This window comes from Hyla sarda, chromosome 1 (assembly GCF_029499605.1).
Source record: "Hyla sarda isolate aHylSar1 chromosome 1, aHylSar1.hap1, whole genome shotgun sequence".
NCBI classification, from domain to species: domain Eukaryota; kingdom Metazoa; phylum Chordata; class Amphibia; order Anura; family Hylidae; genus Hyla; species Hyla sarda.
Genome location: NC_079189.1, coordinates 573338905 through 573483083, shown reverse-complemented (window position 1 = coordinate 573483083; position 144179 = coordinate 573338905). Strand labels below are relative to the sequence as shown.

The window sequence follows — 144179 nt, the reverse complement described above, 5'->3', positions numbered from 1 at the left end:
AAAGTTTTTTATATTGACAGGTAGGTCCTACTACTGTCAGAATGGACTGGCCACTGTTAGACTGTGCAGGGATGCCTTCTGTTTACAAGGGTTAAAGGGGTATTCCAGGAAAAAAAAAATTTTATATATCAACTGGCTCCAGAAAGTTAAACATATTTGTAAATTACTTCTATTAAAAAAATCTTAATCCTTTCAGTACTTTTTAGCTGCTGAAGTTGAGTTGTTCTTTTCTATCTAAGTGCTCTCTGATGACACGTGTCTCGGGAACTGTTCAAAGTAGAAGCAAATCCCCATAGCAAACCTCTTCTACTCTGTGCAGTTCCCGAGACAGGCAGAGATGTCAGCAGAGAGCACTATGGCCAGACAGAAAGCAACAACTCAACTTCAGCAGCTGATAATTATTGGAAGGATTAAGATTTTTTAATAGAAGTAATTTTCAAATCTGTTTAACTTTCTGGAGCCAGTTGATTATATATATATATATATATATATATATATATATATATATATATATATATATATAATATATATATATATATACAAAAATGGCGACCGCAGCACTCCAAATAAATGTGCAAAAGAATTTATTCCAAGATAAAAACAGGCAACGTTTCTGTGGCCTCACACCACCATTTTCATTGAGGCCACAGAAACGTTGCCTGTTTTTATCTTGGAATAAATTCTTTTGCACATTTATTTGGAGTGCTGCAGTCGCCATTTTTGTTTCTATTGCCCTTTGGACCCAGGACCGGGGTCCCAGAGACTGACTGCATCCACGCACAGTTGGCTTGGGAGTGCTGCTCTTCAACTCGAATATATATATATATATATATATATATATAATATATATATATATATATATATATATATATATTTATATATATATATATATATATATATATATTTATATTATTATATTTATATTATTATATTTTTAAAAAAGTTTTTTTTTTTCCTGAAATACCCCTTTAAATATATCCCAGTTGTAAAATGTATTCCGATATTTCCAAGAGGAATAACAGAGGAATGTCACTCTTTTGCCTCTGACTCCTGACAATTCCTGCGGGGTGTACTTTATATGATTTTACTCTTTGTTGTTGACAGAAACACAATGATGATTTCCAAATGACGTCTTTCTGGCTGTCAAACTCCAGCCGGATTCTCCATTGTCTGAAGCAATACAGCGGGGATGAGGTGAGTGCCGACCCTGTACACAGGTGTTTCCCAACCAGGGTGCCTGAAGCTATTGCTAAACTACAACTTCCAGCATGCCCGGACAGCCTTCGGCTGTCCGGGCATGCTGGGAGTTGTAGTTTTGCAACAGCTGGAGGCACCCTGGTTGGGAAACACTGCTGTACACTGTTCCATGGAGCCATGTTACTTCTGGAATGGTTACCATGCAGCATACAGTCACACCGGGACCCCAGGGCTGAAAGTTGTATTTTCCTGCAACATCTGAACTTGGTTTTTACACTATTGTATCAATTGTTGATCCTACTTCTTTTTCCAGGGTTTTCTGACGAGCAACTCTGTCAAGCAGAACGAGCATTGCCTCCGCAACTTCGACCTCACAGAGTATCGCCAGGTCCTCAGTGATTTATCCATCCAGATATACCAGCAGCTCATAAAGATTGCTGAAAGCCTATTGCAGCCAATGATAGGTACGATTATGCACCATGTGATCACGGCAGCATCAGCGATGATTCAAGCAAGCATTCTCTAAAATGTAATAGGGAGGTGACCACAGTAGTGTCCTAACTGGGGAGAGGAGTGAAAGTGCATTGTGAGCTAAAAGGCTTGAAGATAGTGTCTGTGACCGGGCTGTTCCTTTATAGGCCGTGTTCAAACGAAATTCAGCTCGGAAATACCATTCCATTGTTTTCAATGGGATTCTACTGAACTGTTCACGCGGCATTTGGTACGGAAACCCCGATTCCGGCCTCCTCCAAAAGAATTGAAATGTCAAATCTATTGGTGGAATCCACTCGGAAATATATTGCCATCTATGGAGACGGCACACTTCCGAGTGGACATTCTGCAAATATTCCCCCGTGTGAACATAGCCTTACAGCTTCCCATTAGTGATTAAGGCAAGCTGTAACTAGTAGTCCTTTTCTGGAAAAGGCTTTTTCAAACTTAAGGAGGTACGCCGTTTATGCAAAACCTATCCCTAAGTCTTGATTGCTGGGGTTTCAACTACTAGGACCGCCGCAATCTCCTGTACAGGGCCTATCTCTTACCTCTGAAGGCTACAGCGCACCACCTTCCGAGACAATTCGGCCTCAGCAGCGACGACCCTCTCAGCCAACCACCAGCCACAGCGATGTCCCGCCCCTGTTGATGATTGGCGGAGTGGGCCCTCACTTCCAGGACCGGTTCGACTTGGAAGGTAGGTACCCGAGCACTCCAAGTTACGAGACGGGCCCCGTTCTGGAAATTGCCTCAGTGGTCGGACCCCCTGCAATCAGACACTTTACACATTATACTGTGCCTAGGGGATGCATTTTTCTTTTTTTGTATAACCGGAGTACCCCTTTAACTAAGGCACACAATATAACTTAGAGTCTAATTTATTCTAGTATCTTAGGATGCGTTCCAAGTGACCGCTCTAGGTTGATGTCCTGAGCCAAATTAGACAATACATGCACGGAGAGAACACACACTGACACAAGATTAGGTCAAAATGGTTCTTTCTGATTTATTATATTGTGTACACACAAGATATATCCTTCAGTAGGGTGTAGCACATTGTGTAAGCATTCTAATTGATTAGTAGACTACTTTACGTAAGCATTGCATCATATTTTTCTGTGGTCACACAGGGCGTGATACAGGATGTAATCTCCATTTTAGAAGAATGATCTTCATTTTACATCTATTATCCATAACACTTGCAGCTCTTTTCATCATGCTACCCAGCATAAATGTTGTTGACCCCTGTCTTTACAGCCCGTTTCTCTTACCCTCTTCTGTAGTTTCGGCCATGCTGGAAAATGAAAGCATCCAGGGCTTATCAGGGGTGAAGCCGACTGGTTATCGGAAGAGGTCGTCCAGCATGGTGGACGGAGGCGACAACTCGTACAGCCTGGAAGCCGTGATTCGTCAGCTGAACTTATTCAACAGCATCATGTGTGAGCACGGCCTGGACCCGGAGATCATACAGCAGGTCTTCAAACAGCTCTTCTACATGATTAATGCAGTGGCCCTGAACAACCTCCTGCTGAGGAAGGACGTCTGCTCCTGGAGCACTGGCATGCAGCTCAGGTAATGATAGCCGACATTGAGGGGTATTCATGAAAAGTGCTGTAGGTGAACGCCTTTTTACTCCATTAATTCATGTGGTGGAAACTGTGTACCTAAAAGTAACATGCAAAATCACATATTTAGGCGCACACCAATTCCATCTCACTGATTCTTTATTGTAATACACAACATGTAACAAATAGACAGAACAATTAAAAACACGAAAAACAAGGGGACCAGGTAACCCACAGCCTCCCTAAGCCACAGAGGGGAACCCCAGAATCCTGGAAGATCCCCCTCAGGGACACCCACCTACTCCCAATTACACAATACACACAGCCCCTCTAGACCGATGAACCACTATACTAGATAGTACATAAGGAAACACAATATTGCACAGTATATAGCAGCTGCATGAATATTCAATCATTCAAATAAAGTTCAAATGCAATGAAAAAAGATAATGGGAGCTCAACATAAAACAAAGGCTTTAACCGAGGATACTGTGATACACGTTACCCAAAGTGTCAAATGCTAGAAGTTTCAAAAAATTGCAACAGTCCTGCTAGGTTAAGGATAGTGAGAAAGAATGTCCAATAATGTCAAATTAATAAATATTTATTATAGTATAATATGCTGTCTTCTGCAGGGCCCTGGCATTAGACATAAGTTAAATATGATAAAACTAATAAATATGTTATATATTTATTTTCTACGTATTTTATTCGATTCATTTTATTTTATTCTATTTTATATTTTATTTCATTCGTTATAATGTTATAATTTACGAGCATTTCTTATAGAATATACAACTAGTATCTATTCGCATTTTATTAGTTTTATCATATTTAACTTATGTCTAATGCAAGGGCCCTGCAGAAGACAGCATATTATACTATAATAAATATTTATTAATTTGATATTATTGGACATTCTTTCTCACTATCCTTAACCTAGCAGGACTGTTGCAATTTTTGCAAACTTGTGTTGGTTTATTCAAATAAAGTGCATGGTCAGGATAGATGGTCAGAGATACATCACAATACAATAAGTGGAGCGGGTGTGTCCCCAGAGCAGGTCCCCACGCGTTCCGTCACTCCCAGTGACTTCCTCAGGGGTGCATGCGTTCCATCACTGGGAGTGACGGAACGCGTGGGGACCTGCTCTGGGGACACACCCGCTCCACTTATTGTATTGTGATGTATCTCTGACCATCTCTCCTGACCATGCACCTTATTTGAATGATTGAATATTCATGCAGCTGCTATATACTGTGCAATATTGTGTTTACTTATGTGCTCTCTAGCATTGGGGTTTATTGGTCTATTGGTTTGTGTAATTGGGAGTAGGTGGGTGTCCCTGAGGGGGATCTTCCAGGATTCTGGGATTCCCCTCTGTAGCTTAGGGAGGCTGTGGGTTACATGGCCCCCTTGTTTTTCGTGTTTTTAATTGTGCTGTCTATATGTTACATGTTGTGTATTACAATAAAGAATCAGTGAGATGGAATTGGTGTGCGCCTAAATATGTGATTTTGCTTTTTTATGTTACTTTTTGTGTCCAGGATATGAGCACTGGTAGCACCCTTATGGATATTGATTTATAGGTTGAGCCCACTATTGTTTGAGTGTGGAAACTGTGTACCTGCACAGCAATCTGGTGCTGAGGACATTTTTTTACACCAGTGCTCCACTTTGTACGGTGCTCTGGTGCGACTTTTACTGCTACTTTTTAATAACGCCGTCCACAGTTATTTTTTATGCTGTTTTTTATTTGGTGGTGCTTTGTGCCAAATTATGGGACTTTAAAAAAAAATAAAATAAAAAAAAAGTTGCAGTTTCATAAATTCCCGACCACTGCAAAAAACACAACTTAAAACACGTCAACCACAGCAAAACACAGGTATGTCTGCATATAAAAAGTCGCTAAAAACGCACTGCCTCAAAATATCGCGACAGATTTACCCAAGAAAACAAGAGTAAAAGGCTTCATAAATACCCTCCATAATCCCTACACTGGTGTTTCCCAACCAGTGTGCCTCCAGCTGTTGCAAAACTACAACTCCCAGCATGCCCGGACAGCCGTTGGCTGTCCTGGCATGCTAGGAGTTGTAGTTTTGGAACAGCTGGAGGCACACTGGTTGGGAAACCCTACCCTACACTGATTGCTCCCTATTATTCCACATTCTTCTCTGTCCATAGGCACCCATCTTAAAGGGGGGAATTTATCACGGGTGATTGTAGGTGAACGATTTTTCGACACCGTTAATTTGCGTGGCTATGTGTAGGTGCGCCAAATTTATTAAGTGGTCACATGGCATTTGATCACATGGCATTTTTTCAATTACGCTTTAGTACCCGACATTGTACAGTTCCTCCTCTATGACTTTTTAATGCATTGCGCCAAAATATGCAATTTTTTTTTTACAAATGCTGTCCTTTTCCTGTTTTGAAAGCCAGGTCTGGGCTGATGTAGATTTGCGACAAAGTGTGACAAATCGTACATGACAAATTCATGACCATGGCCAAAAAAGTTAAACAGACTATGGCGCGGCTATACTATTTTAGATTTAAAAAAAAACTCTAAAGCAATGAAAAGTCTTTAAACAGCAACTGCGACAAATCAACACCACAAAAACAGGGTAGTACCGGTGATAAATTCCTCCCATGGTGTTTCGATTGTATTAGTCTATGTTCACACGGCAGAAAATTTGCAGGCTGATAGTCCAGAAAACGTCTTCCAGGCAGACATTTCGCAAAATTGCATGTTCCGCCGACACTAGGACAGCTCTGAAATGCGCTGTCTCCATAGACGGCAGTGCATTTCCGAGGAGAATCCGCAGAAACAATAGACATGTTTATTGTTTCTGCGGACGCCGAAATCAATGTGAACGGTGCAGCAGAATCCCAGTGAAATCAATGGGACTCTGCTGCCGCAGAATACTTTTGTGGAATTCCTCTTATAAATTCCACTGTGTAAACATAGCCTAACCGTTGTCAAAATTTCTACTTGCTTTCAGTGAATGGGAAAAATTTTGAGCATATAGTACCCATACATGCCTGATACTTAAAGGGGTATTCCAGAAAAAAATCTTATATATTTATATATATATATATATATATATATATATATATATATATACACAAGAAAAAAGAAAGATAGCCGGCACAACAGCCTAATACATGGGTGCACACTGCCATGGCATCAGAGTATACAAAAAAAAGAGGATTGCAGCAGCACACATTGGTCAAAAAAATTTGAGGCTCTTAGCGCACTTTTTGATCAAAACGTGTCCCCCATCCACCACGGGGAGGTGGCCTCATTTAGGATGGGAACCTAGCACAAATTCTGAGCCTAACACTCAACTATCCACTCACCTCTGCTGGGCATATATCAACTGGCTCCAAAAAGTTAAACAGATTTGAAAATTACTTCTATTAAAAAATCTTAATCCTTCCAATAATTATCAGCTGCTGAAGTTGAGTTGTTGTTTTCTGTCTGGCAACAGTGCTCTCTGCTGACATCTCTGTCTGTCTCGGGAACTGCACAGAGTAGAAGAGGTTTGCTATGGGGATTTGCTTCTACTCTGGACAGTTCCCGAGACACGTGTCATCAGAGAGCACTTAGACAGAAAAGAACAACTCAACTTCAGCAGCTCATAAGTACTGAAAGGATTAAGATTTTTTAATAGAAGTAATTTACACTTTTTTTTTTTACTTTCTGGAGCCAGTTGATGTATAAAAAAAAGTTTTTCCTGGATAACCCCTTTAATAGTTTTCTACAATTATATCCAGTCTAGACAATCCTTGAGCTAAACACATCTGCAGTATAAATTTGTCTCAGCCCTGATGATTTGCTACAGTGTATCAGCAGAGGTAAACTTTCATCAACTTGGAGCCCTGTGTGTGTGTGTGTGAAGCTCACAGAGGATTGTTTAGACTGGATACAAGGCCTGTACAGGTTTTCAGGGTCTGTATGTAATCCCCAGTGTTCCCATTCATTGACTGCAAGCAGAGATCTTAAAAATGGTTGACGGCTGAAACACAAAGTATATTAGAAAACTGTGTAATTAAACAATTTAACTTTATGGAAAATTATAAAACTTTTGGTATATTTGTTACAGATTTGGTAGAGAATCTACAGCAGGAATCTAATCCCCCTCTCCCCCCCCCCCCCTCAGATTTCTGATACAGATTTGCACTTCCCAAGGATTTGGCCTATGAAATGGGGCTTATCCATGTTCTGCAATCTGTTGAGGATTCCACTTCTCTGTACAGTGGTCCCTCAAGTTACAATATTAATTGGTTCCAGGACGACCATTGTATGTTGAAACCATTGGATGTTGAGGCCATAACTCTATGGAAACCTGGTAATTGGTTCTGAAGCCCCAAAATGTCATCCAAAGATAGGAAAAAGTGAGGATTAAAGAAAAATAAGTAGATAACTAATATAGATAACGCAAATCCTTATATATAAAAGTAAGAAAGATCTGCTGGGAGCTGTAAATCACTGTCTATGTCAGTGTTTCCCAAGGAGGGAGCCTCCAGCTGTTGCAAAACTACAACTCCCAGCATGCCCGGACAGCCAACGGCTGTCCGGGCATGCTGGGAGTTGTAGTTTTGCAATCGCTGGGGGCACCCTGGTTGGGAAACACTGGTCTATGTAGAGGACAGGAACTTCTTCAGTACAGGCAATGTCTTAAAAAAGTAACATGGAGTCGCCCTCACCTGGTGTCCAAAGGAGCAGGTAACCCTGGCACAGGTAAAGTGTACAGAACATGTAATACCTCCTGTACTGTAGGGGGCGCTACCAGACACAAGTGAGTGCATACACTTCAGTAATACAAGGGTTTTACCAGTGAATGCTCATTCTGATTGGTCGGTTCTTCCAGCCATTGACAGGTATCACAGATCTGGACTGTCCGTACATTGTATGTTGAGTCTGGTTTCAAGTTACGATGGTCCAGAAAAGACCATTGTATGTTGAAACTATTGTATGTTGAGGCCATTGTAAGTTGAGGGATCACTGTATCTGCAATGCGGGTTTTTAATCTGTGTTGCAAAAAAACTTCACATTGTTTACACTACAGCTCAGATTCCCATTGAGATCAGTGCATTGCAAAATTCGGCATGGAGCGCGCATGCAAGTCTACATTAAAAGATCTGTCATGTGAACGGAAGTTACCCTTAGGATCTATTCACACATTATGATTAAAGTATGTTTTTACGACAAATTATGGAAAAATCGTTTATATCATCTTTTTAAATGTATAACATGGTGCCACCTTGTGGCTAATAGCTGAATGGCATCTTACCCCATGAACATGTATTTGCAGTAGAATTAAAGAAGTCTGCAGGATAGGGGATACGTTTTAGATTGCGGGGGGTCCAAGCACTGTGTGGATACGTTTTAGATCGTGGGGGACCGAGAGTTGTGGCCCCCCGCGATATCCTGTATGGAGCCCCGAGTGGTGTGTCACAACCCCCGCCCAAAGCAGGGGCCGCCATGCCCCCTCCATATATGCCTATGGGCGAGCCGAATATAGACAAACGGCTGTCCCATAGAGATATATGGAGGGGGCAGGGGTTGTGATGCGCCACTCTGTGGGAGAACCGAGGGCTCCGTACAGGAGATCGCGGGGGGCCACAGCGCTCAGTCCCCCCCAATCTAAAACGTATCCCGTGGATACGGGATAAGTCCTTCTGTACTTACCGGCATGGGACTTATTCTTTATTTAACAAAAATCATGGGGAGGGGCTTAGATTGATGGGAAATTTTACAATCAGGCACAATTGTGTCTCTTCCATAGTCAATTCCATATAAGATTCTAGAGAGAATAAAATGAACAACTGCCTAGGGGCCACCACCAGGGGTCTCCACCTCCACCCCAGTTCCTATAGGTCCTTTTTACAGCTTTGATGGCTCCAATTTGCACCATAAACTAGAGAAAATTCTAGTGGCCGGGTATTCAAGTATATTGGTAAAAGGAGAAGCAGCTGCCACTTACATCTGGTGCCACTTACCTCACGTGCTTTCATTTGGTCAGTGGGGGGAGAATAATTTCTTTCTATGGCCGGACTGGTTCCTGGATATTGAATATATGGATAGTGGTTGATCCTATGTTTTCTTGCGCAGGTATAACATCAGTCAGCTGGAGGAGTGGCTTCGGGGGAAGAACCTGCACAACAGCGGAGCCGCACAGACCATGGAGCCGCTGATCCAGGCAGCACAGCTTCTGCAGCTGAAAAAGAAAACCCAGGAGGATGCGGAGGCCATATGTTCCCTGTGCAATGTTCTTACCACACAGCAGGTGAGGGAGGGAGCTGTTATTGGCACTGGATAATGGTGACCAGAAATTGTTTATTAGGAGGAAACCTACCATTTTAACCCCTTAAGGACCACGGGTTTTTCCATTTTTGCACTTTCGTTTTTTCCTCATCACCTTTTAAAAATCATAACCCCTTAAATTTTGCACCTAAAAATCCATATGATTGCTTATTTTTTGCGCCACCAATTCTACTTTGCAGTGACATCAGTCATTTTACCCATAAATCTACGGTGAAACGGGAAAAAAATCATTGTGCGACGAAATTGAAGAAAAAACGCCATTTTGTAATGTTGTGGGCTTCCGTTTCTACGCAGTAAATTTTTTGGTAAAAATGACACCTAATCTTTATTCTGTAGGTCCATACGATTAAAATGATACCCTACTTATATAGGTTTGATTTTGTCGTACTTCTGGAAAAAATCATAACTACATGCAGGAAAATGTATATGTTTAAAATTGTCATCTTTTGAACCCCTATAACTTTTTTATTTTTCTGCGTATGGGCCGGTATGAGGGCAAATTTTTTGCGCCGTGATCTGAAGTTTTTATCGGTACCATTTTTGTATTGATCGGACTTTTTGATCGCTTTTGACCCTGCGGTTTAATTAATTATATATTTTTTTTATAGTTCGGACATTTACACATGCGGCGATACTACATATGTTTATATTTATTTTTATTTACATGTTTTATTTTTTTAAATGGGAAAAGGGGGGGATTTGGACTTTTATTAGGGAAAGGGTTAAATCACATTTATTAACTTTTTTTTTACACTTTTTTTTTTTTCAATGTTCTAGCCCCCATAGGGGGCTAGAACATTGCATACGCTGATTGCCAAAGCTTTGCATTGATCAGTGTTATCGGCGGTGGATTGCTCAAGCCTGAATCTCAGGCTTTGGGCAATCAATCACCAATCGGACGTGAGGGAGGAAGGTGAGGGACCCTCCGCTTGCGTCCTAGCTGATCGGGACACTGCATTTTCACTGCGGTGGTCCCGATCAGCCCCACTGAGCAGCCGGGAAGGTTTTACTTTCCTTTTAGACTCAGCATTCAACATTGAACGCCGCGACTAAAGGGTTAAAAGCACGTGGCACCACGATCGCTGCCACGCGCTATTAGCCCCAGGTCCCGGCTTCAGTTACATGGCGGGAGACCCGATATGAGACGCTGTGACCGCGCTTTATATCACGGGAGCCGGCCACGGACGTAAATATACGTCCGTGGTCGTTAAGGGGTTAATAGACTTTACATTTAAGTGATTCTTGGTTTTCAAGATCTTTGGATGTCGTCATTGAATAGCATGAATAAATATGTCTTAGGCTAAGGTTCCAGAAATGTATTGAAAAGGAATAGGACATATAAAGGAAGGACTTACACTTCTCCTCCCTTATGGATCCACTTCTGACTTTGGCTCAAAAACTGCAGTGAAAAAAACAAGTGGAAACTTAGCCTTAGACTGGGTTCACATCACAATTTGAGTCTCCGATGCACAGATACGATTTTGGAAGCTCAAATTGTCTGAAATTGTATCTGTGCAGGGACAGGGACCTATTAACTTCCATGGGGCAGCGGACCTGATTGTTATTAGTTAGTGACTACAATCGGGTCATTTTCAAAAGTTGCAGAAAACGCACTGTGACAAAATATTGCAACAATTTTACCCAGGAAAACAAGTCCCTACACTGGTGTTTCCCAACCAGGGTGCCTCCAGCTGTTGCAAAACTACAACTCCCAGCATGCCCGGAAATCCAACGGCATGTTGGGAGTTTTAGTTTTGCAACAGCTGGAGGCACCCTGGTTGGGAAATACTGCAATAGGCACTGCCAACGGCTGTCCGGGCATGCTGGGAGTTGTAGTTTTGAAACAGCTGGAGGCACACTGGTTGGGAAAAACCTACCCTAGCTAGTGACTACAATCGGGTCATTTTCAAAAGTTGCAGAAAACACACTCTGCCAAAAAATTCCAACAATTTTACCCAGGAAAACAAGTCCCTACACTGGTGTTTCCCAACCATGGTGCCTCCAGCTGTTGCAAAACTAAAACTCCTAGCATGCCCGGAAAGCCAATGGCTGTCCGGGCATGCTGGGAGTTGTAGTTATGAAACAGCTGGAGGCACACTGGTTGGGAAAACCTACCCTAGTTAGTGACTACAATCGGATCATTTTCAAAAGTTGCAGAAAACACACTGTGCCAAAATATTTCAACAATTTTACCCAAGGAAAACAAGTCCCTACACTGGTGTTTCCCAACCAGTGTGCCTCCAGCTGTTGCAAAACTACAACTCCCAGCATGCCCGGACAGCCAACGGCTGTCCGGGCATGTTGGGAGTTTTAGTTTTGCAACAGCTGGAGGCACCCTGGTTGGGAAACACTGCAATAGGCACTGCCAATGGCTATCCGGGCATGCTGGGAGTTGTAGCTTTGAAACAGCTAGAGGCACACTGGTTGGGAAAAACCTACCATAGCTAGTGACTACAATCGGGTAATTTTCAAAAGTTGCAGAAAACACACTCTGCCAAAAAATTGCAACAATTTTACCCAGGAAAACAAGTCCTTACACTGGTGTTTCCCAACCAGTGTGCCTTCAGCTGTTGCAAAACTACAACTCTAGCTAGCTAGTGACTACATTGGGATCTGATGCTTGAGCCTTGTAATAGACTCTGTAAATGAGAATATTATTGGAGCAATAAACAAATTGGTTGCAAAAGGCTACATACCCTGTAATGCTAGTGGAAGAAGAAGCAAGTATAAAAGTGTTCTGGGCATATTCTGATCCAGATGTGACTTTTATTTTATTTGTTTTGTCCTGTAACAGATAGTAAAGATCCTGAACTTGTACACGCCAGTCAATGAGTTTGAGGAACGTGTGACGGTCGCTTTTATCAGGAGTATTCAGGTGAGTCTTAATTCACAGCACTTAAAGGGGTTATTCCCTATTATAAAGGGATGGTATCTCGCTAGGATATGCGGTCACTTTATGACCTTTGGTGGTCCCACCCCTGGGAACCCCACTGATCCTGAGAATGAAGGGACAGCAGCACTAGTGAAGGACTACATCCCCTCCTCTGGTCACCCATTACATAGGGAATTGCAGCATGGCTCCATTGGAGATGGTGGCTCCTCTCTTAGTCCTGTAAACCAGTGACCTGTGAAATATATTTAACCCCTGCCAAACTTCAGGAAGGCAGCATAGTTTGGGGGGGGGGGGGCATGCTCACTGACATGTGGTATACCGTGTTGTGGTACATTTTGCAAGTGCAAATAGTGACCACTTTTCAACTCTTTAAAGGTATTTACACGTACAGTATCCTGCACATAAAATATTTGAAGCTGCAGATTTCAATATAAACTAAATGACTGAACACAGGTTCAAATCTGCAGCTTCAAATCCTGTGCATCAAATACTGTTCGTGCGAGGACACCCATTTCCTAAAAACATGTCCTTATTTTTATAAGTAGGTTAAGGAAATATAGGGGTTGTCTTATCTCAGACATCCTCTTAAAGGGGTACTCCGCCCCTGGCATCTTATCCCCTATCCAAAGGATAGGGGATAAGATGTTAGATCGCCGCGGTCCCCCTGCTGAGGACCCCGGGGATCGCCGCTGCAGCACCCCGCCATCATTACTTCACAGAGCGATTTCGCTCTGTGCGTAATGACGGGCGATACAGGGGCCGGAGTAGCGTGACGTCATGGCTCCGCCCCTTATGACATCACGGCCCATCCCCTTAATGCAAGTCTATGGCAGGGGGCGTGAAGACCGCCACGCCCCCTCCCATAGACTTGTATTGACGGGGCGTTCCATGACGTCACGAGGGGCGGAGCCGTGACGTAACGATGCTCCGGCCCCTGTATTGCCCGTCATTACGTGCAGAGCGATCTCGGTCTGTGCAGTAATGATAGCGGGGTGCTGCAGCAACGATCCCCGGGGTCCCCAGTGATCTGACATCTTATCCCCTATCCTTTGGATAGGGGATAAGATGTCTAGGGGCGGAGTACCCCTTTAAAGGGGTACTCAGGTGAAAACCTTTTTTTTTTGTTTTGTTTTGTTTTTTAAATCAACAAGTGCCAGAAAGTTAAACAGATTTGTAAATTACTTCTATTAAAAAAATCTTAATCCTTCCAGTACTTAACGGCTGTATACTACAGAGGAAATTCTTTTCTTTTTGGATTTATTTTCTGTCTGTCCAGAGTGCTCTCTGCTGACACCTCTGTCTGTGTCAGGAATTGTCAAGAGCAGGAGAAAAATCTCCATAGCAAACATATGCTGCTCTGGACAGTTCTTAAAATTGACAGAGATGTCAGCAGAGAGCACTGTGGACAGACAGAATATAAATCCAAAAAGAAAATAATTTCCTCTGTAGTATACAGCAGCCAATAAATACTGGAAGGATTAAGACTTTTTTATAGAAGTAATTTGCTAATCTGTTTAACTTTTTGGCACCAGTTGATTTAAAAAAATGTTTTCCACCGGAGTACCCCGTTAAATGGGCACTGTCATTAAAAGAAAACTTGTAATATGTCTTAGACCCTCGACCGATCACGAGAATGTGGTCTTGTTATAGGGCACATGGAGTTGTCTTATTTCTTAGAGAGCTTTTCAGAAAATTTTCCATATTGATTCCTAGTTCTCAAAAAGTTCGATTTTTGATTTATGGGAATAGAGAAGCAGACCTACAGCAACCCTCCAAGCAACTTACAAGAAGGACCCCTGAATTTCTTCTAAAGTAGTTTATTAATATATATTTTTTTCTCTTTTATTTTCAGGCTCAGTTACAGGACCGAAAAGACCCTCCCCAGTTGCTGCTAGACTCCAAGTACATGTTCCCAGTTTTATTCCCCTTTAACCCGTCATCAATCACCTTGGACTCTGTTCATATACCCGACTCCCTCAGACTCGACTTCCTCAACAAAGTTTGAAAAAAAAAGACTATTTTAAATTTTTTTATGAAAAAATATTATCCAGGAAAAGATATATATATAAACATATAGATATGTAAAATCTGAGGACCAAGATGCCACATGCTAAGGAAAAAATAGTCTGATTCTCCACAGAAGCTGATTTTATTTTATTCTTTTGCAATGAAAAATTTGATTATTTTTTAAAGGAAAAAAAAATCCTGTAAAAACAGTAAAAAAAAAAAAAAAATGTTTACATCCCGATGTGATTCTCCTAAAGTAACGGAGGCAAAGAAGAAGCTGTTGTTTTATAAGGAACCTCTGGCGTCTGCGTCTTGTTTTACTATGTAGAATCAGAGACTATATAAGCGGACGGCTCACATGAATTTTAATGTCAGGCTGTAACATGAACATATTATTTATCGGATGCAGGACAGTATTTTCGGTGGCACACAGGTAGACTTAAATTATATTGGTTTTGCTGTAAATATACATAAGAGATTTAAGGCAATGTTAGTTTATCATTTGGCACACATCACGGTGATATCACAATATGCTATCTGTGGTTTTACATAGGACTGCAAGTAATCCTACTGCATCTTAAAGCTGTTGTCCATATACCCCATTAGGTAGGTTAATATAGGGGGTCCTGTGACCAGATTGTAAAGCGGCTACAAAGAGTGTCTTTGGAGGACCTGTCCTGTCCTATGTTAAACAGACAAACTTTTTTATATATATATATTGAGAGTGTGCTCTCAATTCACCCAAGTGCAAGTAAAAAGTGCAAGTGTTCACACAAAAAAAGCATGCACAAAGGATGCGGTCTATCACAAGCCTTTCTCCGAAAGGAGAGAGGCCCCCCAACAAACCTTACCCTTCGCCTCCGGACAAAAAGGTGCCTGCGAGGTTCCAGGTTCGATGTCCCTTTTCGCCGAAGCTACTAAGGGACCACAAATGCTCCTGGCCTTTTACTTGAATAGACATTGTGTAATATTTAGTTTCACCTGTGGTGGCGCTACTGGTGTGCCAAACTTCTGCTGCCTAGGAAGTAGCTGGGTGGAGCAGGAAGTAGCTGGGTGGGACAGGAAGTTGCTGGGTGGGACAGGAAGTTGCTGGGTGGGACAGGAAGTAGCTGGGTGGGACAGGAAGTAGCTGTCTGACAACTATCATTGCCAACTATATTAGTTTTTATGGGGCGGCTTTTTATGCCACCTTAAGCACCCCCCCCCCCCCCCCACCTTCCCTCTATCACTTTTCTTGTAGTTTGTAGTAGTTCAAGAACCCTTGGTTGTACTTGATGGACATGAGTCTTTTTTCAGCCGTACTATGTAACCCTCTTCCATCCTCATCACTGCGCACACACGCTGGAATCAATCTTTGCCTTTGGTCCTTGACCATGAGTTTTTTTGACCATGAAAGATTTGTCAGAGAGAGACCAAAGCCTGAAAGGATTTTATTTTTATCTGAAGAGTTAAGTAACAAGGAACGCACACTAAACGCCTACTATAATATAGAATATATCATTGGTCGTGCGCAGCCATAGATGGGTAGACTTCCTACAACACTAGCAGTCAGTGATATCATATCAGCGTATTGGAAAAGCCTTATGTGTTTATTACTAGACTTATCAACCCTCTTATTTGTCTCCAGCTAGAAATGGAAGACCCTGTATTGGTTGGAGACTGAATCACTAAAATAGCTATATCCCCCCATACTTTATACCATATTCTATTTTCCTTGTTTCCTTGGATCCATGGAAGAAGCATCCCTAGTAGTCTAGTGTGTTTGTCTTGCGATCCCTGGTGATCTAGATCAGGGGCTACAGTAATGATCCCTGCTGGTCTAGATCAGAAGGCTACAGTAATGATCCCTGGTGGTCTAGATTGGGGGGGGGGGGGCTTCAGTAATGATCCCTGATGGTCTTGATCAGGGGCTACAGTAATGAACTCTGCTGGTCTAGATCAGAAGGCTACAGTAATGATCCCTGGTGGTCTAGATTGAGGGAGCTTCAGTAATGATCCCTGATGGTCTAGATCGGGGGAGCTTCAGTAATGATCCCTGATGGTCTTGATCAGGGGCTACACCAATGATCCCTGGTGGTCTAGATTGGGGGGGGCTTCAGTAATGTTTCCTGATGGTCTTGATCAGGGGCTACATTAATGATCCCTGGTGGTCTAGATTGGGGGGGGGGGGGGCTTCAGTAATGTCCCCTGATGGTCTTGATCAGGGCTACAGTAATGATCCCCGGTGCTCTAGATCAGGTGCTACAGTAATGATCCCTGGTGGTCTAGATTGGGGGGGTTCAGTAATGCTCCCTGATGGTCTTGATCAGGGGCTACAGTAATGATCCCTGCTGGTCTAGATCAGGAGGCTACAGTAATGATCCCTGCTGGTCTAGATCAGGAGGCAACAGTAATGGTCTCTGGTGGTCTAGATCAGGAGGCAACAGTAATGGTCCCTGTTCGTCTAGATCAGGAGGCTACAGTAATGATCCCTGGTGGTCTAGATTGGGGGACATCAGTTATGATCCCTGATGGTCTAGATCAAGGGTTACAGTAATGATCCCTGGTGGTCTAGATTGGGGGCTACAGTAATGATCCCTGCTGATCTAGGTCAGGTAGCTACAGTAATGATCCCTGGTGGTCTAGATTGGGGGGGACTTTAGTATTTATCCCTGATGGTCTAGATCAGGGGTTACAGTAATGATCCCTGGTGGTCTAAATAAGGAGGCTACAGTAATGATCCCTGGTGGTCTAGATCACGAGGCTACAGTAATGATCCCTGATGGTCTAGATTAGGAGGCTACAGTAATGATCCCTGGTGGTCTAAATAAGGAGGCTACAGTAATGATCCCTGATGGTCTAGATTAGGAGGCTACAGTAATGATCCCTGGTGGTCTAAATAAGGAGGCTACAGTAATGATCCCTGATGGTCTAGATCAGGAGGCTACAGTAATGATCCCTGGTGGTCTAAATAAGGAGGCTACAGTAATGATCCCTGATGGTCTAGATCAGGAGGCTACAGTAATGATCCCTGGTGGTCTAAATAAGGAGGCTACAGTAATGATCCCTGATGGTCTAGATCAGGGTTTTATTTCAATGTTTCCTGGTGGTCTAGGGCAATAAGAGGTTAGTACAGTCATCCCAGGTGATCCATAGCAAGAAATGGGTTAATTTGGTCTAGGGCAGGGAATAAGTATCCTGGGTGGTAACCATGTTGGCCTGGAGACTGTCTTCACAGGAGACCACCCAAAATATGTTTTTGAACATAGAACCAGGTCACTATTTTCAGGACAACAGAATTCCCAGGACTCTTTGGCTCCGCTCTGAGATATCTCATAACAGAAGTCTTCCCCATCACTATATGTCCTGTATGGTATTACACACTCCACTTATTATGCCTTCAGCCCAAAACAAGTAATGTATATTCTTTTTATGACGTGTGATTTTACTTTTATATAAATGTTCAGAATCATTTTTTATAATTAATTTAAGCCTGGCGGCTGGTTGTGTATTATTGAGAGGTGCCTGCTTGTCCTTATAATGGTCATCACTTACTGGAGTTCTGCAAAATTAAACCAGTATATAAACCCTATATGCAATAGCGGATTATCACCAAAGAATTCATAACAAGAGTGTTAAAGAAACAGTACGTTTCATTTATTTAATATATAAAATCATACAATTTTATCAAATACATTTAAAATACTACAAAATGTGAATAATAATAGGAGGAACTCACAAAGACACTGAAGGGATTACGTCACTACTGGAGGTACATACGGGTGCCTGGGGAAGGAACAAAATGTGCACGTCGGGGTGTACCGCGGAAGTTCTGTCTTACTGGTAATATGTTTATATGCTGTCTCGTATGTGTGCTATCTTTCACTACTACTATATGTAATCATTACTCGCAGACTGGTCTTTGACTCAATGCTAAACTTAGCTGTATAAGTCGCTTGCTCTGACCAGCATTTAGCTATCCTTTAGGATTTTATATGGTGACTTGATACCTGATTGCTAATCTGAACAGCCTTCACACAGGTTGATTACCTACGGAATTTCTGCAGCGTGTTTGTGCGGAAAATCCCCTCCGGATTATGCTACCATTGACTTCAATGGGTCAGCAGAAAATCCGCAGAAGAGGCAGATTTGTCAATTTTCCTTCAGATCCATTGGTAGCAAAATCCACTGCGGATTTTCCGGAGTAAATACGCTGCAGAAATTCCGTAGGTAATCTGCCCATGTTAACGGACCCTTATGCTTTGTTTACATCTCTGCCACTGGGCACTTTACTACTTGCTTTAGTATTTTAAAAGTGATAGCCTGGGGGGGTAGGGTATATGGGGTGTAGCTGTGCGGTAATTAAAGGGTGTCTGATTAACCCTTTCTATTCATGATGCCAGGGTGAGGGCTCCTCTGTAATGCTTGTCCTACCGCCACCCTTCCCAAGAGTGATAGGGAGGTATAGAATAATTGAATGTCCACAACCGGAGAGTTTGCTGAAAACATTTGGAACTTTTACTGAAGATTTTATGCAAGCTTCATAAACGAAACAGTCTCTATACAGGCAAAGTCTCTTAGAGATTGACAGTGGTTGGGACCTTAAGCAATTTACAGTCCGTAGACTGATATGCGCTGTTCCGCTGGATTTAGGGGATTTAGTTGAGGTCCAGCAGGCACGATAGCTTTAGCGGGGATTAGTTTAGAACTCATGGTTTAGTTTAGGCTGAGGCCAGCAGGTTTTCTGGCCTAGCTTGTCTTTGAAAGTTGCGCAGATCCGTCCTGCTAGTCCGGCATCCACGAGAGCAGCAACCCAAGAGAGCGATAATTGGCTACAGCTCCCTTATATGGGCAGGGGCTGGACTAGTGCTAATTGGTCCAATACTGCTGTGAATCATCCTTACATAGAGTTATGGGTAGCATGTGACCCAAGGACCTCCAAAGGTCCTCCAACATACCATAGAGGAATTAACACAGTCACATGATCGAAGGTCCTGTAACGCTACCAAGGTAAGTACTAATATGCATTATATTGAATATACATTATTAAATATGTACATATAAACATTATAGAATTAGAATAGAAGGAGGCGACTAGGGGCTGTCCCACCTGGGGGACCCTACCTGAGCGTAGTAACTCTGACTTTGGGGACCACCATACAAGGTACAGTATGCAATACGGTACCGGGATACCGCATACATTTTTTTTTATAAAATTGTATGATTTTATATATTAAATAAATGGAATTTACTGTTTGATTAACTCTTGTGTTATGATTTTTGGGGATCTAATCCGCTATTGTATGTAGGGTTTATATATTGGCCTTTGTGGTAGCCCTGTGCCCACTGTGGGTGACACTTAGTGGTGTTATTGGTTGTATGCAAAATTAAACCAGGATTCATTTATAAGTATGAGCCACGCTGAGGATTAGACTGATGCAACACTTGCTGTCCTAGTATTAGTTCATGCTAGGGTTACCACCTGGCCGGTATTTTACCAAAACAGCCGGTGTTTTTGCCACCCTGTCGGTATTTTTATATTAAAAACAGCCGGTATTTATCCAACCAATCCTCCAACTCCCGGAATGTTGCACCATATACTATACCAGTGTTTCCCAACCAGAGCACCTCCAGCTGTTGCAAAACTACAACTCCCAGCATGCCTGGACAGCCAACGGCTGTCCAGGCATGCTGGGAGTTGTAGTTTTGCAACAGCTGGAGGCACCTCTGGTTGGGAAACACTGACCTATACTATATACTACTATATAGTTCAACATGCTGGGAGTTGTATTTTTGCAACAGCTGGAAGCACCCCTGGTTGGGAAACACTGACCTATACTATATACTACTGTATAGTCCAGCATGCTGGGAGTTGTAGTTTTGCAACAGCTGGAGGCACCCCTGGTTGGGAAACACTGACCTCTACTATATAGTTCAACATGCTGGGAGTTGTAGTTTTGCAACAGCTGGAGGCACCTCTGGTTGGGAAACACTGACCTATACTACTATACAGTCCAACATGCTGGGAGTTGTAGTTTTGCAACAGCTGGAGGCACCCCTGGTTGGGAAATACTGACCTATACTATATACTACTATATAGGCCAACATGCTGGGAGTGGTAGTTTTTATTTGGGGCAGCTGCTGAGCCACAGACAGTATCAGGGCATGCTGGGAGTTGTAGTCAGTAACTAACTGCAACTCAACAATTTAATAAAAAAATCAAAAATTCACATCAAAACATGAATGGTACTGCTAAAAACTACAGATCGGGGCACAAAAAATGATCCCTCATACAGGCCGTTTAAGGAGAAATAAAAAAGTTATAGGGGTCAGAATAGGACAAAATTTCCCCCGCGTATGTGTATCCTGTGATGTCACACATATATAATTATTTATGCAAATTAGCATGGCCGGTATTTTTTTGCAAGAAAGGCGGTGTCACGATGCCGGCTGGCAGGAGGTGGATCCTCTGTGCCAGAGAGGGATTGGCGTGGACCGTGCTAGTGGACCGGTTCTAAGTCACTACTGGTGTTCACCAGAGCCCGCCGCAAAGCGGGATGGTCTTGCTGCGGCGGTAGTGACCAGGTCGTATCCACTAGCAACGGCTCAACCTCTCTGACTGCTGAAGATAGGCGCGGTACAAGGGAGTAGACAAAGCAAGGTCGGACGTAGCAGAAGGTCGGGGCAGGCAGCAAGAATCGTAGTCAATAAGGAATAGCAGGAGGTCAAATACACAGTATGGACAAACACAGTAACGCTTTCACTAGGCTCTAAGGCAACAAGATCCGGCAGGGGAGTTAAGGGACAGAGAACAGATATAGTCTGGGAGCAGGTGGAAGCCAATAAAGCTAATTGGGCCAGGCACCAATCATTGGTGCACTGGCCCTTTAAGTCTCAGGGAGCTGGCGCGCGCGCGCCCTAGAGAGCGGAGCCGCGCGCGCCAGCACATGACAGCAGGGGACGGGAACGGGTAAGTGACCTGGGATGCGATTCGCGAGCGGGCGCGTCCCGCTGTGCGAATCGCATCCCCGACGGCCATGACAGTGCAGCGCTCCCGGTCAGCGGGACCGACCGGGGCGCTGCGGAGAGAGAGACGCCGTAAGCGCTCCGGGGAGGAGCGGGGACCCGGAGCGCTAGGCGTAACAGTACCCCCCCCCCCCTTAGGTCTCCCCTTCTCTTTGTCCGGTAACTGCCTCCCCTGGGATGAGGACACCGGGAAAGAATGGAGGGATTCCTCAACGGCAGGCAGTACAGCAGGAGTGGGAATGGGGAGGGAGGGCAGAGGGCGAGGCCTGGCACGGGGCAGTGTGACACCAGGACAGGGGCCATGAGGAGGCACCGAGGCTTGCCTGACTGGACTGGGAGGGGGGGAGAGGCACTTCTTATGGCAGGCAGAGTCCATAAAGACCTTAGGGAGACCGGTTACAGGGGGAACCACAGGGTCACGGCAGGGAGTACTGGGAACCGGTTTAAGGCAGTCCTTGAAACAAGAGGTACCCCAGCTCTTGATCTCCCCTGTGGACCAATCCAGGGTTGGGGAATGGTGTTGAAGCCAGGGTAGTCCAAGGAGAATTTCGGAAGTGCAATTGGAGAGGACCAAAAACTCAATTTTTTCGTGATGAGGTCCGATGCACATTAGGAGGGGCTCCGTGCGGTAACGCACGGTGCAATCCAACCTGACTCCGTTGACTGCGGAAATGTAGAGTGGCTTGACGAGACGGGTCACCGGGATGCGGAATTTATTCACCAAGGACTCCCGAATAAAATTCCCAGAGGCACCAGAGTCCAGGCAGGCCACGGCTGAGAGGGAGGAGTTGGCTGAAGGGGAAATCCGCACGGGCACCGTGAGACGTGGAAAAGCCGACTTAGAATCAAGAGACGCCACACCCACGAGAGCTGGGTGCGAGCGTGCGTTTCCCAGACGTGGAGGACGGATAGGGCAATCCACCAAGAAATGTTCGGTACTGGCACAGTACAGACAAAGATTTTCTTCCCTACGGCGATTCCTCTCCTCCTGGGTCAGGCGAGACCGATCCACTTGCATGGCTTCCTCGGCGGGAGGCCTAGGCGTAGATTGCAACGGAGACTGTGGGAGAGGTGCCCAGAGATCTAAGTCTTTTTCCTGGCGGAGCTCTTGGTGTCGCTCAGAAAAACGCATGTCAATGCGAGTGGCTAGATGAATGAGTTCATGCAGGTTAGCAGGAATTTCTCGTGCGGCCAGAACATCTTTAATGTTGCTGGATAGGCCTTTTTTAAAGGTCGCGCAAAGGGCCTCATTATTCCAGGATAGTTCAGAAGCAAGAGTACGGAATTGTATGGCGTACTCGCCAACGGAAGAATTACCCTGGACCAGGTTCAGCAGGGCAGTCTCAGCAGAAGAGGCTCGGGCAGGTTCCTCAAAGACACTTCGAATTTCCGAGAAGAAGGAGTGTACAGAGGCAGTGACGGGGTCATCGCGGTCCCAGAGCGGTGTGGCCCATGACAGGGCTTTTCCAGACAGAAGGCTGACTACGAAAGCCACCTTAGACCTTTCAGTAGGAAACTGGTCCGACATAATCTCCAAGTGCAGGGAACATTGCGAAAGAAAGCCACGGCAAAACTTAGAGTCCTCATCAAATTTGTCCGGCAGGGACAAGCGGAGGCTAGGAGCGGCCACTCGCTGCGGAAGGGGTGCAGGAGCTGGCAGGGGAGATGGTTGCTGCTGTAGCAGAGGCAGAAGTTGCGACTGGAGTTGTTGCACCATGGTGGACACTTCCGACAGCTGGTGGGTTAGATGGGCGATCTGTCGGGATTGCTGGGCGACCACCGTGGTGAGATCAGAGATAGCTGGCAGGGGAACCTCAGCGGGATCCATGGCCGGATCTACTGTCACGATGCCGGCTGGCAGGAGGTGGATCCTCTGTGCCAGAGAGGGATTGGCGTGGACCGTGCTAGTGGACCGGTTCTAAGTCACTACTGGTGTTCACCAGAGCCCGCCGCAAAGCGGGATGGTCTTGCTGCGGCGGTAGTGACCAGGTCGTATCCACTAGCAACGGCTCAACCTCTCTGACTGCTGAAGATAGGCGCGGTACAAGGGAGTAGACAAAGCAAGGTCGGACGTAGCAGAAGGTCGGGGCAGGCAGCAAGAATCGTAGTCAATAAGGAATAGCAGGAGGTCAAATACACAGTATGGACAAACACAGTAACGCTTTCACTAGGCTCTAAGGCAACAAGATCCGGCAGGGGAGTGCAGGGACAGAGAACAGATATAGTCTGGGAGCAGGTGGAAGCCAATAAAGCTAATTGGGCCAGGCACCAATCATTGGTGCACTGGCCCTTTAAGTCTCAGGGAGCTGGCGCGCGCGCGCCCTAGAGAGCGGAGCCGCGCGCGCCAGCACATGACAGCAGGGGACGGGAACGGGTAAGTGACCTGGGATGCGATTCGCGAGCGGGCGCGTCCTGCTGTGCGAATCGCATCCCCGACGGCCATGACAGTGCAGCGCTCCCGGTCAGCGGGACCGACCGGGGCGCTGCGGAGAGAGAGACGCCGTAAGCGCTCCGGGGAGGAGCGGGGACCCGGAGCGCTAGGCGTAACAGGCGGCAACTTTAGTTCAAGCCCCCCACATTGTATCCAGAACATGGTGACCATAGAAGGTTATATCAAGGTTCAACTTGAAGCAAGCATAGTGCCACAGCAGTAGCAGCACAACATAGGATGGATTTCCATTTAAATAAGGGTACAAAAATAATATAGGAGCCATTGTAAATGCACAAAAGTTAACCAGCAAAATTGTGTTAAAGGGGTACTCCGGTGGAAAACTTTTTTTTTTTTTTAATGAACTGGTGCCAGAAAGTTAACCAGATTTTTTAAGACTTCTATTAAACAATCTTTACCCTTCCAGTACTTATTAGCAGCTGTATTCTACAGAGGAAATTGTTTTCTTTTTTAATTTCCTTTTTGTCTTATCCACAGTGCCGTGTCCGTGTCAGGAACTATCCAGAGTAGCATAGGTTTGCTATTGGGATTTCCTCCTGCTCTGGACAGTTCCTGATACGGGCATCAGGTGTCAGCAGAGAGCACTGTGGACAAGACAAAAAAAACTAATTAAAAAAGAAAAGAATTTCCTCTGTAGCATACAGCTGCTAATAAGTACTGGAAGGGTAAATATTTTTTAATAGAAGTAATTTACAAATCTGTTTAACTTTCTGGCACCACTTGATTAAAAAAAATAATAATAATAATAATAAAGTTTTCCACCAGAGTACCCCTTTAAGGGCAGCCAGGGATATTCTGGCCTAAGGCGTATTATCCCCTATCCAAAGGCGGGACCACGGGATCTAGGTGCAGCCCCTGGCACTCTGTGGGAGATAGAGACGGGAAGTCATGCCCCCCCACCCCGAGATGTGACACTATGCCCCCTTCATTCATGTCTATGGGAGGGGGCGTGACGGCAGTCACGTCCCCTCCCATAGACTTGAATAAAGGGGGTGTGGCGTCATGTCTCCATCATGGGAACAGTGCCCGGCACAGAATGCCGGGAGCTGCACTGAGATTGCCTGGTGTCCCAGCAGCAGGACTCCGCTATCCCCTTTGGATAGGGGATAAGATGTCTAAGACGGAATACCCCTTTAATCAGCATGGCCATACGGTCACACTCCGCACATAACCAGTAGGTCAGATCTCTTCTTTACACTGTGTGTTACTCTATGAATCTGTCTTTGTGTCCAGGGAAAGCTACGAGGTCTGATCTGTGTACAATGCATTGTAATATACACAACACATGGAAATGTATATAATGTTCCCAAAGTGTTAAATAAATAAATTAAATTCAAATAAATTCTCTATGTTTTATGCATAAAACCTGGAATGAGTTGTGTGTTTCCATAAACAGAGGTGAAGCATGTAACCTTGGAATAAGGGCCCCAATCCACCATGACCATACACTGCTGCAGGGGATCTTCTCTATGATGACCTATTGTTCTTAACGTTTAGGATTCTATCTCTTACTAGATCTTGTACTGTATACTGGAAAGACATGCTGGGAGTTGTGGTTATGCGGCGGGGCAGGTGACAAGCTTTTCACCCGTTTGCACATCTCCGCATGACTACAATTCCCAGCATGTCTTTACTGCACGGGCATGCTGGGAGTTTTAGTTGGGCGGCGCGGTGGGCAGGAGATGTGTGAGTGGGTGACAAGCTTTCCTGACTTGCTGGCCACCTACCTGCACATCTCCCATCAGCCTGCCGTCACATGACTAGAACTCCCAGCTTGCCCTTACAGTGAGGACATGCTGGAAGTTGTAGTTGTGCGGCACGGGCATGTGACAATAAATGTACTATTTTTCGTGTTTTTTTTCTTCTCATTTCAGATCCATGTATCCTGTGGACTACTTCGGATTTGTGGACTACTATGATGTCCAGTGTTTTTTTGTTGTTTTATGTTAATAAAATGGTTAACGAGGGCTTGTGAGGGAGTGTTTTTAAACGTGTTTATTTTAATTTACTTTACAGGCTTAGGCTGTCTTATAGACGGAATCCATTACTAAGCCAGGGCTTAGTGTTAGCCCCAAAAAGGGCTAGCGCTAAACCCCAATTATTACCACAGTACCCACAGCCACAGGAGTGCTAGGAAGAGCCGTTATAAACAGGCCCGGAGTGTCAAAAATGGCGCTCCTGGGCCTAGGCAATAACAGGCTGGTGTTATTTAGGCTGGGGAGGGCCAGTAACAATGGTCCTCGCCCACCCTGGTAACGTGAGGCTGTTGCTGCTTAGTGGGTATTTGGCTGAGAATTAAAATAGGGGGAACCCTATGCGTTTTAAAAAATATATTATTTATGAAAAACGCATAGGGTTCCCCGTCTTTTTATTCTCAGCCAGATACCAACCAAGCAGCATTGTTACTGGCTCTCCCCAGCCTAAATAACACCAGCCTGTTACCGCCTGGGCCCAGGAGCGCAATTTTTGATGCTCCGGGCCTGTTGGTACCGGATTTTCCTGTCACCCCTGTGGCGGCGGGTATCGTGTTAATAATTGGGGGTTAGCCCCGGCTTAGTAATGGATTCCGTCTATAAGATAGCTTCCACTACTAATCCTGTTTATGTAAATAAATTTTTTTTTTTTAAACACAACACGTTTTTAAAACTTTTATTTTAAAAAACACTCCCCCACAAGCCCTCGGTAACCATTTTATTAATATTAAAGGGGTTATCCAGGAAAAAACTTTTTTTTTTTATATATCAACTGGCTCCAGAAAGTTAAACAGATTTGTAAATTACTTCTATTAAAAAAATCTTAATCCGTTCAGTACTTATGAGCTTCTGAAGTTAAGGTTGTTCTTTTCTGTCTAAGTCCTCTCTGATGACACGTGTCTCGGGAAACACCCAGTTTAGAAGCAAATCCCCATAGAAAACCTCTTCTAAACTGGGCGTTTCCCGAGACAGGTGTAATCAGAGAGGACTTAGACAGAAAAGAACAACCTTAACTTCAGAAGCTCATAAGTACTGAAAGGATTAAGATTTTTTCCTAATGAGTTAAAAATGAAGATGTAAATGTATGTCCTGATGCGCTGAGACTTAGTGCACCAGGATGTACATTTATGTCCTGTACATGACCCGAGCACCGTAGCGGGGCTCGCTGCACACACAGCAGGTTCTGGCTTTAAAAAATTTGAAAAGCCCCTTTTCCTCATTTTACTCAAAAAAGCGTTTAAAAAAACCCTAACAAACATATTTGGTATCTGCACATGTGTAAATGTCCGAACTATCAAAATATAATGTTAATGATTCTGTACGGTGAATGGTGTAAACGTAAAAAAAAAAAAAAAGTCCAAAATTGCTGCTTTTTGGTCACATCACATCCCAGAAAAAATAAATAAAGTGATCAAAAAGTTACATATATGCAAAAGTGTCAACAATAAAAGCTACAGATCACAGCGCAAAACAATTATCCTCATACAGCCCCGTATACTGAAAAATTAGAAAGAGGAGTCAGAATAGGGTGATTTAAAACAAATTTTGTATAAAAAAATGTTTACCGTATTTATCAGCATATAACACGCACCTTTAAAACTTAAATTTGAGGCATAAAGCCTACCTGCGTGTTATACGCCGATAAATGTTCTGGCCACTGATTTAAAGCAGCCGCAATGCCGGCTGCTTGTTAAATATCAGCAGCCCGGCCTCGGCCACTTTAAATCAGTGACCAGCGGCTGCTGCTGCGGGCCGACACTCCCCACCCCCCGACTTTTTATATTTATTTTCTGTTCCCTGGCTGCGCTCCGGCAGGCTCTGGTCAGGCAGCGGGTCTTGCGGGCAGTAAAGAATGACGACTGACGACTCCTGCCGGCTCCTCTGCTCTGTGTCAGAGATGTCACTCATCATTCACTGCAGCCACCGCTGGTGACTATTCTAAAGTGGCCGTGGCGGGGCTGATGAACTTTAATAAGCAGCCAGTGTTGCGGTCACTCTGATCACGGGCGGCTGCAGGGAAAGATGAGTGACGTCCCTGACACCGAGCAGAGGAGCCGGCAGGAGACATCAGTCATCATTCTTTACTGCCCACAAGACACGCTGCCTGACCTGAGCCTGGGATGAGCAGGGAGGATAATGAGCATGGGTATAGAGAGCAGGGGGGGAGGATAATGAGCAGGGGTATAGAGAGCGGGGGGGGGGGGATAATGAGCAGAGGGATAGAGAGCAGGTCAGGATAATGAGCAAGGGGGATAATGAGCAGGGGGATAGAGAGCAGGGGGGTGATGAGCAGGGGGATAGAGAGCAGGGAGGATAATGAGCAGGGTAATAATGAGTAGGGGGATAGAGAGCAGGGGAGGATAATCATGTGGGGGATAGAGAGCAGGGGGATAATGAGCAGAGGGATAGAGAGCAGGGGGGATAATCAGCAGGGGGATAGAGAGCAGGGGGGATAATGAGCATGGGGATAGAGAGCGGGGGGGATAATGAGCAGGAGGATAGAGAGCAGGGAGGATGATGAGCAGGGGGATAGAGAGCAAGGGGGGATAATGAGCAGGGGGATAGAGAATGGGGGGGATAATGAGCAGGAGGATAGAGAGTGGGGGGATAGTGAGCAGGGGGATAGAGAGCAGAGGGGATAATGAGCAGGAGGATAGAGAGCAGAGAGGATGATGAGCAGGGGGATAGAGAGCAGGGGGGGATAGAGAGTGGGGGGGATAATGAGCAGGGGAGGATAATCATCAGGAGGGTAATGAGCAGGGGAGGATAATGAGCAGGGGGATAAAGAGCAGGAGGGATAATGAGCAGCGGGATAGAGAGCAGGGGGATAATGAGCAGAGGGATAGAGAGACGGGGGGATGATGAGCAGGGGGATAGAGAGCAGGGGGTGGGTAGAGAGCAGGGGATAATGAGTAAGGGGATAGCGAGCAGGGGAATAGAGAACAGGGGAGATTCTGAGCAGGGGGATAATGAGCAGAGGGATAGAGAGCAGGGGAGGAAAATGAGCAGGGGGATAGAGAGCGGGGGATAATGAGCAGGGGGATAGAGATCAGGGAGGATGATGAGTAGGGGGATAGAGAGCAAGGGGGGTAATGAGCAGGGGGATAGAGAGTGGGGGGGTTAAGAGCAGGGGGATAGAGAGCAGAGGAGGGTAATCAGCAGGGGGGTGATGAGCAGAGGGATAGAGAGCAGGGGGGATAATCATCAGAAGGATAGAGAGCAGGGGAGGATAATCATCAGAGGGATAGAGAGCAGGGGGGATAATGAGCAGGGGGATAGAGAGCAGGGAGGATGATGAGCAGGGGGATAATGAGCAGAGGGATAGAGATCAGAGAAGGATAATGAGCAGGGGGATAGAGAGTGGGGGGGTAATGAGCAGGGGGATAGAGATCAGGGGGGATAGAGAGCAGGGAGGAGGATGAGCAGGGGGATAATGAGCAGAGGGATAGAGAGCAGGGGAGGATAATGAGCAGGGCGATAGTGAGGGGATAATGAGCAGGGGGGATGATGAGCAGAGGGATAGAGAGCAGGGGGGATAATGAGCAGAGGGATAGAGAGCAGGGGAGGATAATGAGCGGGGGGATAGAGAGCAGGGGGATGATGAGCAGGGGGATAGAGATCATGGGGGATGATGAGCAGGAGGATAGAGAGCAGGGGGATAGAGAGCAAGGGGGGATAATGAGCAGGGGGGAATAATGAGCAGGGGAGGATAATGAGCAGGAGGATAGAGAGCCGGTGGGGATGATGAGCAGAGGGATAGAGAACAGGGGGATAGAGAGCGGGGGAGGATAATGAGCAGGGGGATAAAGAGCAGAAGGGATAATGAGCAGTGGGATAGAGAGCAGGGGGATAATGAGGGGGGGATGATGAGCAGGGGGGGGTAGAGAGCAGAGGGATAGAGAGAAGGGGAGGATAATGAGAAGGGGGATAGAGCGGGGGCGGGGGATAATGAGCAGGGGCATAGAGATCAGTTGGGATGATGAGCAAGAGGATAGAGAGCAGGGAGGATGATGAGCAGGGGGATAGAGAGCAAGGGGGGTAATGAGCAGGGGGATAAAGAGCAGGGGAGGATAATCATCAGGGGGATAGAGAGCAGGGGAGGATAATCATCAGAGGGATAGAGAGCAGGGGGAATAATGAGCGGGGGGATAATGAGCAGGGGGGATGATGAGCAGGGGGATAGAGAGCAGGGGAGGATAATGAGCATGGTGATAGAGAGCGGGGGGATGATGAGCAGAGGGATAGAGAGCAGGGGGGATAATGAGCATGGTGATAGAGAGCGGGGGGATGATGAGCAGAGGGATAGAGAGCAGGGGGGATAATGAGCGGGGGGATAGAGAGCAGGGGGGATAATGAGCAGAGGGATAGAGAGCAGGGGAGGATAATGAGCAGGGGGATGATGAGCAGAGGGATAGAGAGCAGGGGGGATAATGAGCAGGGGGATAGAGAGCGGGGGATAATGAGCAGGAAGATATAGAGCAGGGGGGATAGAGAGCAGGGAGGATGATGAGCAGGGGGATAGAGAGCAAGGGGGGATAATGAGCAGGGGGATAGAGAGCAAGGGGGGATAATGACAGGGGATAGAGATCAGGGGGGATAATCAGCAGGAGGATAGAGAGCAGGGGGATAATGAGCAGGGAGATAGAGAGCAGGGGGAATAATGAGCAGGGGGGATAATGAGCTGGGGCATAGAGAGCAGGGGGGATAATGAGCGGGGGGATAGAGAGCAGGGGAGGATAATGAACAGGGGGATAGAGAGCAGGGGGGATAATGAGCAGGGGGATAGAGAGCAGGGGGGATAATGAGTGGGGGCATAGAGAGCAGGGGGATAATGAGTGGGGGCATAGAGAGCGGGGGGATAATGAGCAGGGGGATAGAGATGGGGGATAATGAGCAGGGGCATAGAGAGCAGGAGGGATAATGAGCGCGGGCATAGAGAGCAAGGGGATAATGAGCGGAAGATAGAGAGCAGGGGAGGATAATGAGTGGGGGCATAGAGAGCAGGGGGGATAATGAGTGGGGGCATAGAGAGCAGGGGGGATAATGAGCAGGGGGATAGAGATGGGGGGGATAATGAGCAGGGGGATAGAGAGCAGGAGGGATAATGAGCGGGGGCATAGAGAGCAAGGGGATAATGAGCGGGGGGATAATGAGCGGGGGATAGAGAGCAGGGGAGGATAATGAGCGGGGGGGATAATGAGTGGGGGATAGAAAGCAGAAGAGGATAATGAGCGGGGGGATGATGAGCAGGGGTATAGAGAGTGGAGGGGGATAATGAGCAGAGGGATAGAGATCGGGGGGATAGAGAGCAGGGGGGATAATGAGCAGAGGGATAGAGATCGGGGGGAATAATGAGCAGGGGGGAGTGATAAGGCAGAGGGGAATCACAGGGGAAAGGAGGCACACATCAGAGGAGGGGGGTTACATGTGGTACAGGGGCTGATAAAGTGGGAAGAATGATGTGGCACGGGAGGGGGGATTAAAAGTTGGGGGGATGATGAAACATTTAGTTCAGAGCTTCCAAGTCATTAATTTTACATTTTATATATATATATATTACTCAGATTTTCCTGTTAAAGGACAACTGCAGCGGCATTACACTTATCCCCTATCCACAGGGGGGATAAGTGTTTGATCGCGGGTGGTCCGACCGCTGGGACCCCCCTGATCTCCCTAACAGGGCGCCGCCATAAGCTCTCATGGTGAGCGCTAAGGTGCGTAGCGTCGACCTAGAGGTCGACGGTGACGCCCCGTCTCCTCCCCGTCCCCATACAGTTCTATGGGGGATGCGGGGAGGCACGAATGCAGCCTCCCCACCTCTCCCATAGAGATGTATGGAGGAGGCGTGCCGGCTACAACGTCATGCTGCGGCTGGCACGCCCCCTGCACGGGAGAGCCGCGGCTCCCTACAGGAGATCACAGGGGGCCCCAGCGTTCGGACCCCCGCTATCTTGAGGATAGGGGATAAGTGTTTGTAACGCTGCAGATGTCCTTTAAAATTAGGGTGCGCGTTATACGCCGATAAATACGGTACAATAACAATAAAGCATGTAAACATGGGGATCGTATTGACCTACAGAACATGTCATTTTTACCGTAAAGCGCACCGCGTAAAAAAAAAAACGAAAAACCTCCAAAATTGCGTTTTCTTTTTCCTTTCCCCACAAAATAACGTTTGTTTTTTTCGGTTGCGCCTCATTACAAAGTACAATCGATGCAAAGAGGAAAAAACGAAGTGCGGCAGGAATGGGGTATGACATATGAAATGGTTGCTATGGGCAACGGCTCCACTTCTCTTTGCAGCAGTTTCAGCAGCAGCAGCCTTGTTAACTACAACGCCCAGCATGTTACTAGCAGGATCTGAGCTGTCACTCTCCGCGGGCTGTGTCATTCATGGAACACGTGACAGGGCGGAACTAGGGGAAAGGTGACGGCAGAAGGCGGGGCTATTATGAGAATGGGCGTGGCTTTAGGATAAGCAAGAATTTGAGTGGGACGAACGGGGGCGCGGTTTGGAGTCAGGCTGGGCGATGAGTACTAAAGGAGGCGTGGCTTGAAGTTGATCGACACCCTGCGTCTCAAGAGGCGTGGTTTGTACCGCCTTAGGGGCGCGGCTTTCAATTTAAAGTAGTAATAGGGCGTGGTTTGTAGTCGGGCGGGGCTGAGGACAGGAGCTGTGAAGGAGACCAGGCCGCGCTCTTGCTGACCTTAGTGTGAACGCGCTGCTAGCATGGCTCTGCTCAGAGGTGAGTGCCCCGCTCTTATACTGGATGGTCTAGTGCTGTTTCCCAACCTCTGTGCATCCAGCTGTTGTAAAACTACAACTCCCAGCATGCCCGGACAGCCGAAGGCTGTCCGGGCATGCTGGGAGTTGTAGTTTTACAACAGCTGGAGCCACACTGGGTGGGAAACTTTGGATTTGAGGAAGGGGGCTTCCCTAATTGACCCTTATATGTTGCAGGCACCAGGTGCCGATGGGTTTCTCAGGATTAGAAAAAGTTTAGATTTGCTTTCTTCCTGAAACAGCGCCATTCTTGTCCTTTAGGTTGTATGTGGCATTACAGGTCAGTTCCATTTAAAGGAATGCTACTGAGTTGTAATACCACACACAACCTGGTGGGGGGGGGGGGCAGGTGTGGCGCTGTTTCTGAAAGAAATCTATCTTCTTTACTAATCCTGCATAACCCCCATTAATATGCTGCAGCAACAATACGTTTTGTAGTAAATCATCATCCGGCAATCACATGGTTAACCCCTTAAGGACTCTGGGTTTTTCATTTTTACACTTTTTTTTTTATTTTTATTTTTTTTTTCCTTCTCGCCTTCTAAAAATCATAACTCTTAACCCCTTAAGGACCGGGTTTTTTTTTCTGTTTTTGCATTTTCGTTTTTTGCTCCTTGCCTTTAAAAAATCATAACTCTTTCAATTTTGCACCTAAATATCCATATGATGGCTTATTTTTTGCGCCACCAATTCTACTTTGTAATGACGTCAGTCATTTTGCCCAAAAATCTACGGTGAAATGGAAAAAAAATCATTGTTCGACAAAATAGAAAAAAAAACGCCGTTTTGTAACTTTTGGGGCTTCCGTTTGTACGTAGTACATATTTCGGTAAAAATGACACCTTCTCTTTATTCTGTAGGTCCATACGATTAAAATGATACCCTATTTATATAGGTTTGATTTTGTCGGACTTCTGGAAAAAATCATAACTTCATGCAGGAAAATTAATACGTTTTAAAATTGTCATCTTCTGATCCCTATAACTTTTTTAATTATCCGTGTATGGGGCGGTATGAGGGCTAATTTTTTTGCGCCGTGATCTGAAGTTTTTAACGGTACCATTTTTGCATTGATAGGACTTATTGATCGATTTTTATTCATTTTTTCATGATATAAAAAGTGACAAAATGCACTATTTTGGACTTTGGAATTTTTTTGCGCGCACGCCATTGACCGTGCGGTTTAATTAATGATATATTTTTATAATTCGGACATTTCCGCACGCGGCGATACCATATATGTTTGTTTTTATTTACACTGGTTTTTTTTTTTATGGGAAAAGGGGGTGATTCAAACTTTTAATAGGGAAGGGGTTAAATGATCTTTTCACTATATTTTTTTCCTTTTTATTTTTATTTTTTTTAATTTTTTTTTTGCAGTGTTATAGCTCCCATAGGGACCTATAACACTGCACACACTGATCTCTTATACTGATCATTGTTATCCCATAGGACCTATAACACTGCACACACTGATCTTTATCATTGATCACTGGTTTCTCATAGGAAACCAGTGATCAATGATTCTGCCGCTTGACTGCTCATGCCTGGATCTCAGGCACTGAGCAGTCATTCGGCGATCGGACAGCGAAGAGGCAGGTAGGGACCCTCCTGCTGTTCGGGATGCCGCGATTTCACCGTGGCTATCCCAAACAGCCCACTGAGCTAACCGGCAGCTTTCACTTTAGACGCGGCGTTCAAAGTTGAACGCCGCGTCTAAAGGGATAATAGCGCGGCACCGCGATCAATGCTGCGCGCTATTAGCCACGGGTCCCGGCCGAGCCCGACCCGCTATGACGCGGAGCCACGTCGTGGCCCCGCGTTACAGATTGGAAGTGGACACGACGTTCCAGTACGTCATGTGTCCTTAAGGGGTTAAAAATAATAATAATAATGAGGGCTTGTTTTTTTTTTTTCGCCACCAATTTTACTTTAAACAGACTTGTAAATTACTTCTATTAAAAAAAATATATATCTTAAAGGAGTACTCCGGCACGCACTTTTTTCTTTTATCCCGTCCGGGCTGCAAAATAAAAGAAAACACACTTTCTCTTACCGGCCAACGAGCCCCCGGAGCTCCGGTACAGGCATTCGGTCCCCGGGCTGTATTCTTCTTACTTCCTGTTAGCCCGGCACGTCACATGGAGCTTCAGCCTATCACCAGCCAAGGCGGGACATCGCTGCGGTCAGTGTGACGTGCCGGGCTAACAGGAAGTAAGAAGAATACAGCCCGGGGACCGAACGCCTGTACCGGAGCTCCGGGGGCTCGTTGGCCGGTAAGAGAAAGTGTGTTTTCTTTTATTTTGCAGCCCGGACGGGATAAAAGGAAAAAAAGTATGCGCTGGAGTACTCCTTTAATCCTAACAGTACTTATCAGCTGCTGAAGTTTAGTTGTTCTCTTCTGTCTGACCACAGTGCTCTCTGCTGACACCTCTGTCTGTCTCAGGAACTGTCCAGAGAAGGAGATGTTTCCTATGGGGATTTTCTCCTACTCTGGACAGTTTGAGACAGACAGAGGTGTCAACAGAGAGCACTGTGGTCAGACAGAAAACAACAACTCAACTTCAGCAGCTGATAAGTACTGGTAGGATTAAGATTTTTTTAATAGAAGTAATTTACAATTCTGTTTAACTTTCTGGAGCCAGTTGATATATATATAAAAAATTTTTTCCTGGAATACCCCTTTAACTGCAGGTACTACTATTCCCAACATGGAACAGAGTGTGCTCCATGATGGGAGTAGTAGTACTACCTAAAAAATAAAAATGAAACAAACACCTTCTTAAAAATGTATTAAAATTTCGGTTAAAAAAAAAAAATTTGTTACAAAATATTTTTTTCCATCACTACTGCATCCTTTTTTTTATTTATTTTTTATTTTTTTTGGTACCCAACAAATTATGGGTACCAAAAAAAAAACGTCAGAGGGGCCAAAAATGCAATTTCCACACAAATGAAAAAACGCCAGACTCAGGAAATTGCACTGGTGTTTTTTCTTGTGTTTTTTTTTCAAACCAAAAAGCACAGGACAAAAAACCAAGTAGAAACTTAGCCAAAAGGCTGGGAGCACATGAGAGATTTTCTGCAGCAAAAAATTAGCCAAAGGCCGGAGTGGATCCCAAAAGGATCCAGAAGGAAATGTATAAAGGAAAATCTTAGGCCAGGTTCACACTACAGCATGTTTGAGCGTAATTCTGCTTAGGAATTGCGCACGGAAATCCTGGTGCAGCCAGTCCCATTGTTTTCAATAGGATTCCACTGCACTGTGCACCCTACGGAATTCCAGTGGGGCTAAAATTCCACAGCCGAAAGAAAGATCTTGGTCATTGTTTAGGTGCCATACATTGTCGTCCATGGGGACCGACAATGTCCGCTGTGTCCTAGCATTCGGAATCTCTGGCCGGAATTTTGGGGACTGGAGAGATTAGTGCTTCTTATTTTTGGAGCTCACAGAGCATTGTCTGGACTGGATACAATTGTAGCAAACTGTTACCTCTACTACTTTAGGTGACTCAAAATGATGCAGTATTGCATGATTTCTTATAGACTTTAAAGGGGTATTCCAGAAAAAAACTTTTTTTTATATATATCAACTGGTTCCAGAAAGTTAAACAGATTTGTAAATTACTTCTATTAAAAAATCTTAATCCTTTCAGTACTTATGAGCTTCTGAAGTTTAGGTTGTTCTTTTGTCTAAGTAATCTCTAATGACATGTGTCTCGGGAAACGCCCAGTTTAGAAGCAAATCCCCATAGCAAACCTCTTCTAAACTGGGTGTTTCCCGAGACAGGTGTCATCAGAGAGCACTTAGACAGAATGAACAACCTAAACTTCAGAAGCTCATAAGTACTGAAAGGATTAAGATTTTTTAATAGCAGTAATTTACAAATCTGTTTAACTTTCTGGAGGCAGTTGTGATATATATATATATATATATATATATTATAAAAAAAAATCCTGGATAACCCCTTTAATGCTGTTCGATACTACAACCCTTCAGGGCGGAATGTAGGGGTGCTTTTAGTGTTCTCCAGTGATAAAAGCTGATCTTAGGGTACGTTCACACGAGCTGACTTTTTTTGCGGGTTTTCCGCTGCGTATTTGAAAGTGGGCGGGCTCTTCTCGGCTGTCCGCAGATTTTCTGCGGCGGAATTTACGCTGCGGAAAATCTGCCGCAAGCCCCATTGAAGTCAGTAGGGACTGCGGCGGATTTTCCGCAGCGTAAATTCCACCGTGGAAAATCTTCTGCGGACAGCTGAGAAGAGCCCGCCCACTTTCAAATACACAGCGGAAAACCCGCAAAAAAAAATCAGCTCGTGTGAACGTACCCTTAGGCCCCACCATCATTCACTGGCATGCTGGGAGTGGTAGTTTTGCAACAGCTGGAGGTCAACAGTATAGAGACCTCTGCACAAGGGGAATATAAAATGCCTACATGTTCACCCAGGATTTGAAAATAGAGCTACTCTATTGTGCCACTCCTCTTTTTCAGGTTGGGTTTGGTATTGCATCTCAGTTCTATGGAAGTGAATATAGCAAAGCTGTAATACCACATACAACCTGAGGAAAAGAGTGCTGCTGGTTTTCTTTTCCTGAATAACCCCTTTATTATCTCTTCTGAGGGCAGCCGGGCACCTGACGCAGGTTAATTTGTTATCGTGGTCAGAGACCATTCTCCTACATTACTGTTCCAAAGGTTATACCACTGATAATGCTTCCGCTGAAATACTCTCTGTGTAAGACAGCGTTTCCCAACCAGGGTGCCTCTAGCTGTTGCAAAACTACAACTCCCAGCATGCCCGGACAGCCGTTGGCTGTCCGAGCATTCTGGGAGTTGTAGTTTTGCAACAGCTGGAGACACCTTGGTTGGAAAACCCTGGTGTAAGGGCTATGGGGAGATTTATCCACATCTGTCCAGAGGAAAAGTTGCTGAGTTGCCCATAGCAACCAATCAGATCGCTTCTTTCATTTTTGAAAAGGCCTGTGCAAAACGAAAGAAGCGATCTGATTGGTTGCTATGGGCAACTGGGCAACTTTTCCTCTGGACAGGTTTTGATAAATCTCCCTCTATGACTCTGCAAGGAACATGTCTCAGGCTGGGTTCACACCACGTTTTTCAAGTACGTTTCCCGTATACGTTTTCATAATTGAAAACGTATGGAACCGTATTGAAAATCGTATACATAGACAAATAATTAAAAAAACGTATGCAACCGTTGCGTACGGTTTGCTTGCAATACGGTTTTCTCCCGTACTCAAAACCGTAGTTGACCACGGTTTTGTCTACGGTTTAAAGGGGTACTCCGGCGCTAAGACATCTTATCCCCTATCCAAAGGATAGGAGATAACATGCCTGATCGCGGAGGTCCCGCCACTGGGGATCTTGCACGCAGCACCACGTTCGCTCCGGGTCTGATTAGTGGCGATCACGGGGGCCAGAGCATTGTGACGTCATGCCCCCGCCCCCGTGTGACAACATGCTCCACCCCCTCCCATAGGCTTGCATTGAGGGGGCGGAGCATGACATCACATGGGGGCGGGGGCGTGACATCACATTGCTCCGGCCCCCATGTTCGCCACTAATCAGACCCGGAGCGAACGTGCTCCGGGGACTGATTACAAACGGGGTGCTGCGTGCAAGATCACGGGGTCCCCAGCAGTGGGACCTCCGCGATCAGGCATCTTATCCCCTATCCTTTGGATAGAAGATAAGATGTCTTAGCGCCGGAGTACCCCTTTAAAAACCGGACAGCAACCGCATACTTTTTTTTTTTTTAACATTGACGTCAATGGGAAAAGCACATGTATACAGTTCCATACGGGTAACCGTATACGTTTTTTTTACGTTGCACATGCGCATTTGCAGCCTAAAGTCCCCACCCAACATCCCTCCCATTAAAAATGGACAACATTTTCAAAAACGTATATAAATTTTTTATTTTTTTAAATAAAAACGGACGGAACTGTATGCACTTTTAAAAACAGTATACGGTTTAAAAACGCATATGGTTTACTTTTTCCCATACTGTTCCATCTGTTTTTTTTTTGCCATACGGTTTTCTTTAGAAAACTGATAGAAAACAACAGTATGGCAAAAACGTGATGCGAACCCAGCCTCAGGGGTCCTGAATACACTAAAGATAAATCCCGTATTTTGCCCCCAGACCCTGCACCAGGTATAAATGTAATGGGATTATGTTATAAAGCAGCCCGTCAGATAGAACCTTCCTATATCTCGTAATAAATGCCCCCCAGTCACAGCCACCTACAACTTCACTTATCTCCTGAAACACTCTGTGCTGCTGGGGACCACATAAAGGCTACTGAGTCCTCCCACTTGTCCCTGTTATATAAAGTCTTGTCCCTCCACAAAAATACAACACATGGCACTAGATTAGGAGGTTTCTCTCCTGAAATACACTGTGCTGCTGTGCTGAGCTTCCACATTTTAAGATTACCAAATCCGAACATTGATCCGTCACTTGTGATTTTCACATCCTAGACAGTGCATGCTGGGAGTTGTAGCTTTCTTTGAAAAAATAAATTAATTAATTAAAAAGGCATTTAATTTTTCATATCAACTGTCTCCTCCAGAAAGTTATACAGATTTGTGAATTACTTCTATTAAAAAATCTTAATCCTACCAGTACTTACCAGCTGCTGAAGTGGAGTTGTTCTTTTCTGTCTGACCACAGTGCTCTCTGCTGACACCTCTGTCTGTATCAGGAACTGTCCAGAGCAGGCGATGTTTCCTATAGGGATTTTCTCCTACTCTGGACAGTTTCTGAGACAGACAGAGGTGTCAACAGAGAGCACTGTGGTCAGACAGAAAACAACAACTCAACTTCAGTAGCTAATAAGTACTGGTAGGATTAAGATTTTTTTTTTTATAGAAGTAATTTACAAATCTGTAAAACTTTCTGGAGACAGTTGATATGAAAAATTAAATGCCTTTTTAATTTATCAACTGTCTCCCTCCAGAAAGTTATATAGATTTTGTAAATGACTTCTATTAAAAAATCTTAATCCTACCAGTACTTATCAGCTCCTGAAGTTGAGTTGTTATTGTTTTCTGTCTGACCACAGTGCTCTCTGTTGACACCTTTGTCTGTCTCAAACTGTCCAGAGTAGGAGAAAATCCCCATAGCAAACCTCTCCTGCTCTGGACAGTTCCTGAGACAGACAGACAGTTGTCAGCAGAGAGCACTGTGGTCAGACAGAAAAGAGCAACTCCACTTCAGCAGCTAAGTACTGGTAGGATTAAGATTTTTTTTTTTTTTTTTTTATAGAAGTAGTTTATTTGTTTAACTTTCTGGAGTCAGTTGATATGAAAACAATAGTTTTTCATAGGAATATCCCTTTAATGTTGCATTGCTTATTATTTCTAGGTGTTTTTATTGTTGCGGCCAAAAGAACTCCGTTTGGCACTTACGGCGGAGCGCTAAAAGACCACACTGCAACAGACTTGGGGGAAATAGCCGCAAGAGCTGCTCTGGCTGCTGGGAATGTGGCTCCGGACACCGTGGACAGTGTTGTATTCGGCAATGTGGCTCAGGTATGTGGCTATAGTCTGTACTCTCTATGGACAGCTCTATCATACTCTCCTCTTTATTACAGTACTAATTGTTTCTTTTTTTATCATCTAATTCTGTATTTTTAGGATTTTGGGAGATTCATCAAAATCTGTGCAGAGGAAAAGTTGACCGGTTGCCCATAGCAACCAATCAGATCACTTCTTTCATTTTTGAAAAGGCCTCTAGAAAATGAAAGAAGCAATCTGATTGGTTGCTATGGGCAACTGGTCAACTTTTCCTCTGCACAGGCCTTGATGAATCTCTCCCCCTATTTTGGACTGTATGATCAGTATAGGTAATGTTTCTATTGTGTTTTATTATGCAGACAGCCACCGACGCCATATACCTGACCCGACATGTCGCCCTCCGCTCAGGAATCCCTGTACCTGTCCCAGCTCTGACGGTCAACAGGCTTTGTGGTTCTGGTTTCCAGTCCATTGTCAATGGGTGTCAGGTAAGGAAATGGCTTTCAAATGGGCTAGTGCTTATTCCAGTATTTCCAAACCAGGGTGCCTCCAGCTGTTGCTAAACTACAACTCCCAGTATGCCCGAACAGCCCAAGGCTGTCCGGGCATGCTGGGAGTTGTAGTTTTGCAACAGCTGAAGGTACCCTGGTTGGGAAACACTTGCTTATTCACAGAAGCGAACCTGAAAAGGTGCAGCTGCACTGGCCATAGGATCATAACAAGACTTGTGGAATGGAGTTATCTTTATATTGTCAAGGATGGGTGCGGATGAGGCCTTTAAAATGTGAGTGACTGCTGCTGTATATTGCTGAGTGTCGACACAAGAAATATACACCAGACAGCATTTTGGTATAATATCTCCTTCTCAGCATACTGGCTAAGGAGCTGCCCCCAAGGAGTTCTGTTTATTACACGGCAGTACATTGTTTTTACATTTGACAAAAAAAGGGAGGTTTAGTTATGACGTCAAATCATTGTGTTATATTTTGATTGGTCATTTGAGTTTTGTGTCTGTATATATTAGCATATTTAAGCATCTATTTCTTTCCTGGCCAAAGTTCATTTATGCAGCTCTCTCGCTCTCATAGTGGAAAATCCCAGATCCTTGTCCTTCTATACAATCTGTATCTTTAAATATTTTGTCTTCTGATGTCTCATCTTGGTCCTTCTGGCTTCATCCCAAGGTCTTTTTCTTAGTCACAAGCAGATAGCAAGATGGATATATAGGTTAAGAGTAGGTAACAAATATATTTTTTTTTTTTCAGCATTAGAAATGGTATATAGATATATAAGTATTAACCCCTTAACGACGCAGGACGTATATTTACGTCCTGCGTCGGCTCCCGCGATATGAAGCGGGATCGCGCCGCGATCCCGCATCATATCGCGTCGGTCCCGGCGCTCATCAACGGCCGGGACCCGCGGCTAATACCAAACATCGCCGATCGCCTAAAGTGAAACTGAAAGTGACCCGGCTGCTCAGTCGGGCTGTTCGGGACCGCCGCGGTGAAATCGCGGCGTCCCGAACAGCTGACCGGACACCGGGAGGGCCCTTACCTGCCTCCTCGGTGTCCGATCGACGAATGACTGCTCCGTGCCTGAGATCCAGGCAGGAGCAGTCGTGCGCCGATAACACTGATCACAGGCGTGTTAATACACGCCTGTGATCAGGATGAGAGTTAAGTGTGTGAAGGGTTATAGGTCCCTATGGGACCTATAACACTGCAAAAAAAATGTAAAAAAAAAGTGTTAATAAAGGTCATTTAACCCCTTCCCTAATAAAAGTTTGAATCACCCCCCTTTTCCCATAAAAAAAAATAAAACAATGTAAAAAAAGAAAAAAAATAACATATGTGGTATCGCCGCGTGCGTAAATGTCCGAACTATAAAAATATATCATTAATTAAACCGCACGGTCAATGGCGTACGCGCAAAAAAATTCCAAAGTCCAAAAAAGCGTATTTTGGTCACTTTTTATACCATTAAAAAATGAATAAAAAGTGATCAAAAAGTCCGATCAGAACCAAAATCATATCGATAAAAACTTCAGTTCACGGCGCAAAAAATGAGTCCTCATACCGCCCTGTACGTGGAAAAATAAAAAAGTTATAGGGGTCAGAAGATTACATTTTTAAACATATAAATTTTCCTGCATGTAGTTATGATTTTTTCCAGAAGTGCGACAAAATCAAACCTATATAAGTAGGGTATCATTTTAACCGTATGGACCTACAGAATAATAAGGTGTAATTTTTACCGAAATATGCACTGCGTAGAAACGGAAGCCCCCAAAAGTTACAAAATGGCGTTTTTTTTTAATTTTGTCGCACAATGATTTTTTTTTTCCGTTTCACCGTGCATTTTTGGGTAAAATGACTAATGTCACTGCAAAGTAGAATTGGCGACGCAAAAAATAAGCCATAATATGGATTTTTAGCTGGAAAATTTAAAGGGTTATGATTTTTAAAAGGTAAGGAGGAAAAAACAAAAGTGCAAAAATGGAAAAACCCTGAGTCCTTAAGGGGTTAATATATATTGATCGGCAGTCAGAATCATTTTAATCATCTTGTCAACATTCCAACCTCTTTTTATTCATGCACAGACACTGGCTACTTTATTAGGTACACCTGTTCATTTGCTTAACACAGGTAGCTAATCAGTCAATCACATGTCAGCAACTTAATACATTTCGGCATGGAGACATGGTCAAGACAACTTGATTTAAAAAAAATTCCACTGGAGTACCCCTTTAAGCAACTGGTCCCAGAAAGTTAAACAGATTTGTAAATGATTTCTATTAAAAAAAATCTTAATCCTTCCAGTACTTATCAGCTGATGTATTCTACAGAGGAAGTTGTGTAGTTCTCTCCAGGCTGACCACAGTGCTCTCTGCCTGTCAGGAACTGTCCAGATCAGAAGCAAATCCCAGAGCAAACCTCTCCTGCTCTGGACAGTTCCTGACATGACAGAGGTGTCAGCAGAGAGCACTGTGGTCAGACAGAAAACAAATTAAAAAAGAAAAGCACTTCCTGTGGAGCATACAGCAGCTAATAAGTACTGGAAGGATTCAGATTTTTAAATAGAAGTAACTTATCAATCTGTAACTTTCTGGCACCAGTTGAATAAAAAAAAAAATTTCCACCAGAGTACCCCTTTAAGTACAGAGGATTTAAGTGACTGTGAACGTGGCATGGTTGTTGGTGCTAGAAGGGTTGGCCTGATTATTTTAGAAACTGCTGATCTGGAATTCATGCACAACTACAGTATCTCGAGGGTTTACAGAGAATGGTCTGAAAAAGAGTAAATATCCAGTGATTGGCAGATGTTTGAACGAAAAAAATGCTTTGTTGGTGTCAGAGGAGAATGGACAGACTGGTTTAAGATGACAAAAACTCCAATAACCACTGGGTAGAACCAAAGTATGCAGAATACCATCTCTGAATGTACAACATGTCCATCCTTGAATGGGTTACAGCAGCAGAAGACCACAGTGGGGACCACTCCTGTCAGCAAAGAACAGGAAAATGAGACTGCAGTTCACACAAGTCACCACATTTGGACAATGGAAGCCTAGGAGAATGTTGCCTGAGTCTCCTTTTAGACCATCAGAATTGAGTGTAAACAACATAAAGCATGGATCCATCCTGCCTTGTATCAGCGGTCCCGGCTGGTGGTGTAATGGTATGGAGGACATTTTCTGGGCACTTTGGGCCCCTTTAGTACCATTTGATCATGGTATAAAGTAACACCACAGCCTACCTGAGTATTCTTACTGACCATGTCCTTTGACCACAGTGGACCCATCTTCTGATGATACTTTCAGCAGGATAATGTCACATGACATCATCTCATACAGGACAATGAGGTCACATGACTCCAATGGCCTCCACAGTCACCAGATCTCATCCAATAGATCACCGATGGGATGTGGTGGAACCGGAGATTCTCATCATGGATGTACAGCTGACAAATCTGGAGGAACTGTGTGATGTCATCATGTCCATATGGAGGAACTGTGTGATGTCATCATGTCCTTATGGAGGAACTGTGTGATGTCGTCATTTCTATATGGAGGAATTGTGTGATGTCGTCATGTCCTTATGGAGGAACTGTGTGATGTCATCATGTCTATATGGAGGAATTGTGTGATGTCATCATGTCTATATGGAGGAACTGTGTGATGTCATCATGTCTATATGGAGGAACTGTGTGATGTCATCATGTCCATATGGAGGAACTGTGTGATGTCATCATGTCCATATGGAGGAACTGTGTGATGTCATCATGTCTATATGGAGGAACTGTGTGATGTCGTCATGTCCGTATAGAGGAACTGTGTGATGTCGTCATGTCCATATGGAGGGACTGTGTGATGTCATCATGTCCATATGGAGGAACTGTGTGATGTCATCATGTCTATATGGGGGAATTGTGTGATGTCGTCATGTCCATATGGGGGAATTGTGTGATGTCGTCATGTCCATATGGGGGAACTGTGTGATGTCGTCATGTCCATATGGAGGAACTGTGTGATGTCGTCATGTCTATATGGAGGAACTGTGTGATGTCATCATGTCCGTATGGAGGAACTGTGTGATGTCGTCATGTCCGTATGGAGGAACTGTGTGATGTCGTCATGTCCGTATGGAGGAACTGTGTGATGTCGTCATGTCCATATGGAGGAACTGTGTGATGTCGTCATGTCTATATGGGGGAATTGTGTGATGTCGTCATGTCCATATGGAGGAACTGTGTGATGTCGTCATGTCTATATGGGGGAATTGTGTGATGTCGTCATGTCCATATGGGGGAACTGTGTGATGTCATCATGTCCATATGGAGGAACTGTATGATGTCATCATGTCTATATGGACGAACTGTGTGATGTCGTCATGTCTATATGGGGGAATTGTGTGATGTCGTCATGTCCATATGGGGGAATTGTGTGATGTCGTCATGTCCATATGGGGGAACTGTGTGATGTCGTCATGTCCATATGGAGGAACTGTGTGATGTCGTCATGTCTATATGGAGGAACTGTGTGATGTCATCATGTCCGTATGGAGGAACTGTGTGATGTCGTCATGTCCGTATGGAGGAACTGTGTGATGTCGTCATGTCCATATGGAGGAACTGTGTGATGTCGTCATGTCTATATGGGGGAATTGTGTGATGTCGTCATGTCTATATGGGGGAATTGTGTGATGTCGTCATGTCCATATGGGGGAATTGTGTGATGTCGTCATGTCCATATGGGGGAACTGTGTGATGTCGTCATGTCCATATGGAGGAACTGTGTGATGTCGTCATGTCTATATGGAGGAACTGTGTGATGTCATCATGTCCGTATGGAGGAACTGTGTGATGTCGTCATGTCCGTATGGAGGAACTGTGTGATGTCGTCATGTCCATATGGAGGAACTGTGTGATGTCGTCATGTCTATATGGGGGAACTGTGTGATGTCGTCATGTCTATATGGAGGAACTGTGTGATGTCGTCATGTCTATATGGGGGAACTGTGTGATGTCGTCATGTCTATATGGGGGAATTGTGTGATGTCGTCATGTCTATATGGGGGAATTGTGTGATGTCGTCATGTCCATATGGAGCGAAATTTCGGAGGAATGTTTTCAGCACTGTGTAGAAAGTATGCCGCAAAGAATTAGGGCAAAAGGGGGGGGGGTGGGGGAGGGAGAGTCCAACCCAGTACTAGCTAGGTGTACCTAATAATAAAGTGGCCAGTAAGTGTATGTACAAATGTTTCTAAAGGCACCATTTTTGTCTCACCAGGTGTTACAAAGTAGTTTGGGCCTCACCATATCTTTCATCACTGATGGTGTAAACCTTTTTCCTTCCTTTTAAAGGTTTTATCCCAAGATTAAAAGTTCCCCCCTGCACGGTAGAGACCATAACTAGCTGTTGGGATTCTCTCTGGGCCTTCTGAACATTACTGAGGTCTGATCTGTTATGTTGGGAAGTCTCATAGCAATGGAGAAGGGACCTCCAAACTTGTGATCAGTGATGGTCTCGGCGGATGATCCCATCAGTTATTATCTCTTATCAGGTGGATAGGGAATAATGTTTTATATTGAGACTTTTTTTGAGATAACTTCTTTAAATGTTTGTATAGGATTCAACGTATTTTTCTTAGTGTCACCAGATACTTATTGTCTTCACTTGTTGATGCCATTTCTGACAAACCACTGGTATGTTGTTGTTTTTTTTTTTTTTTTTTTTTTTCCCCGTTACCTAGGAAATTGCCCTAAGGGAGTCAGAAATCGTGTTGTGCGGAGGATCAGAGAGCATGAGCCAAGCCCCATATGCCGTGCGCAACATTCGCTTTGGTACCAAATTGGGAGCCGATATTAAGGTGAAAAAACATTTTATTAATTTTCATTGCTAGCAGAAACATACTTTGTGGCGCTATATGGAGATTCCTGAGCCCCTCACAGTAATGACTTGTTGGAACCCATTGGTTGTAATTAGAGATGAGCGAACTTGCAGTAATTCGATTCGTCCCTAACTTCTCGGCTCGGCGGTTGCTGACTTTATCCTGCATAAATTAGTTCAGCTTTCAGGTGCTCCGTTGGGCTGGAAAAGGTGGATACATTCCTAGGAAAGAGTCTCCAGCCCACCAGAGCGCCTGAAAGCTGAACTAATTTATGCAGGCTAAAGTCAGCAACCACCGAGCTGAGAAGTTCGTGACGAATCGAATTACTGGAAGTTCGCTCATCTCTAGTTGTAATACAAGTTGCCATCTACAGCTAATGGGGCCTCCTCTGTGCTTGGAAATGTTCTTCCCTTGAGCTGTTTTCCCAGGTTAGGAGAGAGTTAGTTGTCTAAAGGGTCCAAATTGGGCAGACAGATTATTATTATTTTTTTAAATAAAAATACAAATATTTGGACCACCAACAGGGGGTAATTGAGAGGATAGAAAATATACCCAAGGTTTGGGGAGTGCCATTCCCCCATCATTGTTACCCCTCTGCAGAGTCTCCAACTTAATGTGAGCATTACGGCCCCTCCAAACCAGCTGGACATTACAGATCTACCAGATTCTACTGGATCGTGCCTTGTGAGGAGCAGCAATTGCTTAAACCCTTAAAGGAAATCTGCAGTAAAATAAAGTTATCCCTTATCCACAGGATAGGGGATAAGTGTCTGATCGCAGGGGGTCTGAACACTGGGACCCCCTCTATCTCCTGCACGGTGCCCCAGCTCACCCGTGCAGGAGGCGTGCCAACCGCAGCATTACGGCCCGGCCGATGTGCCCCCTCTGTGTAGCTCTATGGGAGAGGCGGGGATGCTGCGTTTGTGCCTCCCCACCTCTTCCACAGAGCTGTATGGGGGGGGGGGGGCATGTCCATTGAGCTCAGTGAGCTTGACAACAACATACACATTAGCCTGCGCACAGCGGGAGATCGCGGGGGGGGGGGGGGGGGGGCGGTCACAGCAGATAGGGGATAAGTTTATCACTGCATTTGTCTTTTAAAGGGAAACTGACAATCTGCTCATCCGCACAGAACTTGCACTATTACTGCCCATTGCATAGTTTACCAATTACTGATATCGGCCATTGCTTCACTTCAGATGGAAGACACCCTGTGGGCCGGGCTCACAGACTCTATGATAAAGACCCCCATGGCCATCACAGCCGAGAATCTGGCAGAAAAATATGGCATCTCCAGAGAGGATTGTGATAAATATTCCTTCCAGACTCAGCAGAGGTGCAAAGCCGGTGAGTTTTTGCTCCTTTCAAGTTAAAGTTCAGGAATTATGGGTGAATACACTGCTGCCATACTGCTGCTTCAGTGCATGTGAGATAGAGAACACTTACTACAAGGATTGGCAATGGTGGTCAGTCATTGGTGTCCCCTCATCCCTTTCTGTTCCTGTCATTAGCATCCCCTCATTTTCCTGTTTCACAATGATTAGTGTCCACCTGATCTCCCCTCATGTGTCACGATCATTGGTGTCCCCTCAACTTTAAAAAAAAAAAAACTTGCCACCATTCCCACGATGATCCCCTGGTTCTGCTTCCAGTCAGTGCTCCGGTGTTATATGAGCAGTAGATGTTAGGTGACTGCTGCGGCTAATCTGCAGCCTCGGTGGTCACGACCAATACTCCGGAGTACGGAGCGAGGCCCCTGATTGGCAGCGGCAGTCACCTGACATCCACTTCTCACGTAACTCTCTAGCGCTGCTCAGAGGCAGAACTGGGGATCAGCGTGGGGAGGAGAGAGAGGTAAGTCAAACAAACTTTTTTTTTTTATTTTTTTTTATTTTATTTTTTTTAAATCAGTGGACAACCCCTATTAGAAATGGCTGACAAAAATCTGGCGTGACAGTGACCTGGCACCTGGGATTTTTTTTAAAGCCGTGACTTACCAGAAGCTTCAGCATCTGTGGATCTCTGCTACTTTTTCTATGCATCTGCTCCTCCTCCTCTTTCCACGGACTTCTGATTATCCATATTCATTGGCTTTATCAGAGTCTGCTCAGAGAAAAGGGCATTTTTCTCTCATAAGATATCACAAAATTTCTCATCTTAATCGAAAGTTGTTTGTAACTGTAGATGCAGCCCTACTACAGTAGATGCACACTACTGCAGGTCTCCTATAGGGCGCAGGAACATTTGTCTCCTGAGAGAAATATTTTACCATTTGGTCTATATACGTAGTCTCCAAATTGTGGATCTCCAGATGTAGCAAAACTACAACTCCCAGCATGCCCAGACAGCCATTTGCTGGACTTTTTAATTTTAAATTTTAAATATTGCTACCACTAGAGGGAGCTCTGTACAAATTAACAAAAGAGAGAATGTAATAAAAATAACATGTAATTGACGTGTGCAGCTCAGGACGCTGGATACTTTACCGCTGAGATGGCTCCTATTGAATTGAAGTCAAAGAAAGGACCAATTAAAATGGATCAGGATGAACATCCACGACCCCAGACAACCCTGGAACAGATGGCAAAACTGCCCACGGTGTTCAAGAAGGATGGTGTGGTGACTGCAGGGAATGCATCGGTGAGAAGGAGCATGTTATTACTCTTTTGTTACTGCATAATAGTGTAATTTCCCAACCAGTGGGCCTCTGGCTGTTAAAAACTACAACTCCCAGCATGTCCAGACAGCCAATGGCTGTCTCGGCATGCTGGGAGTTGTAGTTTTGCAACAAAGAGACACACCTGTTGCGAAACACTTCTGCATAAGTTTATATTGTCATTAGGCTTCTGAGTGTGTGTGTGTGTGTGTGTATGTATATGTATATATATATATAATATTACAAGTACCAATACTTTCTTTCAAGTACTTACAGATACCAAGGCCTCCCCCCATTAAGTAGAAACCCCCAGTAGGTAGGGAATTCCTGCTTACAGGTAGAAACCCCCAGTAGGTAGCGAATCCCTCTATTCCCTAGAAAACACCAGTAGTTAGGTATGGAACTCCCCACCCCCTATTAGGTATAGTCCCTAGTAGGGTATCCCCCTATTAGATAAATGTCTACATTAGATAAAGCCCCCTCCAATAGAAAATAACGATCCCACTCACCTTCCCTCAGCTACCACTCTGAGGCCTTTACATCCTTTTGCTCTGAGTGGTGCAGGACCAGCCGCGTAATGAAATGACATCATCCGGTGCTGCACTGCTCCAGATAACAAAGAGAATGGTGAAGAGGCCTCAGCACAAGAGTGTAGGGAAGGTTAGAGTTTTTTTTTATTTTTTTATTTTTTGTTTTTTTAAATGGGTGGAACCTATTTGGGGGGGGAGAGAGACTGTCTTTGTCTACTTGCTGTGTGGGGTCCCTGTGATCTTCAGGAATTTGTTACATTTACTCTTACAAATGTCCAGTATCTGCACCGATACCATTTTCTGTATCAGGGCATCCCTCCAATAAATCCTTTTAAGAGCACAAAAAAATGATGCGGCATTGGACATGATTCGGGCGGCACCCAGAGTAGTGGACATGTAGCACTATTATCCAAATCTTATGGTGCTTGCGTACTTTTTCCTTGCAAGCATTGCATGTCTGTAAAAAGGAAATGTCACCCTGCAGGTTCTGTTTCTCCTTTGTGGAGACCCAGCTGATGTAGGGACATCATCTGGGTCTCCACAAAGGAGAATCAGAACCTGCAGGCTGACATTTCCTGTTTTCTTCAGCTCACTGTTCAGCTTTGCCGTATAGGTTGGTATATAATGGTCAGAGTCATGTCATTATCATTCGTGGAATGAGAGCTCTGTTGTATTTGCTGAAGACCTAGTAGGGTAGGATAGTAACAGTAGATACACAGATGAGGCTCTGTAGAGTACCCCCTTGTTACACACTGGTCTCTGTGGTCAGGACTGTACTGCAGAGTTCACATGTAGTAGTGTCCTATGCTCCTTGTGAGACATTAGAGCAATGTTCCCAATCCAGGGTGGCTCCAGGTGTTGCAAGACTACAGCTTCCATCATACCTGGGCAGCCGAAGGCTTGGAAACACAGCACTAGAGTTCCTCGCCTACTCTTGGAGCACGGGTCTGTCTCTGGTTTTCGCCTTATGTAAAGAGGAGTAGACTGGCATGATGGTAACTAGTGCTGGGCGGTATGACCAAAATGCATTTCACAGTATTTTTGTAAGTTATGGCATGATAGTAACTATCATGCGGTTCCACGGTATTTAACGGTATCCACCCCCCACGATGGGGAACCAATCCTATGTGACAAGTGGGCGCTGCTCCCCTAGTCCTGTGAGCCACCAGCGCTTTAAATGAATGCGTTGCGTGCCTCGGCGCTGTAAATTATTAAAGGTCATCTGTACTGATGAATTTTACATATTTCTGTGCCCGGGCTGCAAAAATAAACAAAATAAACTTTGCCTCGCCTTCCTATGTTCCCCCCGTTGCTCCGGTATCTGCCTCATGGTCCTCTGCTGCGATCCTCATGCTGCTTCCTGGGGACTGGAATGTCACAGAGCTGTCAGCGTATCACCGGCTGCAGCGGTGTGCCGCCTCGGCCGGGGATAGGCTGAGCGCACTGTCATGTAAGGAGCCGGCCCATGACAGTGCGCTCAGCCTATCAACGGCCGAGGCGGGACATCGCTGCATAGGAAGGTGAGTCAAAGTTTATTTTGTTTGTTTTTGCAGCCCGGGCACAGAAATATGTAAAATTCATCAGTACAGATGACCTTTAATAATTTCCAGCGCCGAGGCATGCAACGCATTCATTTAAAGTGCTGGCGGCTCACAGGAGGACGGGGGGGGGGGGGGTCGCAGCGCCTGCGAGTGACATATGATTAGTTCCCCGATGTGGGGACAGCCGCTGTGGCTGATAATTAATTTATTCTAAGAGGAGGGGAGAGTGTAGGGCCCGACCGGTATTGCGGTATAGGAAAAATGTATATCTTACAGAAAAAACATACTGGTATTCGGTATGAACCTGTATACCGCCCAGCACTAATAGTAACAATTCCTTCTTTTTCTTGTAGGGAATCTGTGATGGAGCTGGAGCTGTCATTCTAGCTAGTGAGGAAGCCACCACTAAACACAAGCTCACTCCACTGGCCAGGATTGTAGCCTACCATGCAAGCGGATGTGAACCCAAGATCATGGGCATTGGTAAGAAAATACTATGCTTCATAGGTAAAGCCTAAAAGCTATTGTTGTAGTACTTAACCTGTTAAGGATGCAGGGTGTACTGGTACGCCCCCATTCCTGAGTCCTTAAAGGGGTACTCCGGCCCTAATTAGGCATCGACCGATATCAATTTTTTTTTTTTTAGGGCCGATACGATCTGTGGAGGTTAGGGCTTATAACCGATAATTTATACCGATATTCCAGTATAAATTATCGGCTATTTATCCCCACGGCGACACCGCTGCAGATAATTGATTTAAAGGGGTAGTCCAGTGATGAAAAACTTATCCCCTATCCTAAGGATAGGGGATAAGTTTGAGATCGCGGGGGGTCCGACCGCTGGGGCCCCCTGCGATCTCTCTGTACGGGGCCCCGGCTCTCCGCCGAGATAGCGGGTGTCGACCCCCGCACGAAGCGGCGGCCGACACGCCCCCTCAATACATCTCTATGGCAGAGCCGGAGATTGCCGAAGGCAGCGCTTCGGCTCTGCCATAGAGTTGTATTGAGGGGGCGTGTCGGCCGCCGCCTCGTGCGGAGGTCGACACGCCCCCTTCCAGCGGGCTGTCGGGGCTCCGTACAGGAGATCGCGGGGGGCCCCAGGGGTCGGACCCCCCGCGATCTGCAACTTATCCCCTATCCTTAGGATAGGGGATAAGTTGCTCACCACTGAATCACCACTGGACTACTCCTTTAAAGCTGGCGCTTTAAATCAATGAACTGCAGCGGTTTTTGCGGTGCCAGAGACTGCTGCCGCCACCTGCTTCTCTCCCCCTGCCTGTCCTGGGGTCCTCCTGAGTCCTACCACCGCCCCCAGCACCGCCCCGGCCAGAGACCACCGCCTCCGCTGCCCCATTGCCTCCCCCATTCCCGGTTTTATAATTACCTGGGCCTGGGGTCCGTGCTTCTTCTGGCTCCGGCGGCATCCTCCTGAGCTGTCACTGTGTGCACTGACCGGGACAACGCGTTGAGGACGTCACTCGTCATTTTAGCAGTGCAGCGCACAGCGTAACACAGGATGCCGCAGGAGCCAGAAGTACCGGGAACAGGTAATTATAAAACCAGTAATGGGGGAGGCAATGGGGCGGTGGCGGTCTCTGGCCGGGGCGGTGCGGTGGGGGGATTATCGGCAAGGTAATTACCGATAACGTCCAAAATCGTGAATATTGGCTGATAATCGGTCGATCCCTAACCCTAATACATCTTATCCCCTATCCAAAGAATAGGGCATTAGATGTCTGATCACGGGGGTCCCACCGCTGGGGACCCCCGCAATCTGTCATTTTGCAACCACCTTTGCAATCTCTCTGCAGCGCTCGGGGCTCAGTGTGCAGCGTGACAACCACGGGGCCGGAGTATTGTGATGTCACGCCCCGCCCCCTCAATGCAAGTCTATGGGAGAGGGCATGACTGCTGTGTCCTTAGTCGTCACGCCCCCTCCCATAGACTAAGGACACAGCCGTCATGCCCTCTGCCATAGACTTGCATTGAGGGGGCGGGGCATGACGTCACACAGGGACGGAGTTATGACGTCACGTTTCTCCGGCTCTGTGGTAGTCATGCTGCACACTCGGAGCTTCCAGCGCTGCAGAAAGCTTGCAAAGGTGGGTGCGGAATGACAGATTGCGGGGGTCCCCAACTGCTGGACCCCCGCAATCAGACATCTTATCCAGGATAGGGGATAAGATGTATTAGGGCTGGAGTACCCCTTTAAGGACTCAGGGTGTACCTGTACGTCCTGAGTCCTGTTACCAGCGTTTAAAGCGTTGAATGCTTTAAACCTGTTGGGTCCCTACTGCTATCAGCAGCCAGGACCCAGGGTTAATGCCAGCATCACCGATCGGGCCGATTCCTGGCATTAAACCTTTAAACAAAGTTGATCGCGGCATCTAAAATGAAACCTGGAAGTATCCCGGCAGCTCAGCAGAGCTGATCAGGACAATCGCAACTAAATGTCCCGAACAGCTGAGAGGACAGCGGCAGGGTGCTTACCTCCCTTCTCTCTGTCCAATCTGTGTTCTATTGCTCCAAACAAAAACTAAAAAGTTAATGTGAATAAGCCCCTCCCCTAATAAAAGTTTTAATCACCCCCCCCCCATTTCCCATTTTTTTTTCAAATAAAATAATGTAATAAAAAATCATGTGTGGTACCGCCATGTGCGTAAATGTCAGAAATATTAAAATATAAGGTTAGCTAAGCCGCATGGTCGATGGCGTACACTTAAAAAAAAAAAATTAAAGAAAATTGTGCATTTTTGTTCACTTCAAATACCATAAAAATATTAATAAAAAGTGATCAAAAAGTCCCATCAAAACAAAGATGGTACCAATAAAAACTACAGACCACGGGGGAAAAAATGACCCTCATATAGCCCCGTATGTGGAAAAATAAGTTATAGGAGTCAGAAGATGACCATTTTAAAAAATACAAATTTTGGTGCATGTAGTTATAATTTTTTTTAAGTAATTAAAAAAAAAAACTACATAAATTGGCTATCCTTATAACCGTATAGACCCACAGAATAAAGATAATTTTTACCAAAAAGTGCATTGCATAGCAACGTAAACCCTATTATTTTTGGAAGGGGAGGAGGAAAACGAAAATGGGAAAATGTCCTTAACGGGTTAAAGGAGGACTCCGGATTAAACAAATTTATCCTCTATCCACAGGATAGGGGATATGAAAGTAGCTGAACACTGGAGGGTCCGACTGCTGGGGGGCCCCCGTGATCTCCGCAGCGGGACCTGGCTCTCAGTGAGGAGTGCGTTCTGCAGGGGGCACTCCTTCCATTCATTTCTAAGGGAGCGCCGAATATCCACAATGAATATAGCATGTTGAAAATCCTAAATTTCTGTAGGACATCCTAAAAAGAGCAAAGAAGATAAATACATTTTTTTATTTCTTGGTATGGCAATGAGCTGTCTGGGCATGCTGAGTTGTTGTTTTGCAACATCTGGTGGTCCACAGTTTGGAGACCACTGCAATAGTCTGTCCATTTATCTTGTATACAACCCATGGCATAAGGGGTCAATGTATCCTTTCATTGTGAATTCAAATAGAGAAAACAGACATGGTTGCACATCCACAACATGCACCTTGATCTAATGCTTCTCAGCAACATTTATTAAACTAACAGGCCGTTAGTGTACTTTATGATCATGAAGTGCAAACCCACTAGCCACGTCACAGCCACCTGTAAGTAGTGGGTCCCTAACATCCCTACCATAAAATGGCGCAGCACTGAACGGCGACCACCACCGCCCCAACACCAGTGCACACAGGTGGAACAACCCACTGGCAGAACAGCCCCAAAGCCACCTAAACCAGTCCCTGGGCTGCGCCTCCCCACAGACACTGTGCCAGGGCAGCAATAGATTCCACACAACACCGGACCAATGTGAGCAGATGTAAAAGCTCAGTGGTCGCCGGTCAGTGCTGCGCCATTTTATGCTAGGGACGTTAGGGACCCGCTACTTACAGGAGGCCGTGATGTGGCTAGCGGGCTTGCACTTCAGGATCATAAAGTACACTAACGACCTGTTAGTTTAATAAATGTTGCTGAGAAGCATTAGATCAAGGTGCATGTTGTGGATGTGTGACCATGTCTGTTTTCTCTATTTGTAACCTTTCATTGTAATGACATATTGTCCTGTTACAGTACGCTAAACTATTATGTAATTTTTTCCAGGTCCTGTCCCTGCCGTTACTGAAGCATTAAAGAAGGCCGGCCTGACCGTGAAGGACATGGATTTGGTGGAGGTAAAAGCTGGTTCAGATTTATTGGTCTATAGATAAATGCTGAAGACCAGCATAAAGAAGTTGTCCCAATATTAGAAGTCATCCCCTAGGAGAAAACCAGCTGATTTGTAGGGGTCCAACCACTGGGGACCCCAGCAAACACAAGAACAAAGGTTAATTGTGAATGGTGCGGCATATGCTTGGCCACTGCTCCTTCCGCTGTCTATGGGACTTGGGGACATTGCAGAGTTGAACGCTTGGCAATGTCCCCAAGTCCCATAGAGAATGAATGGAGCAGCTGTCGCACGTGCGTCATGTCAACTGCTGGGGATTTCACCCAAATAATTGTTCACGGATTTTGGAAGATAGAGTTGATTCTACCAGTACCACAAATTTACCGTAAAAATAGGCAAATCGCAGTAAAACTTTGACAGCGGTTTCAGTCATTTGCAGTAAAACTCATTAAAAACTCATGTGGTAATTTAGTTGTTGTACCGCTAATTAGCCGTGACGTGTGAAGAGAGCCTTAAAATACTGGTAATTTTCCATTAACAGGTGAATGAGGCTTTTGCTGCTCAGTACTTATCAGTGGAGAAAGCCTTAGGCCTGGACCGTACGAAGACAAACGTCAATGGTGGCGCCATCGCCCTAGGACACCCCCTGGCCGCCTCCGGATCCCGAATCATCGCTCATCTGACTCATGAGCTCAGGTACGTTTCATCAGATTAATCTCTAAAAGTCACTTTAGAATGATGGCTATAATCTTTTATTTTTATCTAATCCTCAGACGTCGCGGTGGTAAATACGCAGTGGGATCGGCCTGTATCGGCGGAGGTCAGGGTATCGCTATCGTCCTGGAGAATCTTGCATAACTTCTGCACCGCTGCCCTGAATGAACAGTGTGAATGATCTAATATGAGAACTATTCTAGAATAATACATCCCTGACGTGCCTGGTGATCGAGCCATATATCAAGCTAAAATCCTATAGGACTAGACCGTCAGCTCCTTTCTTTACTCTCTGCGCCCCAGTAATACAACCTGTGCCCAGTAATACAGTTTACCTATCGGTATGCGCTTCCTGGAGCCTGCAGAGCTGTACTTCAGTGTATTTTCATTTTGTAACTCTAGGTGTCGCTGTTTGTAAAGGGAAATGCAGGCAAATGAGCACAGTGCTATCCTGCTGCAACTACAACCCCCAGCAGGCTTGTATACACCAGCGTGCGTTTGCTGCATATGTATTTATTTGAATGTTTGAGTTATTTAGTTAAAAGCAAATTTTCTGAAATATGATGGACAATGGGGGAGATTTATCAAAGCCTGTCCAGAGAAAAAGTTGCTGAGTTGCCCATAGCAACCAATCAGATCGCTTCTTTAATTTTTAACAAGTCCTCCGCAAAATGAAAGAAGCAATCTAATGGGCAACTCAACTTTTTCTCTGGACAGGTTTTGATAAATCTCCCCCCAATGTTGCTTTATTCCCTGGTGCCTTTGCTAAAGTTTTGACCATACTTCTGTACCATGGCAGAGGCGATAAAGGAATTTGGGTACTGTGGGGGGGGGGTCTTGTCATTTTATTTTTATTTTTTTATTTTTTTAGTGCCTAAAAGGCATAAAATTGCAGCTCCCTACAGTTTCCAGTAGTTTCGGCTTCCTCCTGAACACCTCACAAGGAATGACAGACAGCCTTCTGATCCTTCTTAGACCCTATATGCCAGTGTTTGCAACTAGGGTGCCTCCAGCTGTTGCAAAACTACAACTCCCAGCATGCCCGGACACCCTTCGGCTGTCCGGGCATGCTGGGAATTGTAGTTTTGCAACAGCTGGAGGCACCCTAGTTGGGAAACACTGCGTTATGCTGTAGCAATGTTCAGCGTCTTCATCTTGCCATCTGTGTTACACACCATGTACTTGTTACGTGGTCCTATTCAGATTTTGTTGGTCTCTGGTCTCCACCTTGTGGCGCTCATCTGTTGCAAAGCAGCAGCCTCAGGGCATACTGGGAGTTGTAGTTTTGCATTCACTAGAGACAAGAGATGGGGATCGCTATATTAGGTGCACATATGCAGGTTTTGTAATATCAGGAATGTAAAGAATTTTACATGACCACAATACGTAAGGGCTTCTCTACTGACTCAGTGCCTTCATAGAGGACAATAGAATAAAAATGGTATTTAAAAGTAAATAAGACTTCATCACTTTGTTTGTACGCATGGAATAATTATTGGTTGCTGTATGTGTGGAGACAGGGGGGTGCAACATACACTTCTCAATTCGTGACGCCAGGGCACCGTTAGCCTATACATGGTCCGAGGTGGAGACAGCTTCTCCTGGGCCAGGCACGGGGGGTGGGGGTGTGTAAGAAACACACGGACATCAGTTACGGATAACTCTTTACTGAGCAGGTGTAGATGGTATTACACACAGTATGGAGCAGAGTAGAAGGGATGCAGTGTAACCCTTGGGAACCCTGTTTCCTTGCTAGGGCTTATGGTGTTTTTCACCCACTAGAATTATACAGACTTGAAGATATCCCACGCTGACTAGGGTTCTGACAAGGTCCTATTACTAACACCGCCAGGGTATGACTTAGCGCTGTACAGGGGAACACTTGCAGAATGGCAGGGCTGACTTGAGAAGATATTTTCCTTGGGCTTTTCTTCGGATTCACCACACACAGTTTCCACCTCCTTTCCACACTGGACTCGGCACACACTAAAATGGGGCAACTCCTCACCCCTACACTATATACAGGAGAATTTGGGGTTCTCACTGGGCAGACAGGGTTACCTGGTTACTATTGCATCTCCTCTTAAAAGGTACAGTAAATAACAATGCATTATTTATCATGTACATGCACTTTATTATATCCACTGTAACAGTGGGCCCAACACGAGCAGCAGACATGCCCAACACAAGAGCAGCAGACATGCCCAACACAAGAGCAGCAGACATGCCCAACACAAGAGCAGCAGACATGCCCAACACAAGAGCAGCAGACATGCCCAACACAAGAGCAGCAGACATGCCCAACACAAGAGCAGCAGACATGCCCAACACAAGAGCAGCAGACATGCCCGAGAAGAGCAGCAGACATGCCCAACACAAGAGCAGCAGACATGCCCGAGAAGAGCAGCAGACATGCCCAACACAAGAGCAGCAGACATGCCCAACACAAGAGCAGCAGACATGCCTGAGAAGATCCGCAGCCCACAGGACAGCCTTTGGTGTTCAGGAATCTACACTGATATATGCTGTATTTTGGGGTTATACTAAAGCAAATTTAACTACGGACAAATTTGAGGTATTAGGTTGGGTCCTTCTTTTAGGACATGTGGGGTGAGATTTATCAAAACCTGTGCAAAGGAAAAGTAGCCCAGTTGCCCATAGCAACCAATCAGATCGCTTCTTTCATTTTGCAGAGCCCTTGTTAAAAATGAAAGGAAATCATCTGATTGGTTGCCATGGGCAACTTTTCCTCTGCACAGGTTTTTGATAAATCTCCCCCATGGAAGCTGACCATATTGGCTTCCATCCAGGGGTCAAGTCCTGGGGGAAAAAGTGTGGGAACTCACCCAAGATGGCAATGGTAACGGGGGAAACTTATTAAAACCTGCAACCAATCAGATCACTTTTTTCATTTTTGAAATGGCCTCTGAAAAAAACTTTTCCTCTGGATATGTTTTGATAAATCTCCCCCATCGGGTGTTCCTGCTGTGGAAAAAGTGCAGGAATGCAGTTCTCTTTCGTTCCTACAGGACTTGATCCCTGCTTTGGGACTTTTAGTACTATACAGGTGTCACTGGTGGTTATGTCAACAGTGCTATGAATATTGTTGCAGTCCCATATAAAGCCCCATCTCACACAATGGAGATTCTGTGTGCTGGTGACTGAAATTGGGCGGGCTACCCTTGGGGTTGTGGGTGCAGGATAACCAGACACAGGTAGGCGAGAAGTATAACACAATGGGGAAGATTTATCAAAACCTGTCCAGAGGAAAAGTTGCCCATAGCAACCAATCAGATCGCTTCTTTCATTTTTAACAAGGCATCTGCAAAATGAAAGAAGCGATCTGGTTGCTATGGGCAACTTTCCTCTGGGCAGAGTGTCTAGAGAAGTAGTGGAGGTTCCTCACTTCTGTCATTTAAAGCAACCAGGGAAATGTTCAGCAGAGGTCTATGCAGACGTCTCTGCAATTCGGGTTTGTATAAAACCTTTTTTATTTTTTATTTGTATTTTTTTTTAATGCCTGTGTTGCTGGAGTGTGGAGAGAATGGTGGGCCCCACTCCATCCTGACAGTCCGGGTTTTGGGCTGTCAGGTAATCACTCCTCAGGTGTGCTGGCCTGATATAAGGCTGAGAATGCAGACACAGCTCTCTCAGCCTGGGAACAGGTTAGACTGGGTTCCCACTAAGTTTTTCCCCCATACTTTCTATGCGCTCCCGTATCCAATTCATTTCAATGAGCCGGCCGCAGTGAAACGTTCAGTCCAGTCGGCTCATTTTTGCCCCGTATGCGCGTTTTCCCCGCACCTAAAACCGTGGTCGACCACGGTTTTAGGTCCGGTTGTAAAAGCGCATACGGTGCAAAAATGAGCCGACTCGACTGAGCGTTTCACTGCGGTCGGCTCATTGAAATGAATTGGATACGGGAGCGCATAGAAAGGCATATGGGAGTGCAAGTTTTTAGCTCTCCCCTTCTCTATGCTCTCCTGTATGGGGGAAAACGTAGTGGGAACCCAGCCTAATCTGCATGGAGCCTGTGAGAGCATTTCAAGTGGAATGGACTTTGCTATTTTGTTTGGTGCCCGGTATTAGGCCGGCACTTGGTTAGTGAGGTTTCCTGTTGTTTAGTTAGAGCTGGACAGGCTTAGGATTTAGTTTTTTGTATTTTATGTTCTGTACCTCAACCTGACAATAAATCTGGCTGAGGTCAGTTAAACGAATTCTCTGCTTTTTGGACTGCAATTTCTATGGTGAGTTCTGCTAAACTTTGCCTGTCTACCCAGGAGACGACATTCCCATTACCTAATCCTTTACAAGTGGTGGAGGATGTGGGCAACAGAAATTCTGGTGTAAGAAAAATAAAAATGATGCAATAATAATGCAAGGTGTTGCAAAACTATAACTCCCAGCTATGGGAGACACCATAGGATAAGATGGTTAATAAGCAGGGCTCAAGTCCTGCAGGAACGCACAGGAACGGCGTTCCTTTGCTTTTTGCAGAGCAGGAACACTGTCCCTGTTACATTAGTCCTGCAGGACCGACCTCTGTTCTTACCCGCCCTGGTAAGTGAGGGCCAGTCTCCTCCCCTGGTCCGGACTGCTAGATGCTGGAGATGTAGGACCTGCGATGATGTCACCATCAAATGTTGGGGGTGGAGCTTAGCTGTGGAGGAGAGGAGAGATTGTGGCTGAAGGACCTGTGTGATGCTCTGGAGGAGGCGGGGCTGAGGAGAGGTCACATGTCACTCCAGTTAGGTAATTACATGGAAGGAGATTTGTTACAGTGTGTCATCCCAGTAGTAAGAACATTCCATAAGGAGGAGGTGTTTGTTACATTGTGTCACCCCAGTAATAAGGACATTATATGAGGAGAAGGTTTGTTAGTGTGTCACCCCAGTAGTAAGGTGATTACATGAGGAGGAGGTTTGTTACAGTGTGTCACCACAGTAGTAAGGAGATTACATGAAGAGGAGGTTTTTTTTTTTACTACTGGGGTGACACACTGTAACAAACTCCCTCCTAATGTAATCTCCTTACAGTGTGTCACCCCAGTAGTAAGGAGATTACATGAGAAGGGGGTTTGTTACAGTGTGTCACCCCAGTAGTAAGGAGATTACATGAGGAGGGGGTTTGTTACAGTGTCACCCCAGTAGTAAGGAGATTACATGAGGAGGGGGTTTGTTACAGTGTGTCACCCCGGTAATAAGGAGATTACACGAGGAGGAGGTTTGTTACAGTGTCACCCCAGTAGTAAGGAGATTACATGAGGAGGAGGTTTGTTACAGTGTCACCCCAGTAGTAAGGAGATTACATGAGGAGGAGGTTTGTTACAGTGTGTCACCCCAGTAGTAAGGAGATTACATGAGGAGGGTGTTTGTTACAGTGTGTCACCCCAGTAGTAAGGAGATTACTTGAGGAGGGGGTTTGTTACAGTGTGTCACCCCAGTAGTAAGGAGATTACATGAGGAGGGTGTTTGTTACAGTGTGTCACCCCAGTAGTAAGGAGATTACTTGAGGAGGGTGTTTGTTACAGTGTGTCACCCCAGTAGTAAGGAGATTACTTGAGGAGGAGGTTTGTTACAGTGTGTCACCCCAGTAGTAAGGAGATTACTTGAGGATGGCTACTAGTTCCTGCCTTTAGATCCACGGATGTTGACCAGAGCAGAACACGTCTCATATTTTCTGCACGACTGATGCAGTTACACAAGTTGCATTGGATCTTAAGATACACATGGATGAATTAGAAGAGGCTCTTATAACCGAATCTAAGATCTGGTGGGATGTCTCTACATTAAAGGTATGCAGACCACAATATGATCCCACGTGGCCTCCCTATCCACAAGTTTCCTTCCACCATCTTTTCAGAGAAATTCAAAGCTGATTGGGAACATCTGTTGGCCGACTCCTCCGTGAGGTTCATGAAACTTATTATCGCCTATGAGGAGGAGGAGGAGGAGGAGGAGGCACTAACACAAATAAAAACCGAGATAGAAACCCTGCAATCTAGCCTTATTCCCTATGAACAGCATACGTCTCTTTCAGACAAATCAAGTACCTACTGTCAAGCTCAAGTTATATCAGTAGCACAGTGGCCTGTAAATTATTACCATAACTACAAGTCCAAGCAAGCCTGCGAGGTTTCCTGTGTCCCAGTTACCTCTGTGGAAACTGCTTTACTGTAAAGACTGTTTCCTGCATATTACAAGTAAAAGTTCCAGTTACTTCAAAACCCTTGCTGTGGACATTCCTTCATTGCATGCAGTTTTGGGCTGGTTGTTGGCGGTCCCTATACCGAAACAACCACATCCTGGCGTCCCGAACACTAAGGGGTTAACAACATCTTGCCCCCAGGGGTTAATTCAGTCAGATCCTGCTACCTACACTGCAACACCCTGTGGTCACCACACTCTGCTCTTTTAAAAAATAACTTTTTGTTTTCATCTTCTGACCCCTAGAACTATTATTTTTCCGCATATGGGGTTGTCTGATGAGGGCTCATTTTTTGCGCTGTGATCTGTAGTTTTTATCAGTACACTTTTTGTTTTTGTGGTGACGGGGTGTGTGGTGCAGGGCAGATGTTGTTACCCTAGGGGCAGATGGCATTAACCCCTTGTATTCGTGATGCCAGGGCGTGGTTTAGCCTATAACCAGCTGAAGGTATACCGCTGGATCATGGGCTAGGCACGGGGGCAATAATGACTCCAACACCAAGTTACGGATAACAGTAGCTTTACTGAGGGTAGACAGATGGTAAAGTCTATATAGTTCAGCCAGGGCCCAAGGAGGTGACCAGTGATGCAGAAAACTTAAGGGCTTGCTGGGACTTGTAGTAGGACTGGACAATTGAACGCAGACCACACTGACTTGACAGATGACAGGGACTGACTTGACTCATAAAGCTGTGACTTTATCTTACTTGACTTGATGGTGGCTGCAGGACTGGACTTTGAGGTCTCCAACACTCTGGACACACACACTAGGCGACTGCACTGGACCTCAGCTTAGCAGAAGAGCAGAGCTCAAAGAGAGAGAAGCTCCACCCAGGGCTTATATGGGGGAGACTAGCAGGGAGCCCATAGGTCACTCTTGGGATCACCTGGTCACTGGTACCTCCTGGGTAACAATCACATGACATATCACATGGTATAACTCTTACAGCAACATTACATTTTATAACACTTTACATCAGGGGTCCTCAAACTTTTTAAACAGGGGGCCAGTTCACTGTCCCTCAGACCGTCGGAGGGCTGGACTATAGTTTAAAAAAAAAAAAAAAAAAAACTATGAACACATTCCTATGCACACTGCATATATCTTATTTTGAAGTGAAGAAACAAAACAGGAACAAATACAATATGTAAAATGAAGAACAAGTAAAGTTAAATCAACAAACTTACCAGTATTTCAATGGGAACTATAGGCCTGCTTTTGGCTAATGAGATGGTGAATGGCCGGTTCCATATTTGTCACTGCTAGTCGTAACAAGTGATGCAAGTGTGCATCAGATAGTCTAGATCTGGTTGGAGACTGGTGGATCAATGCAGTCTGATTGGTGGAACTCCGCTTTTACCCCAGACTCACACTTGTGCAGGTGCCCTTTCACAGAGGGGCCTACCCAAACTATATAGGGGGCTCCATATAATTTGGGTAGGACTCTCTGTTAATAGTTGCCCCAATAGTTGTGGTAGGCAAAACACTCTGTGCCCTTCACATATATCAATAATGCCCCATCCTGTGCCCCACATATAATAATAATTATATCCTGTGCCCCCCCACATAGTAATAAAGTCCGTCCTGTTCCCCTCACATAATAATGCCCTTTGTCCTGTGCTCCTAACATATAATGCACCCTGTATATTGAGGGGCACATGAGGGGGCAATATATATGTGAGGGGCACAGCACAGGGGGGGCATTATAGTGAGAGGCACATGACAAGGGGCCCTCTTGTCATGTGTCCCTCACATATAATGCCCCCCTGTCATGTTTCTCTCACATTAATGTCCCCTTTTATGTGCCTCTCTCTCTCCTCCTCTCTCTCTCCCTCTCTCCCCCTCTCTCTTCCCCTCTCTCTTTCTGTTTTTCTTTCTCTCTCTCTCTCTCTCTTTCTCTCACTCTATTAATCTCTCTCTTTTTCTTGCTCTCTATCTCGCTCTCTTTCTCTCTCTCTCTCCTTCTCTCTCTCTCTCTCTCTCTCCTTCTCTATCTCTCCTTCTCTATCTCTCCTTCTCTCTCTCTCCTTCTCTCTCTCTCTCTCTCCTTCTCTCTCTCTCTCTCTCTCTCTCTCTCTCTCTCTCTCTCTCTCTCTCTCTCTCTCTCTCTCTCTCTCTTTCTCTCCTTCTCCTTCTCTCTCTCTTTCTCTCTCTCCCCCCTCCCGTAGGATCTTAGCAAAAGAAAGACTTAGCTAGCCCGGCCTACAGCTTACTTGCAAAAAGAAACAGCGGTCGGCACTATTTGTCTTGTGTTTGAAGCTTGGCTACTGTTGCGAGTTCATTCCTTGGGATACAAAGGAAGCTTGCGGAGGTGCTCGATCTCATAGGATATTCAAATAATGTAGCGCCTACATGGATATGTTCGGACAGGTTCGTGTCTTAGCCGGCGTCCGAACAGAACCATGTAGGCGCTGTTTTACTGCACCCTATAATAAAGTACAAGCACCAGAAGCGGTGAGTGAACTCTCTTCATTTCCTTTACCTCTATTGCCGGCCTACAGCTTAGTTGAACTGTGCGAGCTGTGACGTCAAATGTCTTCGGCGGGCCGCATGTGGCCCGCTGGCCGTAGTTTGGTATAACATATTTACAATGGGGAAACAAGTGCAGGGGGCCTTGGGGACACTGAAGGATGCTGCCTGACAGGACAGTAGGAGCACGGGGTAACACCTCCCGTACTGGGCCACCATCTTAACATATTCTACTTTAACATAGAGTTAAATTTTAGTTGTTACTTCTCCGAAGGCAGTTGGTTACCCCTTAAGGGAGCTGTTTTATTTTATTTTTTTCATTTTTTCTTTCTCTCCTAAAAATCATAACTCTTTAAATTTTGCACCTACAGACCCATATAGGGACTTGTTTTTTTGTGCCACCAATTGTAATTTGTAACTACATAGATCATTTCACCACAAAATCTACAGCAAAATAAAAAAATATGTATGGTGCAAAAGTTGAAGGGAAAAAAAAAAGCCATTTGGAAATTTTGGGGGCTTCCGTTACCACGCAGTGCACTTTTTGGTAAAAATGACACCTTATCTTTGTTATGTACCGTATTTATCGGCGTATAACACACACTTTTTAGGCTAAAATTTTTAGCCTAAAGTCTATGTGCATGTTATACGCCGATACACCCCCAGGAAAGGCAGGGGGAGAGAGGCCGTCGCTGCCCGCTTCTCTCCCCCTGCCTTTCCTGGGGTCTAGAGCCCTGCTGCCGGCCCTTCTCTCCCCCTAGCTATCGGCGCCGCTGCCCGTTCTGTCCCCCTGACTATCGGTGCCGGCGCCCCACTGCCGGCGCCAATAGCCATTGGGAGAGAAGGGGCAGCGGCACCCATTGCCGGCGCCGCTGCCCCCGTTGCCTCCCCCATCCCCGGTGGCATAATTACCTGGGTCGGGTCCGCGCTGCTGCAGGCCTCCGGCGTGCGTCCCCTGCATCGTTGCTATGCACGGCGCGGCGCACTGACGCCATGCGCCGCACCGTGCAGCGCATAGCAACGACGCAGGGGACGCGTGCCGGAGGCCTGCAGCAGCGCAGACCCGACCCAGGTAATTATGCCACCGGGGATGGGGGGAGGCAACGGGGCAGCGGCGCCGGCAATGGGTGCCGCTGCCCCTTCTCTCTCCCTGGCTGTCGGCGCCGCTTCTCTCCCCCTGGCTATCGGCGCCGGCAATGGGGCGCCGGCAATGGGGCGCCGGCACCTATAGTCAGGGGGACAGAACGGGCAGCGGCGCCGATAGCCAGGGGGAGAGAAGGGCCGGCAGCAGGGCTCTAGACCCCAGGAAAGGCAGGGGGAGAGAAGCGGGCAGCGACGGCCTCTCTCCCCCTGCCTTTCCTGGGGGTGTATCGGGGTATACACGCGCACACACGCACCCTCATTTTACCATGGATATTAGGGTAAAAAACTTTTTTTTACCCAAATATCCTTGGTAAAATGAGGGTGCGTGTTATAGGCCGGTGCGTGGTATACCCCGAAAAATACGGTATGTTTAAAATGATACCCGAATTATGAAGGTTTTGTTTTATTTTACCACTTTAAAAACATTACACCTTTTTGTTTTCATCTTCTGACCCCTAGAACTATTATATTTTTTCTGCATACGGGGCTATATGAGGGTCATTTTTTTTGCGCCGAGATTTGTAGTTTTTATCGGTACCATTTTTGTTTTTGTGGTGTCCCGGTACCGTATTACATACAGTATCTTGGTATGGGTCCCCAAAGTCAGAGTTCCTAGGAACCGTGGGGTCCTCAGGTTTAGTCTTCCCCTATTCACCCCTTAGATAACTAATATATTGCACAATTAAATGTAAATAAATGTATATAGAAAGTGTACTTACCTTGCGCTAGTGTCGCAGGACCTGCGGGTCACATGATGAGGCTTTAGTCTCTGTGGTTAATGCAAAGGACCTTTGGAGGTTCATAGGCCATGTGATACCCACAATACTTTGTGAGGCTGATTGACAGATGGCGTGGACCAATCCTAAAACAGCCAGCCTCTGCCCATATAAGGGAGCTGCGGCCATTATTCTCTCTCTTGGGTTGCTGTCACTGAATGAGGTAGGACCTCCGCAACTTACAACGACAATTACTAGGCCAAAGCCTTGCGGCCATGGCTGAATTACACAGTGAGTTCTTATAAATTCTCCGTAATTACTGGCAAGGACCCTGGGCCTAAACTTAACCCCCATCTCCAGCGGATCTGCGCATACTAAATTCCTACAAGCTAAAGAACTTACTCAAAGTCCCAACCAACGGTCAATCTCAGCCAAAATCTTCAGTAAAAGTTGATGCAAGTTTTCAGCGAAGCTCTGGTTGTGGACAATACTTTATTCTGCAAACACCTATCATCCTTGGGAAGGGTGGCGATAGGCCAAGACACACAACATTTAACCCTCACCCTGGCGTCACGACTGACAAGGGTTAATAACATCCTTTATAACCCGAACAGCAACATCCCGACCACCATTCACACCCCAAGGCGACCACCACCAAGGGGATTAAGATGGAGAAGGAATAATAGCACAAGGGGATTAAGATGGAGGGGAAATAATAGCACAAGGGGATTAAGATGGAGGAGGGAATAATAACACAAGGGGATTAAGATGAGGAAGAATAATAGCACAAGGGGATAAAGATGGAGAAGGAATAATAACACAAGGGGATTAAGATGGAGGAGGAATAATAACAAGGGGATTAAGATGGAGGAGGAATAATAACACAAGGGGATAAAGATGGAGGAGGAATAATAACAAGGGGATTAAGATGGAGGAGGAATAATAACACAAGGGGATAAAGATGGAGGAGGGATAATAACACAAGGGGATTAAGATGGATGAGGAATAATAACAAGGGGATAAAGATGGAGGAGGAATAATAACACAAGGGGATTAAGATGGAGGAGGAATAATAACACAAGGGGATTAAGATGGAGGAGGAATAATAACACAAGGGGATTAAGATGGATGAGGGAGTAATAGCACAATGGGATTAAAATGGAGGAGGGAATAACAGCACAAGGGGATTAAGATGGAGGAGGAATAATAACAAAGGGATTAAGATGGAGGAGGGAATAATAGCACAAGGGGATGAAGATGGAGGAGGAATAATAACAAAGGGATTAAGATGGAGGAGGGAATAATAGCACAAGGGGATTAAAATGGAGGGGAAATAATGGTACAAGGAGGATTAAGATGGAGGAGGAATAATAACACAGGGGGATTAAGTATGGAACAGAAATTATTAACCACACCTCAAAGATCTCACCATACTAGATGGTACACAATGATATTGATGAAAATAGAATTGTTTGAAAAAATGCTGAATTTTATTACAATGTGACTAAATATAAAATTATAATAAGTACATTAATAAAATATACATAAAAAAACAATAAAAGCACCAAAATTTATTTTTTACTAATATAGATTTCTACCACTGGGCCCTAGTGATAGATAGTATGATGAATTATTCTGCAATAGTTGCTATATGATATCGGCATTAGAATAGTTAATCTCAAAGAAAGTCCATTAATAATATTAAGGCAGATGGTAAATGTCCATTACTTTGAATGATTTTAACCTGTTCAGGATGCCGGGCGTATGCATACACCCTGCATCCCGAGTCCTTAAGGACGTCGGGCTTTTGCAGACGCCCGTGAGAATTCCGGTCCCTGCCGCTAGCCGGTTGGGGACCGGGATGCCTGCTGAAATCATTCAGCAGGCATCCCAGCACATCGCCCAGGGGGGTCCTGAGACCCCGCCCCCCCCCCCCCCCATGTCGGCGATCGCAGAAAATCGCATGTCAGTTCAGACATGCGATTTTCTGCTATTCCGGGCTGATCGGGTCTCTGGTGACCCGATCACCCGGAAAATATCGATGATCGGAGCTGTTAGGGACAGCCCCGATCATCCTGAGGGCTAGGAATGAGGTTGCAGTTCTGCGATCTCATCCTATCCCCTGCCATTGGTCAGAACTGATTCTGACCAATGGCAGAGCAGGACAGTGGGTTGCCATGGCAACCCCCCGTTCTGCCCATCCCTGGATGTCAAGGGGAACATGGACAGAAGATGGAGGCCGGTACCTGGAGGAGAAGATGCCTGGGGACCCCCCGATCTTCGCTGGAGACTGCTGGATCCTGGCTCAAGTAGGGAAACTAGAAACTAGGGTGGGGGGCTTGAAAGTGAAAGTAAAGTGATCTTTACTGTGGCAACCACTAGGAAGGCCAAACTGCAACTCCCAGCATGCCTGGACATATTGTATTTGTGAATAAAAATAAAATTTATTGGGAATATCCATTTTCCTTACAAGTAGAGAGCTTCAAAGTTAGAAAAATGCTAAATTTTCTAAATTTTCATGAAATTTTGGGATTTTTCACCAAAAAAGGATGCAAGTAACGCCGAAAATTTACCACTAAAATAAAGTAGAATATGTCACGAAAAAACTATCTCAGAATCAGAATATTCGGTAAATGCGTTTTCGAGTTATTAATTCGTAAAGCAACGGTGGTCAGTATTGCGAAAAAGGGCTCAGTACTTAAGGTGAAAAAGGGCTGCGTCTTTAAGGGGTTAAATAGATTGTAAAGTTCTTATAAGTATAAAACACCCATGTGGACACGCTGTTGCTGTATTGTTACAATGCTGATACACTCACCAGTGTGATCACGTTCTGCGACGGACCTGATGGATGTAGCATGAATAGCTAGACACTGGGAGATTTGCTCACGGAGACAGCTGATGTTGCGCTGTGCTGACTTAGAGGAACGCCGGCAGAAGTTGTCACGCTGGCAGAGGTGTCACGCTGCAGCTCTGTCTGGAGCAGGGAGTTTGTTAGATTAGGGTTCTTGGAGGAGCACGATGGACACAGTTCTGGCTGAAACTATGGAGGATGAAAGGATTCGCGGTCTCACTTGTGGCGGGTGACGTCAGCAGCTGTAGCAAGCCCTGACTGCAGGTAAGTCCTGGATATTTCAGATGGATATTTGGGCTTTCTTAATAATGCTGTTGCTGCTGTATAAACGATGTATCTAGACGCGTTTCAGGGTACTCAATATATCTGTACGACCCCTTCCTCAGTAGATAGTAGTGCAGGGTGTGATATTAGCAATATAGTAGCACTCTTGTGTCGGTGCAAAGAAGCCTACGAATAGCGAACAGTTCCACAATGCAAGTACTGGAGAAAAGAATAGGCTGCACTCACCACAATATTTGTTTTGTGCTTTATTCCAACGGAATCATGGGGTACATACAGCGGGTGCGTTCATGACGAGCGACATATGTTTCACACTTTTTTTTATAGTGGCCGAGTTCTTGAAGGTCTTGTGTTAGTGTGCTATGCTGTTACGGCATAGGCACCTTGGGGTGCCACATTTGTACACTCCACTATCAGCGCTATGACTCTGTAAGGCTACTTTACTTTCACACTGCCGTTACTCCCCGTCATGAACGGCCTAGAAAGTCCCTTTTTTTTTTTACTTTAACGGCTTGACTAGGGGATATTATAGCTGCTGTAACCTACCTCCCACCAACCTCATTGTCCCCATAACAACCCCTTACCTTAAACACGACAGACACAATGTTGGTGGTAACAAGGCCACAGCAGCCCCTTTATTAAATAACACAATTAAAACGTTGTAATGCAACTATAGTATGAACATCATACATAAACATTGTATAAACATCCTTAAACATAATTTAACATAAGTTAACATGTCCCTAATACATGAGGAGGAGGACCTGAAGGCACTGTTACCGAGCCCAAACTAGAATGGGGCCTCCCTTACTCCTAGCCGTGAGCACCTGCACAGGAGCACCGTTTTGTGAGGCCGCCCGACCATCCTGGGACCCATGTCCCCTTGAAGAATTTCTCCATCGGGCTGGGAACCGCTCCCAGCCCACCTCCACACTGTATCCCATCACCTCCATGCCATCCACATGTACCTCCAGGTCTCTCTCCTGCCACCGCCACAACGGCGACAAGTGACACCTCACTAGTCACCGTTCCTCCACAAACTAAGGGCTCTTTCCACTACCTCTCGAATCTCCAAAATCCATAGATCCATTCCCAAAACATTGAGGTGGACCCCATCCTCAGCCATGAACTCCAAAGGGCCCCCCTCCAATTCCCAATGTCGCACCACCAGTCCCCCATTCCGGGCCACGAATTTGCTAACAACTTTATTAACCTTAATCCGAGCCCTATTTAATCCCTTAAGGACACATGACGTTCTCATACGTCTCCATTTACGAGTCCTTAAGGACACATGACGTATGAGAACGTCATGTGTTTTACCGGCCCCCCGCAACCATCTGGAGCGGAGCCGGTCCCCGATGCCTGCTGAAATCGTTCAGCAGGCATCGGGGCATATCGCCCAGGGGGGTCATTATGACCCCCCATGTCGGCGATGGCAGCAGATCGCTGGACAATTCAGTCCAGCGATCTGCGGCGGATTCCGGGTCAATCGGGTCTCCAGTGACCCGGTGACCCGGAATTATTGGCTGATCAGCCAGAGGCAGCAGGGGTGAGGTGGCACTTGTGCCACCTCACGATCGCCCTGATTCGTCGGCCGGATTACCGGCCGACCAATCAGGGCGCCTGCTGCGGGTGTCACTCCCGCAACCCGCTCCGTCCCTCTTCCGGAGGACGTGAGCGGGTGCGGGACGTGCACCCCGGGTGCTGGGGACCCCGATCCCCGGGGCCCTTGTTGGGATCGGGGCCCCAGGAGCAGCGGCGGCGGAGACGACGAGGGACTGACCTGTGCGGCGAGGATCGTTGGAGGTGAGTGACAGCCTCCTGCTGTTGCTTAGCAACAGCTCCCAGCATGCAAAAAGGGCATGCTGGGAGCTGTAGTTATGCAACAGCAGGAGGCAGACCACCACAACTCCCAGCATGCCCTTATGGGCATGCTGGGACTTGTAGTTTTGCAACAGCTGGAGGCACATTCTTTCTATGGAAAAGTGTACCTTCAGCTGTTGTGTAACTACAACTCCCAGCTTGCACAATCAGCTAAAGTGCATGCTGGGAGTTGTAGTGGTGCATCTGGTGGTTGCATAACTACAACTCCCAGCATGCCCGTTGGCTGTCGGTGACTGCTGAGAGTTGTAGTTTTGCAACAGCTGAAGGCACACTGAGTTAAGTAGCAAACCAGTGTGTCTCCAGCTGTTGCATAACTACAATCCCCAGCATCCCCAGCCAAAGTAGTATGCCTCCAGCTGTTGCATAACTACAAGACCCAGCATGCCCTTCCGCTGTCCGTACATGCTGGGGGTTGTAGCTTTTGCAACAGCTGAAGGCACACTGGTTGCAAAACACTGAGTTTGTTACCAAACTCGGTGTTTCACAACCAGTGTGCCTCCAGCTGTTGCAAAACTACAACTCCCAGCATGCACTGATAGACCGTACATGCTGGGAGTTGTAGTTTTGCAACAGCTGGATGTTCCCCCCCCCAATGTGAACGTACAGGGTACACTCACATGGGCGGAGGATTACAGTAAGTATCCGGCTGCAAGTTTGAGGTGCGGCAGAAATTTCTGCCGCAGCTCAAACTGCCAGCGAGAAACTACTGTGAACCCCCCACCCGTGTGACTGTACCCTAAAAACACTACACTACACTAACACACAATAAAATAAAAAGTAAAAAACACTACATATACACATACCCCTACACAGCCCCCCTCCCCTCCCCAATAAAAATGAAAAACGTCTGGTACGCCGCTGTTTCCAAAACGGAGCCTCCAGCGGTTGCAAAACTACAACTCCCAGCATGCACTGATAGACCGTACATGCTGGGAGTTGTAGTTTTGCAACAGCTGGATATCCCCCCCCCCCCCAATGTGAACGTACAGGGTACACTCACATGGGCGGAGGATTACAGTAAGTATCCGGCTGCAAGTTTGAGCTGCGTCAAATTTTCTGCCGTAGCTCAAACTGCCAGCGAGAAACTACTGTGAACCCCCGCCCGTGCGACTGTACCCTAAAAACACTACACTACACTAACACACAATAAAATAAAAAGTAAAAAACACTACATATACACATACCCCTATACAACCCCCCTCCCCAATAAAAATGAAAAACGTCTGGTACGCCACTGTTTCCAAAACGGAGCCTCCAGCTGTTGCAAAACAACTACTCTCAGTATTGCCAGATAGCCGTTGACTGTCCAGACATGCTGGGAGTTTTACAACAGCTGGAGGCCCCCTGTTTGGGAATCACTGGCGTAGAATACCCCTATGTCCACCCCTATGCAAGTCCCTAATTTAGGCCTCAAATGCCCATGGCGCTCTCACTTTGGAGCCCTGTCGTATTTCAAGGCAACAGTTAAGGGTCACATATGGGGTATCGCCGTACTCGGGAGAAATTGGGCTTCAAATTTTGGGGGGTATTTTCTGCTATTACCCTTTTAAAAAATGTAAAATTTTTGGGAAAACAAGCATTTTAGGTAAAAAAAATATATATTTTTTTACATATGCAAAAGTCGTGAAACACCTGTAGGGTATTAAGGTTCAAATTACCCCTTGTTACGTTCCCCGAGGGGTCTAGTTTCCAAAATGGTATGCCATGTGTTTTTTTTTTTGCTGTCCTGGCACCATAGGGGCTTCCTAAATGCGGCATGCCCCCAGAGCAAAATTCGCTTTCAAAAAGCCAAATGTGACTCCTCTTCTGAGACCTGTAGTGCGCCAGCAGAGCACTTTTCACACCCATATGGGGTGTTTTCTGAATCGGGAGAAATTGGGCTTCAAATTTTGGGTGGTATTTTCTGCTATTACCCTTTTTAAAATTGTAAAAATTTTGGGAAACCAAGCATTTTAGGTAAAAAAAATATATATTTTTTTACATATGCAAAAGTCGTGAAACACCTGTAGGGTATTAAGGTTCACATTACCCCTTGTTACGTTCCCCGAGGGGTCTAGTTTCCAAAATGGTATGCCATGTGTTTTTTTTTTTGCTGTTCTGGCACCATAGGGGCTTCCTAAATGCAGCATGCCCCCAGAGCAAAATTTGCTTTCAAAAAGCCAAATGTTACTCCTTCTCTTCTGAGACCTGTAGTGCGCCAGCAGAGCACTTTTCACCCCCATATGGGGTGTTTTCTGAATCGGGAGAAATTGGGCTTCAAATTTTGGGGGGTATTTTCCGCTATTACCCTTTTTAAAAATGTAAACATTTTGGGAAAACAAGCATTTTAGGTAAAAAAAAAATTTTTTTTTTACATATGCAAAAGTCGTGAAACACCTGTAGGGCATTAAGGTTCACGTTACCCCTTGTTGCGTTCCCCGAGGGGTCTAGTTTCCAAAATGGTATGCCATGTGTTTTTTTTTTGCTGTTCTGGCACCATAGGGGCTTCCTAAATGCGGCATGCCCCCAGAGCAAAATTTGCTTTCAAAAAGCCAAATGTGACTCCTTCTCTTCTGAGACCTGTAGTGCGCCAGCAGAGCACTTTTCACCCCCATGCGAGGTGTTTTCTGTATCGGGAGAAATTGGGCTTCAAATTTTGGGGGGTATTTTCTGCTATTACCCTTTTTAAAAATGTAAAATTTTTGGGAAACCAAGCATTTTAGGTGAAAAAAATATATATTTTTTTTACATATGCAAAAGTCGTGAATCACCTGTAGGGTATTAAGGTTCACTTTACCCCTTATTACGTTCCCTGAGGGGTCTAGTTTCCAAAATGGTATGCCATGTGTTTTTTTTTGCTGTCCTGGCACCATAGGGGCTTCCTAAATGCGGCATGCCCCCCAAAAACCATTTGTCACTCCTTCCCTTCTGAGCCCTCTACTGCGCCCGCCGAACAATTAACATAGACATATGAGGTATGTGCTTACTCAAGAGAAATTGGGTTTCAAATACAAGTAAAAATTTTCTCCTTTTTATCCCTTGCAAAAATTCAAAAATTGGGTCTACAAGAACATGCGAGTGTAAAAAATGAAGATTTTGAATTTTCTCCTTCACTTTGCTGCTATTCCTGTGAAACACCTAAAGGGTTAATACACTGACTGAATGTTTTTTTGAATACTTTAGGGGGTGTAGTTTTTATAATGGGGTCTTTTATGGGGTATTTCTAATATGAAGACCCTTCAAATCCACTTCAAAACTGAACTGGTCCCTGAAAAATAGTGAGTTTGAAAATTTTGTGAAAAATTTCAAAATTGCTACTGAACTTTGAAGCCCTCTGGTGTCTTCCAAAAGTAAAAACTCATACATTTTATGATGCAAACATAAAGTAGACATATTGTATATGTGAACCCAAAAAAAATATATTTTGAATATCCATTTTCCTTACAAGCAGAGAGCTTCAAAGTTAGAAAAATGCAAAATTTTCATTTTTTTCATCAAATTTTGGGATTTTTCACCAAGAAAGGATGCAAGTTACCATAAAATTTTACCACTAAGTTAAAGTAGAATATGTCACGAAAAAACAATCTCGGAATCAGAATGATAACTAAAAGCATTCCAGAGTTATTAATGTTTAAAGTGACAGTGGTCAGAATTGCAAAAAACGCTCCGGTCCTTAAGGTATAAAATGGCCTGGTCCTTAAGGGGTTAAGGCCACCACCGAACGAGCCTGCCTCCACTTGCGCCTAGCCACCATCTCGGACCACACAATAATCAGGCCAGGAAAGGACGACCACAACCTGAACAAGTCCATCTTGATGTCCCTGATCAGATCGCGTGATCTCCGCACACCCAAATCATTCCCTCCCAGGTGTATAACCAGGACATCGGGGGCCCTATCTAAATGGACAAAGAACTGAACCCTGGCCAACAGCTCCGCCCACCTCATTCCCCCCTTTCCCAACCAATGCACCTGTCCTGCCAAACTCTCCAAGCCCAACTGGCGGCCCGCCGGGCGAACACCGGCCCTCACCCCACCCCTCACCACATATGAGTGGCCGACAATCCAAATCAGTCCCGGGCCGGCACCTGAAAGACAAAAGCAACAAGAACAAACTACCAACCGCACTCCCAAAACACACAGCACTCACACCAAATGAGGACGAACATACAGTTGAAACCTCTCCGACTCCCACCTCCCGATCCGCCGAATGACGTCAGGCCCCAAACCCCACCGAGACGCCTCGGTGGCCGCCCCGATGCGGAATGAATGAGAGCTATACTCCCTCGCACCGCAACCCACCATCTCCAAACATTTCCGAAAAACCCCAACAAATTGAAAACGCGACAAGAACCCCCCTGTCCGCATGCACCAATAGAGGACCCACAACCCCTGTCCGAACTTCCAAAAATGCGGCATAACAAAAAACCGGACACATATCCGAGCCCCGCAAAGCCGCCAAACACACAGTCGCCCCACGACCCACCTGATCCGTTTTAGAACGGCACAAAAAACATCGCAACACCCCATCAGCCAGACTAACATCGGAAAAAAGTAAACCCCCAACACGCCGCTTACTAGGCGCCACCAGTTCCGAAATACGAAACGCCCCAAAAAACGCCAACGCAAACGCCAGCCGAAACAAGCGACACTCATAATCCGAAAAACATATCTCCCCCAACGCCACCCCCAACTGACACAAAAGCGGAAAAGTCACTGGGCGCCTCACATCCCTGGACACCGCCCCTTTGCGAAACCCTCTCAACGCCTGTCGCACCAAAAACGACTTAGAAACATCCGTCAAACCCCGAACTTTAAACCAAAATGCCAAGGCCGACATTCGTCGACTAATTCCCGCCGGAGACACCCCTTCGCAAAACGCCCTACCAACATAAAACAACAAGGCCGCCTCCCATTCTGCGGTGGCGCCCGCGATTGACAACTGCCCCACCAGCTTCTCCCAGTCTGACCACCAGCGCCGATAAGACGACCAAGTGGCCTGGCACACTGAGCGGCCGATCAAAGCAAGCGCCACCTCTAAACCAGACGCCACAGCCATTCCGGACACGGAAGGCCGGTCACCTCTGCCTCCGGCGCCAATTCCCGGAAACGGTCCCACTGTAGACGAGAGAGAGCGTCAGCCACCGCATTATCCACCCCCGGTACATGCAACGCCACCACCTGTGAATTAAGTTCCAACACCCTTAACACCAAATGCCGCAGCAACGTAACCACGGGCGGAGAACTCGCCGTCTGGTTGTTAATGGCCAAGACCACCCCCATGTTATCACAATGGAAACACGCCTTCCGATTGCGAAACATCTCACCCCACACAAACACCGCCACCACAATCGGGAACAGCTCCAGGAATGCAAGATTTTTCGTCAACCCCGCCTCCTGCCACTCACCCGGCCATTGCCCCACGCACCACTGACCCTGAAGAAAAGCCCCAAACCCGCAGCCCCCTGCCGCATCGGTATACAAGTCCAAATCCACACTTGACACCGGCTTCCCCATCACCACCGAACGGCCATTATACCGACTTAAAAAATCCTGCCACACCCCCAGGTCCGCCCGCAACCCAGCCGACAGCCGCACATAGTGGTTAGGCCGCGAGACACCCGCCGTAGCCGCAGCGAGACGCCTGCAAAAAACACGCCCCATAGGCATGATCCGGCACGCAAAATTGAGACGGCCCAACAAAGATTGGACCTCCCGCAGTTGCAACTTGCGAACCAGACATGCCCTCCCCACCGCCTCCCTCAGTTCTCCCAGCTTATCCTCGGGCAGCCGACACTCCATGGCCACAGTGTCGATCACTATGCCCAAAAATTTTACCGACGTAGACGGGCCTTCCGTCTTTTCAGGCGCCAACGGGACGCCAAACCAACCCGACACCCGCTCCATTTCCCGCAGCAAAATCGCACATACCCTAGACCCAGCCGGGCCCAAAAAAAGGAAGTCGTCCAGGTAATGTAGAACCGACTCCAAACCCGACTCGCTCCGCACCACCCACTCCAAAAAGGAACTAAACTGCTCGAAAAACGCACAGGAAACAGAGCAGCCCATAGGTAAACACAAATCCACAAAAAACCGACCCCCCAAACAGCACCCCAACAACGCAAAGCTGTCCGGGTGTACCGGCAAAAGACGAAACGCCGCCTCAATATCCGTCTTAGCCAACAACGCCCCCTTGCCGTACTTCCGGACCCACACCAGCGCCGCATCAAACGAGGTGTAGGACACAGCGCAAAGCGCCGGGTCAATGCCATCATTCACCGACCCCCCAACCGGATGGGAGAGGTGATGAATAAGGCGAAACTTGTTGGGTTCTTTCTTAGGGACCAAACCCAATGGGGAGACCCGCAAGCCCATTAACGGAGGCGACTCAAACGGTCCAGCCATCCGACCCAACGACACCTCCTTCAACAACTTTTCCTCAACTAAATCCGCGCGGGCCAACGCCGAAACCAGATTCCGAACTGCCCCATTTCCTGACCCCATCCCCTCGAAGGGGATACGAAAACCCTCCGTAAACCCAGACCGCAAAAATTCCGCCGCAACCCTATTTGGGTACCTGGCGAGAAAAGGTGCCATCCTTCCCACCTGCACCGGGGTCGCCCCTCTTCGCGTCAACCTCTCCCAGTTTCCCTTTTCCCCGCCGGAAACAGCGCGACAGCCCGTGTCCTCCCACGCCGCAGCCCGAACATTCGTGTTTAAATCGGCACTCAGCGCCGAACTTGCAATTCCCTCCATTGAATTGCCAACACACTCCTTTACCGGCCCCCGCCGACCGCCCAGACCCTGAACCAGCCCCCCCTGCGCCGTCCCGAAAGGACTGCAAGCCACCCCCCCCCACGCGGAGCGGCCATCAGCCGCATCCACAGCCCAATATCTTTATGGTCCCACCGCAGGTCAGAACGCACCGCCATACGCTGACGAAATTATTCGTCGTACCGAAGCCACGCCGAACCCCCGTACACCCTGTACGCCTCCCCCACCGCATCCATATAACAAAAGAGACCGGAGCAATGCTCCGGCGACTTTTCCCCCACCACACAGGCCAAAATTGCGAAGGCCTGAAGCCAATTTGAGAACGTCCGCGGTATCAGCCGATACCGCCGACGCTCCTCCTCCTCCACCTTCTCCAACCGTTTCGACTCATCCGGACGCACTCTATCCAGGTTAAATTTTTCGAGCGGGAGTAGCGAAAAAATATCCACGTACTCCCGCTTCCAAATTTTTTCCCTCACTTCAGCCCTGAGGTGTGCGCCTAAGGGGCCCTCAAAGCACACATAAACCTCCCCCCTAGCCGCATCCGCCAAACGAACCCCCCCACCGGACCCCGAAGCCGCTACCACCGGGGGAGTCCCCACCTGCTGAACCCCCGCGCCACCCCCCGAAGCCACCCCCAGCGCCACCCCCGGAGCCACCTGCCCCCCAGATCCCTCAGCTGCGCCCCACACAGGTAACGGCGACCCACCCACGTACAACCCGCTACCCCGCAACAAAGCATGCAACCCATCAACAAAAAACTGCAATCCCCCCAACCCACCCGCCCCCACCCCCAAACCCGCCGAACTGGAGACATTGGTGTACTCACCGGCACCGAACCGGCACCGAACCAGCGGCCGTAGCTCCAGCTGCAGGACGACTCCGGATCTCCTGGACTTGACTCACGGTGACAACAGGAGGAGGAGCCAGGGGAACCCAGCCCGCGTGGATAGCAGCATCACCGGACGAATCTCCACCAGCAGCAACTTCAGCACCCGCGGGCCTCCGGACCCCGCTACCACCCGCGCCCGCTACAACCCCGAAGGGGAGCAGGGGATTGGCCAGCGGATCCAGGGGAAGAACCGGCACCTCTGCCAGCAGCAGGTCGTCGTCGCTGACATCACTAGGGGCGGGGCTGATCTCCTCACCTACACACACTGCAGCCCCCCCCCCGCCGCAGCAGCAGCCGGACGCACTCCTGGAGCCCGCCGACCTCCACCCAAGGAAGGGGCCGCAGGCGCACGATGAACTTCGGCCTGTGTCACCACCAGGCCAGCCGAGGCCCGCCCCTCCAGCTGAGGGGCGGGGTCAGTCAGGGCACGCGCCGTCCTCCGTCCTCTGTCCTGCTCCCTCGCCACCGGAACCTCCGGGGAGCAGGCCGCCGATCTACGCTCCCTCCGACGAGCCCGGGGCAACCGCCAGCACGCCCCGCATTCCGCCCTGCCGCACCGGCAAGCGCGGCAGGCGCACCCTCAGGCCGCACACCACTGGCCTCCCCGGCCCTCCCGCCAGCGGCAGCGGCCGAAGGGCTCACCCGCGGTCGCCGCGCAGAAGGAGAGGCGTCAGGGGACAAGCGCGCAGGCGGACGAGAGCGCCGGCCGCTAGACCGGGACCCGGGCTCCGCCACCGGCAGCACCATTGGAGCAGCGTAAGCGGGGAACTGCTCCGCAAACCACTGGGGCCCACGGAGCAGCGCCTCCTCTCTCACCCTCCGCAGAATCTCCTCCATCACTGTTCCAGGTAGGGAGCACCGTCGACCGTACACTTTCCTTCCTGCGTCCCGACTGACCCTAACTTCCTATTCCTTCCCTATATCCCCCTTCTTAACTCCTCCCTTTCCTCTAACAGCTTCCCGCTCAACTCCATTTAACCCTATCCCTGCTGCATAATTCCCCTGTCATGTGCCCCTCCAGTCCTATTCTATCCCTTCCAGGGCATTCTGTTCTCTTAATGGGGAGCAACAACAAACAACAGTTCCCGGCGGGTCCCATTTACTATTATTGGGGCCGCCGGGACCCGTTATGAATAGCGGGAGAAAAAGATGGCACATACTGTCATTTTTCTCTCACTATTCTGCAGCGGCCGTCACACTGCCAGGCACCAACGGCAGTGTGAAAGGGGCCTGAGGAACATGACTCAGGGGTCCTGAATACACAAGATAAATCCCGTGTTTTGCCCCCAGGCCCTGCACCAGGTATAAATGTAATGGAATTATGTTATAAAGCAGCCCGTCAGATAGAACCTTCCTATATCTCGTAATAAATGCCCCCAGTCACAGCCACCTACAACTTCACTTATCTCCTGAAACACTCTGGGGGAGATTTATCAAAACCTGTGCAAAGGAAAAGTTGCCCAGTTGCCCATATCAACCAATCAAATCACTTCTTTCATTTTGCAGAGGCCTTTTCTTAAAAATGAAAGAAGTGATCTGATTGGTTGCTATGAGCAACTCAACAACTTTTCCTCAGGACAGGTTTTGATAAATCTCCCCCTCTGTGCTGCTGGGGACCACATAAAGGCTACTGTGTCCTCCCACTTGTCCCTGTTATATAAAGTCTTGTCCCTCCATAACGTCATCACAAAAATACAACACATGGCACTAGATTAGGAGGTTTCTCTCCTGAAATACACTGTGCTGCTGTGCTGAGCTTCCACATTTTAAGATTACCAAATCCGAACATTGATCCGTCACTTGTGATTTTCACATCCTAGACAGTGCATGCTGGGAGTTGTAGCTTTCTTTGAAAAAAAATGAAATAACATTTTTACATTGCTTATTATCAGCAGCGTTGCTATGGGCAGGTGGGCCGACCGCATCGGGTGACACCCTGACTTCGGTGCGTCCGTCCCATTCCTGTCACACACTGTGCAACTGCAGTCAGGGGCTCGGCAGTTGCGCAGTGAGGCTGCTTTCAGACTATAAAATCCATCCGTTTTAAGGGTGCGTTCCCACAGGGCGTATACGCAGTGTATTTGACGCTGCGCAAATTTTACGGCAGCAGCGGGAAATACGCTGCGTATCCCTTGCTCACTATACACACAGGGCTTTCCGCAAGGGATACGCAGCGTATTTCCCGCTGCTGCCTCCAAAACTCACTATACACATTGGGCTGCCGCCGGAAAGCCCTGTGTGTATAGTGAGCAAGAGATACGCAGCGTATTTCCCGCTGCTGCCGTAAAATTTGCGCAGCGTCAAATACGCTGCGTATATGCCCTGTGGGAACGCATCCTTAAGATCCGTTCAGTGTTCCGTTATAAAAAAATCGTCCGTTAAACGGCCGTTAGAAAATCCCATTATAGTCTATGGGATTTTTAGATTATCCGTTTTAACCCGTTATAGCCTGTTATTAATGACGGACGTTATTTTGTGGCGGGAGAATGAACGGAAGAAGTAGTGCATGCACTATTTCTCCCGTTACTATCTTCCGTCACAAAATAACGTTTAACGGATACATTTTATAGTGTGAAAGCAGCCTGAGTGATACTAGGCGCTAAATATGGACTGGAGGTGCACAGTGTACAGTGATCCCTCAACTTACAATGGCCTCAACATACAACAGTTTCAACATACAATGTTTTTTTCTGGACCATTGTAACTTAAAACCAGACTCAACATACAATGCTACAGACAGTCCAGATCTGTGAAACCTGTCAATGGCTGGAAGTTCTGACCAATCAGAATGAGCATTTTGCCTGCGGTCGGGAAACCGCATACGGCCGAAAACAAAGCCGACCGGAGGCTGCGGTTCACTCCGGTCGGCTCATAGACATACATTAACTACGGTTCCCGAATACGGCTGAGTGCGGGCGCCGCGATTAAGCCCCGCCCCCCTCCTCCCAGCCGTATACGGGAATCGTATTTAACAAAACGTGGTGTGAACCCAGCCTTACTGAAGCATATGCACTGACTGGCTGTCTGGCAGCGCCCCCTACAGTACAGGGAGGAACTACAAGTTCTGTACTACTCCTTACCTGTTCCAGGGTTAGCTGATCCTTTGGACACCAAGTAAGGGCGGCTCCATTTGGGACACTATGTGTACTGTATAGGACCCTTAAGAAGCTCCTGTCCTCTACATAAACCATTGTTTCCCAACCAGGGTGCCTCCAGCTGTTGCAAAACTACAACTTCCAGCATGCCCGGACAGCCAACGGCTGTCCGGGCATGCTGGGAGTTGTAGTCTTGCAACAGCTGGAGGCACCCTGGTTGGGAAACACTGACATAGACAGGAGGTCCATAGTTTGGAGACCACTGGTGTATTGTATGAGAGTGTGTTAGCCTCTTAACCCCTTTGTTAACCCCTATGGGGACATAAAAAAAGGTCAAAGTTTTTTTCGAAAAGTGAATAAGCCCCCTTCCCCCCAAAAAAATTCTCCTTTTCTCAAAAAAAGATAAATAAAATAAACATATTAAACATATCCAAACTATTAAAATATAATGTTAATTATCCTGTACGGTGAACGGTGTAAACAAAAAAACAAAAAAAAGTCCAAAACTGCAGCTTTTTTGGTCACAGGAAAATCAACAAATAAGTGATCAAAAAGTCACATATAAGCAAAAGTAGTACCAATAAAATCTACAGATCACAGCACAAAAAATGACCCTCACACAGCCCTGTATATGGAAAAATGAGAGAGTTAGAGGGATCAGAATACAAATCATAGAAAAGTGTGTTAACATGGGGATCATTTTAATCGTATTGACCCACCGAATAAAGAGAACATGGCAGCTTTCCTGTAAAGTGTACAGCATGAAAACAAAACCCTTTAATTAAAAGCATTAAAAATGCTGATTTTTTTCTATTTTCCCACAAAATAATACATTTTTTTTTGCACTGTACATTTTAGGGAAAAATTTGTTACAAAGAACAATTGGTCGCGCAAAAAACAAGTGAAAAAGCAAAATTGAAAGTGTCTGTTTTCTTAAAGGGGTACTCCGGTGAAAAACTTTTTTTTTTTTTTTTTTTTAAATCAACTGGTGCCAGAAAGTTAAACAGATTTGTAAATTACTTCTATTAAAAATCTTAATCCTTCCTGTACTAATTAGCTGCTGAATACTACAGTGGAAATTATTTTCCATTTGAAACACGGAGCTGTCTGCTGACATCATGAGCACAGTGCTCTCTGCTGACATCTCTGTCCATTTTAGGAACTGTCCAGAGCAGCATATGTTTGCTATGGAGATTTCCTTTTACCCTGGACAGTTCCTAAAAATGGACAGAGATGTCAGCAGAGAGCACTGTGCTCATGATGTCAGCAGACAGCTCTGTGTTTCAAACGGAAAATAATTTCCACTGTAGTATTCAGCAGCTAATTAGTACAGGAAGGATTAAGATTTTTAATAGAAGTAATTTACAAATCTGTTTAACTTTCTGGCACCAGTTGATTTAAAAAAAAAAAAAAAAAAAGTTTTTCACCGGAGTACCCCTTTAAGGCCAAAAACCTGCTGTGTCCCTAAGGAGTTAATTGGGTTGTAATTGGGGGGGTGGGGGTGTTTGACATTTTCTACTGTATCGGGTGACACCGACCCTAGCGACGCCACTGCTTATTATTTCTACTCCATCTGGTTTTTGCAGGTGTTTTTATTGTTGCGGCCAAAAGAACTCCGTTTGGCACTTACGGCGGAGCGCTAAAAGACCACACTGCAACAGATTTAGGGGAAATAGCCGCAAGAGCTGCTCTGGCTGCTGGGAATGTGGCTCCGGACACCGTGGACAGTGTTGTATTCGGCAATGTGGTTCAGGTATGTGGCTATAGTCTGTACTCTCTATGGACAGCTCTATCATACCCTCTTCTTTATTACAGTACTAATAGTTTCTTCCTTTATCATCTAATTCGGTATTTTTAGGATTTTGTGCTTTATTATTTTGGACTGTATGATCAGTATAGGTAATGTTTCTATTGTGATTGATTATGCAGACAGCCACCAACGCCATATACCTGACCCGACATGTCGCCCTCCGCTCAGGAATCCCTGTACCTGTCCCAGCTCTGACGGTCAACAGGCTTTGTGGTTCTGGTTTCCAGTCCATTATCAATGGCCTAACCATGCAGGTGAGAGCAGGTTCCTGCAGGTACGAGGTTCCTCCAGAAGCGATTTTTATGATTGAAGTGGACACGTATGCGCTGCTTACTCAAGACTAAACTTACCTGCTGGATGGCTTCTTTTGAAAAGTCGTGGACTGTACCGCCACGAGGGACCACCTCAACGTGAAGACCGCACCAGCGTGCCCCTACCAGTTGCCCAACATGCCAGCAAAGAGAAGGAGAACTAACAACCCCCCATACTACACACTACAGCGATTGAGGAGTGGGGCTACAAACAAAAGGAGAACTGCATCTAGGGCAATGGAGCCATAGGGATCGCGTGTGGACACTCTCAGCAGTAGAGTACTTTCTGCAGCCTGCGTGAGGAGATACGGGAGTCATAGAGCATCCACAAGCTTAGCAGGATGAGCGTACTCCACAGCGAGGATTACATAGTAACATATTTCATAAGGTTGAAAAAGGTTCTTGTCAATTTTCCCACATAAATAATATTTGTTTGGTTGTGCCATACATTTTATGGTAAAATAAGTGATGTCATTAAAAAGTACAATTGGTGACGCAAAAAACAAGCCCTCATATGGGTCTGTGGATGGAAATATAAGAGAGTTATGATTTTTAGAAGGCGAGGAGGAAAAAACGAAAATACAAAAATAAAATTGGTCTGGTCCTTAAGGCCAAAATGGGCTTGGTCCTTAAGAGGTTAATACCCTGGCTATGGAGACGCTAACCAGACATGCAAGCGGGGATCACTCGACTCCGGATAGGAATCCTTCAGGATCCCTCCCTAGCACACAACAGGGCCCATAAGGTCCCTTTGCAGACCCTGGACACCATAGATACTGGGCATTTGGGGCAACAAGCGACTCACAATTGGTGGGCCAGGGTGAAGGGGGGTGGGGGGGCACATAAAGAGTTCTCCAGAAGTTGCTAACCAGAAGTTGCTAATGTCAGAACTATAAAAATATATCATTAATTAAACTGCACAGTCAATGGCATATGCGCAAAAAAATTCCAAAGTCCAAAAAAGCTTATTTTTGGTCACTTTATATACCATAAAAAAATGAATAAAAAGTGATTAAAAAGTCAGATCAAAACAAAAATCATACCGATAAAAACTTCAGATCACGGCGCAAAAAATGAGTCCTCATACCGCCCTGTAAGTGGAAAAATAAAAAAGTTATAGGGGTCAGAAGATGACATTTTTAAACGTATAAATTTTCCTGCATGTAGTTATGATTTTTTTCTAGAAGTACGACAAAATCAAACCTATATAAGTAGGGTATCATTTTAATTGTATGGACCTACAGAATAATGATCAGGTGTCATTTTTACCAAAATATGCACTGTTTAGAAACGGAAGCCCCCAAAACTGACTAAATGGGATTTTTTCTTCGATTTTGTCGCACAATTATTTTTTTTTCCATTTCGCCGTGAATTTTTGGGTAAAATTATTAATGTCACTGCAAATTAGAATTGGTGACGCAAAAAATAAGCCATAATATGGATTTTTAGGTGGAAAATTGAAAGGGTTAGGATTTTTTAAAGGTAAGGAGGAAAAAACGAAAGTGCAAAAACTGAAAAACCCTGAGTCCTTAAGGGGTTAAGCTTAATACCATAGAGTTTACCTAGTCACGTGACCCGCAGGTCCTGCAATGCTATGGAACAGGTAATTAACCATTTATTTACATATATATTACCCTATTTACATTAACCTTAAATAAATTACTGGTCTATGAGCTGGAATAGAGGCAACAAGGTGTAATCTACATCACAGTGATCCCTACGTCCTAGGGACTCTGGCTATGGGGACCCACAGATACATAGGTGGATGTGGTACCGGGACACCACAAACCCCCTTACTTAAGATAAGTCGGCCTCAACATCTGTCCCCTGAGACAGAGGGACTAGGACTAGAACAGGATGATCTATACATTTGGTGTACATCCTAAGTAGACTAAACACATTTACATTCTTTTGATACCTTTCCTAGTATCTGGATTAGACAATTGGAAATTAATCTAGACATATAATGCTATCTAGACATTTAAAGAAGCCATCTATACTTTAGTTTCTAGCTTCCTATACAACTTTTTTAAACTTATTATACATTTGAAGCTTACTAGACAATTAGGCCTCACTAGACAATTAGATAGCTGCCTAAGACTTTATTAGCTCTCTATACATTTTTATGAGGCTAAACTGAACATTAGCACAAACTTCTATACATGAGGCTAACTAGACATTAGTACAGCTTTCTATACAGTTAGCTTCAAGCTGACTAGGCATTTATATTATCTCACACATTCTATTTGCCAACAATAAGTTACCTGTTAGTTAGTACACGAAAGGTATACTGGCTAGCCGGAAGCTAGGTCACAGTAAGGGTGGCTGCTAGGGTCTATCGACTACACGCTACTTGCCCCTAGAGCACTTTCAAAACAACCTACTAGGTTATTCTTAGGATTACGTGTTTAATTCTGTATTAGCAAGAGGACCTACTGGCCAGGCAGAGCATCTCACACACGCAATAGAAGAAAGAAGAGAAGAAGTGTACCTAACAGTGGCAGGAACTGTGTATCAATATGCTACAATTCCTTAAGTGTTTTCTTAAGTGAGATATTTATTTGATGTATGTACTAGAAAATTTTGAGGTAGTACATTTAAGTGAGTAATCTAGCGTACTAGGTGTACAAGTACTATTTTAAGAGGGAATCCTCCTTACTATTTTTGGTTGAGACAGGTGTTAGCGATGGGCGGCAGCAATAATACTACCCTCGGAGGAGCCGAGGTGTCCCCTATGAGGTTACCTACTAAACACCTTTAGCATTTTATACATTTATATGCACAAGAATTAGTTAGGTTTTTAGTGTTGAGTGTACACGTGCAGTACGTCGATATTTAGTGTACAGCTCTAACTTACTTTTTATGTACATAGACATTAGACTATTTTTCTATGTACACCCTTTACTTACTATTTATGTACACAGATACAAGGATATCTTTCTGTGTACAGAACCATATACATATTTACTATACATTTATCAACACTCCAACATGTTTCAGGTGCATTCACCCGATAAGTGCAACATTTATCATAAGAGTTCTTATGAAGCTGGTGGTATAAACATGAAGCAGGCGTGTAAGGATCAGCAGTCCACCTACACTAAGAGTCCAAAGAAAAAATACAAATTGCGTGTAAGGATCAGCAGTCCACCTACACTAGGAGTTCAATTGAAAAAGTAAGCACGGCCTTAACCACAACTCAGCCGGGTACAGTCCTTAGTGAATCTCCTACAGGCTAGGAGTCTCTTGACTTAATAGTCAGGCACAAGCTTAGTAGTTACATTGCTGAACTTTAAACTGGAACAATCTTAGCACAGTCCTGCTAGGCACTTTTCTTGAACTTGGTTGCTGTAAGACAAAAATGGTTAGACAGAAAACAATAAGACATTACTTTAAAGTCTCTTTAGAAGATGTTCTTCTTTACTCTTGTAGTGCCTCTCCTGGTTCCTCTATATCTGCCAACATCAAGGGCAGGATTAGAATTAACATAGCTTTGCCACACCACATTGGTGAGGATAGAGTGGTGGAAAGCAGCTTGAGAAGGGGTTATAGGCTTACTAGCCGGGATCACAGTGGGGCAATAGGGCTTGAGCACCATCTCCAAATTAGGAGCAACCCATGACTCTTTCGTTGGTACCCTGGAAGCAGGCAAACTCTCCAGGTCAGAAGAGGGCCTTGGTACATACGTTGGTACCTGTGCAGGAGGCAAACTCTCATTGCTCCTAGAGGGCCTAGGTACGGTCTTTGGTGCCCGCAATTTGGGCTTGCTTTCTTGAACTTGAGCAGGACTTGACTCTCGATGATCTGTAGAAAATGACGAACTTGACTCTTTACTGTACACAGAAGATGATGAACTTGACTCTTTGCTGTACATGGAAGATGATGAACTTGACTGTTGAAGCTCCTCCTCCTTGGGTGCGCTGGTGGAGGCTTTAGGAGCAGACCTTGTCGGCCTCAAGTTGAAGGGATCGGACTCCCAATCCGTCTACGGGAAATATTTGAAAGGAAGCTGTGTTGGGGCTGTTGGTCTGGTGACCGCTGCAGCCCATTCTCCACGAAGGCTCTGAACGGGGGTGTACTCCACAATTTCACCCACCTCCAAGGTGTAGAACTTCTTATGGAGATATGGCCTTTGCACTGCTCTCCGGTTTACGAGGATGGTCTGCCCAATGGGGCAGTCAAGGAGTGTCCCATAACCTCTGACCTTGTCGAACTTGGTCACAGTTGCTCTTCTCCTTCCTAATGGCTCCTCCCCTTCTCGGGGGTGATCTCATTTACGGATGTACAATTCCTCCATTTCTTTGGTATTTGCTTGATACCGCACTCTTTCTTCATAAGGCAAATGTACGTGCTTTGGAGCGTAGAGTTCTTTGTATCGGGCCTTTAGCTTTTCCATCAATTCGGCCAGCTCGGCTTCTTGACGGGCCCTTTCCCTTTCTGCAGTCGGGATTGGTGGGAGTGGCTTCCCAGGAAATGGAACTCTGTGCATGTATTCGATCAGCTCCGGCTCATCTCCGAACACCCATTGCGGCAATTTTCTTGAGCATGGTCGTGCACTTGATCGAGGAATGACCTCAGGGCTGAAGGAGGAAGAATAGGCGGCCTCTGGCGGGGTACTCACAGCAGACTCCTCCGACGGGATCTCGGCCCACGAGCCCTAGGTTCCGTGGTGAGGGGACAATCTCACCGGTGACGCATCTCCAGGTGTCCCTGCACTGTTCGCTGGAGGTGTCTCTGGCCAATCGTCGTCATCATCAGGCAGTGGGGGAAGATTGCAGGCCCCCTCTTCGTCTAATGACAACCGCTGCAGACGATCAGCAAGCTCTTGAAAAAGTTGGGCTGCGACTGCCACAACTTTCCGTGTTTCCGGCGCCATTTTGCCAACTTGACCACGTGGAACGCTGCTCTCTGCCATGTCTGTACTCTCCGGCTCTCTCTGCAGACTGAAGAGGTTGCTCTGCATGGTGTCTTTTATAGTGGGCTTCTTCAAAATGGCGCTGGGCAGGAAGGACACTATCGGTGCAGCCCCGACTTCCGGTCCCTCCGGAAACGACTCCTGCATCTCTGAGTTCCCTTTTGGCTGGGATACAGCCACTTGGCGTCCACTCCCAGGGGCGGGGCGTGGCGCAGCGCGGGCTTTCTTCGCGCGCTTTTCCGGCAGCAGTTCGGCTCCGCCTGTGCCGACCGGACCAGAAGATCGCAGCATGAACTCATTGCGCAGTTTACACATTTCGACTGTAGACGAATCTTCGCCTCCCCCCTTACTTTTCTCTTGGCCCCCTTGTATGGTGCACCACAAGCACCGCTCTTGTACACAGCAACACATGAATAAAGTTTGCTTTCTGGTGGGGAGTACACTTTCACTAGTGGCAATAGGAGGCACACACCCGAATCTTGTTTGTGCAACGCCAAAAAGGCTTTGTGGTAGCCCTTGGGGGGTGTATGGTAGTGGTGGTATAGTATCGGTATATGAGGGAATAATGTTAACCCTATAGTTCGTGACCCAAGGCTGAGGGCTGGTATGCTGAGGCTATGCTCCGGCCTATCGCCGCCCTTCCCAGTAACGATAGGTGCATGAAATGACTGAAGGTCTACGAGGAGATTGAACTTGAACAACTTTACTTAAGTGCTTGTGATACATCCAAGGCACAGTAACAGTCTCGTACAAACAGTCCTTATGTTGCTTAGTGACTGACAGTTGTTGTGGACCTTGATCTATTTATACAGTCTCTGAATTTAGGGTAGATGTTTGCAGATCCGTCCGGATTTAGGGGTATTATTAGGTCCGGTGATGCTGCAGAGTGTCTGGGAATTGATACACTCTATATTTGGAATGATCCAGCCGTTGCCGCAAGGCTCAGGCCTAACTCACTGTGTTAGCTGCGGTACAGGTCCTTCTTGTTTGACAGCCCAGGAACAAGAGAGAGACAAGATGGCCGCCGCTTCCTTATATTGACAGGGGGCAGGGTGAATCCGATTGGTCCGAACATCTGTCATTCACCATTACAGAGAGTAATGGGATTGCTTACGTCACAGGGCCTCCAAAGGTCCTTAAGCAGAATACATAGAGTTTACCAAGTCACGTGACCCGCAGGTCCTGCAACGCTATGGAACAGGTAGTTAACCATTTATTTACATATATATTACCCTATTTACTGTCACGATTCGGCTTACAGGTAGTGGATCCTCTGTGTCAGCGAGGGATTGGCGTGGACCGTGCTGGTGGACCGGTTCTAAGAGGCTACTGGTGTTCACCAGAGCCCGCCGCAAAGCGGGATGGTCTTGCTGCGGCAGTAGCAACCAGGTCGTATCCACTAGCAACGGCTCAACCTCGCTGACTGCTGAGAAGGCGTGGGACAGAAGGACTAGGCAGAGGCAAGGTCAGACGTAGCAGAAGGCCGGGGGCAAGCGGCAAAGTTCGTAGTCAAGATGGATAGCAAGGGTTCAGGTAACACAGGCTTGGACAACACTAAACGCTTTCACTGGCACAAGGCAACAAGATCCGGCAAGGGAGTGCAGGGGAGGTGATCAGATATAGCCAGGGAGCAGGTGGAAGCCAATTAAGCTAATTGGGCCAGGCACCAATCATTGGTGCACTGGCCCTTTAAGTCTCAGGGAGCTGGCGCGCGCGCGCCCTAGAGAGCGGAGCCGCGCACGCCAGCACATGACAGGAGGGGCCCGGGACAGGTAAGTGACCTGGGACGCGATTCGCGAGCGGGCGCGTCCCGCTGTGCGAATCGCATCCCCGACGGCCATGTCAGTGCAGCGCTCCCGGTCAGCGGGACTGACCGGGGCGCTGCAGGGAGAGAGACGCCGTGAGCGCTCCGGGGAGGAGCGGGGACCCGGAGCGCTAGGCGTAACAGTACCCCCCCCCCTTAGGTCTCCCCCTTTTTTTGTCCGACAACTGCTTTACCTGGGACGAGGACACCGGGAGTGAATGGAGGGTTTCCTCAAAGGCAGGCAGTACAGCAGGAGTGGGAATGGGGAGGGAGGGCAGAGGGTGAAGCTTGGCACGGGGCAGGGTGACACAAGGACGTGGGCCATGAGGAGGCACTGAGGTTTGCCTGACGGGACTGGGAGGGGGGGAGAGGCATCTCTTGTGGCAAGCAGAGTCCCAGTTCTTGATCTCCCCGGTGGTCCAGTCGAGGGTGGGAGAATGAAGCTGGAGCCAAGGCAGACCGAGGAGGACCTCAGAGGTGCAGTTGGGGAGGACGAAAAATTCAATCCTTTCGTGGTGGGGTCCAATGAACATCAAGAGGGGTTCTGTGCGGTAACGCACGGTGCAATCCAATCTGACTCCGTTGACAGCGGAAATGTAGAGCGGCTTGACGAGACGGGTCACCGGGATGCGGAATTTATTCACAAAAGAATCCAGAATAAAATTCCCAGAGGCACCAGAGTCCAAGCAGGCCACGGCTGAGAGGGGGGAGTTGGCTGAAGAAGAAATCCGCACGGGCACCGTGAGACGTGGAGAAGCAGACTTTGAACCAAGAGGCGCCACACCCACGTGAGCTGGGTGCGTGCGTGCGTTTCCCAGACGTGGAGGACGAATAGGGCAATCCACCAAGAAATGCTCGGTACTGGCACAGTACAGACAAAGATTTTCTTCCCTACGGCGATTCCTCTCTTCCTGGGTCAGGCGAGACCGATCCACTTGCATGGCCTCCTCGGCGGGAGGCCCAGGCGTAGATTGCAGCGGATACTGTGGGAGAGGTGCCCAGAGATCTAAGTCTTTTTCCTGGCGGAGCTCTTGATGTCTCTCAGAAAAACGCATGTCAATGCGGGTGGCCAAATGGATAAGTTCTTGCAGGTTGGCAGGAATCTCTCGTGTGGCCAGCACATCCTTTATGCGACTGGATAGGCCTTTTTTAAAGGTCGCGCAGAGAGCCTCGTTATTCCATGATAATTCGGAAGCAAGAGTACGAAATTGGATGGCGTACTCGCCCACTGAAGAATTACCCTGGACCAGGTTCAGCAGGGCAGTCTCGGCAGAAGAAGCTCGGGCTGGCTCCTCGAAGACACTACGGACCTCAGCGAAGAAGGACTGGACTGTGGCTGTGGCAGGATCATTGCGGTCCCAGAGCGGTGTGGCCCAAGACAAGGCCTTTCCTGAAAGAAGGCTCACTACGAACGCCACCTTAGACCGTTCTGTAGGAAACAAGTCCGACAACATCTCCATATGCAGGGAACACTGAGACAGAAATCCACGGCAGAGTCTAGAGTCCCCATCAAATTTGTCCGGCAGGGACAAGCGGAGGCTAGGAGCGGCCACTCGCTGCGGAGGAGGTGCAGGAGCTGGCGGAGGAGATGGTTGCTGCTGTAGCAGAGGCAGAAGTTGCTGTAACATGGCGGTCAACTGCGACAGCTGCTGTCCTTGTTGGGCAATCTGCTGCGATTGCTGAGCGACCACCGAGGGAAGGTCAGCGAGACTTGGCAGCGGCACCTCAGCGGGATCCATGGCCGGATCTACTGTCACGATTCGGCTTACAGGTAGTGGATCCTCTGTGTCAGCGAGGGATTGGCGTGGACCGTGCTGGTGGACCGGTTCTAAGAGGCTACTGGTGTTCACCAGAGCCCGCCGCAAAGCGGGATGGTCTTGCTGCGGCAGTAGCAACCAGGTCGTATCCACTAGCAACGGCTCAACCTCGCTGACTGCTGAGAAGGCGTGGGACAGAAGGACTAGGCAGAGGCAAGGTCAGACGTAGCAGAAGGTCGGGGGCAGGCGGCAAGGTTCGTAGTCAAGATGGATAGCAAGGGTTCAGGTAACACAGGCTTGGACAACACTAAACGCTTTCACTGGCACAAGGCAACAAGATCCGGCAAGGGAGTGCAGGGGAGGTGATCAGATATAGCCAGGGAGCAGGTGGAAGCCAATTAAGCTAATTGGGCCAGGCACCAATCATTGGTGCACTGGCCCTTTAAGTCTCAGGGAGCTGGCGCGCGCGCGCCCTAGAGAGCGGAGCCGCGCGCGCCAGCACATGACAGGAGGGGCCCGGGACGGGTAAGTGACCTGGGACGCGATTCGCGAGCGGGCGCGTCCCGCTGTGCGAATCGCATCCCCGACGGTCATGTCAGTGCAGCGCTCCCGGTCAGCGGGACTGACCGGGGCGCTGCAGGGAGAGAGACGCCGTGAGCGCTCCGGGGAGGAGCGGGGACCCGGAGCGCTAGGCGTAACATTTACATTAACCTTACATAAATTACTGGTGTATGAGCTAGAATAGAGGCGACAAGGGGTAAACTACATCACAGGGATCCCTACGTCCTAGGGACTCTGGCTATGGGGACCCACAGATACATAGGTACCGTGTAGGATGCGGTACCGGGACACCACTAATACATGAAACCTTTAGATGTGCGGGCTATAAGGAAGGAGGATATAAGCTCTTAACGAGATGGTATCCTGAGCAGTATGCATAAGATCTGGCCTAAAGTAAGCTCTTTCTGCTGGCGATGTGGAAGGTCCGAGGGGACCTTGCCACATATATTTTGAACATGTCCGGAAATCACCCCTTTTTGGGAGTTATTTAAAGATTAGATTTAAAAAATAACTAATACAACCTGCAAACTCACCCCCAAATTATGAGATCCCATTAAGTAGCTTTAACCCCTTAAGGACCGAGCCCTTTTTCACCTTAAGGACCGGAGCGTTTTTTGCAATTCTGACCACTGTCACTTTAAACATTAATAACTCTGGAATGCTTTTAGTTATCATTCTGATTCCGAGATTGTTTTTTCGTGACATATTCTACTTTAACTTAATGGTAAAATTTTATGGTAACTTGCATCCTTTCTTGGTGAAAAATCACCAAATTTGATGAAAAAAATGAAAATTTTGCATTTTTCTAACTTTGAAGCTCTCTGCTTGTAAGGAAAATGGATATTCAAAATATATTTTTTTTTGGGTTCACATATACAATATGTCTACTTTATGTTTGCATCATAAAATTTATGAGTTTTTACTTTTGGAAGACACCAGAGGGCTTCAAAGTTCAGCAGCAATTTTGAAATTTTTCACAAAATTTTCAAACTCGCTATTTTTCATGGACCAGTTTACGTTTGAAGTGGATTTGAAGGGCCTTCATATTAGAAATGCCCCATAAAAGACCCCATTATAAAAACTACACCCCCCAAAGTATTCAAAATGACATTCAGTAAGTGTATTAACCCTTTAGGTGTTTCACAGGAATAGCAGCAAAGTGAAGGAGAAAATTCAAAATCTTCATTTTTTACACTCGCATTTTCTTGTAGACCCAATTTTTGAATTTTTGAAAGGGGTAAAAAGGAGAAAATTTTTACTTGTTTTTGAAACCCAATTTCTCTCGAGTAAGCACATACCTCATATGTCTATGTTAATTGTTCAGCAGGCTCAGTAGAGGGCTCAGAAGGGAAGGAGCGTCAAATGGTTTTTGGGGGGCATGTCACCTTTAGAAAGCCCCTATGGTGCCAGAACAGCAAAAAAACACACATGGCATACCATTTTGGAAACTAGACTCCTCAGGGAACGTAACAAGGGGTAAAGTGAACCTTAATACCCCACAGGTGTTTCACGACTTTAGCATATGTAAAATAAAAAATTTTTTTTTTACCTAAAATGCTTGGTTTCCCAAAAATTTTACATTTTTAAAAAGTGTAATAGCAGAAAATACCCCCCAAAATTTGAAACCCAATTTCTCCCGATTCAGAAAACACCCCATATGGGGGTGAAAATTGCTCTGCTGGCGCACTACAGGTCTCAGAAGAGAAGGAGTCACATTTGGCTTTTTGAAAGCAAATTTTGCTCTGGGGGCATGTCGCATTTAGGAAGCCCCTATGGTGCCAGAACAGCAAAAAAAAAAACACATGGCATACCATTTTGGAAACTAGACCCCTCAGGGAACGTAACAAGGGGTAATGTGAACCTTAATACCCTACAGGTGTTTCACGACTTTTGCATATGTGAACATTTTTTTTTTTTTTTTACCTAAAATGCTTGGTTTCCCAAAATTTTTACATTTTTAAAAAGGGTAATAGCAGAAAACACCCCCCAAAATTTGAAGCCCAATTTCTCCCGATTCAGAAAACACCCCATATGGGGGTGAAAAGTGCTCTGCTGGCGCACTACAGGTCTCAGAAGAGAAGGAGTCACGTTTGGCTTTTTGAAAGCAAATTTTGCTCTGGGGGCATGCCGCATTTATGGTGCCCTATGGTGCCAGGACAGCAAAAAAAAAACACATGGCATACCATTTTGGAAACTAGACCCCTCGGGGAACGTAACAAGGGGTTAAGTGAACCTTTATACCCCACAGGTGTTTTATGACTTTTGTATATGTAAAAAAAAAATTTTTTTTTTACCTAAAATGCTTGTTTTCCCAAAAATTTTACATTTTTAAAAAGGGTAATAGCAAAAAATACCCCACAAAATTTGAAGCCCAATTTCTCCCGAGTACGGCGATACCCCATATGTGGCCCTAAACTGTTGCCTTGAAATACGACAGGGCTCCAAAGTGAGAGTGCCATGCGCATTTGAGGCCTAAATTAGGGATTGCATAGGGGTGGACATAGGGGTATTCTACGCCAGTGATTCCCAAACAGGGGGCCTCCAGCTGTTGTAAAACTCCCAGCATGCCTGGACAGTCAGTGGCTATCTGGCAATACTGGGAGTAGTTGTTTTGCAACAGCTGGAGGCTCCGTTCTGGAAACAGTGGCGTACCAGACGTTTTTCATTTTTATTGGGGAGGGGAGGGGGGCTGTGTAGGGGTATGTGTATATGTAGTGTTTTTTATTTTTTATTTTATTTTGTGGTAGTGTAGTGTAGTGTTTTTAGGGTACAGTCACACGAGCGGGGGTTCACAGTGGTTTCTCGCTGGCAGTTTGAGCTGCGGCAGAAAATTTGACGCAGCTCAAACTTGCAGCCGGATACTTACTGTAATCCTCCGCCCATGTGAGTGTACCCTGTACGTTCACATTGGGGGGGGGGGACATCCAGCTGTTGCAAAACTACAACTCCCAGCATGGACGGTCTATCAGTGCATGCTGGGAGTTGTAGTTTTGCAACCGCTGGAGGCTCCGTTTTGGAAACAGTGACGTACCAGACGTTTTTCATTTTTATTGGGGAGGGGAGGGGGGCTGTGTAGGGGTATGTGTATATGTAGTGTTTTTTACTTTTTATTTTATTTTGTGTTAGTGTAGTGTAGTGTTTTTAGGGTACAGTCGCACGGGCGGGGGGTTCACAGTAGTTTCTCGCTGGCAGTTTGAGCTGCGACAGAAAATTTGCCGCAGCTCAAACTTGCAGCCGGATACTTACTGTAATCCTCCGCCCATGTGAGTGTACCCTGTACGTTCACATTGGGGGGGGGGGGGGGGGGGGGGGGGAGAAACATCAAGCTGTTGCAAAACTACAACTCCAAGCATGTACGGTCTATCAGTGCATGCTGGGAGTTGTAGTTTTGCAACAGCTGGAGACACACAGGTTGTGATACACCGAGTTTGGTAACAAACTCAGTGTTTTGCAACCAGTGTGCCTTCAGCTGTTGCAAAAGCTACAACCCCCAGCATGTACGGACAGCGGAAGGGCATGCTGGGTCTTGTAGTTATGCAACAGCCGGAGGCATACTACATTGGCTGGGGATGCTGGGGATTGTAGTTATGCAACAGCTGGAGACACACTGGTTTACTACTTAACTCAGTGTGCCTTCAGCTGTTGCAAAACTACAACTCTCAGCAGTCACCGACAGCCAACGGGCATGCTGGGAGTTGTAGTTATGCAACCACCAGATGCACCGCTACAACTCCCAGCATGCACTTTAGCTGATTGTGCAAGCTGGGAGTTGTAGTTACACAACAGCTGAAGGTACACTTTTACATAGAAAGAATGTGCCTTCAGCTGTTGCAAAACTACAAGTCCCAGCATGCCCATAAGGGCATGCTGGGAGTTGTGGTGGTCTGCCTCCTGCTGTTGCATAACTACAGCTCCCAGCATGCCCTTGTTGCATGCTGGGAGCTGTTGCTAAGCAACAGCAGGAGGCTGTCACTCACCTCCAACGACCCAGCAGCACAGGTCAGTCCCTCGTCGTCTCCGCTGCCGCCGCTGCTCCTGGGGCCCCGATCCCAACAGGGATGCCGGGGATTGGGGTCCCCAGCACCGGGGGTCGTCTTCCCGCACCCGCTCACGTCCTCCGAAAGAGGGGCGGAGCGGGTTGCGGGAGTGACACCCGCAGCAGGCGCCCTGATTGGTCGGCCGGTAATCCGGCCGACGAATCAGGGCGATCGTGAGGTGGCACCAGTGCCACCTCACCCCTGCTGGCAATGGCTGTTCGGGGCCGTCTCTGACGGCCCCGATCAGCCAGTAATTCCGGGTCATCGGGTCACTGGAGACCCGATTGACCCGGAATCTGCCGCAGATCGCTGGACTGAATTGTCCAGCGATCTGCGGCAATCGCCGACATGGGGGGACATAATGACCCCCCTGGGCGATATGCCGGGATGCCTGCTGAACGATTTCAGCAGGCATCCGGCTCCGGCTCCCCTCCGGCTAGCGGTGGGGGCCGGAAATGCTCAGGGCGTATCCATACGCCCTCGGTCCTTAAGGACTTGGAAACGGGGGCGTATGGATACGCCCTATGTCCTTAAGGGGTTAAACATTCACTTCTCAGCTCCCTAATTCTGGCAGCCACATCATGTATCCCCCTGCAATGGAAGATAACACCCCCCCCCCCCCCACACACACACACACACACACATCAATAGCTTTATGGATCACAAAGGTGAATGACATTATGTTGGGGGGGAGGGGAAGAACATTTAATCAAATTAAGAAGACACAATGAACACCAAATAGTAGAACAGAATAACCAGGAGTAAGATAATAGGTTGGTAATACTACAGTGGGGCAAAAAAGTATTTATTTAGTCAGCCACCAATTGTGCAAGTTCTCCCACTTAAAAAGATGAGAGAGGCCTGTAATTTTCATCATAGGTATAACTCAACTATGAGACATAATAGAAAAAAAATCCATAAATCCACATTGTCTGATTTTTAAAGAATTTATTTGCAAATTATGGTGAAAAATAAGTATTTGGTCACCTATAAACAAGCAAGATTTCTGACTCTGTAACTTCTTCTTTAAGAGTCTCCTCTGTTCTCCACTTGTTACCTGTATTAATGGCTCCTGTTTGAAATTGTTAGCAGTATAAAAGACACCTGTCCTCAAACCTCAAACAGTCACACTCCAAACTCCACTATGGCCAAGACCAAAGAGCTGTCGAAGGACACCAGAAACAAAATTGTAGACCTGCACCAGGCTGGGAAGACTGAATCTGCAATAGGCAAGCGGCTTGGTGGGAAAAAATCAACTGTGGGAGCAATTATTAGAAAATGGAATAGATAAAAGACCACTGATAATCTCCCTTGATCTGGGGTTCCACGCAAGATCTCACCCTGTGGTGTCAAAATTGTCACAAGAACGGTGAGCAAAAATCCCAGAACCACATGGGGGGACCTAGTGAATGACCTGCAGAGAGCTGGGACCAAAGTAACAAAGGCTACCATCAGTAACACACTACTCCACCAGGGACTCAAATCATGCAGTGCCAGACTTGTCCCCCTGCTTAAGCCAGTACATGTCCGGTCCCATCTGAAGTTTGCTATAGAGCATTTGGATGATCCAGAAGAGCATTGGGAGAATGTCATATGGTCAGATGAAACCAAAGTAGAACTTTTTGTTTAAAACTCCACTCATCGTGTTTGGAGGATGAAGAATGCTGAGTTGCATCCAAAGAACACCATACCTACTGTGAACCATGGGGGTGGAAACATCATGCTTTGGGGCTGTTTTTCGGCCAAGGGACCAGGATGACTGATCCGTGTAAAGGAAAGAATGAGTGAGATTTTGAGTGAAAACCTCCTTTCATCAGCAAGGGCATTGAAGATGAAACGTGGCTGGGTCTTTCAGCATGACAATGATCCCAAACACACTGCCTGGGCAACGAAGGAGTGGCTTTGTAAGAAGCATTTCAAGGTCCTGGGGTGGCCTAGCCAGTCTCCAGATCTCAACCCCATAGAAAACCTTTGGAGGAAATTGAAAGTCCATGTTGCCCAGCGACAGCCCCAAAACATCACTGCTCTAGAGGAGATCTGCATGGAGGAATAAGCCAAAATACCAGCAACAGTGTGTGAAAACCTTGTGAAGACTTACAGAAAACATTTGACCTCTGTTATATACCCTTTGTTGGCAATGACAAAGTATTGAGAGGAACTTTTGTTATTGACCAAATACTTATAGTATTTTCCACCATAATTTGCAAATAAATTCTGTAAAAATCAGACAATGTGATTTTATGGATTTTTTTTTCTCATTATGTCTCTCATAGTTGAGGTATACCTATGATGAAAATTCAGGCCTCTCTCAAGTGGGAGAACTTGCACAATTGGTGGCTGACTAAATACTTTTTTGCCTCACTGTATAAAAACATTGAGTAAGGACTAATAGTCTGTTCGTATTACCCTTCCTTACTTTTTTGATACGTTCTTAAAAGGGGTACTCCGGTGGAAAACTTTTTTTTTTTTATCAACAGGTGCCAGAAAGTTAAACAGATTTGTAAATTACTTCTATTAAAAAATCTGAATCCTTTCCGTACTTATTAGCTGCTGAATACTACAGAAGAAATTCTTCTCTTATTGGAACACAGGGCTCTCTGCTGACATCATGACCACAGTGCTCTCTGCTGACATCTCTGTCCATTTTAGGAACTGTCCAGAGCAACATATGTTTTCAATGCTGATTTTCTCCTACTCTGGACAGTTCTTAAAATGGACAGAGGTGTCAGCAGAGAGCATTGTGGTCATGATGTCAGCCGAGAGCTCTAGGTTTCAAAAAGAAAAGAATTTCCTCTGTAGTATTCAGCAGCTAATAAGTACTGGAAGATTAAGATTTTTTAATAGAAGTAATTTACAAATCTGTTTAACTCTCTGGCACCAGTTGACTAAAAAAAAAAAAAAGTTTTCCACCGGAGTACCCTTTTAATGACGCACAACATAAACGTATGTCATGGTGAGCTGGTACTTAACGCACCAGGACATACATTTACGTCCTATACATCAGAGCAATGCTCGGGTCATGCGCAGCAGGTCCCGGCTGCTGATCACAGCCAGGGACCCGCCGGTAATGGCCAACATCTGCGATCGCGTGGATGTTCGCCATTAAACCCTCAGATGCCGTGATCAATACAGATCACTGCATCTGCAGCACTGCGGTCACTAAAATGGATGATCGGATCGCCTACAGCGCTACACAGTGATCCGATCATCCAGAACGGCAGATGGAGGTCCCCTCACCTGGCTCCACTGCCTTCCACAGGTCTTCTGCTCTGGTCTGAGATCGAACAGACCAGAGCAGAAGATGACCGATAATACTGATCAGTGCTATGTCCTATGCATAGCACTGCACAGTATTAGCAATAGAATGATTGCTATAAATAGTCCCCTATGGGGACTATTAAAGTGTAAAAATGAAAGTAAATAAAGTTAAAAAAAAATATTAAAAAAGTAAAAAAAATTTGAAAAACCCCTCCCCTAATAAAAACGTAAATTGTCCCATTTTCCCTATTTCACGCCCAAAAAGTGTAAAAAATAAATAAAATTATATACATATTTGGTATCGCCGTGTGCATAAATATCAGAACTATTAAAATATAATGTTAATGATACGTAAGGTGAACTGCGTTAACGTAAAAATAAAAAATCCAAAATGGCTGCTTTTTTTTTCATAACATTTTATTCCCCTCAAAAATTGATAAAAAATGTATTAAAATTTTATATAAGCAAATATGGTATTAATAAAAAGTACAGATCACAGCGCAAAAAAAATTATTATAAAAAAAGTTATAGGTCTTCAAAATAGGGGGATTTTAAACGTGCTAATTTGGTTAAAAAGTTTGTGATTTTTTTAAGCACAACATTAATAGAAAAGTAGGCTATCATGGGTATCATTTTAATCGTATTGACCCAAAGAATAAATAACACACGTCATTTGTACCATAAAATGTACGGCGTGAAAACGAAACCTTCCAAAATTAGCAAAATTGCGGTTTTCTTTTTAATTTCCCCACACAAATAGTATTTTTTGTTTGCGCCATACATTTTATGGTAAAGTGAGTGATGGCAGTACAACGGACAACTGGTCGCGCCAAAAACAAGCCCGCATACTAGTCTGTAGATGAAAATATAAAAGAGTTATGATTTTTTGAAGGCGAGGAGGAAAAAACGAAAAAGTAAAAATAAAATTGTCTGAGTCCTTAAAGGGTAACTCTCATTAAAACTAATTTTTGCTATTGCACTCCTTTGGTAAATCAAAAATATTTCTAATATACTTTTGTTTAAAAAAACAATTATTTGTGCTTAAAAAAGCTCGAGCCCATTTTCCCCCATCTCATACACAGACTTTGTACCGAAGCCCAAACACAGGAAGTGCAGCCTGGAGTGCTGAGGGGGGGTGGGGGTGTCCAGTCTCATCCAATCATAGTTCCTCTCACACTTAACTGCCATATTCTGTTGGTTGGACTCACCCCCCTCAGCACTCCAGGCTGCAAAAAAAAATAAAATAAAGTTTTTTCCTGGAATAACCCTTTTAAATGTTTGTATAGGAATGTTTTGGTATCAATGTATTTTTCTTAGTCACCAGGTACCAGCTGTATCCCAGAAATACCACTTATCGTTTTCACTTGTTGATGCCATTTCTGACAAACCACTGGTATGTTGTTGTTTTTTTCCCCCGTTACCCAGGAAATTGCCCTAAGGGAGTCAGAAATCATGTTGTGCGGAGGATCAGAGAACATGAGCCAAGCCCCATATGCCGTGCGCAACATTCGCTTTGGTACCAAATTGGTAGCCGATATTAAGGTGAAAAAAATATTTATTAATTTTGATTGCTAGCAGAAACATACTTTGCGGTGTTGTATGGAGATTGTCATGTTGTAAAGTAATGTGCAGCTGTACATTACGTTGGAGTTCTGTCGCAGAATTAGCGGGACCTAAGCAAGCAAAAAAAAAAATGGGCAGACAAGAATACCACCACTTGCAGCAGAGCATGCTAAATAAACAGAAATCAGGCGACCATTATTAAAGGGATTATCCAGGAATAGAAAAACACAGGTAATTTCTTTCCAAAACCGCTCCCTGTCTGTCTCCAGGTTGTGTGTGATATCACAACTTGGCTCCATTCACTTCAGTGGAACTGAGCTGCAGCACCACACCCAACCTGGAGACAGACAGGGAGCGGTTTTGGAAAGAAATTACCTGTGTTTTTCTTTTCCTGGATAACCCCTTTAAAGGCAATGGGATCCAACGTTGTCACAACTTGGATGCAGCTGTGAAACAGACCTATGTAATACGGGAGTTTGCAGATAAGTCTTTGGCTTTGTAAAGAAAACCACAATCTATGGGACTGAGAGAATGTATTTGTTCTACATAAACCTTCCTGAGCCCCTCACACTTAGACTTGTTAGAACCCATTGGTTGTAATACAAGTTGCCATCTACAGCTAATGCGGCCGCCTCTGTGATTGGAAATGTTCTTCCCTTGAGCTGTTTTCCCAGGTTAGGAGAGAGTTTCGGTAGTTGTCTAAAGGGTCCGAATTAGACGGACATTACAGATCTACCAGATTCTGCTGCACCTTGTGAAGAGCAGCAATTGCCTAAATCCTTAAAGGGAAACTGACAACCTGCTCATCCACACAAAACATGAACTATTACTGCTCATTACATAGTTTACGATGTAGTAGACATCCTGATTGTTACTGCACCTGTCCCCATTAATAAAGAAGCCTTGGATTATCACATTGAGTTCCCGTCCGTCTTCATCTCTACTACATCGTTTATATATTGCTATTTCTTTACTGGACTGAGCACCACTGGAGGGCTTCAGGGGAATAGCGGAAGCCGTGCATCGGTCATAGGGGGTGTTAGCAGTAAGCCAGGGGAAGGGAGGTGTGGTAGTGCCAGCTACATCTCTTCTTGAGTGCTGTTTACCAATAACTGATATCGGCCATTGCTTCACTTCAGATGGAAGACACCCTGTGGGCCGCGCTCACAGACTCCATGATAAAGACTACCGTGGCCATTACAGCCGAGAATCTGGCAGAAAAATATGGCATCTCCAGAGAGGATTGTGATAAATATTCCTTCCAGACTCAGCAGAGGTGGAAAGCCGGTGAGTTTTTGCTCCTTTCAAGTTAAAGTTCAGGAATTATAGGTGAATACACTGCTGCTTCAGTGCATGTGAGATAAATACTTACTACAAGGATTGACAAATTTGTTATTAATCGAGGAGCCAGGAAAAAAAAAAAGTTAGGAGCCAGAATCCTGCATGTCATGTAATGTCATATGATCAGTCATTAGATTCCCCTCATCTCTCTCTGTATCCATCATTAGTGTCCCATCATCTCTCCTTGTGTTCGTCATTACTGTCCCCTAATCTCTCCCTGTGTCCGTTAATAGTGACCCCTCATCTCTGCCTGTGTCCGTCATTACTGTCCCCTCATCTCTCCCTGTGTCAGAGTCATTGCTGTCCCCTAATCTCTCCCTGTGTCCCCTCATCTCTCCGAGTCACAGTCATTAGTGTCCCCTCATCTCTTCCTGTGTCAGTCATTGGTGTCCCCTCATATTTTCCTGTGTCACAATGATAAGTGTCCACCTGAGCTCCTCTCATGTGTCACGATCATTGGTGTCCCCTCATCTTTAAAAAAACAAAACTTGCCACTATTCCCATGATGATCCCCTGTTCTGCTTCCGGTCGGTGCTCCGGTGTTACATGAGCAGTAGATGTCAGGTGACTGCTCCGGCTAATCTCCAGCCTTGGTGGTCACGACCAATACTCCTGAGTACAGAGCGAGGCCCCTGATTGGCAGCGGCAGTCACCTGACGTCCACTGCTTATGTAACTCTGTAGCGCTGCCCAGAGACAGAACTGGGGATCAGCGTGGGAAGGAGAGGGAAGTAAGTAAAGCAATTTTTGTGACAATGACCTGGTGCCTAGGATTTTTTTAAATGGGCACTGTCCAAATTTGATTCCTTATGCCAAATAAATAACTTTTTTATAATTGGCTTCCATTAACACAAAATACATTTTATGTTAGTTTTTCTGCTGTATACTTCTGGCCACCAGGGGTCTCCCTTCATGGCCAGAACACATTGGCCCTCATTTACTAACAGCATTCCGACTCTTTTTGTCAGGTTGTGCGCATAAATTCTGCGTAAATTCTGAATGTGCGCCAGAAAAAACCCAACAGAATCAGAAACACTCAGAGTGAAAAAAAAACCTGTGTTCCCTACATTTTATCCAAAAGAAAACTCTACACTTTAAAGCATGTATAAAGTTTCCAAAAGCGGATTAAATTAGTAAATACCATGGAAGAAAAAGGTCGGAACAGCAAAAAACACAACAAAACCTACACTCCACTCTTAGTAAATCAGGGCCATTCCCTCTGGTCAAAATCTCAGATTTTGGTCTCCGGCTTGTAATGTCAGGAAACCAAACTCAGGAAGTGTTTCTCTGCACTGAGCTTGATTGATAGCTGCAAAGAGCCTCACTGTGACAGATGCCCAGACTGAAAGCTGCAAAGAGCCTCACTGAAATGCAACCATTAGAGGGAGCTCATTCTATACAAATTAACAAAAGAGAGAATGTAATAAAAATAACATGTAATTGACGTGTGCAGCTCAGGACGCTGGATACTTTACCGCTGAGATGGCTCCTATTGAATTGAAGTCAAAGAAAGGACCAATTAAAATGGATCAGGATGAACATCCACGACCCCAGACAACCCTGGAACAGATGGCAAAACTGCCCCCGGTGTTCAAGAAGGATGGTGTGGTGACTGCAGGGAATGCATCGGTGAGAAGGAGCATGTTATTACTAAGTTATGTGACTTTATAACAGCGTTTTCAAATTAATGGGCCTCTGGCTGTTGAAAACAACAACTCCCAGAATGTCCAGACAGCCAGTGGCTTTCTGGGCATGTTTTGAGTTGTAGTTTTGCAACAACCAGAGACACACCGGTTGCGAAACACTTCTGCATACGTTTATATTGTCATTAGGCTTCTGAGTTTTTAAATAGTTTTCCAATATATATAATATAAAAAAATTAAGTTTAATTGTAGAATAATGTAAAGTTCTGCAACTTTCTAAAATATTCTCTTTTATTCCAGTTATAAAACCAAATTTTGGACCCTTTTCTGTAGTACGTGTTGTCCACTTTTAGATAGCTACCCTAATGCCTTGGCACTTGAAAGACAACAAGTACTACAAAAAAGGAGATGAAAAGCCACACACGATAGGATGACGTTTTGCAATCTTTATTCAGTAAATATTAAAAGCACTTAAGTCACACATGGATGAGGCAATGCTCAGAGTAGTACAAATGTAACATTATTATGTTTTAATCTTGTATTGTCTTAGCAAACCGCCAAATACACACACACACATATAGAAGTATTTACATACCCATAGGTTGTTATCACTCTGGGATGCTGCCTACCCCGAGAAATGTGTACCAGGGTGCGGTTTGCTTAGTATAGAAGGCCCTGCTGCCAACTGGCCCAAAAACAGCAGGAAATATAGGGAATGTCCACAGCTTGATTTATGAGATAACTGGAACTTTTACTGAACTTCGTATGCAAACAGTCTTTATAAACATATAGTCTCTCCTGAGGTAACCGGGATGCAGGTTCCTCACAGGCTTGCTGGGACTAATAGTCTTTAGCTTTAAGCAGGCCACTGTGCTACTAATTTTATGAGTCGAGTTGAATAGTAGTCACCAGGATTTAGGAAACAGAGCTTTATAACTCACGGTTTTAGTGGCTGCTGGTTCTTTAGGCTTTGGCCTAGTTGAGATGAATTGCGATATGCTGATTGTGCTTGCTTGATAGTCCGGAACAAGAGCAGGAGCAAGAGTGTGCAGGAACAAGAGTGTGAATTTAGTGACTACAGCCCCTTATATACTAAGGGGGCTGGACTAATCCCATTGGCTGCAAAGCCTGTAGGTCCTGAACCCAGAGAATTCTGGGTACATCACATGACATCATCACATGACCCAGGAAGGTCCGAAATATCCGTACAATCATTATAATATATCACGTGACCTAGATAGGTCCTATTCATTTGCACACTATACAGAAATACATTTATATGAGGTGACCAAGGGGCAAGCCCTGCAGGAGAACCCTGTGGAATGGAGGGACTCTAGCTGAAGGGAGTCTAGACAGGGACAGGACAAGGTCCTTTACCGGGACACATCACACTGCTCAAAAAAGTAAAGGGAACACTAAGATAACACATCCTAAATCTGAATGAATGAACTAATCATATGAAATACTTTTGTCTTTACATAGTTGAATGTGCTGACAACAAAATCACACAAACATGATCAATGGAAATAAAATTTATCAACCCATGGAGGTCTGAATATGGAGTCACACTCAAAATCTGGGCATGCTCCTGAGGAGGTGCCAGATGGACTCCTGACGGATGTCCTCCAAGACCTGGACTAAAGCATTCGCCATCTCCTGGACAGTCTGTGGTGCAACGTGGCATTGGTGGATGGAGCGAAACATGATGTCCCAGATGTGCTCAATCGGATTCAGGTCTGGGGAACAGGCGGGACAGTCCATAGCATCAATGCCTTCCTCTTGCAGGAACTGCTGACACACTCCAGCCACATGAGGTCTAGCATTGTCTTGCATTAGGAGGAACCCAGGGCCAACCACACCAGCATATGGTCTCACAAGGGGTCTGAGGATCTCATCTCGGTACCTAATGGCAGTCAGGCTACCTCTGGCAAGCACATGGAGGGTTGTGCGCCCCCCAAAGAAATGCCACCCCACACCATTACTGACCCACCGCCAAACCGGTCATGCTGGAGGATGTTGCAGGCAGCAGAATGTTCTCGATGGCATCTTCACACTGTCACGTCTGTCACATGTGCTCAGTGTGAACCTGCTTTCATCTGTGAAGAGCACAGGGCGCCAGTGGGGAATTTGCCAATCTTGGTGTTCTCTGGCAAATGCCAAACGTCCTGCACGATGTTGGGCTGTAAGCACAACCCTCACCTGTGGACGCCTGGCCCTCATATCACCCTCATGGAGTCTGTTTCTGACCATTTGAGTGGACACATGCACATTTGTGGCCTGCTGGACGTCATTTTGCAGGGCTCTGGCAGTGCTCCCCTGCTCCTCCTTGCACAAAGGCGGAGGTAGCGGTCCTGCTGTTGGGTTGTTGGCCTCCTACGGCCTCCTCCATGTCTGCTGATGTACTGGCCTGTCTCCTGGCAGCACCTCCATGCTCTGGACACTACGCTGACAGACACAGCAAACCTTCTTGCCACAGCTCGCATTGATGTGCCATCCTGGATGAGCTGCACTACCTGAGCCACTTGTGTGGGTTGTAGACTCCGTCTCATGCTACCACTAGAGTGAAAGCACAGCCAGCATTCAAAAGTGACCAAAACATCAGACAGGAAGCATAGGAACTGAGAAGTGGTCTGTGGTCACCACCTGCAGAACCACTCCTTTATTAGGGGTGTCTTGCTAATTGGCTATAATTTCCACCTGTTGTCTGTTCCATTTGCACAACAGCATGTGAAATTGATTGTCAATCAGTGTTGCTTCCTGAGTGGACAGTGTGATTGACTTGGAGTTACATTGTGTTGTTTAAGTGTTCCCTTTTTTTTGAGCAGTGTATATAAGACCAAGTACGAGTACCAATACTTTCTTTCAAGTACTTACAGATACCAATACCTCCCCCCCTCCCCCATTAAGTAGAAGCCCCCAATAGAAAGGTAGGTAAGGAATTCCCGCTATTAGGTAGAAGCCCCCAGCAGGTAGGGAATCCCTGCTATTGGGTATAAGCCCCTAGTAGGTAAGGAATTCCCGCTATTAGGTAGAAGCCCCCAGCAGGTAGGGAATTCCTGCTATTGGGTATAAGCCCCCAGTAGGTAAGGAATTCCCGCTATTAGGTAGAAGTCCCCAGCAGGTAGGGAACATAGAAAACACCAGTAGTTAGTTAGGGAATCCCCCTATTAGGCAGAAGCCCTTAGTGGTTATGCATGGAACTCCCCCCCCCCCCCCCCCCCCATTAGGTAAAGTTCCTAGTAGGGTATCCCCTATTAGATACATGCCTCCATTCGTTTCCTCCCAATAAGCCCCATCCAAAAGAAAATAATAAAAATCCCACTCACCTTCCCTCAGCTACCACTCTGAGGCCTTTACATCCTTTTGCTCTGTTAGTGGTAACAGATAACTAAGAGAATGGTGAAGGTTAGAGGTTTGATTTTATTTAATTTTTTTTTTTTTTTTTTTTTTTTTATGGACTGAAACTGTCTCTTTGTCTACTTGCTGTGTGGGGTCCCTGTGATCTTCAGGAATTGGATACATTTAATCTTACAAATGTCCGATATCTGCACTGATACCATTATCTGCACCAGGACATCCCTCCAATAAATCCTTTAAAAGTATTAAAAAAATATTGCGGCATTGGACATGAATCGGGCGGCACCCGGAGTAGTGGACATGTAGCACTATTATCTAAATCTTATGATGCTGTAACTTTCATACTTTTTCCTTGCAAGCATTGCATGTCTGTAAGACTCCCTACTACATCATCTGGGTCTCCACAAGGAGAATCAGAACCTGCAGGCTGACATTTCCTGTTTTCTTCAGCTCACTGTTCAGCTTTGCCGTATAGATTGGGATATAATGAGCAGAGTCATGTCATTATCATTCGTGGAAGGATGAGTTAATGAGAGCTCTGTTGTATTTGCTGAAGACCTAGTAGGGTAGGAAAGTAACAGTACACACACAGATGAGGCTCTGTAGAGCACCCCCTTGTTACACTCTGGTCTCTGTGGTCAGGACTGTACTGCAGAGTTCACATGTAGTAGTGTCCTATGCTCCTTGGGTAACAGAGCAATGTTCCCAATCCAGGGAGGCTCCAGGTGTTGCAAAACTACAGCTCCCAGCATGCCTGGGCAGCCAAAGGCTTGGAAACACAGCAAAAGAGAGTTCCTCCTTAATCTTGGAGCACGGGTCTGTCTCTGGTTTTCGCTCTATGTAAAAAGGAGTAGATTGGCGTGATAGTAACAATTCCTTCTTTTTCTTGCAGGGAAGCTGTGATGGAGCTGGAGCTGTCATTCTAGCTAGTGAGGAAGCCACCACCAAACACAAGCTCACTCCACTGGCCAGGATTGTAGCCTACCATGCAAGCGGATGTGAACCCAAGATCATGGGCATTAGTAAGAAAATACTATGCTTCATAGGTGAATCCTAAAAGCTTTTATTGAAGTGCTTAAAGGGGTACTCCACTGGAAAACTTTTTTTTTAAATCAAATGGCTCCAGAAAGTTAAACAGATTTGTAAATTACTTCTATTAAAAAATCTTAATCCTTCCTGCTGTATACTACACAGGAAGTACTTTTCTTTTTGAATTTCCTTTCTGTCTGACCACAGTGCTCTCTCCTGACACCTCTGTCCATGTCAGGAACTGTCCAGAGCAGGATAGGTTTGCTATGGGGCTTTGCTGCTACTCTGGACAGTTCCTAAAATGGACAGAGGTTGGCGCGTGGCTTAGCGTGGCATGTGAGCAGACGCGCGGTCCGGAGCTCCGCGGAGCATCCTTCATTTATTCTGGACATCTGGCCAGAATTCAGCTTTTTATTATCGCCTACCTGTGGGGGAAGGTCCCTGGAGCATTTTGATACTGGGATGGCTGGGTGGAGACGTAATAGGAAGACACAGGGAGCGCCGGAGGATAGTGAGGCTGAGATGCAGGGGGAGCCGGCGCCATTTTGCGCAGAGGTGTCCGGAGTTGTGGAATGGCTGCAGCGCTTCGCACGTGTCACAGAACCACTAGTTCGGGCTCCGGTGGATGACTGGAGCGAGGAGGAGCAGGATTGGGCTGACTGGCTGGCCGGGGCCTCGGTCTCTTATACGGCCGCGGACCCCGCCACTGTGCTGAGTGGGCCTATACATCATGCTGCCGCAGGTCAGTCTGAACTTAACTCTCTCTTTTCTGGAGTGCCATCTGCCTGCCAAGGGGACTCCTCTAACATTGCTGCTCTACCCCCTGATGACCTTGCTGGGACTCTCTCTGCTGTATCTGCACAGCTCTCTGCAAATGTTAACCCCTTCAGAGCTGTTGTGGTGCCTGCAACATTAACCCCTTAACGACAATGGACGTAAATGTACGTCATGGTGACGTGGTACTTAGCACACCATGACGTACATTTACGCGCCGACATGATCGCGAGCACCGGAGCGGTGCTCGCGTCATGCCCGGCAGGTCCCGGCTGATATCAGCAGCATGCGATTGCGCGGATGTCCGCCATTAACCCCTCCAATGCCGTGATCAATACAGATCACGGCATCTGTGGCATTGCGGTAGTTTGAATGGACGATCGGATCGCCTGCAGCACTGCCGCAGGGATCCGATCATCCAGCATGGCGGCCGGAGGTCCCCTCACCTTGCTCCGGCCGTCTCCCGGGGTCTTCTGCTCTGGTCTGAGATTGAGCAGACCAGAGCAGAAGATCACCGATAATACTGAGCAGTGCTGTGTCCTATACATAGCACTGCACAGTATTAGCAATCAACTGATTGCAATGAATAGTCCCCTATGGGGACATAAAAAGTGTAAAAAAAAAAAAAAAAAAAGGAAAAAAATGTAAAATAAAAAAGGAAAAAAATTTGAAAAATCCCCTCCCCCAATAAAAAGTAAAACGTCCGTTTTTCCCCATTTTACCCCCAAAAAAGCGTAAAAAAAATAATACACATATTTGGTATCGCTAAAAGTCTGAACTATTAAAATATATTGTTAATTACGGTGAATTTATAAAAAATTAATAAAAAGTAAAACCTAAGCAAAAGTGGTACTGATAAAAACTACAGATTATGGTGCAAAAAATTAGCGCTCATATCGCCCCATATACGGAAAAATTAGAAAGTTATAGGTGGTCAAAATAGGGCAATTTCAAACATACTAATTTTGTTAAAATGGTTTGAGATTTTTTTTAAGCGGTACAATTATTTAAAAGCACATAATCATGGGTATAATTTTAATTGTATTTACCCACAGAATAAAGAAAACATGTCATCTTTACTGGAAAGTGTACAGCGTGAAAACAAAACCTTCCAAAATTTGCTAAATTGCGGTTTTCTTTTCAATTTTCCCACATAAATAATATTTGTTTGGTTGCGCCATACACTTTATGGTAAAATAAGTGATGTAATTACAAAGTACAATTGGTGACGCAAAAAACGAGCCCTCATATGTGTCTGTGGATGGAAATATAAGAGAGTTATGATTTTTAGAAGGCGAGGAGGAAAAAACGAAAATGCAAAAATAAAATTGGTCTGGTCCTTAAGGCCAAAATGGGCTTGGTCCTTAAGGGGTTAAACACCTCATCTACATCTGCTCCTGCTAAGCCAATTTTGAAGGTTGTCTCCAAGGGCAACACCGATGTTAAAATGCTACTGGGCGGCCTGCGTGAGGACATTAACCTTATCCGCCATGATATGCGCGTTAGTGCGGTTGAGGAAAGGGTGGGGATCTGGAGGATCACGTCCCTTCGCTTAAGAGAGATATGCATCATGTGATTAACAATCTGACTGCACTTGCCACTAAATTTGATGACATGGACGCCTATTAGGTGTTCCTGAAAAAGTCAAGGGTCGTGATCTGAAGAATATTTTGAAAATTGGCTCCTTAATACTTTTGGAAAAGAGACTTTGATGCCTTTGTGGTGAACCACGGGATGAATGGCGGATCACGGGTGTTGCGGTGTGAGTGGTGGGATCTGATGTTATTAACCCCGGGGGTCGGATGGTAGTAACCACTATGTGTTTGTGACGCCAGTGTGGTTTTCGGGTTCCGGATCACCACACACCTGGATTCTCTGTTATCCCACGGGCTAGTAGTGAATAAAGAGTCCACAACCAGATATGGTTAAACGGAGGCTTTACTGAGTAGAAGACAGGTGGAATTATCTTCACAGCTAAGGCCAGATTTCCCAGAGAGGTGGCCAGGACCCAGAGGACCTCGCAGCTTGCTGGACCAATACTTGTAATAAACCTGACTTGTAATTAGACTTGACTTTACTTTGTGCAGGACTTGACTAGTTTCAGTGACAGCAGACATAGACTTGAGACTTACTGGAGAGACTGAAGCTTTTGGGCCTTCCAGATGCTGATCACTTGTCCTGAGATCTCTGGTGGTTGCTGTCTCAGCAAAGATGTGTTCTCAAAGAGAGTGGTGGTACAAGAGGGAGAATTGTAAATGGCCACCCCTTTATATAGTGAGCTGGACTAAAGCCCATTGGTCAAGCTGTGGGTCATAGGTTGAACTGGTGCTCTCTGGGAGTACATGTGACAACAAATCATGTAACTGCATAACATAACATGTGACAGGCTTACTCACAGATCCTTGAGACTTCCCACAGGTCCTCTACACTATCTTTACATAGGGATCCTGCCTATACATTAAAGTGACATACACACAATATAAAACAACAGGGAGACAACAGGGGGAGACCCTGCAGAGGAGCCCCCAGGTCACTGAGGGACTCAACCTGACAGGGCCTACAGGTAGTACAGGACCGTGTACCTGTACTGGGACATCACACCTTTATTTGCTGTTGAGCACGCCCACATGGTGCCCACTCATCCCCTCCCGCCTGGAGTCCCACCTCGAGCTGTCCTCATCCGCATTTTGCACTATAAAGATAGAGATATCATTCTCCATAAAGCCAGGGACATGGACTCGCTCACCATCAATGGCAGCCGTATCTCTATTTTCCCGGATTTTTGGGCTGAAGTTGAGAAGAGGCATGCACTAAATGTAATGTACTCTATGCTATACCCTGCACGCCTCCACATAGTTGCTCTAGGAACTACCCATATGTTTGACTCCTCTGTGGCGGCTGCAGAATGGCTGGATATACATGAGGCGCAAATATGGCGCTCCCGTACCTGAGGTTCCTGTGTGGACTGTGTGTACCGATGTTGGTCCTGCTGGCCTGCCTGGGACTTCCTGTGCCTTTTATGCATATTTAGGCCACATAGTTTCGAATGTGCCTCTGTATCTATGCTGTGCCTTTTATTAATAACTTTATTGATACTTATATTACTGGTTCTCTGTTCTCTGGGTACTTGTCTATGTTGCCATATGTCCTCATTATGTTTTGTTCTCATTTGCTCGGATTTGAGTATGGCATGTTGGTGAAGTATCTTCTATCTATATGTCACCTGCTCACTCTACCTGGGCTATTTGTTTGCCCCTTGTGTTGCAGGTTGTGACTGTTTAGTTATTGCTGTTTGTCTGGGGTGTCCTTGTTGTTAAGTGTCCTTTCTTCTGCTCATTATGCAGTGCTCTGTCTTTTATGTTTCTTCCCAGTTTCGCTTATTGGCGGCTCCTGCGTCCGCCCCCTTACATTGTCACTTATGATTCCTTAATTATCTTATGGCTACTGATTTACATGTGGTGGTGTGGAACGAACGTAAGGGGCCTCAATGATCCCACCAAGCGTCTTGCTGTTTTTCAGGTGTGGTATCCCAGTACAGGACCTGGTCCTGTTCCTGTCTAAAGTCCCCTCAGCCAGAGTCCCTTCATTCCCATAGGGCTCTCCTACAGGGCTTACCCCTGGTCGCCTCATATAAATTGTGTATTATTTAATGTATATACATAGATAATATAACTGTATAGGACCTTAGCAGGTCATGTGACTATAATAATGGTTGTACTATTGTTCAAGGACCTTCCAGTGTCATGTGATATACCCAGAGTTCACTGGGTTCAGTACTTACAGGTTTGCTGACCAATGAGCTTAGTCCAGCCCCTTGTTATATAAAGGGCTGTAGCCACTAAATTCGCTCTCTTAGTTCCTGCTTTTCCTGTCGGATTATCAAGCGAGCACAAATATCTCAGCACAAATCTCAATTCAACTAGGCCAAAGCCTGAAAGAACCTGCAGCCACTAAACCGTGAGTTACAAAGCTCAATCTATCCAATCCTGTGTGACTACTACTAGCTAGAATATTATAATTAGTAGCACAGTGGCCTGCATCAAAGCTCATTGCTTCAAAGTCCCAGCAAAACCTGTGAGGAACCTGCATTCCGGTTGCCTCTTAAGAGAATGTTATGTATAGAGACTGTTGCATAAAATCTTCAAGTAAAGTTCTTCAGTTTATTCATAAAGTCTGCTGTGGACATTCCGTTATTTTCCCTGCCGTTTCGGGGACGGTTGGCGGTAGGACCATTCACACTAAGGAAACCTCCCCCTGGCGTCACGGCAACTAAGGGCTAATACCACCAGACCCTGCACTTACATCACCGCAACACCCCAGACACCAAAACTCTCCTGGTTCACCACAAGTCTTTTGGCGTCTTACTGACAGGATACGGGTGTGTGCCTTTAAGAACTTTGCTACCCTGACAAAAGCCATAGTCCTCACCCTATTCAGAACTGTGCTTTATAAACTGTCCGGAAATATCGCATGTAGCGATTAAGATTGCGCCCAGAAGTGTACGGGACTTTACTGTTGAGATTGTGCTGAGCTGGGGCGCAAGAAAAAGGGCCTTCCCGCGTGCTCGAAAAGCTGCAACTCCTCCCCCTTGATCCTCCGCAGTCACACCGGAGGATCGAAAAGTCCCTCCTGTGTTGCCAAGGAGAAGGACTTCTTGCCCGGACCAAACCGGAAGTCCCTCGGGCGCAGCAAAAATTCAAAAGCTCCGGCAGCTGCGCCCGCATCCACATAGTGCACCTCCGCTGCAAAGACTCTGCAAAAGCCAGAAGAAGAATCCGGGCAGCGCAGCTAATACCGCAGACTACAGCAGCAGATTGCACAAACCGCTGCAGCACGCCGCGTTCCATCTTAAAGGGCCAGCGTATCCTAATTGCCAAGCAGCGAGGACGCACTCAATCTTCAAGACAGCGCACTCAAGCTTCAAGACAGTGCTCTCAAGCTTCAGGACAGCGCACTCAAGCTCCAAAACAGCGCACTCAAATTTTCTTAAAGGGCCAGCGTACCCAATCAAGTTTCCAAATGTCAACACCTACAGAATCATCACCACCAACTAACCAACAGGATGGAGGTGCTCCTGGGACAGCTACAGGGATCTGCATTGGAAGAGGTCCGCACCTGGCCAGCTGCCGACAAGGCCACAGTGTAGCACATTTTTGAGGGACTCTACCAAGTGTTTGAGTCTCACTCCCCATCTGAGGTACGTCTACGCTTGTACCAGAGACGTCAGAAACCAGGTAAAACCCTTCGGGCCTATGCTGTAGCATTACAAAATGCATTACAAACTGTGCAGAAGTTAGACAGCATTATGCCCGAGCAGGGTAACAAGGTGCTCATGGACAGATTCATAGATTTTTTTTTATATAATATTTTTTTATGCACCATTACATATGCACCCACCTTATTATCACTTTAGCACATGCATTCATATAATCTTAATCCTATCTAAGCACATTATAGAGTTCTAACACATACATGGCATGGTACACATGTTCACATACACATTTTTTTTTTTTGCGTGGTTCACAGCACATTGGTTTTGGATGATTTTAGCACACATTTTTCTTCACATTGCCTCTTTTTTTTTTTTTTTTTTATTTATTTTTTTTTTAGGTTATACATCATTTGATCAAGTATCCAATATTCATGGGAAGAAATTTTCGTATTATGGAGTTTGCATTATTGGACCACGCTTGACATATACTTTTCTTATTTCTTATTATTTTTTATATTTTATATATTTATTTTTCATTTATAAAAAAATTTTCAGTGATAAAACATAAAAATGGGTATGTCTTGTTGTTATCCTATGAAGATGCATCTTCACTGACGAATTTGATTTTGTAACAATGGGTTGTCACATGTGTGGTATATAATTTATTTATTTTTTGCCTGATTTTTATTGTATTGTGTACAATCAGATGGGGTAATTTGGGTGTCACATATTTGGTTGAAAGACACTGGAAATATGGGTCATAGTATATGGTCACAGTAGAGAAGAGTATGCATATTTATATTATATGTCGGTGTATTAATTAATTTTATCACATATTTGATCTTTCTATTCTATATACAGTGGTCCCTCAACATACGATGGTAATTCGTTCCAAACGAGTCATCGTTTGTCGAATCCATCGTATGTTGAGGGATTCGTGCAATGTAAAGTATAGGAAGCTGTACTCACCTGTCCCCGCCGCTTGTTATGGTGTCCATCGCTCCCGATGGTGATCCCGGGCCTCCGCTGGGCTCTCCTGGTCTTCTCCGGTCCTCCGCTGTCTTCTCCGGTCCTCTTCTGTCTTCTCCGGTCCTCTTCTGTCTTCCGCAAGGCCTTACTGGGCCTGCGTAGCGATGTCATTACGCCGCTGCATACGCCATTCCTATTGGATGACGTGCGCAGCAGCGTATTGACGTCATCAGAGAGGGCCGAGAAGACACCGGAAGACCAGGGCTGGACCCGGAGGGCACCCCGGAGCATCGTGGAGGGGTAAGTAGTACTTACCGCACCACACAGGGAACATTAAGCTGCTATCCGGCAGCAGCTTAAGCATTTGGCGCTGCTGGATAGCACTTAATGCGATGGCCCCAACATAAAAAAGCATCGTATGTCGATGCTGACATCGACATGTGATGGCCTCTGAGAGGCCATCGTATGTCGATTTCATCATATGTCGGGGCCATCGTAGGTCGGGGGGTCACTGTATACATTTTTCTTTTTATTATTCACATATACTGATTCATGCTGGTCCATACAATGCACATAACATGCCATCTGATTAATGGTAATCACTTTTGGCAGTCACTTCTTATTCAATTTGAGCATGTACTTTCACAGTTTTTATATATATGTTTCCAGATACTGTTTGCACTGTCCCATTGCCCCACTTTCATTGTCCAGTTGTTGAAGTGCAATATCACTGTTTATATTTTTAGTATTTTATACCATTGTAAACATTTTATCTAGTGACCAGTCTGCGACAAGGGCCCTGCCGCAGACCTCACATCATTTTCTAAATAAATGTCATTATTTTATGCTATTTTAGACACGTTTTCTCTTTCTCTTCTTTCTAATTTTTGACCATATTTCTTTTACTCTTACCTAGCCTAGCAGGACTGCCTCCCTTTTTATACTATTAGTACTCTATCTGAATTGTGTTCGTTACCTGATATCTCCCTTTGGATTACTCATGGGATTTTGTATCTCTCCCAGGTGTACGATGGGCCGATTTTGAAGTCATTTGCTCAACTGCGGGAGGAATTTATTCTACCTCGCTCATTTTTTTTATCGTTACCTACAAATGCGACATGCCCTTGATGCGCAGTCTCGGGCTTGCGATTTGACTGTCGGCTCGTCTGTAGTGGTAAATGATTTGTTCACTCAGATATCTACTAAAGGTGTGATGTCTGTGCTGTGTAGGGAACTGCTGTCCTCGTATCATGAGGCCTATCCGTTGAGTATTAAGGATAAATGGGAGATGGATGTGGGTCCCATATCGGATGAGCAGTCGACACAGATTTTAACTATGACCCCGCGGCTTGCCATATCAGAGGCCCACCGGGTGTCCCAAATTTCACATTGAGTGTATCATACTCCCGCCTTTCTGCATAGAATTGGGGTACGGCCGGATTCCTGCTGTCCCCGTTGTTCCCTCCCGATGCTCACTTGCTTCATGTGATGTGGTACTCTACTCATCTTACACAATTTTGGAATGATGTGGTATAGTTGATTAGGAGAGTGTATGGTTGCCCGTTCAGTCTGTCCTCCTTGACGGGTGTCCTGGGATATTTAGATGGGTTAGATGAGGATGGTGGCTTGTACATTGCTATTAGTAGGATTTTATACCAAGCTCGTAAATTAATCGCATAGCATTGGTTGCGAGCCTCCCCACCTACTATTTCTGAGTTGACTATAAAATTAAATCATATCATTAGACTGGAAAAAGGTGTATATCTTTAAAGAAAAGCCTTACGTAAATTTGAGTCCAATTGGGGACCTTGGATCGATATCCCTGGTTTGTCATCCATTTATTTGCAGAGAACTCTTATGGAGGTGATTTTGGGGCAGTTAGGGGGGTCTGACCACTAATACTGTCTAAGTTCTGTTTGTGACCTCTTCTTGTTTAACCCCTTAACGACGCAGGACGTATATTTACATCCTGCGCCGGCTCCCGCGATATGAAGCGGGATCGCGCCGCGATCCCGCATCATATCGCGTCGGTCCTGGCGCTCATCAACGGCCGATCGCGGCGATGTGCGGTATTAACCCTTTAGAAGCGGCGGTCAAAGCTGACCGCCGCTTCTAAAGTGAAAGTGAAAGTGACCCGGCTGCTCAGTCGGGCTGTTCGGGACCGCCGCGGTGAAATCGCGGCGTCCCGAACAGCTTGCAGGACACCGGGAGGGCCCTTACCTGCCTCATCGGTGTCCGATCGACGAATGACTGCTCCGTGCCTGAGATCTAGGCAGGAGCAGTCAAGCGCCGATAACACTGATCACAGGCGTGTTAATACACGCCTGTGATCAGGATGAGAGATCAGTGTGTGCAGTGTTATAGGTCCCTATGGGACCTATAACACTGCAAAAAAAAGTAAAAAAAAAGTGTTAATAAAGGTCATTGAACCCCTTTCCTAATAAAAGTTTGAATCACCCCCCTTTTCCCATAAAAAAAATAGAACAGTGTAAAAAAAAATAAACATATGTGGTATCGCCGCGTGCGTAAATGTCCGAACTATAAAAATATATCATTAATTAAACCACACGGTCAAAACCGCACGGTCAATTCCAAAGTAAAAAAAAACGCATTTTTGGTCACTTTTTATACCATTAAAAAATGAATAAAAAGTGATTAAAAAGTCCGATCAAAACAAACATCATACCGATAAAAACTTCAGATCACGGCGCAAAAAATGAGTCCTCATACCGCCCTGTACGTGGAAAAATAAAAAAGTTATAGGGGTCAGAAGATTAAATTTTTAAACGTATAAATTTTCCTGCATGTAGTTATGATTTTTTCCAGGAGTACAACAATATCCAACCTATATAAGTAGTGTATCATTTTAATCGTATGGACCTACAGAATAATGATAAGGTGTAATTTTTACCGAAATATGCACTGCGTAGAAACGGAAGCCCCCAAAATTGACAAAATGGCGTTTTTTCTTTGATTTTGTCGCACAATGATTTTATTTTCCGTTTCGCCGTGCATTTTTGGGTAAAATGACTAATGTCACTGCAAAGTAGAATTGGCGATGCAAAAAATAAGCCATAATATGGATTTTTAGGTGGAAAATTGAAAGGGTTATGATTTTTAAAAGGTAAGGAGGAAAAAACAAAAGTGCAAAAACTGAAAAACCCAGAGTCCTTAAGGGGTTAATCTACTTTGTCATTTTGTGTCTGTGTTGGTGTGTTATGCTGTCTAATTTTCGGTTTTCTATGTACGGGTTGCGTCTGCCACTTGTTGTTGCCCCCTCTTTAGTGTTATTTGATATTACACTTGTTCCCATGTAAAGCTTATTTGGTATTTTTGCATATGCTTTTTGCCTCGACCATGCTTCTTATATGTGGGATGATTTATTGTATTGCACTGCATTATTTTCCATGATATCGTTCTGCTTTTCCCTACTGTGAAGAAAGGACACAGGGGCTGGGGGAAGCATTTTTCTGTGAGGGGCGGGGGGGTTCTGCGTCTATGTATGTTTTTTAGTTTTTGTGTGCTGTTTGTTTTATATAAAAAATGTTTAATAACAATTTCTGATAAATAAATAAATAAATGGACGGAGGTGTCAGCAGAGAGCACTGTGGTCAGACAGAAAGGGAATTCAAAAAGAACTTCCTGTGGAGCTGATAAGTACTGGAAGGATTAGGATTTTTAAATAGAAGTAATTTACAAATCTGTTTAACTTTCTGGTACCAGTTGATTTGATTCAGAATTTTATTTTTTTCCCGTGGAGTACCCCTTTAAAGGTGAACTCCAGATGAAACTAACTTATCCCCTATCCACAGGATAGGGGATACGTAAGTAGCTGATCACAGGGGGTCCGACTGCTGGGAACCCCTGCACAATCTCCGGAACGAGACCTGGCGCTCAGTGAGGGGCGCATTCTGCAGGGGGCACTAGCTCCATTCATTTCTACGGGAGTGCCGAAAAGACCCGAGTATTTGAGTTGGAGAACCCACCATTGCCATAAAAAAAGAAAAAGATAAATAAATCCACAATGAATATAGCATGTTGTAAATCCTAAATTTCTGTAGGACATCCTAAAAAGTGCAAAGAAGGAAAGAGTTTGTTATTTTTTATTTCCTGGTATGGCAATGCCATAGTCTTGTAGGTCTCCAAACTGTAGACCACCAGATGATGCAAAACTACAACTCCCAGCATGCCCGGGCAGCCAATGCTGAGAGTTGTAGTTTTGCAACATCTGGTGGTCTACAGTTTGGAGACCACTGCAATAGTCTGTCCATTTATCTTTATACAACCCATGGCATAAGGGGTCAATGTATCATTTTACTGTAATGACATATTGTCCTGTTACAGTACGCAAAACTATTATGTAATTTTTTCCAGGTCCTGTCCCTGCCGTTACTGAAGCATTAAAGAAGGCCGGCCTGACCCTGAAGGACATGGATTTGGTGGAGGTAAAAGCAGGTTCAGATTTATTGGTCTATAGATAAATGCTGAAGACCAGCATAAAGAGGTTGTCCCTATATTAGAAGTCATCCCCTAGGAGAAAACCAGCTGATTTGTAGGGGTCCAACCACTGGGGACCCCAGCAAACACAAGAACAAAGGTTAATTGTGAATGGTGCGGCATATGCTTGGCCACTGCTCCATTCATTCTCTATGGGACTTGGGGACATTGCCAAGCGTTCAACTCTGCAATGTCCCTAAGTCCCATAGAGAATGAGTGGAGAAGCTGTCGCACATGGGTCATGTGAACTGCTGATTTCATCCCAATAATTGTTCATGGATTTTGGAAGTTAGAGTTGATTCTACCTGTACCGCAACAAATTACCAAATGCGTTTTGTAAAACTAGGCAAATTGCATTAAACTTTTACATCGATTTCAGTCATTTGCAGTAAAACTCATGTGGTAATCAAGTTGCGGTACCACTAATTAGCCGCAACATGTGAACAGAACCTTAGAATACTGGTGATTTTCCATTAACAGATGAATGAGGCTTTTGCTGCTCAGTACTTATCAGTGGAGAAAGCCTTAGGCCTGGACCGTATGAAGACCAATGTCAATGGTGGCGCCATCGCCCTAGGACACCCTTTGGCCGCCTCCGGATCCCGAATCATCACTCATCTGACTCATGAGCTCAGGTACGTTTCATCGGATGAATCTCTAAAAGTCACTTTACAGTCATGGCCAAAATGTTGGCACCCCTGAGATTTTTCAAGACAATGAAATATTTCTCACAGAAAATATTGCAGTAACACATGTTTTGCTATACACATGTTTGTTCCCTTTTTGTGTATTGAAACTAAACAAAAAAGGCAGGAAAAAAAGCAAATTGGACATGATGTCACACCAAACTCCAAAAATGGGCTGGACAAAATTATTGACACCCTTAACTTAATATGTGGTTGCACACCCTTTGGAAAAAAATAACTGAAATCAGTCCTATAACCATCAATAAGCTTCTTACACCTCTCAGCCGGAATGTTGGACCACTCTTCCTTTGCAAACTGCTCCAGGTCTCTCTTATTGGAAGGCGCCTTTTCCCAACAGTAATTTTAAGATCTCCCCAGAGGTGATCAATGGGATTTAGATCTGGACTAATTTCTGCCACTTCGGAACTCTCCAGCGCTTTGTTGCCATCCATTTCTGGGTGCTTTTTGACGTATGTTTGGGGTCATTGTTCTGCTGGAAGACCCAAGATCTCGGATGCAAACCCAGCTTTCTGACACTGGGCTGTACAATGCGACCCAAAATCCATTGGTAATCCTTGATGCCTTGCACACATTCAAGGCACCCAGTGCCTGAGGCAGCAAATCAACCACAAAACATCAATGAACCTCCCCCATATTTCACTTTAGGTACTGTGTTCTTTTCTTTGTAGGCCTCATTCTGTTTTTGGTAAACAGTAGAATCATGTGCTTTACCAAAAAGCTCTATCTTCATCTCATCTGTCCACAAGACATTTTCTCAGAAGGATTTTGACTTAATCAAGTTCATTTTGGCAAAATGTAGTCTTGCTTTTTTATGTTTCTGTGTCAGCAGTGGGGTCCTCTTGGGTCTCCTGCCATAGCGTTTCATTTCATTTAAATGTCGAGGGGTAGTTTGCGCTGACTCTGATGCTCCCTGAGACTGCAGGACAGCTTGAATATCTTTGGAACTTGTTTGGGGCTGCTTATATACCATCCGAACTATCCTGCGTTGACACCTTTCATCAATTTTTCTCTTCCATCCACGCCCAGAGAGATAAGCTACAGTGTCATGGGTTGCAAACGTCTTGATAATGTTGCGCACTGTGGACAAAAGCAAATCTAGATCTCTGGAGATGGACTTGTAACCTTGAGATTGTTGATATTTTTCCAAAATTTTGGTTCTCAAGTCCTCAGACAGTTTTCTTCTCCTCTTTCTGTTGTCCATGCTTAGAGAGACACAATGCAAAGACTAAGTCAACTTCTCTCCTTTTTATTTGCTTTCAGGTTTTTTTTTAAAATATTGCCCACACCTGTTACTTGCCCCAGGTGAGTTTAAAGGAGCATCACATGCTTGAAACAATCTTATTTTTCCACAATTTTGAAAGGGTGCCAATAATTTTGTCTATCCCATTTTTGGAGTTTGATGTGACATTATGTCCAATTTGATTTTTTCCCTTCCTTTTGTGGTTAAGTTCCAATACACACAAAGGGAATAAACATGTGTATAGCAAAACATGTGTAAGGGTGCGTTCCCACCTGGCATATACGCAGCGTATTTCACGCTGCGCAAAATTTGTGGCAGCAGCGGGAAATACGCTGCGTATTCCTAGCTCACTACACACACAGAGCTTTCCGGCGGCAGCCCTATGTGTGCAATGAGTTTTGGAGGCGGAGCTGCGCGTCACAGTCACTACGGCACATGGCCCCGCCTCTAAAACTCACTACACGCATAGGGCTGCTGCCGGAAAGCCCTCTGTGAAAAGTGAGCGAGGAATACACAGCGTATTTCCTGCTGCTGCGGCAAATTTTGAGCAGCGTGAAGTACGGCAGGTGGGAACGCACCCTTACTGCAATCCTTTTATGTGAGAAATACTTCATTTACTTGTAAAATTTCAGGGGTGCAAACATTTACAGCCATGACTGTATAATGATGGCTATAATCTTAATTTCACTTATTAATTTTTTTTATCTAATCCTCAGACGTCGCGGTGGTAAATAAGCAGTGGGGTCGGCCTGTATCGGCGGAGGTCAGGGTATCGCCATCGTCCTGGAGAATCTTGCATAACTTCTGCACCGCTGCCCTGAATGAGCAGTGGGAATGGTCTAACTAATATGAGAACTGTTCTAGAATAATACAGCCCTGACGTGCCTGGTGATCGAGCCATATATCAAGCTAAAATCCTATAGGACTAGACTGTCAGCTAGAGCCCTGCGTGGGACTGGTTTTTCAATCCTGCTCCCGTTGGCTCCCGATGTTTTTTTTTGACCAATCCCACCCACTGTCGCTGAAATGTTTGTCCAATCCCGCCTGCTCCCGCTAACATAGGAGGGGACAGACACTAGGGTGCAATGCTCTGCATATACTCCCCATGTATGGCAGTGTGTGTAATACACACAGTGTGCAGTATGTGCAGAGCTTTGCACTCTAGTGTATGTACAGATGTGAATAGCAGGGACTGTGCAGACTCAGAGGCCCTGGGTCACTGACCAATGTAATGTTCTGCACATACCTGGCATATGGGGATGTATAAGGGCTCTTTTTTTGCGCCATGGTCTGTAGTTGTTATTGGTACCATTTTGTTTTAATAGGACTTTTTGATTGCTTTTTATTATTTTTTATGACATATGAAGTGCCCAATACATGTTCCCCAAAGCACTTCACCCACTCACACCTGTTGCGCCAGTGTTGTCCCACATAATACATGTTCCTCCAGTGCCCCACTCACACCTTTTGCTGCTTTTCTGATCCTTGCGCCACTGCTGCTCCTCCGGCCACTGCTGGTCCTGCTTGCTGGCTCCACCATCTATTCTGGTGGTATACAGGTTGCTGGCCCGCTACTCACAACGCTGCTGCTGGCTCCGTGCTCTTGCTTGCCCCACAGATTTTCCTCCTTGCTGCTCCTCTCATCCACGCCTGCTCGCCCCACATGCCTGTCCTTCCTGTTGCTCCATTTGGATCTCCACGCCGCTGGCCCACTCCTCTAGAATAATGCAGCCCGCGCTTGCTCCACATGCTGTGTAAAGGGTGGCATGGAGCTAACTTCCAAAAGCCGTCGCTGTTCACAGTAGCGACTTTTGGTCTTCAAAAAAATGGTGGCCAGCTCCTTGTAAGTTGTGTTCTGTGCAAGTCCACGCACCTGCGCAGAACACATCTTATTGTAAGTGAACCATACGGTTGGCATCTGAGGATCGCCATGTCCGCAAATTCTGTAGAGCAAGTGTGCTGGTGTTGTGAAGTGCTCTGTGTAATGGCAGCCCCCTTTTAAAACATTATAATTAAATATTAGTTTAAAGTAAAAAATAAAAAAAAATATATACATATATAAAATAAATGCCCTAGATCAGCTAAATTTAATAAATACATTTTAAAAAGGTGACCCTTTCCCTTTAACCCCTTAAGGACGCAGCCCTTTTTTTCGCAATTCTGACCACCGTCACTTTAAGCATTAATAACTCTAAGATACTTTTACCGATTATTCTGATAATGTTTTTTTGTGACATATTCTACTTTATGTTAGTGGTAAATTTTCGTCATTACTTGTATCCTTTCTTGGTGAAAAATCCCAAAATTTCATGAAAATTTTAAAAATTTTGAATTTTTCTAACTTTGAAACTCTCTGCTTGTAAGGAAAATTAATATTCCAAATACATTTTATATTGATTCACAAATAAAATATGTCTACTTTATGTTGGCATCCAAAAATTGACATATTTGTACTTTTTGAAAAAATTAGAGGGCTTCAAAGTAGAGCAGCAATTTTCAAAATTTTCATGAAAATTGCAAAATCTGAAGGGACAGATGTTCTACATAAGGTTGATGGCACGATACCTACATAGACAGTTCTAAAACAAGAAATCCAATACTGGAACTCACCACAAGATGGCAGCATTTGCCCGTGCTGAATCTTGTATGTCAGTAGCTCAGCGTTCTCATGGCTGCAAACCCTGACCTATGATGAGAGGCCTCCTATACAGAATACTGGGGATGTGGATAGATCACAAGCCTCTTAAAAGGTTAGACAGTGCATGCCCAGGCATGCTGGTAGCTGTAGTTTTGCAGCAGCTGGAGGCACACTGGTTGAGAAACACTTCTTTTTTGAATATGCAAGCAGGAATAGTTGTGGGAAAGTATGTACTCTGTCACAGATTGCACAGTTATTTTGATGGCACATGTAGCCCTAGCCTAAAGTGTAACTCTACCTCCATGTGATGCCTCATCACCCGCCTAAAGCGGTAACATTTCAGGGAAGGATCAGCACCAAATGCTTGCCTTAGTAACCACCTCATCCTATGGTGTCTCCCACAACTAAGAGTTGTAGTTTTGCAACAGCTTGCATTATTATTGCATTATTATTATTATTATTGCATGCATTATTATTGCTGGGTTTATGTTATATATTGACGGCATATAAAAATATTACAAAAAAAATTAAAAAATGTAATCAATGCAAAAAAAAAAAAAAAAAAGCTCACATGTTGAGGATTTACTAAAACAGTCTACTTAAAGACTAGACCTGTGTTCCCCCAACCTTTGGCTCCCCCAGCATGCTCAGAGAGCCTTAGGATGTCCAGGCATGCTTGTTGTTGTAGTTTTGCAATAGCTGGAGAGCCATGACTAGGGGATATTATAGCTGCTGTAACCTACCTCCCACCAACCCCTTTGTCCCCATAACAACCCCTTACCTTAAACACGACAGACACAATGTTGGTGGTAACAAGGCCACAGCAGCCCCTTTATTAAATAACACAATTAAAACGTTGTAATGCAACTATAGTATGAACATCATACATAAACATTGTATAAACATCCTTAAACATAATTTAACATAAGTTAACATGTCCCTAATACATGAGGAGGAGGACCTGAAGGCACTGTTACCGAGCCCAAACTAGAATGGGGCCTCCCTTACTCCTAGCCGTGAGCACCTGCACAGGAGCACCGTTTTGTGAGGCCCTCCGACCATCCTGGGACCCATGTCCCCTTGAAGAATTTCTCCATCGGGCTGGGAACCTCTCCCAGCCCACCTCCACACTGTATCCCATCACCTTCATGCCATCCACATGTACCTCCAGGTCTCTCTCCTGCCACCGCCACAACGGCGACAAGTGACACCTCACTAGTCACCGTTCCTCCACAAACTAAGGGCTCTTTCCACTACCTCTCGAATCTTCAAAATCCATAGATCCATTCCCAAAACATTGAGGTGGACCCCATCCTCAGCCATGAACTCCGAAGGGCCCCCCTCCAATTCCCGATGTCGCACCACCAGTCCCCCATTCCGGGCCACGAATTTGCTAACAACTTTATTAACCTTAATCCGAGCCCTATTTAAGGCCACCACCGAACGAGCCTGCCTCTACTTGCGCCTAGCCACCATCTCGGACCACACAACAATCAGGCCAGGAAAGGACGACCACAACCTGAACAAGTCCATCTTGATGTCCCTGATCAGATCGCGCGATCTCCGCACACCCAAATCATTCCCACCCAGGTGTAAAACCAGGACATCGGGGGCCCTATCTAAATGGACAAAGAACTGAACCCTGGCCAACAGCTCCGCCCACCTCATTCCCCCCTTCCCCAACCAATGCACCTGTCCTGCCGAACTCTCCAAGCCCAACTGGCGGCCCGCCGAGCGAACACCAGCCCTCACCCCGCCCCTCACCACATATGAGTGGCCGACAATCCAAATCAGTCCCGGGCCGGCACCTGAAAGACAAAAGCAAAAAGAACAAACTACCAACCGCACTCCCAAAACACACAGCACTCACACCAAATGAGGACGAACATACAGTTGAAACCTCTCCGACTCCCACCTCCCGATCCGCCGAATGACGTCAGGCCCCAAGCCCCACCGAGACGCCTCGGTGGCCGCCCCGATGCGGAATGAATGAGAGCTATACTCCCTCGCACCGCAACCCACCATCTCCAAACATTTCCGAAAAACCCCAACAAATTGAAAACGCGACAAGAACCCCCCGTCCGCATGCACCAATAGAGGACCCACAACCCCCGTCCGAACTTCCAAAAATGCGGCATAACAAAAAACCGGACACATATCCGAGCCCCGCAAAGCCGCCAAACACACAGTCGCCCCACGACCCACCTGATCCGTTTTAGAACAGCGCAAAAAACATCGCAACACCCCATCAGCCAGACTCACATCGGAAAAAAGCAAACCCCCAACACGCCGCTTACTAGGCGCCACCAGTTCCGAAATACGGAACGCTCCAAAAAACGCCAACGCAAACGCCAGCCGAAACAAGCGACACTCATAATCCGAAAAACATATCTCCCCCAACGCCACCCCCAACTGACACAAAAGCGGAAAAGTCACTGGGCGCCTCACATCCCTGGACACCGCCCCTTTGCGAAACCCTCTCAACGCCTGTCGCACCAGAAACGACTTAGAAACATCCGGCAAACCCCGAACTTTAAACCAAAATGCCAAGGCCGACATTCGTCGACCAATTCCCGCCGGAGACACCCCTTCGCAAAACGCCCTACCAACATAAAACAACAAGGCCGCCTCCCATTCTGCGGGGGCGCCCGCGATTGACAACTGCCCCACCAGCTTCTCCCAGTCTGACCACCAGCGCCGATAAGTCGACCAAGTGGCCTGGCACACTGAGCGGCCGACCAAAGCAAGCACCACCTCTAAACCAGACGCCACAGCCATTCCGGACACGGAAGGCCGGTCACCTCTGCCTCCGGCGCCAATTCCCGGAAACGGTCCCACTGTAGATGAGAGAGAGCGTCAGCCACCGCATTATCCACCCCCGGTACATGCAACGCCACCACTTGTGAATTAAGTTCCAACACCCTTAACACCAAATGCCGCAGCAACGTAACCACGGGCGGAGAACTCGCCGTCTGGTTGTCAATGGCCAAGACCACCCCCATGTTATCACAATGGAAACACACCTTCCGATTGCGAAACATCTCACCCCACACAAACACCGCCACCACAATCGGGAACAGCTCCAGGAATGCAAGGTTTTTCATCAACCCCGCCTCCTGCCACTCACCCGGCCATTGCCCCACGCACCACTGACCCTGAAGAAAAGCCCCAAACCCGCAGCCCCCTGCCGCATCGGTATACAAGTCCAAATCCACACTCGACACCGGCTTCCCCATCACCACCGAACGGCCATTATACCGACTCAAAAAATCCTGCCACACCCCCAGGTCCGCCCGCAACCCAGCCGACAGCCGCACATAGTGGTTAGGCCGCGAGACACCCGCCGTAGCCGCAGCGAGACGCCTGCAAAAAAACACGCCCCATAGGCATGATCCGGCACGCAAAATTGAGACGGCCCAACAAAGATTGGACCTCCCGCAGTTGCAACTTGCGAACCCGACATGCCCTCCCCACCGCCTCCCTCAGTTCTCCCAGCTTATCCTCGGGCAGCCGACACTCCATGGCTACCGTGTCGATCACTATGCCCAAAAATGTAACCGAGGTAGACGGGCCTTCCGTCTTTTCAGGCGCCAACGGGACGCCAAACCAACCCGACACCCGCTCCATTTCCCGCAGCAAAATCGCACATACCCTAGACCCAGCCGGGCCCAAAAAAAGGAAGTCGTCCAGGTAATGTAGAACCGACTCCAAACCTGACTCACTCCGCACCACCCACTCCAAAAAGGAACTAAACTGCTCGAAAAACGCACAGGAAACAGAGCAGCCCATAGGTAAACACAAATCCACAAAAAACCGACCCCCCAAACAGCACCCAAACAACGCAAAGCTGTCCGGGTGTACCGGCAAAAGACGAAACGCCGCCTCAATATCCGTCTTAGCCAACAACGCCCCCCTGCCGTACTTCCGGACCCACACCAGCGCCGCATCAAACGAGGTGTAAGACACAGCGCAAAGCGCCGGGTCAATGCCATCATTCACCGACCCCCCAACCGGATGGGAGAGGTGATGAATAAGGCGAAACTTGTTGGGTTCTTTCTTAGGGACCAAACCCAATGGGGAGACCCGCAAGCCCATTAACGGAGGCGACTCAAACGGTCCAGCCATCCGACCCAACGACACCTCCTTCAACAACTTTTCCTCAACTAAATCCGCGCGGGCCAACGCCGAAACCAGATTCCGAACTGCCCCATTACCGGACCCCATCCCCTCGAAGGGGATACGAAAACCCTCCGTAAACCCAGACCGCAAAAATTCCGCCACAACCCTATTTGGGTACCTGGCGAGGAAAGGTGCCATCCTTCCCACCTGCACCGGGGTCGCCCCTCTTCGCGTCAACCTCTCCCAGTTTCCCTTTTCCCCGCCGGAAACAGCGCGACAACCCGTGTCCTCCCACGCTGCAGCCCGAACATTCGTGTTTAAATCGGCACTCAGCGCCGAACTTGCAATTCCCTTCATTGAATTGCCAACACACTCCTTTTCCGGCCCCCGCCGACCGCCCAGACCCAGAACTAGCCCCCCCTGCGCCGTCCCGAAAGGACTGCAAGCCACCCCCCCCACGCGGAGCGGCCATCAGCCGCATCCACAGCCCAATATCTTTATGGTCCCACCGCAGGTCAGAACGCACCGCCATACGCTGACAAAATTGTTCGTCGTACCGAAGCCACGCCGAACCCCCGTACACCCTGTACGCCTCCCCCACCGCATCCATATAACAAAAGAGACCGGAGCAATGCTCCGGCGACTTTTCCCCCACCACACAGGCCAAAATTGCGAAGGCCTGAAGCCAATTCGAGAACGTCCGCGGTATCAGCCGGTACCGCCGACGCTCCTCCTCCTCCACCTTCTCCAACCGTTTCGACTCATCCGGACGCACTCTATCCAGGTAAAATTTTTCGAGCGGGAGTAGCGAAAAAATATCCACGTACTCCTGCTTCCAAATTTTTTCCCTCACTTCGGCCCTGAGGTGCGCGCCTAAGGGGCCCTCAAAGCACACATAAACCTCCCCCCTAGCCGCATCCGCCAAACAAACCCCCCACCGGACCCCGAAGCCGCTACCACCGGGGGAGTCCCCACCTGCTGAACCCCCGCGCCACCCCCAGAAGCCACCCCCAGCGCCACCCCCGGAGCCACCTGCCCCCCAGGTCCCTCAGCTGCGCCCCACACAGGTAACGGCGACCCACCCACGTACAACCCGCTACCCCGCAACAAAGCATGCAACCCATCAACAAAAAACTGCAATCCCCCCAACCCACCCGCCCCCACCCCCAAACCCGATGAACTGGAGACATTGGTGTACTCACCGGACCTCACCGGCACCGAACCAGCGGCCGTAGCTCCAGCTGCAGGACGACTCCGGATCTCCGGGACTTGACTCACGGCGACAACAGGAGGAGGAGCCAGGGGAACCCTGCCCGCGTGGATAGCAGCATCACCGGACGAATCTCCACCAGCAGCAACTTCAGCACCCTCGGGCCTCCGGACCCCGCTACCACCCGCGCCCGCTACAACCCCGAAGGGGAGCAGGGGATTGGCCAGCGGATCCAGGGGAAGAACCGGCACCTCCGCCAGCAGCAGGTTGTCGTCGCTGACATCACTAGGGGCGGGGCTGATCTCCTCACCTCCACACACTGCAGCCCCCCCCCCGCCGCAGCCGGACGCACTCCTGGAGCCCGCCGACCTCCTCCCAAGGAAGAGGCCGCAGGCGCACGATGAACTTCGGCCTGTGTCACCACCAGGCCAGCCGAGGCCCGCCCCTCCGGCTGAGGGGCGGGGTCAGTCAGGGCACGCGCCGTCCTCCGTCCTCTGGCCTGCTCCCTCGCCACCGGAACCTCCGGGGAGCAGGCCGCCGATCCACGCTCCCTCCGACGAGCCCGGGGCGCACCGCCAGCACGCCCCGCATTCCGCCCTGCCGCACCGGCAAGCGCGGCAGGCGAACCCTCAGGCTGCACACCACCGGCCTCCCCGGTCCTCCCGCCAGCGGCAGCGGCCGAAGGGCTCACCCGCCGTCGCCGCGCAGAAGGAGAGGTGTCAGGGGACAAGCGCGCAGGCGGACGAGAGCGCCGGCCGCTAGACCGGGACCCGGGCTCCGCCACCGGCAGCACCATCGGAGCAGCGTAAGCAGGGAACTGCTCCGCAAACCACTGGGGCCCACGGAGCAGCGCCTCCTCTCTCACCCTCCGCAGAATCTCCTCCATCACAGGTCAGGTAGGGAGCACTGTACACTTTCCTTCCTGCGTCCCGACTGACCCTAACTTCCTATTCCTTCCCTATATCCCCCTTCTTAACTCCTCCCTTTCCTCTAACAGCTTACCGCTCACTCCATTTAACCCTATCCCTGCTGCATAATTCCCCTGTCATGTGCCCCTCCAGTCCTATTCTATCCCTTCCAGGGCATTCTCATGTTGGGGAACAATGGACTAGAACAGGCATAGGCAACCTTTAGCACTGCAGATGTTTTGGACTACATCTCCCATGATGCTTTGGAAGCATTTTGCCTGTTAGAGCATCATGGGAGATGTAGTCCAAAGCATCTGCAGTGCCGAAGGTTGCCTATACCTGGTCTAGACTATGGCCCATATTTATCAAACTGTGTGGTTTTGCCCATAACAACCAATCATGGCTCATCTGGAGGGCAGAAGCCACTGGGGGTCGTCCCTGATGACCGGCGGTTCAGGCAGCATCAGAGGTGACAGGTTCCCTATAAAATAAATTTATTAGTTTTTGATTTTTTTCCCTACTTTTTCTTAAGCCAAAATGACAAGAACATTCTTTTTTCCTGATTTTGCCAGATTGTCCTTATTAATAATTCATATACTGTAATGAACTTGGTTCCCCCTTTGCTGCCATCTGCTCACGTCACCTTTCTGCACCATTGCACTGTTCTTGTAGGCCTGGAGCGCTAATCCACACATGAAACGGATGACGCGCGGCTTCCTCCACATGGTCCATTCATTCACAAATGGCTTCCGTTACGCTGTGTACTTAGTTAATCTTGCAGAACCTGTCGCCTTTTGTCATAGAATTTTCAAGTCTGTCCTCACAATTCTGCTCTTTGTAGTTTAACCATTTATGTAACAAGTGTAATCTCCATCCAGAATTCTCGAGTACACATGTAAAGACCTGGTCTAGGGGAAGGCCAACAGTGGCACTTGGCTGGACCGCAGCTGAAGCTGAGAGCAAGAGGAAGCGAGAGACCGCAAAACCGGTGGTCTGCTGTTTTTAAAGGATTATAATAAAAATGGGACAATTTTAATAGAGTGCCATTTTGCTGCATTTCTATGTTATTGTATTGATTAATTCATACTATTGCTTCACGGCATTGTGTACCACTATAATGTTATTTGCATGGTTTCCCACTCTGCTAATGTTATTGGGAGTATTTTAAATGTGTATACAGTAGTGGTTCTGCACCCCGACTGTCCTTTTGCGCCTTGTTGATAACTATTATAATACTACCTCCTATGTACAAGAATATAACTACTATAATACTGCCCCCTATATACAAGAATATAACTACTAGAATACTGCTCCTATGTACAAGAATAAAACTACTAGAATACTGCCCCCTATATACAAGAATATAACTGCTAGAATACTGCTTCTATGTATAAGAATATAAATACTATAATACTGCTCCTATGTTTAAGAATATAACTACTATAATACTGCCCCTATATACAAGAATATAACTACTAGAATACTGCTCCTATATACAAGAATATAACTACTAGAATACTGCTCCTATGTAGAAGAATATAACTACTAGAATACTGCCCCCTATATACAAGAATATAACTACTATAATACTGCTCCTATGTACAAGAATATAACTACTAGAATACTGCTTCTATGTATAAGAATATAAATACTATAATACTGCTCCTATGTTTAAGAATATAACTACTATAATACTGCCCCTATATACAAGAATATAACTACTATAATACTGCTCCTATATACAAGAATATAACTACTATAATACTGCTTCTATGTATGAGAATATAACTACTATAATACTGCCCCTATATACAAGAATATAACTACTATAATACTGCCTCCTATGTACAAGAATATAACTACTATAATACTGCCCCTATATACAAGAATATAACTATTATAATACTGCTCCTATGTACAAGAATATAACTACTATAATACTGCCTCCTATATACAAGAATATAACTACTATAATACTGCTCCTATGTACAAGAATATAACTACTATAATACTGTCCCCTATTTACAAGAATATAACTACTATAATACTGCCTCCTATTTACAAGAATATAACTACTATAATACTGCTCCTATATACAAGAATATAACTACTATAATACTGCCTCCTATATACAAGAATATAACTACTATAATACTGCTCCTATGTACAAGCATATAACTACTATAATACTGTCCCCTATTTACAAGAATATAACTACTATAAAACTGCCTCCTATATACAAGAATATAACTACTATAATACTGCTCCTATATACAAGAATATAACTACTATAATACTGCCCCCTATATACAAGAATATAACTACTATAATACTGCTCCTATATACAAGAATATAACTACTATAATACTGCCCCCTATATATATATCCTATACAGGCCCGTCGCTACCGGACCGGCAAACCAAGCAATTGCTTGGGGCCCCGAGCAGAGCCGGTGCTTGCCCGTCCTGTAGCGACGGGGCACTTCGGGGGGCCCGCACATTTCACCAAAATTACCTTTTTTGGGGGGCGCGGGCCCCTTAAGAAATAAAGCAGGGCCGGCACCGGACAGGTCAGGGGATGATTGGAGTAGAGACGTCACGTGCCCCGCGCAGGCACACACGTCTACGCCAATCACCTGACCTGTCCCTGCTTGCGTCCCCGCGGGAACCTCCAGCATCCTCCGTGCAGTGACAGGAGAAGCAGAAGACTCAAGCCTCTGCAACGATCCCCGGCAGGGTAAGTAAACTGGGGAGCCCGGGGGGGGGGGGGGGATTGTATGGTGGTTAGGGGACTGCAATGGTGATGAGAGGTGTGTGTGAGGTGTGTGTGTGTGTGTGGGTGGGGGGGGGGGGGGTTATGGGGGTCATGAGAGATGCAGGGCTGTTATGGGGTCATGAGAGATGCAGGGGGTGGTGTTATGGGGGTCATGAGAGATGCAGGGGGGGTGTTATGGGGGTCATGAGAGATGCAGGAGGGGTGTTATGGGGGTCATGAGAGATGCAGGGGGGTGTTATGGGGGTCATGAGAGATGCAGGGGGGTGTTATGGGGGTCATGAGAGATGCAGGGGGGGTGTTATGGGGGTCATGAGAGATGCAGGAGGGGTGTTATGGGGGTCATGAGAGGTGCCCCCCCCTGCACCTCTCCTCATCACCCCCCCATAACCCCCCCCCCCCTGGTTATAATAGTGATGAGGAGAGGTGTGGGGGGGGGGGGAGTTATAGTAATGATGAGGAGAGGTTTGGCGGGGGGTTATGGGGATGATGAGGACACAGAGGATAAGAGGGGGTGTATATGTATATATGATGTGTATGCATGTGTGGCCGTATTGTATATTTAGTGGATACAGTGTGGAGCAGCATTATATTCAGGGTACAGTGTGTGGCAGCATTATATTCAGGGTACAGTGTGTGGCAGGGTTATATTCAGGGGTACAGTGTGTGGAAGCATTATATTCAGGGTACAGTGTGTGGCAGTATTATATTCATGGTACAGTGTGTGGCAGTATTATATTCAGGGGTACAGTGTGTGGAAGCATTATATTCAGGGTACAGTGTGTGGCAGTATTATATTCAGGGTACAGTGTGTGGCAGCATTATAGTCAGGGTACAGTGTGTGGCAGCATTATATTCAGGGTACAGTGTGTGGCAGTATTATATTCCAGGTACAGTGTGAGGCAGCATTATATTCAGGGTACAGTGTGTGGCAGCATTATATTCAGGGTACAGTGTGTGGCAGTATTATATTCAGGATACAGTGTGTGGCAGAATTATATTTAGTGGGTACAGTGTGGGGCAGTATTATATTTAGTGGGTACAGTGTATAGCAGTATTTTATTCAGGGTACAGTGTATGGCAGTATTATATTCAGGGTACAGTGTGGGGCAGTATTATATTTCGGGTACAGTGAATAGCAGGATTATATTTAGTGGGTACAGTGTGTGGTAGTATTATATTTAATGGGTACAGTGAATAGCAGTATTATATTTAGTGGGTACTGTGTATAGCAGTATTATATTTAGGATACATTGTGGGGCAGTATTATATTCAGGGTACAGTGTGGGGCAGGATTATATTTAGTGGGTACAGTGTATAGCGGTATTATATTCAGGGTACAGTGTGGGGCAGTATTTTATTTGGGGTACAGTGTGGGGCAGTATTATATTCAGGGTACAGTGTGGGCAGTATTTTACTCAGGGTACAGTGTGGGGCAGTATTATACTTAGGGTACAGTGTGGGGCAGTATTATATTCAGGGTACAGTGTGGGGCAGTATTATATTCAGGGTACAGTGTGGGGCAGTATTATATTTAGTGGATACAGTGTATAGCAGTATTATATTCAGGGCAAAGTGTGGGGCAGTATTTTACTCAGGGTACAGTGTGGGGCGTTATTATACTCAGGGTGCAGTGTGGGGCAGTATTATACTCAGGGTACAGTTTGGGGCAGTATTATATTCGGGGTACAGTGTGGGGCAGTATTATATTCAGGGTACAGTGTGGGGCAGTATTTTACTCAGGGTACAGTGTGGGGCATTATTATACTCAGGGTACAGTGTGGGGCAGTATTATACTCAGGGTACAGTGTGGGGCAGTATTTTATTTAGGTTACACTTTCTGGCAAGGTTATAATCATTATTGTCTTTGTGCAGAGGATGAGGATCTGCTGACATAGTGAGGAGCCAATGATGTCTGGATGTCAGACTCTGCAGAGAAGATGGAGCTGGAGGAAGACCTGGTCTCTGGACCAGATGAAGAAGAAAAGATAACAGAAAAGATATCACTCAAGTCAGAAGACGTCACTCAGGTCACTGATATCATTGTGTGTTCTCCTGACTGTCCCATCAGAGCTGTTGTCACTTGTAAGTTCTGCAGTGATGATGGGTAAAACTGTGTCCAATCTGTGTCTCTTCAGCTGTTACAAAACTACATCTCCCATTGCAAGAGGCTCTCCAGAATGATGGGAGTTTTAGCTTTCCAACAGCTGGAGAACCACTTTAACCGAGGTGATCGGTGGGGTCTCAACAGTCAAACCCCCACCCAAAAAAATGGCCCTGGGGGGGGGGGGTCTGGACAGGGGGTATGGGTAGGGAACACTGCTGCACCTAGTGTGGGGGGAACACTGCCTACCTAATGTGGGGGGAACACTGCCTACCTAATGTGGGGGAACTCTGCTGCACCTAATGTGGGGGGAACACTGCTGCACCTAATGTGCGTCGTATCGACGTTCGCTCACGTTGCGCTCCCAGAATTCAAGGGCTGGCGTTACTATGTCCTGACGCCGGCCCTAGAGCGTGACGTGCGTCAACATCAAAGGGGGGGTCCTCCATGTCCATTTTGCTTGGGGCCCCCAAATTCCTTCAAACGGCCCTGCTCCTATATACAGAGAATATAACTACTATAATACTGCCTCCTATGTACAAGAATATAACTACTATAATAAATGTGGAGGGGAGATAGAGAGATAGGACCGCACCGCGGTCACCCACAATGTCCGGGAGTGTGTACACTGTGACAGGGGATGTCGGAGGTATGGAGCGGGGTGGTGCAAAAAAGCAGGAGAGAACAATGTCCAAAATAGCAAATTGAGAAAAAGGTTGCTTCTGCACTCACCCTTCTTGCGCTGTGTCACTGAGTTAGTCCATGTGCGGCCGGCCGCTGTACGGGAGATGATACGGAGAGATCGCTGCAGCCGGAGCTGAGCGGTGACAGCTACGAGCTCGTTTCGCGGTTAAAACCGCTTCTTCGGGCCCAAAGAAGCGGTTTTAACCGCGAAACGAGCTCGTAGCTGTCACCGCTCAGCTCCGGCTGCAGCGATCTCTCCGTATCATCTCCCGTACAGCGGCCGGCCGCACATGGACTAACTCAGTGACACAGCGCAAGAAGGGTGAGTGCAGAAGCAACCTTTTTCTCAATTTGCTATTTTATAACTACTATAATACTGCCTCCTATGTACAAGAATATAACTACTATAATACTGCTCCTATATACAAGAATATAACTACTATAATACTGCCTCCTATATACAAGAATATAACTACTATAATACTGCTCCTATATACAAGAATATAACTACTATAATACTGCCTCCTATGTACAGGAATATAACAACTATAATACTGCTCCTATCTATAAGAATATAACTACTATAATACTGCTCCTATATACAAGAATATAACTACTATAATACTGCCCCCTATATACAAGAATATAACTACTATAATACTGCTCCTATATACAAGAATATAACTACTATAATACTGCCTCTTAGAGATCTGCAATGCTAGACACTTATCCTGCAGGATAGATGTAAAGTGTCTGATCGAGGGGGGAGTCCAAATGTTGGGACCCCCCGCGATCTCCTGTACGGGGCCCCGGGTCTGCCGTGCAGGAGGCGTCTCGGCTGCAGCATGATGTCTCGGCGGTCACGCCACCTCTATGTATCTCTATGGGAGAGGCGTTTGTGCATCCTCGCCTCTCCCAAAGAGCTGAATGGAGTTGGCGTGTCATTGTCCTCAGTGGAGTCGATAACACGTGCATTAGCCGCGCAGAGATGCGGTAATGCCTAATCCCTGTACGGGAAATACAGATAGGGGATAAGTGTTATACACCGCATATCTCCTTTAAATACAAGAATGTGAATATGAGCTAAAGATAAATTATATCTGTAATGTATTTGCTGGTTATTTCTTACAAAGTCTGATAAGTTCTCCCAATCCTGTAGAAAAGTATTTGTACAGATGTTTAGTAGATTGTTGGCCATGTAGATGTTTCTGTAGTACAGCAGGGATGGGGTGTGCATGAAATGGAAATTACACTATGAAGGAGATTTATCATTTTTTTCAAACTTATGGCTTTTATATGACATTTTTTTTTTTTACTTACTTTTGCTTACATGCGACCTATTTATCAAATAGTCACACGACCCTGATAAATAAATTGCACGTAAGTAAAACGTTAACGTTATGTTAATAGCCAAAGTTCTTTTTTCTTTTAAGAAGTTCTTTATCTACCCTTTATTACCAGTAGCGTTGCTAGGGAGTGACGGGGAGGGGGGACGTACCGCATCGGGTGACACCCTGACTGGCCTGCCTGGCAGTAAATAGCTGCACTCCAACTATCCCGCAACAACCCATCCACCGAAATTAAAAAATATTAAAAACATACTATGCCACACCATGAATATCCGTACTCTGGAGGCTTTTTTGTTTAATTTTGAGCCCACGTTTTATGACGTTGGTCTTGCGTCGCTGCGCTGAGGCCAGAGTTGACGTCATGAAGGAAGACAGCGCAGCACCAACAGGCACATAAACAATAGTGTAGCCACAAAAAAACAACAACAAAAAAAACGACTTGATACGTTACCCAAAATGTGCATGAAGCTGTATTACTATGGATGTTTCTTTTTTAGGAAAAAATGTAGTGCCATTATTTATTTAGTTATTAGTTATATAATTATTTTTTTTATAATTAATATTAATGTAGCAGCTTTGTTTCATGATGCAGAACAAGAACAGTTGTTGAAGTGGGTGTTAATGTCCTTTTCTGCAGACGTATGCATTTTCTGTAAGCCAGGTTGGACCTGGAATACATATGTGTTACGCCGAGCGCTCCGGGTCCCCGCTCCTCCCCGGAGCGCTCGCTACACTCTCCCCACTGCAGCGCTCCGGTCAGATCCACTGACCCGGGGCGCTGCGATTCCGCTTCCAGCCGGGATGCGATCCGCGATGCGGGTAGCGCCCGCTCGCCATGCGCACCCCGGCTCCCGTACCTGACTCGCTCTCCCTCGGTCCTGTCCCGGCGCGCGCGGCCCCGCTCCCTAGGGCGCGCGCGCGCCGGGTCTTTGCGATTTAAAGGGCCACTGCGCCGCTGATTGGCGCAGTGATTCCAATTAGTGTGTTCACCTGTGCACTTCCCTATATCACCTCACTTCCCCTGCACTCCCTTGCCGGATCTTGTTGCCATCGTGCCAGTGAAAGCGTTTCCTTGTGTGTTCCTAGCCTGTGTTCCAGACCTCCTGCCGTTGCCCCTGACTACGATCCTTGCTGCCTGCCCCGACCTTCTGCTACGTCCGACCTTGCTTCTGTCTACTCCCTTGTACCGCGCCTATCTTCAGCAGTCAGAGAGGTTGAGCCGTTGCTAGTGGATACGACCTGGTCACTACCGCCGCAGCAAGTCCATCCCGCTTTGCGGCGGGCTCTGGTGAAAACCAGTAGTGACTTAGAACCGATCCACTAGCACGGTCCACGCCAATCCCTCTCTGGCACAGAGGATCCACTACCTGCCAGCCGGCATCGTGACAGTAGATCCGGCCATGGATCCCGCTGAAGTTCCTCTGCCAGTTGTCGCTGACCTCACCACGGTGGTCGCCCAGCAGTCACAACAGATAGCGCAACAAGGCCAACAGCTGTCTCAACTGACCGTTATGCTTCAGCAGTTACTACCACAGCTTCAGCAATCATCTCCTCCGCCAGCTCCTGCACCTCCTCCGCAGCGAGTGGCCGCCTCTGGTCTACGCCTATCCTTGCCGGATAAATTTGATGGGGACTCTAAGTTTTGCCGTGGCTTTCTTTCCCAATGTTCTCTGCACCTGGAGATGATGTCGGACCAGTTTCCCACTGAAAGGTCTAAGGTGGCTTTCGTAGTCAGCCTTCTGTCTGGAAAAGCTCTGTCATGGGCCACACCGCTCTGGGACCGCAATGACCCCGTCACTGCCTCTGTACACTCCTTCTTCTCGGAAATCCGAAGTGTCTTTGAGGAACCTGCCCGAGCCTCTTCTGCTGAGACTGCCCTGTTGAACCTGGTCCAGGGTAATTCTTCCGTTGGCGAGTATGCCGTACAATTCCGTACTCTTGCTTCAGAATTATCCTGGAATAATGAGGCCCTCTGCGCGACCTTTAAAAAAGGCCTATCCAGCAACATTAAAGATGTTCTGGCCGCACGAGAAATCCCTGCTAATCTACATGAACTCATTCACCTAGCCACTCGCATTGACATGCGTTTTTCCGAAAGGCGTCAGGAGCTCCGCCAAGATATGGACTCTGTTCGCACGAGGCGTTTCTTCTCCTCGGCTCCTCTCTCCTCTGGTCCCCTGCAATCCGTTCCTGTGCCTCCCGCCGTGGAGGCTATGCAGGTCGACCGGTCTCGCCTGACACCTCAAGAGAGGACACGACGCCGCATGGAGAATCTCTGCCTGTACTGTGCTAGTACCGAACACTTCCTGAGGGATTGTCCTATCCGTCCTCCCCGCCTGGAAAAACGTACGCTGACTCCGCACAAAGGTGAGACAGTCCTTGATGTCTACTCTGCTTCTCCACGTCTTACTGTGCCTGTGCGGATGTCTGCCTCTGCCTTCTCCTTCTCTACTATGGCCTTCTTGGACTCTGGATCTGCAGGAAATTTTATTTTGGCCTCTCTCGTCAACAGGTTCAACATCCCAGTGACCAGTCTCGCCAGACCCCTTTACATCAATTGTGTAAACAATGAAAGATTGGACTGTACCATACGTTTCCGCACGGAGCCCCTTCTAATGTGTATCGGATCTCATCACGAGAGGATTGAACTTTTGGTCCTCCCCAATTGCACTTCTGAAATTCTCCTTGGACTTCCCTGGCTTCAACTTCATTCCCAACCCTGGATTGGTCCACTGGGGAGATCAAGAGTTGGGGGCCCTCTTGTTCCAAGGACTGTCTAAAACCGGTTCCCAGTAACCCTTGCCGTGACTCTGTGGTTCCTCCAGTAACCGGTCTCCCTAAAGCCTATATGGACTTTGCGGATGTTTTCTGCAAAAAACAAGCTGAGACTCTACCTCCTCACAGGCCTTATGATTGTCCTATTGACCTCCTCCCGGGCACTACTCCACCCCGGGGCAGAATTTATCCTCTGTCCGCCCCAGAGACTCTTGCCATGTCTGAATACGTCCAGGAAAATTTAAAAAAGGGCTTTATCCGTAAATCCTCCTCTCCTGCCGGAGCCGGATTTTTCTTTGTGTCCAAAAAAGATGGCTCCCTACGTCCTTGCATTGACTACCGCGGTCTTAATAAAATCACGGTTAAGAACCGCTACCCCCTACCCCTCATCTCTGAACTCTTTGATCGCCTCCAAGGTGCCCACATCTTTACTAAACTGGACTTAAGAGGTGCTTATAATCTCATCCGCATCAGAGAGGGGGATGAATGGAAAACGGCATTTAACACCAGAGATGGACACTTTGAGTATCTGGTCATGCCCTTTGGCCTGTGCAACGCCCCTGCCGTCTTCCAAGACTTTGTTAATGAAATTTTTCGTGATCTTTTATACTCCTGTGTTGTTGTATATCTGGACGATATCCTAATTTTTTCTGCCAATCTAGAAGAACACCGCCAGCATGTCCGTATGGTTCTTCAGAGACTTCGTGACAATCAACTCTATGCCAAAATTGAGAAATGTCTGTTTGAATGCCAATCTCTTCCTTTTCTAGGATACTTGGTCTCTGGCCAGGGACTACAAATGGATCCAGACAAACTCTCTGCCGTCTTAGATTGGCCACGCCCCTCCGGACTCCGTGCTATCCAACGCTTTTTGGGGTTCGCCAATTATTACAGGCAATTTATTCCACATTTTTCTACCGTTGTGGCTCCTATCGTGGCTTTAACCAAAAAAAATGCCGATCCCAAGTCTTGGCCTCCTCAAGCGGAAGACGCCTTTAAACGACTCAAGTCTGCCTTTTCTTCGGCTCCCGTGCTCTCCAGACCTGACCCTTCCAAACCCTTCCTATTGGAGGTTGATGCCTCCTCAGTGGGAGCTGGAGCTGTTCTTCTACAAAAAAATTCTTCCGGGCATGCTGTCACTTGTGGTTTTTTTTCTAGGACCTTCTCTCCGGCGGAGAGGAACTACTCCATCGGGGATCGAGAGCTTCTAGCCATCAAATTAGCACTTGAGGAATGGAGGCATCTGCTGGAGGGATCAAGATTTCCAGTTATTATTTACACCGATCACAAGAACCTCTCCTACCTCCAGTCTGCCCAACGGCTGAATCCTCGCCAGGCCCGGTGGTCTCTGTTCTTTGCCCGATTTAATTTTGAAATTCACTTTCGGCCTGCCGATAAGAACATTAGGGCCGATGCTCTCTCTCGTTCCTCGGATGCCTCGGAAGTTGAACTCTCTCCGCAACACATCATTCCTCCTGACTGCCTGATTTCCACTTCTCCAGCCTCCATCAGGCAAACTCCTCCAGGAAAGACCTTTGTTTCTCCACGCCAACGCCTCGGAATCCTCAAATGGGGTCACTCCTCCCATCTCGCAGGTCATGTGGGCATCAAGAAATCTGTGCAACTCATCTCCCGCTTCTATTGGTGGCCGACTCTGGAGACGGATGTTGTGGACTTTGTACGAGCCTGCACTATCTGTGCCCGGGATAAGACTCCTCGCCAGAAGCCCGCTGGTTTTCTTCATCCCCTGCCTGTCCCCGAACAGCCTTGGTCTCTGATTGGTATGGATTTTATTACTGATTTACCCCCTTCCCGTGGCAACACTGTTATTTGGGTGGTCGTTGATCGATTCTCCAAAATGGCACATTTCATCCCTCTTCCTGGTCTTCCTTCAGCGCCTCAGTTGGCTAAACAATTTTTTGTACACATTTTTCGTCTTCACGGGTTGCCCACACAGATAGTCTCGGATAGAGGCGTCCAATTCGTGTCTAAATTCTGGAGGGCTCTCTGTAAACAACTCAAGATTAAATTAAATTTTTCTTCTGCATATCATCCCCAATCCAATGGACAAGTAGAAAGAATTAACCAGGTCTTGGGTGATTATTTACGACATTTTGTTTCCTCCCGCCAGGATGACTGGGCAGATCTCCTTCCATGGGCCGAATTCTCGTATAACTTCCGAGTCTCTGAATCTTCCTCCAAATCCCCATTTTTCGTGGTGTA

At 46.3% G+C, this 144179-nt stretch overlaps 3 protein-coding genes and 1 long non-coding RNA gene across 8 annotated transcripts in view; all 4 read left to right on the top strand.

Annotated features, from left to right (window-relative positions):
- The window catches only part of MYO5B (myosin VB), a 305150-nt gene extending 288528 nt beyond the window's left edge, over positions 1-16622 (top strand). For 2 of the 4 annotated variants that reach the window (XM_056543976.1, XM_056543998.1), the window contains 6 exons: positions 1105-1194; positions 1511-1661; positions 2976-3264; positions 9376-9550; positions 12383-12463; positions 14334-16618. In XM_056543976.1, the coding sequence (XP_056399951.1) occupies positions 1105-1194; positions 1511-1661; positions 2976-3264; positions 9376-9550; positions 12383-12463; positions 14334-14486 (939 nt within the window). In that variant the 3' untranslated portion in view covers positions 14487-16618. Of the gene's footprint in view, positions 1-1104; positions 1195-1510; positions 1662-2975; positions 3265-9375; positions 9551-12382; positions 12464-14333 lie in introns of all 4 variants that reach the window. The other 2 variants (XM_056543990.1, XM_056543982.1) reach the window with 2 other exon arrangements.
- A 15492-nt stretch (positions 16623-32114) lies between these two features.
- On the top strand, positions 32115-57152 carry LOC130294328 (3-ketoacyl-CoA thiolase, mitochondrial-like). Of its 2 annotated transcripts, none has more exons than XM_056543950.1 (10): positions 32115-32166; positions 40088-40254; positions 40599-40727; positions 46494-46610; positions 47831-47978; positions 49096-49271; positions 51712-51841; positions 55546-55616; positions 56151-56305; positions 56383-57152. In XM_056543950.1, exons 1-10 carry the CDS (start codon positions 32130-32132, stop codon positions 56465-56467), a joined length of 1215 nt encoding a protein of 404 aa, XP_056399925.1. In that variant the 5' UTR covers positions 32115-32129; the 3' UTR covers positions 56468-57152. The 2 variants fall into 2 exon arrangements, with proteins under 2 accessions (XP_056399925.1, XP_056399929.1); XM_056543954.1 differs by lacking the exon at positions 32115-32166 and adding an exon at positions 32508-32661.
- A 670-nt stretch (positions 57153-57822) lies between these two features.
- LOC130294322 (3-ketoacyl-CoA thiolase, mitochondrial-like) lies at positions 57823-125295 on the top strand. The gene is made up of 8 exons (XM_056543945.1): positions 57823-58898; positions 102492-102608; positions 103769-103916; positions 105423-105598; positions 109862-109991; positions 121328-121398; positions 121931-122085; positions 124114-125295. The coding sequence occupies exons 1-8, from the start codon at positions 58443-58445 to the stop codon at positions 124130-124132; spliced, it is 1272 nt and encodes a 423-aa protein (XP_056399920.1). The 5' UTR covers positions 57823-58442; the 3' UTR covers positions 124133-125295.
- Positions 80591-84664, top strand: LOC130294335 (uncharacterized). The gene is made up of 3 exons (XR_008848462.1): positions 80591-80820; positions 84200-84366; positions 84543-84664. It is a non-coding gene; the product is annotated as an uncharacterized LOC130294335 (long non-coding RNA).
- Positions 125296-144179: the final 18884 nt, after the last annotated feature.

What these genes read in the sequence shown, in the direction of transcription:
- LOC130294328 (XM_056543950.1), top strand. Translation starts at nt 32,130, where the DNA reads ATGCAAAGAGGAAAAAACGAAGTGCGGCAGGAATGGG. An exon ending in CCATTGTCAATGGGTGTCAG is followed by an intron (nt 40,728 to 46,493) that starts GTAAGGAAATGG and finishes CCCGTTACCTAG; the next exon opens with GAAATTGCCCTAAGGGAGTC. An exon ending in ACCCAAGATCATGGGCATTG is followed by an intron (nt 51,842 to 55,545) that starts GTAAGAAAATAC and finishes AATTTTTTCCAG; the next exon opens with GTCCTGTCCCTGCCGTTACT.
- LOC130294322 (XM_056543945.1), top strand. Translation starts at nt 58,443, where the DNA reads ATGTACATGCACTTTATTATATCCACTGTAACAGTGGGCCCAACACGA. An exon ending in AATTGGTAGCCGATATTAAG is followed by an intron (nt 102,609 to 103,768) that starts GTGAAAAAAATA and finishes GCTTCACTTCAG; the next exon opens with ATGGAAGACACCCTGTGGGC. An exon ending in ACCCAAGATCATGGGCATTA is followed by an intron (nt 109,992 to 121,327) that starts GTAAGAAAATAC and finishes AATTTTTTCCAG; the next exon opens with GTCCTGTCCCTGCCGTTACT.